This window comes from Artibeus jamaicensis, unplaced genomic scaffold (genome assembly GCF_021234435.1).
Source record: "Artibeus jamaicensis isolate MK-2021 breed Jamaican fruit bat unplaced genomic scaffold, CSHL_Jam_final contig_456, whole genome shotgun sequence".
Lineage (NCBI taxonomy): Eukaryota > Metazoa > Chordata > Mammalia > Chiroptera > Phyllostomidae > Artibeus > Artibeus jamaicensis.
In genome coordinates, this window is record NW_026521839.1 from 5485510 (window position 1) to 5627614 (window position 142105).

The following is a 142105-nucleotide window of genomic DNA, read 5'->3' on the forward strand; positions in this document are numbered from 1 at the left end:
GAGAAAATCAATAAAGCCAGAAGTTAGCAATTTGAAAATACTAGTAAAATAGACTAACTTCAGGCAAGAGTAACCAAGAACAAAAAATGGAATGTACGATAATATTGAAAATAATAAAGGAACCATATCTAAATAGCTAAATGCCAATAAATATGAAAAATGAAATGCATAGATTCCTAGAGAAATGCAATTTACCGAAACTGACTAAAGAAGAAATAGAGTCTGAGAATCCTGTACAAACCTAAAACTGATAAAAAAAAAATGAAGTCTTTACTTCTTAAAATGAATCCTATAACCATCAAAGAATTTGAATCATCTTAAACTTTCCACAAAGCGAGCACCAGATTCAGATGGCTTTGCCAGTGAGTGGACAGAAGAATGGGTAATTAAACTGTGGTGGTCATACCACGGACTGCAACACAGCAGTGGAAATGAACAAACCATGGCTGCCTGCATCCACGTGACTTGTTCACAAACAATGTTGAGTGAAGAAGGAAGAAGCGGTCACCAAAGAATTCATACACTATGATTCCATTTATATAGCAGTCATGAATAGACCAAATAATAAATACATAAAAATATAGAAAGCTCAGTGGTTTGAGCATAGGCCTGCGAACCACACGACCCTGGTTCGATTTCCAGTCAGGGCACATGCCTGGGTTGCAGGCCGGTTCCCGGCAGGGGACTCACGAGAGGCAACCACACATTGATGTTTCTCTCCTTCTTGCCTTCCCTTCCTCTCTAAAGATAAATAAATAAAATATTTTAAAAATATATAGAGAAATGGATGTGTAATTACAAAGAAAAGCAAGAAAATAATTAGCATAAAATTTAGATAGCGTTTACCTGGAATTGGGGATGGAATCTGGGAGGAACATTCAGAGGGGCTTCTGAAGGACTAGAAATAAATACCCTAGTTCATGATATGAGTGTTGGACACACAAGTGTTCTTTTTATCATCACTCTTTATTTTCACACCTGGGTATAGACCCTGGAGAAATTCTTGCATTTTCCAAAGACATTTATATATCCTTTTGTATATATGATATCTCCTTCAATGTAAAGGTTATTTATTCTATGCAGATGACAAAAAAGAATGAGGTAGATATATAGACATATATACCGACATGGGGAAAATATCCAATGTGTATTCAGTGACAAGCATGTTAAAGAACTCGACAGTGTAACTCCATTTTAATAAAAATATTAATGTGTCCATTGAAATTAAAATAAACAATTTACCCTCAAGTGTGAACCTGGTTATCTCTAGGATGGTTTCCATTTCACAATTATACAGTTCTGTGTTTTTGTTTGGGAAAAAAACAGTTTCAAATAGAGGAATATTTATTTTAGAAAGAGGGACTTTGTCTCCCTTTTGCAAGCTGTGAAGAGTTCCCTACAACCCTTCAATCCTGTAAATGAGGATTTGTGAGGATAAGCTCAAAATGGGAAGGGCTTCTGGACTCAGGTACCCTGGTCGGGTAGAGTGTGAGTGGGACTTGGTCAGTCCTCCAGCTCACCAGCCTTTCCTAACCCCAGAGCAGACCTGCCTGTTCCCTGCTGCTCTCCACCCCAGCTCGGGAGGGTGACTGAGGTCTTGGCCAGCTGCCTTCCAGCCTTGAACCATTGTTCCGGGTTCGCAGCTGACGGAGCATCTGGCAGTAAAGCCAGGGCAAACATCATCCTGACTTCCAGAGTGAACACCTATGGACTGAGAGAAGACATTGTGGGGTCCTAGCAGGTGCCCCGGTACATAGTAGGGCACAAAGTAGAGAAAAGCCTGATAGGGGGTAAGGAAAGCCTAGGAGATCTTGTTCTGGGCCAGCCATTGAATCTCCCCATAGTCCCCGAATTTTCTATTGCGGTGGTGAGCTCTTTCTTGGGCTCTGAAAGGCATGGAGAAGAGGGTGTTCTGTGGCCCGAAGGAGTGTTCAGCTCACGGGGAAGCAGTTTCCAGGCTTCGTATATGTTGTGCCCTCAGCTTGTCCTGTCTAGCTTCTATTAATTCTTCAGATTTCAAGTTATAGACCATTTCCTCTGGGGTTTTTAAAGATTTTATTTATTCATTTCTAGACAGAGGGGAAGGGTGGGGGAAAGGATGGAAGAGAAGCATCGCTGTGTGAGAGACATCGATTGATTGCTTCTCACATGCAGGGCCAGGCCCTGACCAGTGGTCGGACCGAGGACCCTTTGCTGGATGACACCCGACCACACCAGTCAGAAGGAGACCACTTCTTCTTGGTAGGCTCCCCAACTCCCACCACCCCGCTTCCACTGCCCTCCAAGCAGGGCTTAGAGGCCTCTCTCTGCTCACACAGCCTGCCCGACCCCACTCCAGCAAGTTGCTTGTTTGTCCTTCCCACTGGGGTTTTCACTTCCCAAGGTCAGGGACCATGATTGTCTTAACTACTGAATCTCTAGTACTTATCAAAACAGAAGCTGTTTGGTAAGTGGATGAATATAATGAAAAAAAAATAGCAAAGAGGGCAAGTGACAGAGAATCCCTCCGCTGGGCTGGAGTGTGGTTCTCAGGAGACTGGGGCAGAGCCTCCGAAGGCAAAGGAAAGCAGCCGAGAAGTTCGTCCTCCCTGCCCTCCTCCCCTCTCTTTCCCATTCTTCGGTCTTTTCGTCCCTCTCTCCCCCCCCCTCCCCGCCCCCGCTCCAAATTCCACTCAGTTTGGTATGAGATTGAGCTCCCTCTACTGGCCATACTCTAGTGCCTCGGGGAGCCATGCCCAGGTCCTCTCATTTGTTTTTTCTTCCCTCTGGAGAGGCTGTTCTACCCTCTTCTGGACTCGGGTTCTTGAGGACTGGAGCATGAAGAGAAAACAGGGCAGTCAACACACCAGAAGTTTCCTAGTTCGGAGCTCCCATCCCCACCCCCACTGGACACCAGGAGGCTTCCCTCACACCCTCACCTCATACTCAGCTCCAGCTAATTCACAGAGATGTTGATTTCTGGAGCCTTTGGCTGATACATCAGCTCTGACTGTGGAACAGAGGTCTCAAGATGAGTTTCGAATAGACAAAAAAAAAAAAAAAAAGAAAGAAAGAAAGAAAGAGAAAAGACGGAGACAGCAGAGAGAAAGGAACCCAGCGAGTGAAAGGATATAAACCCACATTGCGTCAAAGACCCAGAGTTAGAAAGCCCGCTAGAACTGTGTCTGTCCCCTGCTCTTCCCACCCCCATGGGCCCCTGCCCTAAGAAGACAGATTTCCCTCACCCCTTCAGTGTGCCTCTGTCAATACAGAGCTAGGGGGAGTGACCATATTGGCAAGGTCTTCAGGCTTAATAGAAATATTAGACTTTAGGGACAACTCCTGGCTGACAGTGCTTTCCCCACCGTCCCCTCCTCCTTGGAGGGCCCGTCATGGAGCTCACATCTTCATTCTCACTTCCACTGAACGAGTACTCAGGCTCCAGCCCCCTCTCAGGGGCGCGCCTTTCCTTCTCTGGCATCAGTTCATCGAGCCAGAGGAGTTCCTGCGGTGAGAAGACCCACTCCAGGGCCTTCCGGACCCCCACCAGGCCCAGCAACTGCGGGGACAGGAACAATGCAGTAGGAACGTTAACGACAGGCACAACTGCTCAGCGCTCCCAGCGTTCTGGGCGGTGTGCGTCATTTCACTGAGTGCTAATATATTCCTGTGGGATAGACATGATCATTATCGCCATTACACAGAGGAGGAAAGTGAGGCCCAAAAGTTTAGGAACTTCTTTGAGGTTACACGGCAGAGAGGTCGTAACCAGATGGGTCCTACCGCCAAGCCCACGGCTCGTAACTTCCTCAGTGAGTGGGAACGAGGCTAGAAGCCACCTGTGTTACCACCTCCCTAAGTAACAGAAGCAGCAGTATCGCCTTTCCCAAGGCCTTAGATTTTTTTGGTGGGGAGTGGGGCTTATATCCCGACCTGTGTTTGACCAGCCCGAACAGGCTGGGGAAGAAGTTGAACCAGGTGTTCCATCAGCCCATCTGTGGGCAACCCTTTCTTTGTTCTAGGATCCCAACGAGGCAGAGCAAGGGAAAAGGAAAGAGAGAAGAGCCTTCCTCTTATGGAGGTCTTGGCCACCCTCCCAGACTCCAAGTCTCCCAGGAACCCTCAGGATACCACCCAACCCTGAGTCACCATGATGGGAAAAATGATGGCTGCAGGTGTAGACTTGACTATCCAAAGCAGACCCAGGCAGGCAAGCTGGATGGCTGTGAAGAGGTGGACCCTGCTCAGAGGCACGTGCCTCAAGAGCAGGAGGTCTGGCTGGTGTTTTGCTGGCATCAGTAACAGCTGTACCCTCTTCGTGAACTGGGGGAACAAGAGGAGGAGGGAAGCAGGGCGTGTGGGTGGCCTGGACAGTGTCGCTGTTACCCACTGAAACTCCACAGAGGACGCCCTTGGCCCCCTCCTCGCCCAGAGTATGGCAGCAGAGTCTCTGTACCCAGCAGAAACAGGAAAAGAGGGCATGGGAGGAATTGGCAAGTGCAGGCAGGGAGTCCCAGCAGGAAAGGAAGGAGGAGGGGGTGGTGCTTCATGGTGATTTCGATGGGCTCACCTGGATGCTGCTAATCGCTGCCACCCCCATGTACAGGAAGATGCCATAGAGCACGGGCATTGGGATGAACTGGTAGGAAGAAGTGGAGAGCCAGCAAAGGAGTTTAGCTCTGCCGGCTGCCCAGGTCCCCCACGTTAGGGTCCACCCCCAGCATCCAGCATGCAGCATCTCAGCCTGCCCAGGTCTACCCCTTCCTTTCTCTCTTTGCAGGCCTGATCTCATTGAATCTTCACACCAGTCAGATGAGGTAAATTAGGTAATTGGCTCCGTTTTACAGATGAGGAAAGTGGGTTTCAGAGAGACTTAGAGACTCGCCCCTTACCTGGCTGATCTCTCCAACCTTTCCTGCCCCTTTCCTCTCTGCTTTCTCTGTCCATGCTGTCCTGACCTCTTTTCCTTCCCTCAACGTGCCCAAGTTTACTTCTACCCCTTGCAAGGCCTTTTCCTTTGCTGCTTTCCACCACCTAAAATGCCCGGCCCTCCTTCTCACCATTCACACTTCTCACTGCTCAATCTTCGGACCCCGGACAGGCCTTCCCTGGTCATCTAAAGTGGACACCTGGTGCTCCCAACCGCCTGACTCTCCTTTACTCCTCCTGTAACTGTTCACTCTCTGAAATTACCCTATTTTGTTGGGGGGGTTTTAATTTTTTTAAGTCTGTCTCCCCTCACCAGACTGCAAGAAGTGGATGGTCTCTTTTAATGGCTACTACCAGCCCAGTCCTGGGCAGTGCCTGGCGGATGCACTGAGCTCAGTAAGGATCTGCCGAATGAGAGTCGCCCAGTTAGCAAGCCGCCGATCAGGTCCATCCGGCTCTTTCCACCACTCCACTCTCACCCAGGCCCCGTGACCTTTCCCTCCCCTCACCTCTGTGCTCCTGCCAGTGACTCTTGTGTGCCATCCCCACGCCCTCTGAGATGGGAGGTCAGCTGCCAGCTTGCCGCACCTCTCTGCTGTTGCTCATTATGTAATTTTGTTCGTGCATGTGTGTTGCTGACAGAGGCTTGGCTCTACATTCCTTTTCAGTGCTCCCCGCCCCCTTCTCCAGGTGCCTAGCAGAGCCTTGCACACAGCAGGTGTTCTATAAACACCTGGTGAGGGAGAAGTGGCAGGCTTTTACCTCAGAGTTTTTCTGGGGTGTGATGATCACGCCCTGAGTCTAAGGCTTGTTGGGAGGCTGGAGCAAGGGCAGTGCTTGACCCCTGGGTGGGCGGGGCGGGGCAGGGCATGCCTGCACCCTGTCCACTGGGGAGAAAGCCCACTGGGAAAGAGTTTGGGTTCTCAGGTCTGAGAAATGCTCCCTCGGTGATCTCTGCAAGCTACTTCTTTAATCTTCAGGCTCCTCATTTGTAAAGGACATATGCATCACATGAACACGAGGACTGAATGAGGCCAGGTATGGAGAAACTGAACATGCAGTAAGTGTTCAGCCAGGGTCGGTTCTTGCACTTATTATTGCTACCCTGCCCCTGCTGCCAGCCTGCCTAACAAAGGTACCTTCAGTATAGGTGCCAGGAAGATGGAGACTCCTGTGAGGATGAACACCACCAGGCCTGTCAGCCTCTGCTCCCTGCGGGGAGATGGGAAGTTAGCCAGGGCCTGGGAGAGCCCCTGGGGCACCCAGGCTGAAGACCCAAGCCAGACACCACTACAGACCTCGGTGGCCTCAGCTTGGTGTGAGAAACCGGTGGAGGTACAGGGGCAGGGTACTTCAATAGGAGGGTCCCGGGCCTCTCCGTCAATTCACAAGGTCATAGTTGCTCTTTGTTTTTATTTTTATTTTTTTTATTTTGTTGCAAAATTAGCAATTTTTGCACTGCGGTGAAGACTTTCATTTCAGTTTACAAAGTTAATGTCATATACTTTGGACAGATTGTGTTTCTAGCAGTTACAAAATTGTTTTTGTGATGGTTACTTTGTAACATCAGTGAGGCACTTCTGCACCGAGTGGGGTTAATTAGGGGGCACCTTCCCCTCTCTCAGCCCTGGCTGCTTCCAGCCATAGTTCAGCGATGCTCCTCTGAGGGCCCTCCCAGCCCCACAGCCGGAGGAGGAGAGGGACGATCTGACATGACACACTCCGAGCCCAGAACCCACCCACCCCACTGCAATGTTCACAGGGCAGTGAGAGAGCCCTCTGGGGTGACCAGCCTAGACTTTCAGCTGCCCAAATGACTCTGCCTCGTCCCCTGCTACCCCACTTTGCTGCTCACGTCTCATGCCGGCCTCCTGAATACTGCTGGCCTCACCTGATGCCCAGGAAGCTGGGCGGCTCCCCTGGAGCACAGGCCTTGCTCTCTCGCCGAAGACTGTCCATGTGGGCCAGGGAGATGACAGTGGCTGAGACATACCAGGGCAGCCCAAACGCTGATGTGAGCAGCATCAGCAGAGCCACACAGAAGAAGTCCAGGTGGAAGCCAGCTCCCTTCTGCAGGTTGTGGTGGGGCAAGGAGGATGAAGCTGGCCCAGGCTGGCCCTCGGGGGTGGGGGAGGGAAGGCCTAGAACCCACCCTGGGGCTTCTGTCCCACGGTCCAGGGGCCTAGGGTGTAACCTGGCAGGCCTTACCCGCAGTTTATACTCGGCACGGTTGAGAATGACTGCTGTGATCTGCTGGTCCATGAAGATGAGGATAGACAGCAGCAGGGCAGGCAGGGCGGCTGCCACACTTAGCCACCAAGGGTTGGTTCCAAAAGATGACACCAGCCAGTCACGCCCAGGTAGTGTGGGCTGGGGGAGGACGGTCCATGGACTGATTGGAGAGGGTCTCCCAAGAGCACCTCACTTTCACACCCCTCTCACCTCAAGCCCTCCCCACCAAGACCCTGTATGGTAGGTGGGAGAAGTGCGCGTGCATGGACAGCTGGTTCAAAGCATCCCGGCGCCTTGAAAGAGGGCGGAAGGAGGGAGACCTGCCAGGGACTCCCAAGTCAGGGTTTCTGGACTCTGCTTCTCTGGGCCCCTCCCTCCCTGCCAGGGGAGGAGGAGGTAGATGAGGCTTGCCCATACTTCTTGGTGAACAGAGCACTCCTCCCTAGGAACCCCCCTCAACTGCCAGGGTGGGGCAACTCAGGCTCAGACCTGCCTTGACCTGGGGCAGGGGCAGGGCGAGGTGTGTCTGCGTCTGCTCTGATTATAAGCGTCTGTGTGGGGGACAGGGCCCCAGTTGTAGTCTTGGGCTCTGAGTCCCTGAGGCTGCCTCAGTTGGAGTCCCTGCTGTCCTGTCCTGGACGAAGCTGGAAGGGAGGTCTCCAAATGCACAGGCAAAGTCTAGGTGCCAAATCGGTGCACTGTCATGCCCAGGGAGGGAGCTCCAGCTTTGCTGGGTCAGAGCAGGCAACCAGGGGTCAAAGAACAGAGTGAGGAGTCGTGGAATGGGTAGGGCTGTGCCCAGGCTAGGGAGAACCATGTCAATAGCTAACGCACAGTGAGTTAGCTAACATTTGGTTGTGATAAGTACTTTGTGATAAATGCTTTCCATTATTATCTGTAAACTCAGATACGGGGTAAGATATATTGTTATTTATTCTGTTCGTTTTATAGATGAATAAACTGAGGCTCAGAAGTGTGGGTTAAAGGTCACATGGATACGAAGTAGCAGAACTGGAACTCAAACCCAGGGCTGGCTGATGGGATCCCATCCTTTTTAACTCTATACATATAATCATAGCTCCTGAGCATTCTGCGCTCACTGTGTGTCTGGAGCAACATCTTATTCATCCTCACGACAACTCTGTGAGGCCATTATTGTTACTATTTCTATTTTATAAGTGAGCAAACAGAAGCTTAGAGGAGATGAAGTGTGGGATCTACGTATCTTCCTCCTCCAGGGTCCTGTCTGCTGGCCGTGCTTTCCCCTCCCCCAGCTCTCACCTTGAACTCTCTGGGCACCATGAGCTTTGGTGTGGCTAAACCCAGGAAGGCATCAAGGCCACAGCCCAGCAGGATGGCCAGGACTGAGGAGAAGTCGCTGAGTACCTTGCGTACCTAGCCACACAGTGGACACTCAGTCAGGTTCAGGCCTGCCATCACCCTAATCTGTAGCCCTTCCCATTGACATGCAGGGCCCAAGGCCAAGAGCTAGTCCTCTCCCGCAGAAAGGGAGCCGACACTTACCACAGATGGGAAGAAGCGGCTTGTCTTTACATGCTTGAGGGCCATGGCGAAGAGGAAGGAGGTAAGGAAGAGGAGGAGGGAGAAGAAGGCAATGTCTGGGACTGTGTGACAGCTGGGGCCACGAGGGTGGCCTCCCCTCTGGACACACTCAGGGGGAGGCAGCAAGGATGCGTTGACCAGGCCCAGGTCCTGTAGGGAGCAGTGGTCAGCGACGAGGTCCTGGGCAGCAGCACAAACATTCACTGACGCCCCCTGAGACACCAAGGGCCCAGGACAGGGGCTCTCCAGCCCTCACAAAGGGCTGGGCCTCAGGGGCCTATGAGGGTCTCTCTAGCTGGTGGGATGGAAAGATCCAGGAGCCACTTGTTTAGCTTCCCCCCTTTGTTTCCCAAGCCCTCCCAGAAGCAGGCTCTCACCATGCTCAAGATGTCATCTCTGTCTTCTGCTTTTGTCCTTGTCCACTGAGACTCATTTCCTAGGAAGAGGAGAGGAATTTGGGTGTGTGTCCCTCCCCTGGGAACCTTCTCCAGCCCCTCAGGAGCCTAATCTCATGGGTCCAGCTGAACGAGGAAGTTCTCGGTTCTGACTCATCCGGCTGCTCACTCGGAGCGCTACCATGCTGCCTGCTCCTCAGGACACGGCCTCCTGCCCTGGCCCCTTCGGTTTCTCTACCTGCCTGCGTCCCTGGCGCCCAGCACAGGACTGGCCGGAGCGGACGCCCAGCAGGCGTTTGCGCAGTGGATGAGCGTACACATCCACCAGGGGCAGAACTGGTCTCGTTCGCACCTGGCACAGAGCCTGGCGCTCTTGAGAGGACACGTCTTCCCCGGGCCTGGTGTTTCCTTCCCTGCGGAGGGATATGTGCAAGTGTAATGCTCTGAGCTCCTCTCCACCTGGTGAGTCGTCCAGACCCAGGGGAAGAGCAGTGACTGGTGTGATTGGTGCATTTTTTGAGAAGAAAGTGGGTGTGCCCGACCCTGCCCTGCCCCTTTATGCCCTGCTCTCTGGAGTAAGCTGCCTGGGCTCCTCTGGAGCAAGACAGTCCCTGTCCAGTGCGGCGTGCCCGGGTGGGTAACTCGGCCTCGTTTTGGTTTCATTGTTCGGAAGCCCGTTCATCCAGTAACACAACCACATTCTTCCATCAGTATTGTCAGCATTCCTCAGTCGACGTATTTTCAGCGATTTGGAATCAGAGTGGGGGAGAATTCTGAGCCCCGCCTGCCAAGCTCCCCATTTCCCTCACCCACCTCCAGGGTCTGGGTACTGGCAGAAGCAGCCGTAGGCGGCAGAGCCAGGCCTCTGGATGGGATAGGCATGCATCAAGCTCAGCATTTTCCCCACGGCATCATAGATGAAGATGAGGCTGATGAGGGCACAGAAGCCTTCCTCGGTGAATCGAGTAAAGTAGCGCACAAGCACACTGGCCTCTGTGGCCACCAGCACCAGGCAAAAGATGGCCACCCAGATGCCCACCCACAGGCGAAAGGGCAGGTAGTCCAGGCTGTAATCTCTGAGGGGTGAGAGACAGGCAGGGCTTGGCAGGGCTGTTCTGCTCCCCACCTAACCCAGGCCAGGTGCCCCTAGAGCCACACCAATCCACCCTCCCCTGTTGGCTCAGCCAGGACCAGGCTGTTGAGGGGAGGGAGTCCCACCTGCTGAAGTTGAAGAGCAGGCGTTCAAAGACCAGCACTGGCCCCGTGCTGCTGAGGATAGTGAGAGGCTGGCCCGCCATTAGGCAGAAGGCAGCTCCAGCCACTGCCGTGCCCAGGAAACTTTCCAGCACACCCTGGAAGCCCATCAGGGAGCTCTCAGCACAGGCCCCTGGTGTCCCCAGCACAGCCACCACAGGAGCCCAAGCTTCCAGGGAGCCTCCTCAGCCCACCTACAGCCCCGGCGAAGGACAAAGGGTTGGCTGGAGGAACACTCAAGCCTGTGCCTGTCCCCCTTTCACGTCCCCACCCACCTGAGCACCATCGGTGGCTTCTCCCAGCAGCCCCCCAAAAGTGATGGCATTTGTGATGGTGGCCAGATAAATGTAGAGCACAGCCGAGAAGCACTGGGGGTGCAGGGCATCCAAGAAGTCACTGGGGTACCACGAGGCCTTCCGCCGCACATCCTGGACAAGGCCCCCAAACAGCCTCCCGCCCATTGGCTGTCAATGATACAGGTTTCCACTCCCCACGCCCCTATATCCACTACTGTCCCTGAGCCCCTCTCACCGTGAGAACACACCCCTATGCTCATGGGACTCCTCCCCTCTGCCACGTCCCCGCCCAGTACCCCCACCGTTACTGCCACCCCAGCTCGCCTCACCTGCCTGTCCGCTGCAACTCCGGGCTGGGCGCGTGCTGCGGTTGGCCGTGCCTGTCCTCAGCCCGGGCCCTTCGCGGGGCAGAGGGGCCCTTGACCTCCTGCATTTGCGAGGGGAGCCTGAGGTGAAGGGGAACCCGGGTTGAGTGAGGATCCTTCACTGGTCTACACCCTCGTGGAGCCCTGCCCCCTGGTGGCTGCTCCGTGTCTTGCCGGCGGACTCCAAACTCAAGGTTAAGTCCCTGTTCCTTTCCCAGGATCCCCTCTCCTCCTCAGCAGTGGAACTGGACCCAAGACTGTGGGGAAAGAAAGATCTACATGGCATGATGACCCCATATACCTTTTGTGCTGAGAGGGCAGACATTTAGGTGGGGGAATCCGGGATGTCGGGTCCCACCGACCTGGTGGGAGCACCGTCACCTCCTCTAGGAAGGCATCCAGGGCTGCCAGAAGGTCATGAAGGTTGCTGGCCCGACGCGCTGACCACTGGAATTGCTAGGAACAGGCACAGAGTGGCAGTAAATGCATGTCTGGGTTCTTATATGCATTTTCATAGTCTCAAAAGCTAGACATACGAGTCACCTAGACAGACCAGTCACTGAAGCATTTGTTCAGTCAGGCATGCATTCCATGAGTACCCATGGGTGCCTACTGTCCCACAGCACTGTGCTAAGTAAGGGGGCTACAGTCGTAGCCAAGGAAACCTCAGTCCTCATGGTCACAGACACAAAGCCACACTCTGCCCCACAGCTGCAGTCAATCGCACACAGAGTCCACACACACCACACCTGTCCAGCTCACCAGGTCACTGAGGAGGACAGCCACTGCCCGGCCCATCTCGTGGTAGCTCCTCCCCAGTGCAGGGGGACCGAGGAGGAGGCAGAAGAATCTGAGGAAGGAACTGAGCCTCAGACAGGGTCAGAGGCTGCCGTCCCCTAGGGCGGCCTCGACTTTTGACCTACCGACCAGCCCCCGTACACACACTCATGGGCACACCCACTCTGCAGTCCTGACCCACTTCAACCCCTGAGCACCGTCCCCCACACGCCCAAGAGAACTGGACCAGACACCCCTCAATCCCATCCCCAGCCAAGGCCCTCACTGGGCTCCGGGATCCTTCACTCCCACTGGCAGCCTCACCTGCTGGGGAGGGGCACCTCTGTAAGAGACCCCAGCACCACTGGGTCCTGAAGCCGCACAAAGGCCCCTAGTGGCTGTGCCAGGAAGCCCAGCTCTCCTGCCAGCACAGCCGCAGCCTCAGCCCCTGGAGGCAGTTTCTGCCTCAGGGCATTCTGACGCTGGATGGGGGTTGGAAAAGACACAGAGGATGAGTGGGCATTTGTGGAGCTGGTGTTGGCAGGATATGGGCCGATGAGGGGTCCAGTGGGGGTCGGCCCCTGTTAATCCCTGACCTCTCTCCCAGCCCTGCCCAAGGAAAGGCCACAAACCTGTTCTTTCAGGGGGGCTTCCTCATCGTGCAAAGACTCTCTTGGATGGGCAGACCCTTTAAAAGAGGATTTCGCAGTGATTAGGAGCACAGGCTTCGGGAATGGGTCCCCCAGGGTTCCCTGACCAGCTTTGCCACTGACAAGCTGTGGAAACTGGAACACACCCTTCCCCACTCTGAGCCTCAGTTTTCTCACCACTAAAATGGGCATTATTGTGGTACCACCGCACAGGATACTTGTGAAGATTAAATGAGACACATGTGCAATGCTTTCAGCACAGTGCCTACCAAGAACACCCCTTCACAGAGCTCTGGCCATTATGATTGTAGTCCCTCCATTCTTCTCCCTGCACCGTCACCCCTGCTTCCTCCACCCATGGATCCTGAATTGAGGTCTAATCAGAGGGTAGGCCCCTTCTGATCCAGGAAAGTGCAGGGTAGACCTGGGACCCTCCCGCCCAAGGATGGTTGGTCCTGGGCCCAGGGAGGTACCTCTCACCCCAGCAGGGCCTAGTGCCTGTGGTCTGGATGAGGTGCTGGGGTCTCTGCAGCAGCAAGGACTGCAGCTGCCCTTTCAGCTCCGGGCTCAGCGACTCCACTCTGGTCACCTGCTCTGGAGAACAGAGGTGGGATCCAAGTCTTTTCCTAGAGCTCCTTATCCCTGAAATCTTTTTTCCCCTCTGCCAGGTCCCTTTCCCTCCTGAGAGTCACAGGGAATGGAGGAGCCAGTGAACTTGATTCTTCACTCTGCTTTTCCACCTTCCCCCTGGGTCAGGGATGGATAATCCCGAAGGTGGGTGTGGTGGGCTCTGGAAAATTCCAAGACTCTGGGGGGGAAATCTTAGAGAAACGGTGGCGTGGCTAGCCATGCCCTCCCTCCAAAGGCTCCCAGCGTACCCACAAGCTCCAGGAGGCTCTGAGCTGGACAGTCCAGCAGGACAAGGCCCTCGGCCAGTAGGCTGCGGAGCTTCTGCAGGCTGGGCAGCGCCAGGGTGGGTACATGGGGGGCACTCCACCGGCCCCCACCTACCTCTAGCTTCTCTTCAAACAGCACCCACCTGCAGTAGAGAGGGGTAGACAGTGCTATTTGGGGCATTTCTCCCAGGTCCAGAAGTGGGGATGCAGGGGAGCCAGGGAAGGTAAATTAATGAGGGAGACGTGGGCCCAGTGGTGCAGAGTACACCCCTCCCCACCAGAGAGTCACCCCTGGTCTTGGGTCGTGGAGAAGGCTGAGCGTCATGAAGGGCAAGGGCCTGAAATGAGGACGCAGAGAGGAACTCCTAATTGTGGGCAAGAATACCCCCTCACAGGAGGAGCTGGGGTCACGGAGGAGGCCCCAGCTGAGCAGGGGAAGGACCCTATAAAACCCCAGACCCTGGCCTGGGTTTCACTCACCTGCCTGTCTCTCTCCACTCCAGCACCTGGGGCCAGCCCAGAAGCTCATTCAGCTGAATGAAGAGCAGAGGGTCCTTGGGTGCCCCCTGTCCCTGACTGTCAGTGTCTGGGCTGGGGCCAGAGCCAGGGCCACTGTCCAGCTCTCCTGTGGCCACATTTTCATAAGCACTGTGGCCATCACACTCCTCCTGGGCCTGCAGCATCATCTGGGTGAGGCTTGCACAGCCTTTTAGCACTAGTGCAGTCCTAGCTTCTGAGGCCAGGGTCCCCGGTGTTGGCTGCATTTATAAGGTACCCCATGCAGTACAACACAAACAAAGCAAGGCCTGCTGACTCTAGAGCCAGCTGGGTCAGCTCCTCCTCTCTTGCTTTCCCCCTCTCCCACTGGTCCAAGGGTGTTTGTGAGCCCAGCCTGAACTCTCCCAGGCTCTCCAAAACACCCTAGCTGGGGCCAAAGTGTTGTGTGCATTTTCTGTGGGATCAGGTCTGACCTCACTGTGTTTTGTGTAAACAGACAGTAATAAGTGGTTGGCCTGGGTCTGAGGATTGACACCACCAGAGTATGCGGGCCCCCTACTCTGTATCAAATAAAAACAATAAACACTCGGGACTATTTGGGGTGTCACCAACACACCCTGAGGTCAGTCATTTGGACAAACAGAGACTAAAAATGACTGGGTCTGCAGAAGCCAGGCAGGGTAAGGGAAACAGCAGGCAGAGGCCCTGCCCATTAAGATGGATGAGTGACCGAACGTGGAGGCAGTTCGCGCAGAACACAATGGCTGAGTCTGGCATTCCTCTGTCAGCCTCACGGGGAAACTCCCCATGTTAACTGTGACCCTGGGGGTCTGCCCCCCTGTGAGGGTGGAGGAGCCAGCTAGGGTGTGTATTTGCATGAAGTTCCTGGAGCTCAGTGAGCAAAGGAGAATGTGGTCAATCAGCAAGTCCTGCTGACCCTGCCTTCACACTACATCCAGCCCCCAGGCGCATCGCTGCACCTCCGACACCAACCCCGACCCAAGCTGCCAGCATTTCTCACCTGGACTATTTCAATAGCTTTCTAATTTCTTCCAATAATCTCCCTATTTGCACTCTTCCTTCCTTGCCCGAAGTCCATTCTCCACACAGCAGTCATAGGGGTCCTCGTAAAAAGCCATTGAGCCACATTACTTTTGAGCTCAAAACTCACCCAATAAATTTCCATTACTCCTAGAAGAAAAATTCAAGTTTCTCATGGCCTACGAGATCTATAACCTGGCCCCAGCCCACCCTTCTGACCACAGCTCATTCGGTTCTTCCTTCGCTCTCTGCTTTCCAGCCGCGCTGGCCTTTGCTCTGCAAAGCCTGCTCCTACCTGAGGAGGGCTCAGTAGCTCTTCTCGCTGCAAGGAAAAGTTTCCCCCAGATCCCCGCATGGCTGCATCTCCAGCACCTGAGTCTTATCTCAGATGGTATCTGTTCACGGAAACCTTCCTTTTCCACCCTGAGTTTCCCTCTTAGGTTGCTCTTCATCCCATTTCTCTGTTTTATTTTGTTCCTAGCAATTTTCACTATTAGTAACTGCCATCCGTTATTTATTTGCTTATCGTTTGTAAACAAACGATAAACACACAGACACACACAGTGGAATGTACCATCCACAGAGCAGGTATTTTATTTTCACCGCCCTCAACACAAGTTCAATGGGCGCAATGGAAAGGGAGGGGGCGGGAGACGAGATGCGTTTCTCCTGGAAGCCACGCGGGGGCACTACTCCTCGCGTACCGCAGCGACAGGGCTGCGCCCTTGGGCTGAGCAGCGCAGTGAACCACAGTGAAGGACAAGGGCGGGGTCCTCGATCCTCGACCTGGCCCTGGCCCACAGCTGACTGGCTTGATGGGATGGGGTGTTGTGGGAGCACAACAAGGATGGGGAGAAAGAGCAGAGCAGGCTCATCTAAACGTGGTTCAAAATCCCCACTAGGTACCTGGGAGCCATCTCCTCCCTGAGAAATGGGACTCACGCTAACACTCCCCACCAAACCCGGTCAGGACCTGGAGAGATCTGCCCCGAGTCCAAGGAGCTCACAGGGCAAGAACTACAGGAGTGAGTCACTACATTATTACCAGTTGGGGACACAGGGTGCTGAGGGGGGAGTTGGTTTCAGTCCCAGGAGGAATAGAAACTGGTTTAGGGCCTGAGGGAGCCTGGAATCCCGTAACCACCCCCTTCAGGAATGTGCCCCACACTCAGGGGCAAGTGACTCAAGGGACTGTGAGGGGGAGAGGGGCATGGCCTCGGTATGAGTACCCCCTCACACAAACGCCCCCCCTTCCCACCCCCAGTCCTGCCAGAGTTCCGATGGTCTGCTTTTGCCCTCTCTGCAGCCCCAACCGCCCTGGCTCCCGAGACTGCCCATAGCAGAAGGCCACCAGGCCTCCACTCTCGCTGGCTCCCACTTCCACTTCCTGGGCCCCGAACGCCTGAGCTGGGTGGGTTGGTGAGAGATGCCAGGAGGAACCCGAAGGCCTTCCTGTGGGCGCCAGCGATCTCCCCCGCAGGGAAAATGTGCTGCGTGGGTGGGCAGCCGAGGGCCGGCTGGCCCTGGAGTTCTCAGACTGGGGTCTCTGCCTGGCTCAGTCAGACTTGTTGGGTGTCCTTGAGCAAAGCCCTTCCTGAGTTTTCTTATCAGCCAAAGGTGAATAATAAAAGTACATACTTTATAGGCTTTATTGAATGAAACAACGCATGTAAAATAGACCTGGCACATAGTCAACACAATAGAGGGGTTGTAATTATTATACAACTATGAAAATAGTCACTCTCAGAGTGGGGAAGAAAGAAAATATGATACCCTGAAATGCCAATTATATTTAACCATTGCATTAGGCACATTATCTTATGTAATCCTTAGAACAAGCTTTAAAAAATCTTTAATTTTTAAAAACTTTTTAAAGAAAGAGGAAGGGAAAGAGAGAGAGAGAGAAATATCAATTTGTTGTTCCACTTATTATGCATTCATTGGTTGATTTTTGCTATGTGCCCTGACTAGGGATTGAACCTGCAACCTTGGCCTGTCAGGATGGTGCTCTAACCAACTGAGCTACCCAACTGGGGTTAACTTACTTTTTAAACTATTTATTTATGTGAGTCTAATTATAGAAGAAGAAATATAGACATTACAAAAAAAAGTACAGGGAAGTCTCCAGTTGGTGCTTTTCATCTGGCCTCCCCCGTGGAAACATCGTACCTAAGGACAGACAGTACAATATCAAAACCAGGAAAATGGTATTAGCACAATTCTAGTAACTAAACTATAGGCCTTATTCAGATCTCACCAGTTGCCACATGAAGTCATTTGTATGTATGTATGTATAGATTTTTTGAGATTTTGTCACAAGTAGAGATTCACTTACAAGTTGGGTGAATTGCTCAAACTCTTGTGTATGAGGGGTTCCCACCCCTTTCACAATCAGTATTTTCTTTTTACAAATGTTGTCAACACTTGCTTACCATTCTGAAATAGAGTTCACAGAAAATATCTTCACATTTACTCTGTAAAGAAAGTCAGCATCCCAATTAATATCGAAGAGAAAATGATTAAAAATTTTGAATATACAAATACTTGATCACAACTGCTCTATGAATGTCAGCGAAATGGCCTGTTGCCTGCGTCGACGCAGACTTCCTTTGACTGTGACTGGCTACAAATACTGACTGACACAGCCATACTGTTTGGTCATTGAGCTAACACCATAATGGCCAGTCCACACTAAATTCATTCCCAGAAAACTCTGCGCAAAAACTCTTTTTTTATTTTTGTGTAAATTAGAGGTAATTCTCAGCTCAGGTAATAGTAATCACATTTTTCACCCATACGAATGGGCCTCGGCTGCCCACCCACGCAGCACATTTTCCCTGCGGGGAAGATCGCTGGCGCCCACAGGAAGGCCTTCGGGTTCCTCCTCGCATCTCCCACCAACCCGCCAGCTCAGGCTCTCGGGGCCCAAGAGGTGGAAGTGGGAGCCAGCGAGAGTGGAGGCCTGGTGGCCTTCTGCTATGGGCAGTCTCGGGAGCCAGGGCGGTTGGGGCTGCAGAGAGGGCAAAAGCAGACCATCGGAACTCTGGCAGGACTGGGGGTGGGAAGGGGGAGGCGCTGTGTGAGGGGGTACTCATACCGAGGCTGGGGGAACATTCAAAAGTGGAATGTGGGGGCAATTTTTAATGTGTGAGCAGGACAGCTTCTCCCCAGCAAATGCCTGGCTCCCCAATCAGTAACAACCAAAAGCTTACACAGAGAGTCCTAGAATGTCCTCTAGGGGTCAGTATCTCTTCCTCGGTGAACCACTGTCCTAGAACAAGCCTCAGTTAATAAAGAGAGCAAGTGGATAATGTTCAACTGTGGAACTGCAAGCTCTGTGACCGCATTCCCAAGAGGAAGTGAACCTATTCATTCTTGGTGCAGAATGTGCTGTGACCTCATTCCGGAGCTGAGCCCTGGAGAAGTTAATAACAGTCCCGATCTGTTAATACAGAGCTTTCCGTTTTGCCAAGCACTTTCTCTTTCAATTGCCACAAGAATCTTTTAGGTGATTGCTACTCTCCCCTTTCAGAGACGAAGAAGCTGAGGCACAGAGAGAAGGTCACCGTGCCCTGTAGGTCAGGCACCGCTGATTGACACAGAATTGCTTCAGTGCGATTTTCACAGTGTGACTGCAAACAGTTCGTGGTGGGTGGCACTGGCCAGTGCCTGAAACAGAACAATGGCTTCAATCCCTCATTTTGCAGAGCAGGGGCCCAAGGCTTGAAGAGGAGGTAGACTCTGTGATGGATGAGTGAGGAGTCACTCGCCCCGCCCTGCTGACAGAGAGCCGTGTGTGCTAAGGAAAAGGCCGAAGTCCTGGGACTGGAGATGTTAATTCCTCAAAGTCCCAGAAATGGGCCCCAAAATGGAGGCAGATGGCTTGGAACCCAGGCCTGAGCCAAGTACATTACTGTAAAGGTCCCTTCTCCAACATTTTCTGGGGGTGCCAGTGATTCCTGACCCTCTCAGACACTCTCCCCCCCTCACCCATTGCTGTTCTTCATCCTATTCAAACGGCTCCTGACCCCAGGCAATCAGACAAGAGAACCTGTCTACCTCCGAGTGTGGGTGAGGCATCACCTGGTACTACCTCCGGTCAGACTCCACAGGGCCGGCCTGAGCTCCACTCCAGCTGCATCCCCGGAACTGCTTGATCAGCTGCTTCAGATGGGAATAGGGAACGTGGTTGAGAGAGGCCTGCCTGGGGCAAGGAGCAGTGACCCCTTACCCTGAACTTCCACATTTGGTTAACTGGGCTCATGGCCACCTGGTAACAGAAGCATCCTCAATGGAGCTCCCCTCCCGTCCACTCTCCCTGGCCAGCAGAGCCCTGGGTCTGCTTAGGACTCACCGGATCAGAGTGGAAGGAGAAAGCAGCTGAATCCCCTTCCCCGGGGGACATGCTTCTCTCTGAGCTCTAAGCCAGGGTTGCTTTCTTGGGTGGAGTTTCCCATAATTCCTCGTGGCTTTGCAGATGCCCATCTTATGGATAATCATGGCATCTACTGGCTGAGAGGGACCACTTCAGTTCTGAGGGTGGCTGGCCCAGCGTAAAACAACCTTATTGAAATCCCCAAGGGAAGTAAGGAAGAAAGGAAAGGAAAGAAAGTAAGTAAGAAAGAGAGAAAAGCATTTGTTCTTAATAATAGCTGTCACTGAGTAAGCACCTACCGCGGGCCAGGCATCATATTCTGCTTTATACACATGATCTGATTTAATCATCACAAGGGGCCTGTAATAATAGCTACTTGTATTGTCTTCATTTTGCAGATGAGCAAACTGTAGGTCAGAGAAGCTAAAAAACATATCCAAAGTCGGAAAGCTGAAAAAAAAAAAAAAAAGCAGAGACAAACTTTGAACCCATGGCTGTCTGGCTCCCAAGAGTGTACCCATTTCACTGGCTGCCCTGCCACCCTTGCCCAACCCTCCTTCTAGCCTGTGAGGCGGGGATTCTTATCCTTACCCCCAGGACAGGTGGAGCACTGGGCCTCAGTGAGGCTGATGATGTTTCTGTTGCTAGAAGCAGACAGAGGGCAGCTGTCGCCTCATCCATTTATTCAGGTAAATGTTGAGTTTAAGAGCGCAAGTCCAGGAAAAATCGAGGCTTAGATTTTTACTAACAGGGTGACCTTGGGATGGTGCTGACCTCTTTAAGCTTCAACCCTTTAAAATGGGGAGGATGGCCTCGTTGTGGGACAGTTGGGAGGATCACACCAGGATGATGCACGTGAAGTGTCTTTACTCAAAGCTCCTCTGCCTATGACTTAGAGGATCAAACTCTGTTCAGATGCTTGATGCATCGTCAAGGGTGGTTAACTGTGCAGACCAGTGCTTCTGACCCTGGCTGGTGAAGAATGACATGCCAGAAGTGTAAATGCTTGGGCCCCACCACAGCAGATTGTGAATTAGAATTGGGCTGGGCCTTAGCCCTTTTTATCTTTAATACATTCCCAAATGATTCCGATGCATAGCCACGTTTGGGGGAACAATCTACTAGTGTAGACATCTCAGCCACAGTGGGGAAGAGGCTCAGATAGATTCCTCTCTAAGTCCCTTCCCTACCTTTCTTGTCACTACCAGCAGCCCTTTTACACAGCTCCTCCCCACTAGCTTGTGAGTGTTCTCCCCAAATCAAGCTCTGTGTGGCTTAGCAGTGAGTCAGTGGCACTCAGAGTATTGTGGACCTGCCTCTCCAGAGGCCTGGGCACCCATCGCAGGCTGGGAAGCAGGATACCAGGGCTCCGAACCCCTTCTGACTCACTGGTGGCCCAGGGCCAGTACATCTCTCAGCTTCAATTTTCTCATGGTCAATGGGTCGTCAGAGAAATGGAGTGGCCCATTTATTTTGACTCTGCTTCCATAGAAGTGTGTCTCTGGCCCCTGACAGTCAAACAGCAGGTAGGGGAAGACGTGAAAGAAACTGCATAATTGTGCTTTCCCGCGGACACCCCATTTGATGCTCACAATGGTAAGGAATAAAATCCAGGGTCTCCCTTGGTAACATCTGTTATCTGCCTCTAGCTTTTGCTCCAATGTGATGTCATATTCCTCTTTTCCTTTCTGGTCTCTTTTTTGTTTCTTGAACGTTCCACACTTGTTCCCACATCAGAGCTTTTGCACTATTTGCATAGCTTGGACCACTTTCGCCACGGACGACCACAAGGACGGTTCCTTCTTATTCGTGCTTACATGTTGCCTGCTCAGAGATGCCTTTGTTCATCAGTCACCAAATCTAAATCATCATCCCAGGCACTGGGGTACATCGTTTTATAGTACATCATTGTGTTTTAACTTTTATCTCGGCTCCGTCATCATAGCACCTATTTTTCCTTTTTTGTGGACCTTGTCCTGCCTGTGTCCCCCACTGTGGAATGTGGTAAGCTCCGTGAAGGCACATCCTTGGCTGTCCAGTTTATTGCCGTGTCCCTAGTGGCTGAAAAGTGTTCAGTGGATGTTCATGGAATAAATGAGTTAATGAATTTGCCCCAGCGGTAACTGCAATTTCTTTTTTGGTTAGGAGACACTAAGTGTTCTGAGAGGGGAAGTGACTGTCCACATACGTTTCGGGCCTTTTGCCTTCTTCCCCAGGCCCTTCCCGTAAGAACTGGCTGACACACAAACCTAGCTGGGGTGAGGCTTCCAGGTGTGACGAAAGCTTGGAGTTGCCCCGTGAATGGGACTAAGGCTGATGTGGGGGTGAGAAGGCGGAAGAGCACGCGAAGGGAACGGCAGGCTGGGACAGGACAGCAGGGTGTGAACTTGGCCTTAGGTCGGGGAAAAAGGAGTGACTTGGCTGTGTGTCAAGAAGCGTTCCCCTCCACCCTCCCCTGGGGAGAGCCCTGACCCCAAGGTGGCTTTTTAGGGTGGGGGGTGGGGGGAGAAGCAGGTGACCAGGCAGTTGCTGAAGGAGAACAAAGTTGTGGCCTGGGTCCGACCGCCCACTGGAGTCCTCGGCCCGACACTGACCACCCAAAGGAATAATTCCACAGTGGCACTTGGCCAAATAGGTGACAGGTAATGTTCTGCCTGAAACCAGGCAAACTACAGCATGGAACCTCAAGCCCGTGGGGGAAAGGGAGGAAAGAGGCCTGCAAGGGAATAGAGTGGGCAAGGTAGAATGCTTTGTGATGGTGATGATGAAGATGATGATGATGTCACATTTACTGAGAGTTTATAATATGCCTGGCACTGCATTAACTGCTTTATATGTGTTCCCTTGTTCGTCTTCAAAAACCTCACTCTCAAACACACACATACAAACACCTCTCTCCAAAGTAGGTGTTCATATTATTACTGTTATTTCCATTTCAGAGATGTGGAAACTGAGGCTCAGTGAGAATAAATATCTTGTCCAAGGTCACACGTAGTTAAAAAGGCAGGATTCCGATTTAGGGCTGTAGTGGTTCCAGTGCACCTTAGAACCTAGGGAGGGCTGTGGGGGGCAGGTCAAGAGGGCAGAGCTGATTGACTCCTGCAAAAGCAGGGGTGGGGAGGGACAGTAGGATGGACTGTGTATAAATAGCAGGCCTGTTTTTATCCCTACACATGGGCCGAATCAGGCAAGCGGCTCTATCTGGCACAATTTGAGGGCTCTGAATGCCAACGCAGCCCTGTGTCATACAAATCCCTCCCCAGCACGTTCCTAGGAGCTGAAATACCGACTGAGAGTCATTTCTTTGGGTCGGGACGTTGACTCCAGAAGACCCCAGTAACAACAGATAGGTTAGAAGAGAAATACACCACTCTCCTGGCACCTGTTAAACAAAGCAAACCTAGGCTAGCTATCAGCGTGTCCTGCAGAAGCGGGTCTCAGCTTTTATGTTCCAGAAGAAGGTGGTGTTCAAAGGCAAGGAAAAGCATGGCTTGTTTCACACTCTGTGCCTCTCCAATCCCAGAATCTTGGGAATTATAATCCATAGTCCAAAACTCCTAGCAGACACTATGTCCTCTGGGGGACAGAAGGGGTGAAGTTGGAAGAATCCTAGCCTCCTTCACTTTTGTTGGATTAATACCAAGTGTCTGCAACTGCAACTCTAGTTACCCCGGGCTCGTGAGACCTGATTCATGTGTCTGATTTTTAAATGACAAATAAATGTACTATTTATTGGTATTATGTATTTGGTAGGCAAAGAAGCTGGTTTCTGAAACTCAGACTGACAATGGTAGAGAGCCTCGCTTTGGAGAAGGGATGGCCTTAGGGACCGGGCCAGGGAGGCCGGAAGGAACGAGGGGCGTCCAAGGGCAGACAGAGCTCAGCTCCGCAGTCACACGCCTGCAGGTCGACGAGGGTTTGGAGAAAGGTAGGAACTGGTCCCCGCCACCTGCCGGTCACTAGTCTTACCCAGTCAGGCCGTGGCTGCCCTGGCCTGGTCTCAAAAAATGTGAGCGCCGCCCCTGCTCCCGCCCCCTTCCCCGCCGCGCCCGCGGGGTCCGGGGCTAGGCTGCAGGCGCCGGGAGCCGCGCTAGTGTCCAGGCGCAGGAGGGGGAGGGGGCGGCGCGAGGCGGGGCGGAGCGTCGGCGCCTCGCGGAGCCTTATTCCCGGCCGCGCGCCGGGAGAGCTCAGATCGAAGGAGCTGCGCGCATCACGCAGCTGGCCAGCCTGACCCGGGCTCAGGGACTTGGGCCGACAGAAGCACGCCCGGACCGACGGAGTGAGCATACAGACACCCAGGGGCCTTTAGATCCACGCAGGTCCCAGCAAGACTTGCATCCGGAGGCCGGCAGCAGTCCGTGCCCCGCGGAATCTACTGCTCCCCTCCCACCCTATTTCCAGTGCTAGCGCCCGGTGGCCGCTGCCTCCAAAGTGATTGATTGCTGCCGCGCCGCCTTCGCCGGGTCCGGGACCATGAAGCTGCTGCCGTCGGTGGTGCTGAAGCTCTTTCTGGCTGCAGGTAAGAGGGCTACCGACGCCCCCGGAGGTCGGGGGCGGGGGTGGGGACGCTCTGCTGGGGGTACGGGGAAGGTCGCTGCTGCGCCCCCGGCCTGGGCCACTTGGTGGGGCCCGTGCTCCCTGGTAGGCGGGCGCTGGCATCGGTGCGTGGCGACCGGGGTCTTGGCGGAGGGTCTGATGCGGCCTTACTCTCTCACTCGCAGTGATCTCAGCGTTGGTGACCGGAGAGAGCCTGGAGCGGCTTCGTAGAGGGTTGGAGGGTGGAACCGGCAACCTGGGATCTCCCACGGAATCTACTGACCAGCTGCTGACCCCGGGAGGTGGACGGGGCCACGAGGCTCTGGACGTGAAAGAGGCTGACCTAGACCTTTTCAGAGGTGGGTGTGGGGGCTGCCCATCCTCAGACCCCGGTGGGCAGGTGAAGAATAAGTAGATCCGGGATTCATTTGTTTGGGCACACCTGTGGGTTTGGGGTTTTCATGAAGGACTTCAAGGAAAAGCCGATCGGCCTGGGGAGCATAATGAGGGATCCTGGAATAGGGGTCGCACTCTCTTTTGCCCTTGGTTGCCATATGTCAACTTGCCGCTTTTCTGGGTACCTTGGAGCAAATGGAGGCAGGCAAGGTGCCTGGGATCTGTATATTCGTCCGAAGTAAGCTGGGTGGTAGGAACAAGGAATGGTTGGGATGCTTTCTCTAGAGTTTCTATGTAAAAATGGGCACAAGTCCTAATTCCCACATCAAATGACTGTAAAAAATAACAGACGAGGAGAAGCTAGGCACATAGTAGGTATGCAGTGTAAGTCTTCTCCACCCACTTGTCTCCAGGTTGGGGAATCAGAGGGGGATGAGAAACTCTTGGTCTCCCCCAGGTGAAGCCAGCACTTCCTGGGAAGGCTATGAATGATGAGCACTGGGTCCCTAGGAGCTGTATTGAAATGCTAGGTATCTACAAATCCTACCCAAAGTCTGTAGACTTCCTGACCCCCTTGAGTCCCTGAAAGAAGCTCCAAGGAGGGAAGGGCCCAGTGGGATCCTCCAAAGGCAGATGTGGCTGTGGCTGAGTATAGGAACAGACAGGACAGAGTCCAGAGTCACTGGCATTGCCTGCTGCCCGAGCCCCAGCCACCTGCAGCAATTCAGGAGGGTGGAGCTGGGACTAACCCCGGGAGGACCGGAATGACTATATTTGGTTGGAAAGATACCCACCTGTCCTAGCCCCACCCCCAGCCACTCATCTCCCTCCTTAGGCAGTGCTTCCCTTGGGTGCTGTCTCTGCTTTGTAAAATGAAGTTTCTGTTGCAAAGGTGAACTTGGGCTCTCATCCTTTATCATCTCACGGTGGACCTCAGAGGTCACCGGTGAATGCTCCTGACTCTGTCCTAGGCTGGGCAGAGCCTGGCCTGTGACTCACCCTCCACCCACACAGCTGCTCCTCATACCTCTGCAGACCTGACTCACTGCTCCCTCTCCCGGACCAGAGACTGGCTGTCACCCTGTCACCCTTCCCCTCCCCTTTCTCAGTGGCTTGGGTTGTCTGCCTCAGTTTCACCGCAGCTGTGGTCACTTGAGTTTCTCTCAGCATCTGCCTCACCTTCTGAGCTCAGAAGGGGCCTGGGTCTGCACCAGAGGGGACTGGGGACTGGGGACCGCTGGCACCTGTCTCTCTTCCCGTCTCTTGGCTTTGCTGGGTGAAGATTGTTTCTCAGGGTATCCTGTCACTTAAAATAAGTGTTACCATTTTTTAAGTGCCTACTGTGTTCTAGGCATTCAACATGTTACTATAGATTAATTAATCCTTGTAGCAACCCTCTGAAATGGGAACTCTTCCTGTCCACTTTTTACCAAAAATCCCAAGACTCAGAGAGATTAAGCACCTTGTCCAAGATCATGTGGCTGAAATGGGAGCCCGGGTCTGCTGACCTCAGAGCCCATTCATTGTCTCATTCCTGGCTCCACAGCCCAGGTGCTCCAGACTTGTCCAGGGGAGGGGACGGGTATGTGAGGCAGCTTAGTGTACTGGGAAAGAGCACTGGATATGGAGTCCACAGCCCATATTTCTGATCGTAACCCTGTATGGCCTGGGCCAAGTCACTGCCTTTTGGGACCTCAAGTATTTCACTTGAAATGGAAAGCCATGCTGTTTTGGCTTGAGGATCCTTGGTCTCCAGTCTAACGTTTGATGCTCACCTGTCTGCCAGACAAGGGGCTACAGCCGTGGACAGTGGGCACCTTTTTTCTGCTGTGGGCAGGGAAGAGAGGGACTGGTGTCAGACCCTTGGGCTGATGGGTGTCGCCCATGGTCAGTCCCAGCAGATGTCTGTGTGAGGTGGTTTTCTGCCTTGGAAGCATGGAAAGGATGGGGGCCGTCATCATTGTTCCAGTACCTTCTGGATAGTTCCTTACTTTTCATCTTTCTGCCATTTGTACACATCATACTCCCCATCCTAGGGACCTATAACCAGGACATTTTGCGGGTATATGTAAACGGGCCTTTGAGAGAAGTGGTGAGCTGCAAAGGGCACAGAGCAGGGCAGATATTTCGTTTGCAGTCAGAAAAACCAGGCCCCGACCAGGGATGGTTTACTTGCTGTCCCTGAGCCTGGCTCCGCACTGGGCTCACGGTACTCTGGTGCTAACAGGTCCCCCAGAGGAGGCTGCCTGGACATGGGCACCGCTGTTACTTAAAGAGCACCCCCTTCACACACACAAAACCCCTCCAAGAACCTTCTGCAGCAGCAATTTTTATCTCTGACGCTGTCTTCCTGCAACTGGGTCACTGAGTGCAGTATCAGGAAATGATTTAAGGCCAAAATAGCACCAAGTGGGCGTGGGACAGTAGGAGGTGGGATGGAGAGTGGGGTGGGGGTGACGTTGGTAGAATTGCCCAGTGAGCTGCATGCAGTTACTCAAGAGGAGCGAGCATTCTTGGAATGAGGATTTTAAACTGTTTGTGAAAGGCCTTCCTTGGGACTGCCACTTGCCTCTACTTCCTCCACTACTTTCTAGTGGCTCTGTCCAGCCTGCCTTCAGTCCCTGGGAGGCACAGAGCCAACGGGCCTTTCTAGGCCTCTGACTTCAGGTGGGATCAAAGAGTACACCCTCCTTTGAGATGCTGTGCTATTCTGATTCTTTCTCCCGGGAGTCAAAGACCTAACGGAGCGCTTATCTCCCGCAGTAGCTTTCTCCTCCAAGCCACAAGCTATGGCCACACCCAGCAAGGAGGAGCGTGGGAAAAGGAAGAAGAAAGGCAAGGGCTTGGGGAAGAAGAGAGACCCATGTCTTCGCAGATACAAGGACTACTGCATTCATGGAGACTGCAAATATGTGAAGGAGATCCGGTCCCCATCCTGCATGTAAGTGTCCCTGCCGCCAGCCTGACTGTCAGCACGCTCTTTGTCAGCCACGTGGCTGTTCCTAGTTGTCACCGTTCCTTGAATTCAAAATTCCACCCAGTTTCTTTTCAACCTCTGGGCGGAAGTTGGGAGGAAGGGAAATATTTTTAGTCAGAGGAAGGGGCTTCCCCCGCGTAGGATGCAATTTCCTGTGGTGTGGGTCTGTGACGTTCTTGTTGTATCCTTGGGGACGTTTCCTGCTTGCTCAAGGCAGGTCCTTCATTCCTGCCTCATGCCTGCTCCAGATGGGACGGATCAGTAGGAGGCGTGGCAGTGTCTCAGGTGGAGCGGGGCTCCCGAGGCCTCCTTTCTCAAGCCCAGCAGGCAGATACGAGGGCCATTTGGACACCTGCTCTGCAGGTGTGCGTGTACTCGAACATGCGTGCATAAGAGTGAGCTAATCTGGGTTGAATCTGAGGCACGACAGGACTGCACAGAGAGCAGTCATCGTGGGAGTGGGGAGAACCCCCTCCTTCTTCCTCCACCTTCTCCCGCAACAAGGGCCAGGAGGTGGGGGACATGCTGGGTGTTGGCCTTTGGCCAAGGGGTGGGAGAACACTCCCTTTGTGCAAGATTCACAGGAAATGGAACCCGACCCAGGAGGCATCAGCCCCCAGGCGGGCAGCACCACCCTTCCCCAGGCAGTGGTGTGGGTGGAGGGGCCATGGGTTCCCCAGCTGATCTGTTAGGCCAAACCCAGCAAACGGCTATCTTGGCAACCCCTCAGGGATGACGGCATTGCCACGCTCTCTGGCAGGCATAATGTCGCCAGTGTGCCTGAGGCCAACACTCGAGTCAGGCTGTAAACATCCACTCTCTTCTGCTGGGCACGAGGCCCTGTGGGGAGGCAGGCTCTGTGACCTGGGAGACTCTGGCCACAGCCAGGAGATTTCTGGGTGCACACCACCTCCCAGCCTGTCAAGAAGACTGGCTGCCTGGCATCTCCTGTACTGTGGTGGTGCAGATCCCTTGGCTTTTGAAAGCTTCCTTGTCCCATCTGATCTCACATAGCTGAGCTGCCTGGTACTTGGCATGTGGCAGACAGACTCCTTACTCCCCACCAGGTTCATGGTCATTCATGTGTATCCTCTCTTATAAACATCCTTGTCAGGAGCTTGACATGGGAGGGGGCCGCTGAAGAATGACAGAGACAGTCTCCAAGTAATCCTTCCCAAAGGTCTTGGGACAAGGCAGGGAATGTTTGTCTTAAATTTATAAAATGGCATCATTGGCACAGGGTGGAGGCAGTGACTCTGAGGGTAGTCAAGAGGGACTAAGGCCAGGCATCTGTCTGGGCCAAACTGGTTCAGGGCGTTGGTGGGTGGACTTCTATTGCTCAGCTGAGAACCCTTGCAGGGCTGCTGTCTTGGAGAGCTGGGCTCAAGCCGCCTCCTAAGCCCACAGACCTAGATAGGGGTGCCCGGGGCCATGGTGGCCCTAGGGATGGTAATGATGACCATGAAAATGTGTCTCTCCTTTGCCCAGAAGCTCCACAGTTTACATGCAACATGAGTTGAGCCCAATAGGTGTATGTTGAGCACCCATTTGATGCCATCTATTCCAGGGGGTGGGGAGATGTCGTCCTGTCTCGGGATTCTCAGAAGCCCCCCTGCTGGGTAGGCAGCGCTTGCTGTCTCTACTTGAAAGATGAGGAAACTGGAGCCAGGAAGTAGGAAGTGATTTGCCTGAGATCAACAGCTAAATAAGTGGATGGAAACAGGACAGGGACTCAGGTGCCTGACTTCCAGTCCAACATGCTTTTTATGTCCCCGGGCTGCTCTTGGTGTTGGCTTGCGTCCTTCTTCCCCATCTGTCCTCACTGAGTTTGAGCAGGGTTTTATAGAGGGCAGCTGTTTGCCCAGAGGTCTCTAAAGGATTTTACTAGCTGGAGAGAAGGGCAATCTGATATGAAGATTTTGTATCTGCTTCGTAGGCATATTTTCACAGGGCTGGACTCTGGGTCTGGTGTGGCTGCCTCCTGCCTTCAGCCCTTGGTATTCAGGGCAGAAACCAGTGAGAAGGTGCAGAGCTCCTGGTTTGGGGCAGTGTGACATCTGGACACCCACATCTGGGGCCCTCTGTGGCTCCTCCTTGCCTCCAGACCCAGGAGCCGCCACAGGGCGTGTCCAGGCTACTGTGGTGAGCTTGAGGCTAGCCGGCTTCCTAAAACAGCCCTCCGCAGCCGCCGTCCGTCCGCAGGAAAGCTCTTTTGTGTCGCCAGCCGAAAGTTGCCCTCAAAGAGCAGCTTCCTGGGGCTCCTGACTGCCTGCTGACCCAGATATTGGCTGCAGGGTTTCCTGTGGCTGGCGGAGACCTGGGGGCAGTGGGGCTGAGGAGGACTCAACGCTGACACAGGGACAGGCTTGGGGGCTCTCCCTGCCTCTGTCAGGTGCTGAGAAGGAATCTCAAGCCCATTCTCTTTGGCTCCGTCTGACTTTGGTGCCCCATTCCTCAGGTATGAGCAGTACACTCCGGAGTCCATTACATAATAATGCACATGTATGAGGGGCTTAGCCTCTTATTAAATGCTTTTATCTATGCTATTTGATCTTCACAATACTCTAGTGAGGTAGGCATTTATTACTCTTGTGTTTTACATGGGAAAATAAAGCTTGGAAAGGTTAAAGTAACTTGCTCAAGATTGCTTGGATAGAAATAGCAGCAGGACCCATCTGGAGCGCATGTGTTCTGAGACCCCTGCACCAGATGGTGCCCCCTCCACATCCTAGAGCGGAGGCGGAGAAACCCACTTTGGAAGACATCTCTGGACCCTAGAGGTTCTTGCTTCTGTTGTAATACAAGTTCGGAAATGGGTCACAGACATGGGTGGGAGGGACGTGTCCCAGTTTGATGCTGGCTCCGGAGAAGACACATGATCTTGCCCGCCCCCCGCCCCGGGGATGTTGGAATGTGCTCACCCTCCCTCCTTCCCTGGGGAATCCAGGAGTCTGCTGCAGAGGGATGGGGAGGTGGGTAATATTAGGATGTTTACATTATTATCCTTTTGACTCAGGGTAGGGGTGGAGGGATTATGTAACTGGATTGCAGGACTCTGAGGCCAGCCTTTATTTCTATCATCTGAGTAACTACCTGTGGGGTTTGAATGATAGGCTGGCAGTGAAAAGCAGGCTCCACTTCGGCTCCCCACCCCACCCCCCACCGGGAGAGCACAGTCTCTAAAGTCGTCCAGGCTGCTGGGTGCCTCCGAGCCCTACCACCCACTGGCCGTGTAACCTTGGGCAAATTGTCCAAGAAGTTAAGCCTCAGTCTCTTCATCTTTAAAATGAGGATAGTAAGCCCTACTTCACAGAGGTGTTTTTAAGGTGAAATGAAATGGTCCTTGTAAAGAAATTAGCACAGAGCACTTGGCTTATTTATTATTCAAGTTAATAATAACTAACAACAAGAGTAGTAATGGGGAGTAGAGTCCGACAGCCTCAGGAGCCTATCAACCCCTCAGAGATGTGTTTTCTGGGGGTGACCTGCACTGTTCATGAATTTGGAATTTGCCAAACCTGGTTTCTAGTCTTGGTCCTACTGCTTTCTAGTTGTTTAACTTTTGGCAAATCAATCTCTCTGATCTTAGTCTTTCAATCTGTAAAACGGGGCTGTACCTGCCTACCACAGTGTTAGGGTCTCAGCTGAGCTCGTAGATAAGATGGTGTCCCATAAACTGTTGGCATCTGCGGAGGAGGGACTTTTCCTGGGCCTTCCCGTGTGCTTCCTCTGCGTCCTGGCAGGAAGGGCGTCATGGTTTTGCCCACCTGAGCTGATGAAACAGATGCCTGGAGTGTGCTCTGCTCTGTGTATGAGGGGACTGACCCACGTTTACCCTGCAGTGAGTTGTTCCCCAAAGCACCCAGGAGGAGCTGAGACCAGGAGAGGTGCTGGGCAGGAAGGTGGGGCAGCCTGGCCCCTCTACTGATGGACAGGTCTGTGTCCTGGGTACCTCTCAGCAGGAAGGAGGGGTTCCTTGTTCTGAGGCACCAGGTGCACAACCTGCTTCCTAAAAGGAGGCTGAGCTCAGAGTACAGGGCCCCAGGTTTTCAGTGCTTTTTGCAGTAGCCAGTGGCCTAATGTCCCCAGGCAGACAATGCACTGCACCCCCTGATTAGGGAGTGGGCAGTTATGCGTGTGAGTGGGCAGCTCGCTGAATTCCGAGTCAGACAATCCACTTCTCTACCCTGCTGCGTGCTCCCCGGGAAAAGAGCTCTGCCTCGCTGCAAGCCCCTGGCATTCCTACCTACATGGAAGGGTTTCCTGGTGCTCAGAGAAAGGAAGGGGCAGGCATGTGCTCATTCAATTGTAAGTGCTTCCGAGTCTTCCTAAGAGCTTCCAGGAAGTGCTTTGTGTTAGAAGAGGCAGTTGTCATCTGACTTATTTCTAGAGTGAGAAGAGCCAAGGGGTTGTTTCTGACGTTCTTCCATGCTGTAGTAGGGCAGCTGGGCAACATGTCACCTTGGTTTCTTCACTTTATCCTGCCATGAAGGAGACCCCATAGCCCAGTGTTCAGAGGCCAAAGGCCAAAGTTGAGCTCTCAAGTGGGGCTCTGCACCCACGGGGAGCTGGGAGTTAAATGAAGGGGACTTGAGAAAAGTGACTTCTGGCACAGGCACAGGACCTATTAATAGGCTAGGCAGGGGCAGAGAGGGACTGGACTCGGGAAGTATTGATGGGGAAGGCCCGGTTTATTTCTGGGTCAGAGAGTTGAGGGGCCTCACTAGAGGGAGCGTTACTGAATCTCCGCAGCTTAACCCACCAGCTCATGTGACTAAGTCCCCTTAACTGGCTTAAACGGACCATCTTCACACACATGCAATAAATCATCCACACGTGGAATGCATCTAGCTGAGACCTTGGAGTCCTCCCTCCCTTTTTCCCTGCCTGGAGCAGGAATCTCAGGGCAGAGAATCAGAGGGAGTGGAGAAGGGGGGTGTGGAGTGAGGGAGGAAGGCCAGGGAGCCCTCAGAGGGGCCTCGAAAGGGTCCCTGCTGGAGAAGGGCAGAGGACAGGCCTTGTGGTCAGGGACCAATAGGCTCCTGTAGGTGGGCTGTTCTCGAGAGTGAGAGACCAAACCGATGACATCATCTCTGCTTCGTTCTGTCTTGAACCAGCTGCCACCCAGGTTACCACGGAGAGAGGTGCCATGGGCTGAGCCTCCCAGTGGAAAATCGCTTATCTACGTATGACCACACTACCATCCTGGCTGTGGTGGCCGTGGTGCTGTCATCTGTCTGTCTGCTTGTCATCGTGGGGCTTCTCATGTTTAGGTGAGTGCTGGGGGCCCCCGCAGGCTCTTTCTGCAAATCACTTCCATTCCTCCTCGTCCTGCTGGGTCCTCTGCCTGGTGACCACATGAGCCCTCCAAGCTCCCCAGATTCTTGGCTAGCATTCTGATTGCATTCCTGAGGACAGGCCCTCATAAGAATGTTGTGAGGATTGTATGAATGAGGTAAAAATTTCTTAGCAAATTGTAGCCTGCGGTTAGAGACGACGGTTTGGGTCCCTTGGGGCAGTTGGACCTTTGACCAGGTGTATTGGGCTGCCGTCCCTCTGGGCTTTCCCGGGTAGTGGATGCAGCCACCACTGCATCACCATTTAGAAGGATCCTCTCTGGAACCTGTGCCCCATTGTAGCAGGCACAGCTTGCTCACAAAACTTAACCTTCCTCAGGTACCATAGGAGAGGAGGTTATGATGTGGAAAATGAAGAGAAAGTGAAGTTGGGCATGACTACTTCCCACTGAGAGAGACCTGTGCTCAAGGTAACGGTCCCTTCTCTGCCCCCTGACACCGTCAGCACCTTTCCTGGGCTCTGTTTCAAGGCTTGTTGACTCCTCCTCTTGGCCTAGGGGTCGGCTTGACCTGGGAGGGCGGGCTAGGGTCAGGGCGCCCTTGCAGAACTGTTTCCAAAAAGGCTGCCTGAGAGCTCAGCTTCTCCTGCCCTCATTCCCTCTCCTTCCACGCCCTCCCAGATGATCTTCCCACTTAGAAAGACTGGACCCGGGAGACTGTGAAGACTGGATCCAGCTTTAAAATCCTTCCTCTTGTGCTTTAGGAACCAGCTGGGGACTGCTACCTCCGAGAAGACACAAGCTGATCACAGACTCTGCAGAGGGGAAGGACTTCACAACAAGCTGTGAAGACCCCTTGTCACCAACTGCCATCTAGATTGGGCCTCCCTTAATTGCTTTTCCAGAGCCTTCAAGTGCCAAACAGAACATGTCCAGTGGGGTCTGGATCAGAAGGAAGCGAAAGCGAGGGGCCCTCAGGCCCTTCTGATTCCCCTCTGCCAACCCCTGCTTAACCTGTAAAGTTTGTTTAAACACTTGTCTTCTGGATTAAGATGCCAGTTAAATTCCATGTGCTCCAGGATCTGTGACTGAAAGGAGGGAAAGGAAGGAGAGGGAGAAAGAAAGGTTCATGGACTCTAAGAAAGTAACGAAGATTGAAAACCCACAGACTCAAGTAGTTACCACGGGATCTGCCATTGGACCCTCCGGCGCTGGATTTGATGAGCTAACTGTGAAATACCTTAAGCCTGAGAACTCTGAATTTTGGGACTTCTACCCAAATGGAAAAATAACAACTATTTTTTTTTTGTTTGTAAAAATGCCTCGTAAATTATATATTTATTTTATTCTATGTATGTTAATTTATTTAGTTTTTAACAATCTAACAATAATATTTCAAGTGCCTAGACTGTTACTTTGGGATTTCCTGGCACCCCCCCCCCCCCCCCACCGCCTCAGTCCCCCACCATCTGGCTCAGCATCACCGTCTTCTGCCACAAATCTGAGGTGGCTCTGTGGCCCGTCTGCAGTAAGCTATCGTCTGCCCACATTTCCGAAGATCCTCCGTGGTCAGAGCACCACGGGTGGTGGTCTGTATGGTCAGGACATAGGAGTTAACTTTGTCAGATCCACTCTGTGAGTCGGACTGCAGTCTTGCCTAGGCGATTTTGTCCATTGTTTGTGTTTTGAAAGCCCAAGGTGCTGATGTTGAAGTGTAACAGAGATCGGTGTTTCCCTGTGTCCTCTCCCCGCCAAATCTCAGAAGAGGTTGGGCTTCCCTGCCCGCAGCTTCCCCGACTCCTGGCCTGCATCACCCCTGGCCCCCAGAGTGGGAACTCACTTTCCCTTGTGTCGAGACATTTCCCTTACTCCTGCCGCTCTTCTGGTGCTACTCCACATAGGGGTCAGTGCAGCAGAGGCTGATTGAGAGAAGGTATTAGCAGAAAAAATAGACCGAGGAGGAACAGGAAACGTTGCAGTTGACTGTTCTCGGTAATTGATAACCTATGAATTGCTACAGAGAAGCTGGAGTGGAGGTGAGGACAGCTTTTACATAAACCTACCCACCTCACCGAAACTATGAATGAATGCTGTCATGGTCCCTTCTGGAAGTTTCTGGTGCCATTTCTCAACTGTTACAACTTGTATTTCCAAAACTGGTTCATATTTATACTTTGCAATTCAAATAAAAATAACCCTTACTCTATATAGCCTTCTGTCTGTTTGCTTGAGCTGGGAACTGGTTTAACTAAGCCCTCGGTTGATGTTAGGTCTACACCACACCTGCTTATTTCACTCTCTCAGCATCGCCAACAGCCCTGTGGTGGTGGTACTCTAGTCCCATTTTTGCAAAAGGGGAACCTGAGGCTTGGGGAGGTTATGTAACTTGCCCAAGGATACGCAGCTGGAGTTGGTTAGTGACAGCTGGGACAGGTAATCTGACTCCAGTGATTGGTCTAAATACACCACACTGATCGTGAGACTTTTCACACAGGAGGCTTGGCTGGTTGCAACCTGGAAAGACACCTTCCCGTTCAGTCACAGATCGTTGACTCAGGGCCTGACCCTCGGCTGTGTGTGAGGGCAGACATTGCACTTGGTGGAAACGAGACAACTTCGATGCCCCTCCTGCTGCTCTACAGCCAGTCCACCAGCAAGAGTCATCACTCCTAGTGTATATGCCGATGCAGCCACTTCCCGTCACTGCCACTGCCATCACCTTAGTCTGTCTCTTATCTGGACTCCTGCGATGGCCTCCTGCCTCCTTCCCTTCACCTTGCTCCCATGCAGCCCATTTCCAAGAAGACAGCCAGAGGGGTTGTTTAAACCATCACCCAGATCCTCCCGCCCTACAGCCCTTCCCTGACCACTCAGTAACACAGTAGTGTAAGTCTTCTCCCCACCCTACTCTTATTCTCCTTGTGTTGATTTATTTTTCTCTATAGCCCTTATTACCACTAATATTTATTTATTATCTTTCTTTGTCTACTAGGGTGCTGGCTCCATAAGGGTAGGTGTACATTTCTCCAGTCCCAGATTCTAATACAATGCAATTGAGCGGTAAACACTAAATATTTGTTATGTGGATGAATGAATATAAGAAATGACTAAAATCCACTCCAAGACCAGCAAGTGAACAGGTATGTGATCCAGTGCTGCCCTGGGAGTGTGGCTGGGTTTAAAGAAGGGCCCTGCCTTGTTGGGGCAGGTAGACGGGAGTGACAAGATGAAAGTGGAATTTGGGGCAAGTCATGTAGCCATGGTGTCTTGGGTGGTTGGGAGACAGAGAGACCTATTGGGAAGCCATTGGACAAGTGCAACTGGACTGTCCCCTCCTCATCCTCTTCTCTCAGAGAGCTTTGACACTGAAGTTTCTCTTGGAGCCCACACGAAGCTCTTGTATGTACATCAAGTATCCCTTTAAAACTTTGGGCAGCAGTAACTACCACAGCTGAATATTGTATGCATGCTATACCCCAGCAATTCCATTCCTAGGGATATACACAAGAGAGGTGAGTGCATGTGTTCACCAAAAGATCTGCACAAGGGTGATTTCAGGATCATTCACAATAACTGAAAACTGGGAACTACCCAAATACCCACTAGTGTTTGATGATGAAACGAATGAATAAATTGTATGCAACTATGTAATAAAATACTAAAGAGCAGCATGGATGAATCTCACAGCATAATGCTGAGTGAGAGAAGCCAGACACAAAAGGGTACATTCTGGACCATTCTATTTATTGAAAATTTAACAGCAGGCAGGCCCTGGCTGGCCCTCTCAGTTGGAGAGAGCATCGTCCTGACGCACCAAGGTTGCACGTCAGTCCCCGGTCAGGGCACATGCAAGAATAAACCAATGAATGTGTAAATAAGTGGAACAACAAATTGATGTTTCTCTCTCTCCATTCCTTCCTTTCTCTCTCTAAAATCAATCAATAAATAAGATAAAATTAACAACGGATAAAACTAATCTCGGGGGAAAGAAATCAGGAGGGGATTCCTGTCAGGACTGGTAATGACTGGAGGGAGAAGACAGGGAGACTTAGTTGTCCCGGTAACATTACGTTCCACAACATAGGTGCTGGTGCACAATCTGGGGGCTGGCCAGCTGGTGTGTTCTCTTTGAGAAAACACATTGAGTATGACCTGTGCGGTTTTGTATCTGTTTTAAACATGAGTAAACATATTTTTTAAAACTTGGGTAGGGGTCTCTTTTGCTATGTGTATTGTGTAAAGCTCTGTAAAGTACCAATGCACTACTTTGGTAATCAGCGAAAATAGTACAGATGTCAAAAATAACTGTAGAGCACTGAGTTACTGTGAACTCTTCATAGGGCTCCCTTTCCTGCTTTCAAGCGTCAAGCCTCCAGCCCTCACACAGGGCTGGGCTTTTCTGAACATAATTTGTTTCTCTTGCTAATGTTTCCTGTGGGCTCTGAGCTTCCCGCCCATCAGCTGCTCTCTCCTCCTGCCCCTGCCGTTGACGGGAGGACTCCGTGGTGTGGTGTGTCGCAGCTCCCCTGGGCATCCACTTGGCTGCCACACTGACTCGGGAAGCCTCTGGACCTGCAGCCACTTCTCAAAATTGGCCAGCTCCCTAAGCATGTCCCACTGGGCCACACACTTTACAGGCATCGTCTCAGATACCCCTCATCACAACCCAGGAGGTAGGTGCTCTGATTCTACCCATGTTGTAGATGATGAAGGTGAGTGGTAAAGGCAGGATGTGGACTCAGGAAGCCTACCTCCAAACCTTTAACCGCCAAGCTACATTCCCAAATGAGTTAACTATCAGTGCGAGACTTATTATCTCCCCTTCCCAAATCCAGAAAAGGTATAGTAATCTTATGAAAGGAATCTTAGAGAGAAAATCCTTAGAGCCAAAGAGTTTCTTCTCCTGCCCCTGGTTAGTAGACTCGCAGAAGGCCTGTGGTGCTGTGTCAGGACGCAGGGGGTGGAAACGGAGAGCAGGCCGACTGAAACCTGGGTCCAAGTCCAGCCTGCACTGCGTATCAGTGAGCGCCCTCATGCGTGGTGCCTGACCTTCCTGAACCCATCTCCCTGTGTATAAACTACAGATAATAAAAATAGCCACTTGGGCCCTGGCCCGTGTGGCTCGACTGGGCATCGTCCCACAAACTGGAAGGCCATGCGTTCGATTTCTGGTCGGGTCACATGCGTAAGTTGTGGGTTCTGTCCTGGTCAGGGTGAGTATGGAAGGCAGCCGGTTGATGTTTCTCGTCCTCTCATTCTCCCTCCCATTCCATCTCTCTAAAATCATTGAGCACGTGCTCTGGCAAGGATTAAAATAATAATAATAAAATTAAATTTCAAAAAAAAGCCACTTGGAGGAGTTGCAAAAATAATGTGTGAGTGAAGTGCCTAGCTCAGGGCCGGGCACACAACAAAGGCTGGTAAATGCTGGTTGTCCTCAGCAACCTGTCCAAGGCGCCGTGGTAATCAGTGGCACCTCCCGGATTGAAGCCCCGCCCTCTGATTCCCCATCCACGATTCTTCCCTTAGAAATAAACAATGCTTTTCAATCACTGTTTTACATTTTAGTGTCGACTCTGGTTTCAAAGGAGTCCCAAAGGGTCTTAATAAATACTTGTGTATTTAAGAAGCTATGGAACAGCAGCTATGTCCAAATATATCACTTCAACTCAGGCGGGCTCGAAATTCCTCTCTTTGTCAACAATGCCTGAAATTCAAGCTTCCTGTTTGAGAATGCTGATACTCCTGGGAATAGCCCAGCCTTATGAGGCTGGCATTCTTTGTCGGTGTAATTCATTTTAGCTTCAATCATTCGGCGAATATTTGTGGCGGCCTTTCTGTCACCTTCCAAATGAGATCCATGCTCTGAAGGAGAGGCTCATTTTGGTGAAGTGAAGGTAGAGTAAGAAAAGAAATAATTTTGGAGGCAGAGTATGCACTTATTCAATCAAAGAAAAATTGACTGGGCACTTATAATGTGCCATGTGCTAGTCTTGTTGGAGAATAGGGACAAAACTGGCACATTTCTTACAATACCTATGTAAATAAAGAAGCAGGAAAATGTCAGAAGTGGCACTCACGCCGAAGAATGCTGTGATAAAGAGTCAGGGAGACAGAACTCATTTACACAGGCAGCTCTAGGAAGGTCTCTCCAAGGAGGTGGCATCTGAACTGGGATACGACGGGATCAGGCGTGTGAAGGCCTGAGACGAAAACCAGCTTAGCACGCAGGAGAGACAGAAAGGGACCCCTGGGCTGCAGCACAGCCATTGGAGGTTGAAGAGGGAGACAACGACACATCCCATGAGGCCTTAGAGGTCACAATTTGGACGGCAGTGAGGTGTTTTGTGCAAGGAAAAGATATAACTTGATTAATGTCTTAAAAATAAAAATAGAACTGCTGCCCTGGCCAGTGTGGCTCAGTGGACTGAGTACTGGCCTGCCAACCAAAGGGTCGCCAGTTTGACTCCTGGTCAGGGCACATGACTGGGTTGCAGGCCAGGTCCCCCCCACAGTGCAGGTGCATGAGAGGCAACCACGCATTGATGCTTCTCTTTCTTTCTCCTTCCTCCCTCTCTCTCTAAAAGTAAATAAATAAAATCTTTTAAAAATATGACTGCAATATAGAGAAGGGGCTCTAGAAGATAAAAGTGAAAGAAGCAGCCCTGGCTGGTGTAGCTCAGTGGATTGAGGGTGGGCCTGCCAACTAAGGGGTTGCCGGTTCAATTCCCATGTGACCCAGTTGGGGCACATGCCTGGGTTGTAGGCCAGGTCCCTGGGAGGGGGTGTGTGAGAGGCAACCACACATTGACATTTCTCTTCCTCTCTTTCTCCTTCCCTTCTCCTCTCTCTAAAAGTAAATAAATAAAATCTTTTTTTTTAAAAGTGGAAGAAGCAAGGCCAGTCATCCGGGCAAGACATGACAATGGCCAGGATTAGGGTGGTAGCAGAGGAGGTGGTGAGGAATGGTCAGACTCAGGATACGTCTTGGAGGAATCACCTATATGACGTGCTGTTGGACTGAATGCAGGTATTACGGGAAAGAAAAAAATCAGGGATGATTTCTTGGATTTTAGTGATAAACTGGGTAGATGATGGTTCTGTTCATCTAGTTAGGAAAGAATAAGAGGTTCAGAAAGGCTATGGAGATCAATAGTTCTTTTTTTAAAATTTGTTTATTTATCTTTAGAAGGGAAGGGAAGGGAAAAAGAGAAGGAGAGAAGAAATATCAATGTATGGTGCATCCCCTGCTGGGAACTGGCCCCTGCTGGGAACTGGCCTGCAACCCAGGCATGTGCCCTGACGGGGAATCGAATCTCGATCTTTTGGTTTGCAGGCCCGTGCTCAATCCACTGAGCTACACCAGCCAGGGCTCAATAATTCTTTTGTGGACATATTAAACCTATATAGGGTGAAGGAGGGCAGTAAATAGAGGGGAATGGGAGGAAGGGGAATGCAAGGAGGAAGAAAAAAATAGAAGCAAAAAACCTCTAAATAAGAAGGACGTAAAGATAGAAAAAGAAATAAGGACACCTGACATTTACTATAAATGGTGTTTCACAGCTGTAACGACTACTACTTCTCTTACAGAATCTTATTTAATTCTCACGGTGCCCTAGGGAGGGCTGGAGGGAGTATCGGTACCCAGGTTAATGGGGGTGGGCCCTGAAACACAGAAGAGTGAAGTACCTTGCACAGACCTGTTACTAAGTAATGCAATTTGGCTTGATGCTGGACCTTTTCCCATGGGCCCAGGCAGCCCACTGACTGTGAGCTCCTATCTTGGCCACCATTCTCCAAAGAGGAGAAGGCTCTGTGTTTTTCTTCTTGCTGCGGTGCCCATGCCAGGCCAGGCCTCCAGGGAAGAGGGCAGCAGGCAGTGTCTGTCCCTGCCTGGGGAACAATGCCTGAAAGAGAAAAAGTGTCTAAGCTCATCCAAGGGCAAGAGGAGGAAGTTAGAATTGCTCTGTTCCGAGGCTGATTTCTGCAGTGTCAGGCCACCACCAAATCAATATAATTTGGAGGTTACTGTGGTCTGGATTTTCTCTTTGAACTTTTAAAATTGCACATTTTTTCTTGATTGCCTCCTTGATTGATGGAGAAGAGAACAGGAGCCTCTTAGCTCACTGCCACCCACACAGCTCTGAAGGAAGCCAGCTGCCCTCTTGCTGTTCAGAGGACATCCCTCCCTCTCTCCCTACTTCCCTCCCAGCATCTTGGCCATTACTAAGCAACAGGGCATCTAAGGAAAAGGGCTCCTTTCAGGGCTGAAGTGCTGTAGTTAGTGGATCATAGCCTGTGTGGGAGGCATCTCCAAAGACATACGATGTGGGTGTAGCAACCAGACAGACAGGAGGAATTAAGTCACCCTTTTCCCCAACCCTTATTTCCTTGCTTAATGTAGAAGTCATTGGGTTGGTTTCCCTACAATGAAGGACTAGTTTTATTTCAGCTGCCTCCCCCCCAGCTTTTGACAGCTGGCAGGTTTTCAATGGGAACGTGAAAAAAGGAAGAAACTACCAGCTTGTTCTTCCTTCATGCCACCCATGTTTACATAAGGCTGGCTATGTAGCCATGACACACCCATGGCTCTCGAGGAAGGCCTACCTTCTGTCTATGCTTCGGTGGTACTGAGTGGGTTGGGGGCCCAGTGCTTGGTAAGGAGGGCCTGACCAGGTCCATTTGGGAGTAAATGTTATCTTCTGCCCAGTGGATGCAACTCCAGGTCCAGAGACTCCAGGCCTGAGAAATCTGACCCAAGTTTAACCCTGGAAGTACAGACATCCTCTTCCAGGTGTGTGTTGGGACTCCTTCTGGAGAAAGTCTGTCACCCGCCCCCAGTCTCGGTTGGGTTAGTCACTCCTCCTCTGTGCTTCCACAGCACTGAGCCTGGGACAACGCAGGGAAAATTGGTCCTCTCCCCACAGCAGCTCCGGTGTTCCTCTGTCGTGGCTTTCATTACACTCCATACTGTCTTTGTTTCCTCATCTGTTTCTCTCACTGTGATCTCTTGAAGTTCATGGAGTGTGTCCTTTTGCAGCTCTGTACACTTGTGCTGCCATGTGGTTCCTAGCACATCAAAGGCTCTGGCTCAGTGTTTGAAGCATATGTGAATGAATGGACAATTGAACAAATGAACGGATGCATGATCAAATGAATGAGTGAAAATAGAGTGGAGGTTAAGAGTTTTAGCTTTGGATCAGACAAGCTGGGTTCAAACCTTGCCCATGCCATTTTCTGTTGTGTAACAAACATGGGTAAGTTAATTAACCTCTCAAAGCCTCAGTTTTCTTATTAGGAGTTTTGTGAGGCTAACAGTGCAAGTAAGGCCTTTATAACAATGCCTGGCATGAAGTAAGGACTCAATACTATTAACAGGCTCTGACTTCTAGATTATCCTCATGGGTCTTGTTGGCACCTCCTCTTCTGGATTCTTGGCACAGCCAGGTCCTTGCCAGACTCAGGGCTTGGCTCACAGGATTGTCCCCGGGGGTACAAGTTGGGGTCAGGTTGTGTAAGTGGGTACAGCACCAGGCTTTGTTGAGAAAGGAAAATCGTGACAGGGGCCTACAGCTGCGCAAACAGGTCAGCTGTCACCCCATTGTCTCAGGCCGACTCTGATGGCGGGTGTCCTCAGGAAAACAAGAACAGTGCTGCATTTAAGGTGTCCGGATGACAGCCACATCAAATATGTGACCTTTTCCTAGGAAGCCTGTTTCCATGGTGAGTGGGGCCTCATGCTCTTTCTCAAGGCATGCTCTGCGGCTCACTGCCTGCTCTAGAATGTGATGACGGTGGCCCCAGCAGCTGGGTAAAGACATCTGTCCGTGGTCTGCCCCTCCACGATCTCCAGGGTGGGCTTAGACACTGAGATAGCCCCCTGGGATATCTGATGCCCACAACAGCCCTTCAACCTGGAAGGATTTGCACTGAGGCCCTGATACAATGCCCCTACCCCCACGCCACACACACACACCGAATGGCTCGTGGCCAACTGGCTGCCCGGCTGGGCAGAAAGAAGGGGACCCTTTCTATGATTCCTCCATCTCAGGCAGAGGCCCTGACCTCCTCTACCTCATCTTGGCAGCCTGGACTGCGAAAGAGAGCCTGCCTCTCTGGCCTTGGCAGGGCGTGTGCTTGGGCCCTGCCTCTGCAGCTGCCAGAACAGGAGCTGAATGCCCAGTGTGTCTGCCAAGTCTTGCTGACTTCTTTCTTCTTTCTCAGAGCTATGCAAACGGAGGCTGCTGAGGAATGCCAGGGCTAATCTCCCCAACACCCGCCTCCCTCTTCCCCTGGCTTGTGTTCCCCCAACCCTTCAAGCTGGAGTCACATCAGAAAAATGCAGAGGAAGAAAGAAATCCCCCAATGTGTCACGACATTACATTTCCGCCTGGTGCTTGGAAACAAGAAAAACAGGAGGGGGAGGTGGAGGTAGTGTGGTCATAGCCAGAGCCATGTGACTGTCTCATCTTGTTGCCTCTCTGGGGCAGATCACCTGTTGCCTTGGGGCTGTTTCATCATTAATAAGTGGGGGGTGAACCTCCCTGACTCAGAGGACAGAGAAACTCTAAGAATGAACTATTTGCTATCATGAAAGGAACTGATATTCCTAAGAGGCTGCTGAGAGATGCCATATTGCAGCTCCCAGTTGCAACTAGTTCACTGCTCCCATGTATTCATTTAACAGATGTTCGGTGATTCCTACTTTATTCTAGAACAAAAGTGGCAAACACAAGGCCCACGGGCCGGCCCTCCACCTTGTTTTATCTGGCCCAGCACCTTGTTTCTACCCAGTGGCAGCGCCGAACCCTCACTTAACTGTTAAGGAGTAGTTACATTTACACAGTCCTAAAGTTACATTCGGCCCTTTAAAGGCAACTGCGGTGCTGATGTGGCCCCCGGTGAAAATGAATTTGACACCACTACTTTAGAAGCTAAGAACACGGGGCTGAACATGGCCCCGGCTCTGCCCTCTAGGAGCTTGCACTGTAACTAGAAAGAGAGATAATTAAACAAGTCACAACGATCAAGAGTCAAGAGAGTTATCTTGGGGAGTAGGAGGTGCCAGGGACCAAGCCAGCTCCGGGGGTCAGGAAGGCCATTTCTGTGGGGAAGTTAAATTCAAGCTAAGGCCAAAAGGAAGAGCAGATGTGGTCTAAGGGGGGCGGGGTAGGGTTTAGAGTCTCTGGGCAGAAAGAGCAGTCAGAGCAGAGAGTGGGGATGATGTGAATGAGGAAGTGAAATGCGTTTGGTGTGACAGGAGTGGAGACAGCTGGGTTGCAGAAGCAGTAAAGAGCCTGCAGAGAGTGTGGGGCCTTTATATTGTGCTCAGGAGTCTGGGCCGGATCCTCATGGCGAGGGGAAGCCCGGGAGGGTTTTAAAGTGAGTGTGGGTACTGGGCGGCGCGATGGGGTCTACTTTGGGTGGATGACTCAGGCTGTCATGTGGGGATGGGCTGGGGGGTAGTTAGCTACGGTAGAGTGCGGAGACCAGCTAGTGGGTAGCCTTTATGGAATCTAAGTAGTGTGATGGTAGTAGCAGCGGGGAAAAGAAGAAGTATGTGAATTTACCAGGAATGCAGGAGGTATGTGGAGGATAAGGAAAAGGCATTGAAGGCGACACTGAATTTTAGGCTTGTATGCCTGGTGGAGGAGGGTGACGAGAGCAAGCCTGGCTTTGGTCACATTACGTCTGCAGTGGTGACCACCGTGTCAGTAGGGATGTCCAGTGCACAGCTGTAGAGCCATGTCTGAAGCCCAGGAGCGGGCTCTGGGTCGGAGGGGTGTCGCTGTCCGGGGGAGAGTGAGGAGCTGTACACTTGCAATCGTGCTGGCTGCTCTGACAGGTAAACTCCCGGCCTCGGTGACCAAGCACGGTAGCTGAATTCCTGCTCAGGTTAAATCCAAAATGGGTGCTCCTAACAAATGGGAGGCCCTTCCCCAAGGAGTAGTTCCGAGATCCATGTCCTTCCATCCCACGACCCTGCCATCTTTAATGTATGGCTGCGGTCACTGTGATGGGGAAAGTACTTGAAGAATTGTGTGTGGGAGAGTCTGTCATTGGCATCCACATCCCACTGACAGAAGTTTATCAAATGGTCACACCGCCTGCAAGAGAAGTGGGGAAAATGCGGTGTAGGTGGGTACCCATGACAAAGAGGAAATGAGTTTAGCAACTGGCTAGCCTGCCATTGGCACAGGAAAGCACAGGAGGAGATAAGATCACTTGGCAAATCTGGGGCCTGCACTCATTCATGTGTCCCTGGTTTTACATGCCAACACAGGCACGAGGCACACAGGAGTGAAGATAAGCCACTTCTTCCCCTCCCCTGACCCACATTCTTGGAGACCAACAGAAGAGAGTAGGCTCCAACCCATTTTGGTCCCTCTTATAAGTTGGGCAGACCTTCTGGGTACAGTGATCCTGTACTAGTTAGTTGTATTGGCTCTGACACTGGCCTTCACTGAGGCTGGGTGCCATACTCCCTCACTTCTCTTTCCTTTGCCTTAACAAGCATTTATCGAGTATCTGCTATGTGTTAGGTTCAAGGTCCAATTCTATAAATGTAGCAATGAATAAGGCAGAGGTCCCTATATTTGCTTGTCTGTCTCTCTCATGAGATTGTGTCATAAGAGGGTCTGTGGCTTATCCTGCCTACAGCTATATCTCCAGGCTTCAGAAAAATGCCTGGTACATAGTAGGAATTCTGGCAATAATTGCCAAGTAAATAGTCAGTTGAAGGAAGCCCTTTGGGAACTCACATCTGTAATGAGTTCTGTGAAAGGGGAAGAACAGGGCATTCTGGGGGTGGCCTATAGCACAGTGATGAAATCTGGTTCAGGAGGTCAAGAGAGGTGATCTTGGGAAGATATTCTCACTTTAGAACTATAGGATGAGTGAGTGACAGACAGATGAGAGAACACATGCATCAAAAGGGCGCAGGAGGAACAAAGGGAGTTCATAGTGTCTGGAGCCTAGAAGGTAGGGAGGAGTGTTGCAAGATGAGACAGAACGGGCAGGCAGGGACTGGACTGCATGTGACCTTGAGGGACTTTCTAGGATTCTGTTTTGTTCTGAGGATGCAACACTCAGCAGCTTCTCTGATGTGCAAGCATTATACTTCAAATCATTGTGTTGTACAAAGAGGGCAATTCCCCCCTTTTTTATTGATTTTCACCTCATTGTCTCAATAATGTTTGAACTAGGGTTGGAATTAAGGTTTCTGCCTGATCCTACTTTCCAAGCGGAGTCCTCTTCTTTTTGCTGCAGGGGGTGGGGGAAATGAATGACTGCCTGGATGTGCTTGTTGATTTTAAGTAAGACCTCATTCAATTATAGTACCAACCCTGGAGGCTTGGCACAACTATCCTCATTTAAGGAACCTGAGTCCTAAAAGAAATGAGGATCTCAAGTGAAGTGCATCTCTCTAAATTAGAGATCTTGAAGAAAACATTAGTCTTTAATGGAAAAATAACAATTCGGAACCGCTCCAAAAGGCTGCAAACTGGCAGAGTTTGAGAACAGAATTGCAAAGGAGCCAACGTTCTGATGAGTCAGATTAGATAAGCAGCCAGTCAGAAAGTATTCACTGACTGCTGGGATGCTTAGCACAGCTTTCCAGAAGAGCAAAACGTGGTCTTTGCCTGCAAGGAGCTCACAGTCTCCTGGGAAAGACAGACAGACAGACAAGTGAACTACAATTTCTGCACCGTGTGAGAAGTTGCTCTGTACAAACCGGGAGTTAGGAGAGCACAGGAGCACCAGTAAAGTTTACTGCATACCCAGCACTGAGCAGGGGCAAGGAAGATGTACGAGAGCTGGAGTTTAGATATTGACTCAATCTCTCTGTTCTTTTATCATCTGTTCATTCATCCCGCCAACACTTAAAAAGCGCTGATTATGTGACAAGTACCAGGAATAATGCAATGAACAAATAGATACAGTACCCACCCTCAGTCTAGTGGATGAGATAGCCACTTAATAAATAATGACATGGGCCCTGGCTGGTGTGGTTCAATGGATTGAGTGCTGGCCTGTGAACCAAAGGGTTGCCCGTTGATTCCCAGTCAGGGCACATGCCTGGGTTGAGGAGCCAGGTCCCCAGGTGGGAGCCTGCAAGAGGCAACCAGTTGATGTTTCTCTCACATGTCAGTGTTTCTCTCCCTCTCTTTCTCCCTCCCTCCCCTCTCTCTAAAAATAAATAAATAAAATCTTTCAGAAAGAAAGGAAGGAAGGGAAGGAGGGAGGGGGGAAGGAAGGAAGGAAATAGAAAAGAAGAGAAGAGAAAAGAAAAGAAAAGAAAAGGCCTCTGAAGCTGACCCCCACAGGTTTAGTTGCAGGTGATTGGGCAGAGTGCAGGTAAGAATGTTCAAGAGTGTCAGCATGTATAAAGCCTGAAGGAAAGAAAAGGCTTGGTGTGTTCTAGGAATAGAAGAGAAACAAGTGTGATGGAGCCAGTAAAATAGAGGAAAAGATTCCTTTGTAACCCCAGTTTTCAGTAAGTCTGTGAAATGAATCCAGCACCTGTGCCAGACTGTAAGGGTCATGTGGACCGCTAGAACATTACTTAGCAACTGGGAGACACTTAAATATTTGTTTCACGAATAAACAAACAGAGTCAATGTATGAGTAGTTTTTTTGTTCAGAAGCTATGATATAAAAAAGGCAAGATGTGTTGGATTTGCACTGATGTTCTATTTCTCTGAGGATTGGCGATTCGTGGAATCTCATGGTCACTGAAGGACAGAGTCAGGGAAACAGGGTATGGGCTGAGAGCTGATGTGCTGAGGTGCAAGCTGTGGTCACGATGCAATTTAACAGAACTTGACCTTCTTCTGAATTTCACCATTTTCTCTACGACTTCTGGGGTTCGGCTCCCTCTCCTTCCAGGAATTCTAATTTTCTCTATGTCATAAGTACCCGGAGCATTTACAACAGAATGTCTTTAAAGTGCCAAGTCCTGAGACAATTTTTTCTTCTCCCTTACAGAAAAGCATCTTCATTAATATGTTCTAGAGCTGTTGCTTCTAAGGCTGATGAGCTTCTAAAAGATGCAGATTCTTCAGGCCCTAGCACTGATCCACTGAACCACCTCTCCAGAAGGAGGGCCCAGATGTCAGTGCTTTGAAAGCTTTCCTGTAATTCTGATGACAATCCACATTTGAAAGGTCACTTCAGAGTGGTGGGTCTTCACCTTTGAGGGTTATCAGCTCCTTTGAGATGCTGAGGAGATTATGCTTATCCTGATACAGAAAAGGAAAAAAAAAGCCTCATGGGTACAACATTTAGCATACACTGCCAAGGGTACCATAGATATCCCAGTGTATTTATGGAGTACTCAAAATTCTCAGTGCATAGTCTGTCTGCTCCAGGGACCCGAACCCTAGAGTTTTTTCTATCTCCTCTTCTCTCAGTGCTCTGGGGTTGAGACCCTTTTCAAGGTCTAAATGTTTAAGTGCCGTTAAAGTGATGTAGGCATTCTGGGAGTCTGGGACTCAAGGGTCCCCAACCCACTGTGGGTCCTTAGCTTTGTGCAGGAAAGAATTCAAACGTGAGCCAGCCTAGAGTGAAAGTGAGTTTATTAGTGGAGCTGTGAGACAGAGAGTGGGCTACTGCACAGGCAGAGCAGTACCCTCTTTAGCAGAATTTGTTTCCTTCATTAAGGAGGAGGCTTAATCAGGGCCCAGGCAGGGAAAGGGGTAGAGATTTCTCAGAGGAGTTCTGTCTGCCATTTTGGGTCCTTATATGGGCTTTACGTTTCCAGTCACAGCCTTGAAGGGTGTGTTGCTTATCATGCTAATGTATTGCAATGAGCATATAATGAGGCTAGAGTGAACTTTTTTACCATGTTGGATTGAGCAGTCTTTGTGTTTTTAAGCCATGAATCTACTGGGAGGTGATCTTACTCACTGTTGACATTTCCTGTAGCTGTTATCTACAGCAGGTGTTTTGCCACATACTTTATCTCAGAAGGTAGTGACTGCAAAGAGGAACACCATGTTCTTGAGACAAATGGAGCCTCTTGATTACAAATTCTTTTTTTAAGATTTTATTTATTTATTTTTAGAGAAAAGGGAAGGGAAGGAGAAAGAGAGGGAGAGAAACATCAGTGTGTGGTTGCCTCTCACATGCACCCCCTACTGGGGACCTGGCCTGCAACCCAGGCATGTGCTCTGACTGGGAATGGAGCCAGTGACCCTTTGGTTCACAGGCCCACACTCAGTCCACTGAGCCACACCAGCCAGGGCGACTCCAAATTCTTATGTGTGAGACTCAGTAGTTGTCTTACTAGAATCCACCAAGAGAGGCCACGGGGTGAAGTGGAAGGAACTCTGGAAAAGAATCCAAGACTCCTGGGCTCTATCTAGTCTTAGCTTGGATACCAACTTGCTATGTCCTTGGCTAAATGCCTCTCCTCGTGAGCTTCGTTTTTCTCAACTATGAAGTGAGGAGGTAGACTAGAACTCAAAGATCCCTTCCATCTCTTGAGTCTGGGATCCTTTTCTCAAATTTTTATACAGGACCCTGCACTTCAGACAGCAGAACACAGTAGAGATATGTGACAAATGGATGGGCTGATAGAGTTCCCTTGGAGTGTTTTCCCCGTGATTCTGTACAGCCTTTTGCCCTCAGATTCTGATGTTCGGGGATGAGTATTCTTACTAATGACCTCTTATGCCATCAACTAATGACTGTGGTTAGAAGGAAAGACCTGTGAGGTCACAGAGGCTACTCACCCACAGCCAGCCATGATTTGCCATCTTTGCAAACACAGGCTGAGGCATTTGTCCCTATCTGAGGGGACAAAAGGAAGTGATAACTTCTACAGTCCTATCAACAATGGCTGCTACCATTTGTCTTTAACGAAACAGAGAGATAATACTTAGTGTTTCTGAGCTAGGAAAGTGAACAACATTAAGTGTTAGATTTGGTCCCCTTGGATGGGACCCTCCATGTCCAATGATCCTAGGACGCCATTGCAAAGTGCAACTGTTCCCTTGAGGTCTCTGAGCAGTGCTCTTTGGGGAAAAACAGGGGTTCACTACCATGAAGTTCATGTAACCACTGAAATGACATAGGCTCACTCATTAGGAGAGAGGATTGAAAAAGTTGAAATTTTGTCAGCTAAGGTATAGTGGGTTTTTTTTTCCTCTTCTCCATATCCCTTAACTCTTCCTTTGTTAGTTACACTTTACTCTTTTGTAAAGAAGACACTTTTCCAAATTAGAGCTGAGTCCTTGTGTTTTTCGAGTGGAGCTCATACTTCTAGGCTCCCAGGAATGGCTAGATGACCTGCGCCTGGCCAATCCCAGCGTCTCATGTCTCTGGCTATTGCGACTGTTTCAACAATAGGCACATGACCCAAGCCAGGCCAGGGAAATCCAATTCTTGCACTCTTTCTGGAACCATAAAGGAAAGGGCCATTGTCTATTTCTGCTGTGGAGGCTGAACTGGCCAAACAAGCCTGGAGTTGCTTGTGGTTGAATCTGAGAGTAATGAGGCAGCCTCCGCGGGGCTTCCTATTTTAACTAAATTTCTTGCCTACTAGGTGCTACAATCACACACGTTCTTCTCATTTATAATGGGAAAAATATTTAAAATTTTAGCTTCTTACAATTTAAAATAAATTTAAAAACTTTAAAAACCTTAATTGTAAACTTTTGGGGCTGCTAAGCATTGGTCCTCTGGGAAAAGCTTAGTTGCGGTCTTCTAGGTACGGCTCTGAGAGTGAAAAAACATTCCTTTGCTGCCTATTTTTAAAATTCATGGTGAGTTTTGTCCAGATTTCAACTCAACCCCATTGTATTCCTCTTCCTGTTGTAAAGGACTTTGAACTTTTCCTGCTTGGGGTGAGCTGGTGGATTCTCTGCTAGGCTTTCGATTTCCCCAATTTTATTACTTTCCTTGGGCACAGTCTCCTGTTCTTGGCTTTTACCTCTGGCAGCCCCTCCCCCCTCACCGTCCCTCTTACTTTCTCTGGTGAGTAACGGCATAAATAACCCAGTCTTTGTTATGTTCTGTTACCCAGCTTCATCTCTTACAAAGGCTTAAATCATCAGACTGGTTTATATTCACTTTCTTTGGACTTTTCATAAACAGACTGAATCAGATGTGGCAAGATGCCTGGGAAAAGCCACCACCAATTCCTGCCTACGACTCACTTCCTCTCCTTGCACAGTTTCCGATGACTATTTCATTGGGTAGGCACTGCTAAGCCCCACTTTCCTTCCTAGGAACACCCCAATCCTAAACCTTACTTTGTCAGCTAGAAGAGTTACCTTGGAGTTTCTTGGCAAATGTGTCACTTGGATTGTCTCAGTCCCTATCCCTGTCCTGAGACCCTCAAAGAACTATGATACAAATGCCTTACTCCATCCTATTCTTCTCCAAGGGCAGACAGCTGCACAGAATTCATTCTCAAAGGAAATGGGTGCAGATGTCCCCATTATCAGGAGGCTGCCCACTTGGGACAAAGTCTTAAAAGCCTTCAATTCTGTTTAATTCAATTTAGTACTCTCAGAAGCTACCCACAGGCCAGAGAGTTTCCTGTGTCATGAACCTTTTCCTGCCTTGGGTGGGATGACTGAGAGCTTGAAGTGAAGGGTCTGGAGACGTCCAAGAAAAGATGACAGAGCAAGGGGATGTGTGGGACAGAAATGAAATAAACCAGAAGGCAGTAGGTTTGTAATAGCTATTATTTCAAAATGCACATAGCAGATACAGCGTTCCAGGCACCACCAATATGAATACTCAGTAGACGGTAACTCGTTCAGTCTTCACAGTGACCCTGTGAGGCAGTAACTACACGGCATCATCCCCTCATTTCATGTGGGGAAACTGAGCTACAGAGAGGTAAAGTCTATTGCTTTAGGTTTTACACCTGATACGTGCAGGGGACAGGATCGGAATGCACTGGTCCTCTGCGGCAGTCTGCGGCCAGTCTGCTGCCAGACACGGCACTGCCTCTGCATACGGCTCTGAACTAACCAACGTCAGTCGGTCACCCAACCAAGGGTGACCACGTCTCCCAGCCTGCCCAGAACTCAGGGGTTTCCCAGAACACAGGGCTTTCAGGGCAAAACCTGTTATCGTTTTGGGTGAACTTTGAAGGTTGCTCAGCCTTATATAGAAATGTTACCAAAGAAGATGTTTCTCTAGCAATTTAAGTGATGCAAAAACTGCTTAGGAGAGGCAGCGTTTGGAGAGACCTTTGCTCCGGGCAGGACAGGAACATTGAAGAACAGACCAGCTCTGGGCTGTCTTCTTCTACCACGGCTTTGGCTCTAGCCCCCAGCGTCTGGATGGCTGCTCTAACTCTGAATTACCATCCACCCTTGGGGAATCACTCTACATAAATCAGCCGTGGGTCGCCACCTGGAGTTGCACGTGACCAGTTATCCCCCTGCTTACAGCACGCACTGCACTCAGTGAACACGGGAAGAATCCAGGCTCTTGAGTTTGACTTGGAAGGCCCTCCTCCACCAGCCCTCCTCTATCTCTGTCCCTTTCTCTTAGTGATTAACATGCTTCTGTGCTTCAGGCATTCCAAACAATTTGTATTTCCCCGAAGACACCAGGTTCTCACTTTGGCGTTTTTGTCTCTCTTCTAGGAATATTCTTTCTCCCTTCCTTGCTGTAAACTCTTGTATTTCCTGCAGGACTCCTGGTTTAGGAGCCCCTCCTCCTTGTTCTTCTAGCTCACTTTCTCTGCAGCAGAATTTTCATGCTCTTTGATAACTCTGTTTGTTTATGCCCTCCACTGTACTGTGAACTGCTTGTTTGTTTACCTGTAGGTTTGCCCTACTCGACACATAATAATAGCTAATGTTGATTAGGTGCGACTGTATCAGGCACTCGGGATGCATTATCACATTTAATCCTCATAAGATGAGTACTAAGATTATGCCTATTTCACAGTTGAAGAGACAGAAGCTCTAGAGAGGTTAAGTGATTTTCCTTGGAGTCTGATATCCTAGAGAGAAACAGGATTTGACTATGATGTCACATTCCAAAGCTTATCCTCTTACCCATTCTGGTAAACTTCCTCTCGAATTTTGTAAGAAGCCTTCAGAGTCTATCTTACAAAGTTGTGAAAATCAAGTGGTGAATAGAAATGGCTTGGTAAGCTGAAAAGCTCTGATGTCAGAAACTGCTCACTTCCCCAATAACTGTTTCTTTTTAATTCCCTTTCATAATAATTGAATTCCTGTTATTTTACTAGACACATAGTGGCCCATGATAACTACATTTCTCTGCCTCTCTTGCAGCCAGGATTCTTTTTGGGCCAATGTGATATGAATAGAACCACATCTACAACTTCTAAGACATGCCTTCAAAGAGAAGGAGTGAGCCTGCCCTTACTTTTCCCCTTCCTTCTAGCTAGGTGGCGGGCATGGTGGTGGTGAGTCATCTTGAATTACATGGATGAGACAGAGGCAGGCTGGGAACTATGGTATCACGGAACTCATATACTTACCCTACCCTGCTCAGGCCTGGGCGATTATGAAAGAGAAAAAGCTTCTCTCTTGTTTCACTCATTGCTATTTTGGATCTCTGTGACAGCAGCTGAACCTATACTCTGAGCTACATGAGTCTATTCACCAGGGAATGGATTATTATTACTATTCCTACAGAGTGGCTTTGAGACTGCATCCATGCTATATCAAAAAAATTTAACTTTCTCTTCTCAGTAAAAGACAATACCATTCAACTAGTTTGACCAGGTCAAAAACCTGGGAGTCTTTGTTTTCCTTTAAAAACAACTTTATTGAGCCCTGGCTGGTGTGGTTCAGTGGATTGAGTTCTGGCCTCTGAACCAAAAGTTTGCTGATTCAATTCACAGTCAGGGCACATGGCTGGGTTGTGGGCCAGGTCTCCAGTTGGGGGCGTGCGAGAGACAACCCATAGATATTTCCCTCCCTCTCTCTCCTTCTCTTCCCCTCTCTAAAAAATAAATCAAATGGCAAAAACCCTTTATTTATATATAAGTGACATAAAATAAACTGAATACATTAAAGTATAAGATTTGTTAAGTTCCCACCCAAGAAATCATTGCCTCAATCAAGATAATTGTCCTGGCTGGTGGGGCTCAGTGGATTGAGTACCAGCCTGCAAACCAAAGGGTCACTCATTTGATTCCCAGTCAGGGCACATGCCTGGGTTGTGGGCCAGGTTTCTGGTGTGGAGCATGCAAGGGGCAACGACACACTGATATCTATCTTCCTCTCTTTCTCCCTTCCTTCCTCTCTCTCTAAAAAATAAATAAAATCTTTAAAAAATATATCATAAACATACCTGTCACCATAAATTCTCTTTAATGCTCCTTTGTAATCCCTTTCTTCTGCCTTCTTCCCAGTCTCCCTCATCCCCCAAACTACCTGTCACTTTAAACTATTTGCATTTTCTAGAATTTTATATACATAGACTCATATAGCATGTTACTCTTTTTTATTCTGGCTTCTTTCACTCAGCATAATTCTTTGGAGATTAGGAATGATCTTTGATTTCTCTTCGTACATTGCCAGCCCCCTGCTTCCAATCAGTTCCTTCATCAAGTTCAGTGAGCTCTACCTGAGTGCATCTACCTACCTCTCCCTTTCTTCATTGCTATCATCTTTGCCTAGACCACCACCATCTCTCTCGTATCACTGCAATAGTCTTTTAACTGGTCTCTTTGTTTCCCTTCTTGCTACCTCTCATCCATTTTCCACCTAGAACCCACACTGATCTTTTAAAAATGGGATCATCAATTTCCAGATGACTTCAATCCCCTTCTTGAAGTTACTCAGTGGCTTTAGATCACACTCAAAAACAACATTCTAACCCCAGACTAGCTCGCGGGGCTTCAGGCCTTTCATGGTCTGGCCCCTGTCCAGCTCCAGTGTCCCTCCTACCATTCTCTCCATCCAGTCTCTTCTTTTTGCTCCTCAAACATGTCAAGCCTGCTCCCATCTTAAACCCTTTGCTCTTGCTATTCCTTCTGTCTGGAAAGCTCTTTCCCCAGCTCTGTGCACGGCTGGCTCATTTTCATCTCATCCCCTTCCAGAGAGCTTCCCACACCTAAGTGGCCTCCGCCAGTCAATCTCTAACTACACTGCTATTTTCTTCCTTAATAACTCTATTAATATCTAAAATTATTTATTTGCATGTTTATTGTTGGTTTTTCCCCAATGGAATATGTGCTCCATGAGCTCAGGGAGTTTGTTTCTTGCTACTGTTACCCCAAGGGCCTAGGTCAAAGCCTAACGGATGTCCAAAAAATATTTGTTGAAAGAACAGGTAAGTGTATCGAGCATGGGTAAAGCAGAGCTGGGGGATAATGGGATATCACCTAACTTCCATAACTGATTAAACCTCAGAGGTATTATATTTTTGTACTAGTGAAGCCTTCAGTGTGCAGTCTGTTTTGTTTTTTTCCTGCGAACAGAATAGAAACAAGCCCATCTGGTTATTCTCTAGGCAAGTGCCCCAGTGCTGCAGTGTCGTCCAGCCTTTCACAGATACTTTCTTCTTGCTGTTCCAGAAGCTCGAGAGAGAGAGAAAGGGAATACCTTTACTTTGAAGACCCAAATGAAAAGGAGATATGGGAAAGTAATACGGTGACTGTCAGTCCATAAATGTATATTGCTTTCTGCCAACTTTATGCTCAGAGACAGTTTTATTTTTCCCCAGATTTGCTTCACTCGCATGGTATCAAGAGCTAACATAGGAACTGGTCTGGAACCAAGAATCTCACAGGGCTTTGGTTGAAGTGAGTGTGAAGCTACCCTTACTGATGTTCCCCAGGCCAGGACATGCTAGGCACTGAAGATAGCTTCTTAGTAAAAAAAACTTTGAGTCATATGAGAAATCAGCTGTCATGAGAAGGACTAGCAGATGCTCCCGATGGGAGGATTCACACCCCAAAACCCTTAGTGATAAGACATTGTAAAGAAATTTAAAAATTATGTTCATTATGTTCTAATTATGTTCACTATGAGGCAAGATTGTATCATTACATATCATTATGAAAAAGGAAAGAGCAGGTGGATTGCTTCCATATTTTGAGTATTATGAATACGCTGCGATGAACATGGTGTATAAACATCTGTTTGCATCCCTGCTTTCAATTCTCTCGGTTATACACCAAGAAGTGGGGTTGCTGGATCTTATAAAAGAGACCCCACAGAGATGCCTTACTTTTCCCACCAAGTGAAAATGCAGTGAGAGGTCAGCAGTTGGCGCCCATAAGAGGGCCCCCACCGATGCATCCTGGTACCCTGACCTCCAACTTCCAGTCTTCAGAACTATGAGAAATAAATGTTGGTGACTGATAAGCCACCCAGCCTGTGGTATTTTGTTATAGCAGCCAGGAGGACTAAGACATACTGGATTAAGCCCTACTCCAAAGAGCTAATTTGAAAATGATTACCTCTGGACCTGGCTAGTGCTGGCCTGTGAAAAAAGGGTCAGCGGTTCAATTCCCAGTCTGGGTTGTAGGCCAGGTCCCCAGTAGGGGGAGGGTGAGAGGCAACCACGCATTGATATTTCTCTCCTTCTCTTTCTCCCTCCCTTCACCTCTGTTTAGAAATAAAGAAATTAAATCTTTTTTAAAAAAGATTGCTTCTGTAAAGACTTAATTTCCAAATCGATGTCATTTAGAGGCACTGGGTGTAGGACTTCAGTGCACCTTTTTTGGTGGCATGGGGACTCAGTTCAACCCACAACACAAAGACTAAGAGAGTTTACCCCTCAAGGACTCTTCTTGAAAGAATCTACTGAGGATTTATTTTATCAAGAAGGAACAAAAGAAAATGAGAGAGGACTCTTGACTAAAGTCACATTATTGTTAGGTTGTGCAGGTAATACTTGAACCCAGGTTGTCTGACACCTTAGCCCATGCTCTTGATTTTTATATTATACAAATCTCTATGAAGAGTATTTCAAAATCTCATGAGGTAATGCACATAAAAGTATCTGAGACTTTCTTTGAATTTGAATATTCAGTCATTATTTACTGGTCATCTATAATGAAGTTCTCAGAAGATCCCAGAGTAGAATTGGGCCTTTTTTTTTCTTTCTGAAATTAGAGTGATAACAGATTTCCTTCTAAAGAATTCATTCTCATCGAGTGTTTAATTTGTGTTCATTTTGCTGCGATGGGTGTTCTGGGTAGAAGTGCTGAGAGTACTATCATTCTATAGTTCTTGATTTCAAGAACCTTACAGTCTAATAAGAAAAAAAAATTTTTAAGTAGAAAGTGTCCTGTGCCTTGAGAGACAAACAGATGTAGTCTTGAAGAGAGTTCGGAGGAGAGATTATTTTTGATCTGTGCAATGAGTGTTGTAAAAATAAAAGATATAATGGAAAGGTGACCTGTTTGCTGGACCTTGAAGACAAACATGATAATATTAACTACATCAACTTAACTACAGCTACCGACTGGGAACCTACTTTGTGCATGGTGCTATGGTTGGAGCTTTTCATCCTGATCTTATTTATTCCTCACAGTAACTCTGTTTGGCCAATATTGTTATTCTCAAAAGAGAAGACAAACTCTGTTGCCACATACAGCTAGTAAATGGAACCAGACAGTCTTAGGCTCAAGGTAGGCCAAACCTTCAATTCAGATCTGGTTGGTTCCAAATTCCTGCTCCTTCCCCTCTAAGTTTTTCAAGTGGGTAAACATCCATTTTTTTCCATTTTTAAAAGTCCAATTTATATCCATTCTTCTGGTTCAAATGCTAGGTCTTTTATAGGAGATTCTCAAAATGTGGTTTGGAGAATACTTACCTCAGGTCATAAGGGTTGTTTGCAAAAGTGCAAATTTCTAAGCCCCAGTTTCAAAGATTCTCGTACGTTTGAGGTGAAGACCAGAGAGCCTTATTATTAATAGTATTTTTAAAAAATTTGTTTGGACTGTCTTGAGAACCACTGTGTCAAAATGGTCTTTGAGGAGAATTCAGTAGAAATAAGTTTTTTTAAAGATTTTATTTATTTATTTTTAGAGAAGAAGGGAAGGAGAGAAGGAGAGAAACATCAATGTGTGGTTGCCTCTCGCGAGTCCCCTGCTTGGAACTGGCCTGCAACCCAGGCATGTGCCCTAACTGGGAATTGAACCGTGATCATGTGGTTCACAGGCCTGTGCTCAATCCACTGAGCTACACCAGCCAGGGAGAAATAAGTTTTTTGGAAGAGCACTTCCATAGCATTCTGGTCTTTTTTATACTGGAATGCCTGAGGCTCAGGCTGATTTTTTCCTCATCTCTGACAGCACAGGGACTAGGTGAATAATTAAAGAGATTTTGACCTTATCTACTTCCATCTCAATTTAGCAGTACAACTAAGCTATTTGACAAAGTGCTTAAATACATACAAGAAATCTGCATGTTGTGTTGTGTCTAAAAGGATGTGGAGAAACCGGCAAGGCCTGATAGATGGGAATCCAGAATATTTCAAGAGTTACTATCCCAGGCACAGCAAAGGAAATCAACAACAAAATAAAAAGATAACCTACAGAATGGGGGATCATATTCACTGATACATCTGATAAGGGGTCAAAATCCAAAATTTATGAAGTACTTACAAAACTCAATACCCCAAACAGTGAACAACCCAATTAAGAAATGGGCAAAGGACCTGAATAGACACTTCCCCAAAGAAGACATTCAGATGGCCAATAGACATATGAAAAGATGCTCAATGTCACTATTCATCAGAGAAATGAACCTTAAAACCACAATGAGATACCATTTCACACCTGTCAGAATGGCTATCATCAATAAATCAACAAACAACAAGTGCTGGTGAGAATGTGGAGAAAGGAGAACCTTTCTGCATGCACTGTTAGTGGGAATGCAACCTGGTGTAGCCACAGTGGAAAGCAGTATGGAGATACTTCAAAAAATTTAAAATGGATCTGCTTTTTGACCAAGTGATCCTACTTCTGGAAATATATCAGAAGAAACCTGAATCACTAATTTGAAAGAACATAAGCACCTCTATGTTCATTGCAGCACTATTCACAATCACCAACATTTGGAAGCAGTCCAGGAGTTCATCAAGAGATGAGTGGATAACTAAGATCAGGAACAAGACAAGGTTGTCCACTTTCACCACTTCTATTCAATATAATATTGGAAGTTTTAGCCACAGCAATCAGACAAGAAAAGGAAATAAAAGGCATCCAAATCGGAAAGGAGGAAACAAAACTGTCATTGTCTACAGATGACATGATAGTGTACATGGAAAATCCTATAGACTCTACCCCAAAACTGCCCGACCTAATAAATGAATTTGGCAAAACAGCGGGATACAAAGTCAATATCCAGAAATCAAAGGCATTTTTGTATACTAACAATGAAACAGCAGAAGCAGAAATCAAGAAAAAATCCTATTTGACATAGCAAAAAGAAAAATAAAATATCTGGGAATAAACCTAATCAAGGAGGTAAAAGACCTGTATACAGAAAACTACACAAAACTGAAGAAAGAAATCAAGGAAGACACAAACAAATGTCTTCCTTGGTACATGGTACATGGAAACATATACCATGTTCATGGATTGGAAGAATTAACATCATCAAAATGTCCATATTACCCAAAGCAATTTACAGATTCAATGCAATACCTGTTAAAGTACCAATGACATATTTCACAGACATAGAACAAACCAAAAATTTATATGGAACCATAAATGATCCCGAATAGCAACTGCAATTTTGAGAAAGAAGAACAAAGTAGGAGGGATCACAATACCTGACACCAAACTGTATTACAAGGTCCCTGTAATCAAAACAGGTTGGTGCTGGCATAAAAAATAGGCACATAGACCAATGGAACAGAACAGAGAGCCCAGAAATAAACCCAAGTCTCTATGGGCAATTAATATTTGACAAAGGGGGCAGTAACATAAAATGGAGTAAAAATAGCCTCTTCAACAAATGGTGTTGGAAGAACTGGACAGCTATGTGCAAAAAAATGAAACTCGAGCACAAACTTACACCATACACCAAAATAAATTCAAGGTGGATAAAAGACTTAAATACAAGCCGTGAAACCATTAAAGTCCTAGAGGAGAACATTGGCAGGAAAACTCAGACATTTCACGCAGCAGCATTTTTACTGATATGACCCCTAGAGCAAGGGACATAAAGGAAAAAATAAACAAATGGGATCTCATCAAGATAAAAAGCTTCTGCATGGCTAAAGAAAACAGTATTAAAATAAAAAGAGAACCAACTATAAGGGAAAACATATTTGCTAATGATACCTCAGACAAGGGTTTGATCTCCAAAATATACAAAGAACTTACATGATTCCACTCTAAGAAGACAAGCAACCCTATTAAAAAGTGGGCAAAGCACTTGAACAGATGCTTCTCCAAGACGGACATACAGAATATCCAGAGACACATGCAAATATGTTCAGTATCGCTAGCTATCAGAGAGATGCAAATTAAAACCACAATGATATACCACTTTACACCAGTCAAAATGGCCATCATAAACAAACCAACAAACAAGTGTTGGAGAGCTTGTGGGGAAAAGGGGACCCTAGTTCACCGTGTGTGGGATTGCAGACTGCTACAACCACTATGGAAAACAGTATGGAATTTTGTCAGAACACTGAAAATGGATCTGCCTTTTGACCCAGCAATTCCAGTGCTAGGATTACATCCTAAGAACCCTGAAACACCAATCCAAAAGAACTATGCACCCCAATGTTCATAGCATCACAATTTATAATAGGCAAGAGTTGGAAGCAACCTAGGTGCCCATCAGCAAGTGAATGGATCAAAAACTATGGTACATTTACACAATAGAATTCTATGCAGCAGAAAGAAAGAAGGAGCTCCTACCCTTTGCAACAGCATGGATGGAACTGGAAAGCATTATGCTGAGTGAAATAAGCCAGGTGGGGAAAGACAAATACCATATGATCTCACCTTTAACAGGAACCTAAACAACAAAACAAACAAGCAAGCAAAATAAAACCAAAGACACTGAAATAGAGAACAGGCTGACAGGGACCAGAGGGGAGAGGGGAGGGAATTTCAGGGGAAAAGGGGAAGGATTCACAGGAACAGGTATAAAGGACACATGGACAAAAACTAACAGGGGTAGAAATGGGAGGTGGGGAGCACTGGGGGGGGTGGGCTAGGATGGGAGTAAAAGCCAGAAAACTGTACTTGAACAATAATTAAATAATTTTTTAAAAAGTCCTGCCTTCCAAATAAAAAAAAAAAAGAGAGGTGAGTGGATAAAACAACTATGGGACATTTATATAATGGAATACTACTTGGTCATAACAAAGAAGGAAAATTTTACCCTTTGCACTGTATGGAGAACATTATGCTAAGTGAAATGAGCAACTCAGAGAAAGACACAAATCATACAATTTCACTCATATGTGGAATCTAATGAACAAACTGAGATAACAAGCAAAACAGAGACAGACTCACAGACGGAGAACAGAAGCCAGCTTACAGGGGGAAGATGAAGAGGTAGAGGAATTCAGGGAAGGACTCATGGACATGGGCAAGAGTGTGGTGCTTGCTGGGGGAAGGGAAGTATAAGTGCACTAACGGTAATGAAAAATATACTAAAGATTAAATTAAAAATATATTTTTAAAAGTTACTAGCTCAGGAGAAGGAAAGAAGCCTGACTAGCCACTCACGCACAGGCGCAGAATGAAGGAGGGCACACTCAAACTTCCAAGGCGCGCCCTTCCCCCACACTCTTTCCGGCTTTGGTCCAGCGCGCAGGCTCAGAGAGTGAGCCAACATGGCGGCGCCCGTGGATCTGGAGTTGAAAAAGGTAAAAGAGGGTTTTGAGCCTAGCAGGAGGTTTTTCTTGGGTAGCTAAGGGGACTGTGGACGAGGTTGTGAAGGAGGCTGGAGTCTTGCGGGAGGAAAGCGGTTTCAGGGAACCGGGGGATGATTTCCTAGAGTCGTAAGGCGGGACTGGATCTTCTCAGGTTAGAGTGGGAGGCAAGAGGTTTTTGCTGGAGAAGAGCTGGTTGGTGTGGATTTGGTTAAGGCTGGTGGGCCGACAGCTGACCTGTCTGTCCCCTTGTCTCGAGCTCCAGAGCCGTTTTGTTGCGCTTGGAGCCTTCAGTTTCATAGTAAGGCCTGAAGTGAGTGTCCTCCTTAGGACGGCTTGCCCGAGCTGAGGCATCTGTAATACTGCGTCCTTATTTGCTTTGAAGAAGTGCAAGTCCAACCTGTGCTTTTAAGCCACTTATTTTTCCCAAATCTCGAAAGGTCGCACTACAGTTCAGAGCCTGATAAACCCATAGCGGTCCTCATCTCGGGACTTTGGCTGCCTATCCCCCACCGTTTTTTGGAGGACTTGGCGAGGAAAGAAACAAGTCCCTAACGTTTTGCAAATAAAATTGATGTCAGAAGAAATTAGGTTTCTCTCTTCAATTGTTTATAAATGTATTGTTACTCAGAAACGTTTTCACCACCACAGAGTTGTCGGGATTCTAACACCACTACCGACACCAACCCATATTTTTGGGCGAGGGGGTGGAGTTAGGGGTAGGAATTGGCCTTCATCTACTTCACATCCATACTTTTCTGGAAAAGGAAACTGAGTTCCAGGAAGGAGTCAAAGGTTACAGCCATTAGTAGTTTAGGTTCTTCAGAAGAGCAGGTTTTATTTAAGACCACCTTCCAGTCAATCTGTACGAAAGAAATGGGACAGCTGAAATAGCTGTTCATCTTAATAAATGAAGCTGTTACCGCTGTGAGGATTTTTATGTATCTTACTTTTTGTCATTCTTGTTTTGCACCTTGTAAATTTGGCCCTTACCCGGTCTTCTCTCATGCTGTAGTATCTCAGCTTTTACAATTACACTAGCTTCCTTAATAAAATGGGTACTGAACAAAACAAAATTCATTTTAAGAATTCTTAAAGTATTCTAAAAGCTTAGCTTTTAAAAAAATATTTTATTTATTTTTCAACAGAGAGGTAGTGAGGCAGAAAGAGAGGGAGGGAAGCATCAATGTGTGGTTGCCTCTCATACACACCCCCTACTGGGACCTGGCCCATAACCCAGGCATGTGCCCTGACTGGAAATGGAACCAGTGATCCTTTGGTTCGAAGGCTGAGTCACACCAGCCAGGGCTAAAGGTTTAGCTTTTTTTTTGTCTTGTTAAAAGTTCAAATTTAAGTTAGGGTTTAGTGAAAGAGCTAACAGTAGAGTACATCTATGAATGGACTTACCTCCCCCTATTTGAATTTGTTGCTAAGAAACCTGTGGAAAATGAGTGCAAACTAAGAAATTATTTCAGCCTTAAATTGGATAGCTCTGACAACCAATTAAATGAACTAAAGAAAAATCGTTTAAAGATTTTTATCTCCTAGTTAATTTGTTTATTACCTGGAGACAAATTGAAAATTTCAGGCTCCTCCCTTCCTCCCAAAATAAATTTTTTGAAACCTTACTCATAGGTGAGAATGAAGTCCGAATAGAAGGTAAGTATTATTGCAGTCATAAACGTTATTGAGGCATAAATTTGACAGCATGTGGAAGTCATTCAAGACATTTCAACAAGAGTATCCAAAAACTGCTTATCTTTAAGTTAAGTATACTCAGCAGTCAAATTTGGTGTGATATGTGCATAGAAGATTATAATGTAATTCTTCTACCAGTGCTTATGAAATTTTCTTTTTTGGGGGGTCTTTCTCCTAAAAATATTTATATTCTGGATATTACTGTAGACAGCAGACTAGAAAGATTCTTGAACTAGGGTTTCAGAAGAAGTGGATATAAGTACCTGCCTTTCTACCTGTGCAAGCCACTTACATTTAACACACCTAGTCACTCAATTTCTAAACTTACTATGAAACTGCCACCCTAACTCATAGGATTTGAGAGCAGTGATATTTATTACATCCCTCAGTACTCTCATATTGATATTCCTATATTAATGTGTGTAACAAATGTGGGAAAGCGCTTGGAAACCTAGTTGAATGATACACACGTAGAGAGCTCCATTTCTGATTCTTGTTTTGAGCTCTGTCTCATCCTCTGACTGCTGCGTTTATTACTTTTATTACTCCTTGGGTACCTGCTGCTTGATATGGCTATTATTTAATGTGTGTTTGTTTTTGCTTCAGATAGATTCCATCTTCTGAGGACAGGGTAAATTCAGTGTTTAGCCTAGTGGCTTGATCAATTACAATTATACTAATTTTTATTGATGTTCACTTTAGTAAATTTCACAGCTTTGTCTCTGGTTAGCGTGCTTTGTTTAAATATATCTAGATTTGACTTAAATGTTTCCCGTAAAATATTTCACCTACTAAATTAAGGACTTGCTTCTATTAGGCCTTCACAGAGCTTCAAGCCAAAGTTATTGACACACAACAAAAGGTGAAGCTTGCAGACATACAGATTGAACAGCTAAACAGAACGAAAAAGCATGCCCATCTTACAGATACAGAGATCATGACTTTGGTGGACGAGACTAACATGTATGAAGGTGTAGGAAGAATGTAAGTAAAAAATATTTTTAAGGGGTTTATCTTGGGAAATGTTTTGTCTGAATTAAATCATTGAATTTGTTCATTTTAAAATTTGGGTATCAAAGTGTCTTTAAAGATCATCTAGTCAAATACCTTCTTATTTTAAGAATGAGAAAGTAAGTCCCAGATAGATGTGTTTAACTTAAATTATTTTTTTGAACTGTAAGGGAAAGTTTACTTAGAAAGTCATAGAGGTAGAAGAAATGAGTTGTTGAAGAAATGGGCTCAGAGACCTACCTGGCTGGGTAGCTCAGTTGGTCAGAATATCGAGTTGATATGCCCAGGTCGTAGGTTCGATCCTTGGTCAGATCACATAAAGAATCAAGCAGTTCATGCATAAAAAGGTGGAACAACTAATCGATGTTTCTTTCTCCCTTCCTCTCTCTAAAATCAAATAAATAGGCTCAGGAAATAAGATATAGAGGCCAAAAAAAGGGCCCGTGGAGCTTAGGAGAGAGAAGGGTAAAGTAGAGCCCCTGGGGGAGGAGATCAGAGGGAAGAGGAAAGTATGGGCTTGCTCCCAGCAGGGAGAGCTGCTAGATATGTTGAATTTTAGACTTTGAGGTACGTTTTTCAAATATTTCCCTCTTCTCTCTACAATTAGATACTTAAAAGTGTGTAACTTTAATGATAAAAATATGATTTGTTGTGAAAAGATTGTTCATAGTAATTTTGTGTGCGAAGATTTATTTAAGTAGTTGTGGTTTTAACCTACCCTTCCCTACCTAATTTATTAGGAGTCATGCAGTCATAAATCTTTTAGATGTCTGACTAGTACCCTGAAATAAAAATACTCAGTTGTCATTTAAATACACTTGTTCTGTCATAATGAGAGATCTAGTAAACCAATTTACCTTTTATTAGTTCTAATTGTTATTATGTGATTAACATATAATAACACTTCACTTTTTTCTTTTAAAACATATATTAACTTTTATGAAAGAGAAAAATCTGCTAAGTGTTTTCTGAGCAGTAAGGAAGGAATGGAAAAGCCCTTAACTACAGGTCACACATTTCATTACAGCGAGCTAAAAGAAGACTGATTTGGGGGGATGGGGGTACAGGAGGAGGGTTCTTCTGTGACTTACTTAGTGGACCATTACTTCAAGTTTGGAGAACTTTTAGTTGGAATGGAATTTGACCTCGGGTTTGGGATGACTTGTTTTGTGATTGCTTTGAAGAAAGTATAACATGTGTAACATTTAGTAATGGCTTTGGAATGACATCATGAGAAGTTGACCCTGCCCCTGACTAGCTTAATCCACATCTTTCTGAAAAAGAGATAGATTAGGATAAACTGTTAATCAGATTTGCTTTTGCAGGATAAACAATATATCACAAATAAATTTTGTCTCCAGAGTTCATGGTTTTCAGTTTAGCTTGTCTTAAGAGGAAGAGAATCCCAATTTGAGAGTTTTTTGTTAGTGGGATACAAAATATTGTCATTGGGGTAAACAAAGTAGAACTCTTGAATATGTGTCCATGTAGTTGTGAAGTACATTGTTGGCATTCATGATAGGGTAATTTTATCCTTAATGTGAATATCCTTAGGTCTTAAAACAGTAATGCTAGCTTTTCTAGCATGCTTGTTAACATGTTGTACTTGGATTTCACATTACTACATTAGCCTGTTTGCAACAGCTAAAGAATCTTTTTCCAAAATAGAAAAACTCTTTGACTATCTTTGGCCTTTTGAGCTACAATGAAGTTTTTATTTTTAATTAGAATAATTTCATTTTTTAAAACATTCTGCAGAAGTGATAGGAGTGCTGCTTTTATTACATACAGATGAAAGTGCTACAGAAGGTTGCATTCCACACAGAGTTTTAGACTTTAAAGGCTGGAATATGAATTAGTTAATGGTAGAACAGTAGTACTTCCTGGAAGATTTACTTCATATTTATGTGTTTTTTTAATGTACAGCTTAAAATGTTTGGGTAAAGTGGAACTCCAATATGGGTTCAAACTTTGGTTTGAAATTTGACTTTTGTGCTTTCTGCATCTCAGTGGGAGTGTGTACTTGACCCTGCATTGTAGGGGCATGTAAGGTGAATAGTGTTTGTTGCCTGGCTAGAGTATTAGTGCCCTCAGGAAGAAAAGACTTGCTGAGTATTAGTCTGGTCATGAGGATGTTCTCTTTCTTGGTGCTAAACCTGAAATATCTATTTCTGAATTTGTAGTCTTGGGTAATCTCGAGTATCATTGTGATTCATGTCTTAAATTCAATCTTTACGTTGTCATATCTTTTCCTTTTTCAGTATTATTTGGGAATTCTAATTAGAATGCTAATTTTTCTCAAATTGATGTTTTAAAACCATGAATTATATAATTCAAAACACTCCATTTTTGTTTTAGAACCTGCAGCAGATTTTTGCCATCACTGCAATTCAGGCTTCATTATTATGTCTTGCCTCGACTATTGCAGGAGTTGCAATAGCATGTTAACTGTTCTTCCTGCCTTTATCCTCTCTGTCCAGATGCATTCTTCGTATGTCTGCCAGAGTTAATCACCCCAGACTTTTTAATAAAATCCTTTGTTCATCCTTTGTTGTCCACAGATAAAATTTAAACTGATTAGCCTAGCTTTCATGGTTATTCATAATCTGTCCTTAGTTCTTAACGTCTACCACTTTCTGTTCCCAGACTCAGGACATCTCATGGACTTACTTCCTACCATTGGTTTTGGGTTATCTGTTGGGAAGGAGTTTGAGTCTTATGTGGACTTTAAATATGCTTTAATTGATTAGTGGTGTCTGTCATGAAGTAACAGACATGCCAGAGATTGCTGTCGACACCCTTGCCACGTGGGCTTCCTCACATGTGCTGTGTTTTGTTCTTTCATGCTTTTTGCTCATTCTGTCCTTTGTGGCCTGCGATCTTCAATTTTCCCTTGTGAAATTCTCATCTTTCAAGAAAGGAAATATGCTCTTAAATAGCTCTTACTTTCTAAAGATTTTTCCTCCCTAGCAGATCTAGTCACATTTCTGGGGTGGTACCAGGACTTTTGTTCCTGTAGCTAGAAGAACACACACACACACACACACACACACACACACACACACACACACAGAGAGAGAGAGAGAGAGAGAGAGAGAGAGAGAGACAGGGAGAGAGGGAGAGACAGAGAGAAATTGGCTGACCGATTGATTTTTAAGCAGGTCAATCTCCCCAGCTAGAGTGCCCTTTTGCTAGAGTGGCAATTCTGGGAGAGTAGCAATTCTGGGAGACCAGTATATGTACATATTTATCTCTGCTTTTTCAGTTCTCAGTAATAATGTCTGGCACATAATAGATGTTAAATGTGTGTTGATTTGAATTAAATAATGATTCTCTTGCCTAAAATAACTGCATTTTCTTTTGGTTCTTTAGAAAAAAATATGTTTAGAAAGTGTCAGAGACTTAAGAATTAGTTTATTATTCTGTTTTAATATGATTCAATAAAGATGAAATTATAAAAGTAACATATTTTGAAAAAGTTTAAGGAATTGTTTCTGACCAGAATTATGTCATTTGATCTGACAAAATTAATTCTTTATTAAATTTGTTGAGAAGATTGACAAATTCTAAATACCAGCTGGTTGCAGAGATATTCCAGGTTTCAAAATTAAGCTGAGGACAGTATAACCCTTGGAGAAAAAGGCTATTCTGTGTGGAGTATTATCAATATAATTGTATCTATTTCACCTTCCTCATGGTCACATAGCATGAAAGTCAGATTTTTTTTTTAGGCTATGTATTTAGTGTACCAGGTCATTGCAAGCCCAGATGCATTTCAGTTCACAAACATGGAGAATTTGGTAGTGTTAAATACCTCTTAAATATGGCTACTTTGGGCTTAAAACAAGGAAAATGAAGCTGCAGCGTGAAAAATGATGAATTGCTATATACTGTAAGCTCTGAGTAGTTGTTGCCCAAAGCTATATTCCATCCAGTCTCTTGGCATGTGGCCAGCACATTTTAGTTCTGTTACTTCATATTCTTTGGAGAGGCTGTTATGTAGCCTGATACTACTACCACCAATTTCTAGTTTTACTCCTTAAGCTGTTTGTGAGCTGACCTCACCATACTGCTTTGAGAACTATGATGAAAGTTACAACTGTGGAATGATCTGTCTGAATAGTTGGAAGTGTTTGTCTTTGCATCTTTCTAGCATGCAAGGAGGGAGTCAAATAAATACTAGATCTCAAATAAATATGGCATGAATGTTTCTTAGCTCTTTTTTTTCTGGAATAAGAACCAGTTTATAATTGTATATGGTGGTTTTCTTCCTTTTTACCTTGCATAGAAGTAGAGTATTTAAAAAAACGAAAGAAGTACATTTGAAAGTACACATACATGAATGACATTTAGCCATGGTAGTGTTTGAAAGGACCATCATTACGATAAATGTCAAACTTATTTTTATTAACAATAGATATGACCCTGACCCTGATTTGATGTCAGGTCTGTTCTATTATTCTAACATCCTTTCAGTTGAGCATTACATAAATAACATTTCTCCATTCCAAAAGAGACAAATGAAGCTTTTTATTTTCTTAATATGGGAGGAACTTGAGTAGATTAGCCTTTCAGAAGAATGATTAGTGCCTTTTTAAAACTTGAACCTAACCAAAAATAACTTTGTACCATATTTAAACCAATTTAGAGGTATGCTACCATTCTGTGGATGTTTTTTTACATTTACGGAACTAAGAATGAACAATGGTATAAATCTACCAACTAGATAAGTGTCTAGCAATGCAGAAATTGCTGTTTGGGAGCAGTGTTGCTATTTCTACTTGTTGAAGTAATTTGATGGTTGATCTCTAATGGTTAAAAGATCCAGAAATGTTAGACTTAAGATAAATGTGGCACAGGTAGAAAGTGAAAACAGTAGGTCTGTTATTCCTGATAGGGGATAAATTAAGAAGAAAGTTAATAGTTGAATAATTTTTCACCTAATTAGGATGTAGAAATCTGAACTGTCCATGCATGACTGCTTCAGCTTGGTTGAACTGCCCTTTATTTAAAATGTTATGTTGGTTTGTAGTAATTTTAATTGTAAGTTTGGATGTTGGCCTGTAATCTGAATCGTGACATTTGGTAAAGTCAGGGTGAAAATTTTGCAGTTTCTCTAAGTTTAGTTATGTTAACTATTAATAGAGAGGGATATAATCATGCTGCTTCAAGTTTTGCAACTGTTTTTTAATTTCATGTAGCTGGAGAGTCAGTTCAAGGGAATTTTAATGCTGAAGAAATAGTTGCACTATATCTTATTCCTAACAGGTTAGGAAATAAACTACAAATCATGGTGTAGTAAATATTGATAAATATTTTTGATATTATAGTAAATGTAGTTTATATTGTTGTTCTCACTGGAATCAAGTTTGGATATTTTTAGTGTTTACTATAGGAGAAAAAATAATGTGCAAATTACTTTTGATGTGAGAGCACATTGCAGATTTAAGTTTATAAGCTGCTTTTATTCTGTCTTTAAAGATGTTAACCTGTATGTTAGGGTAGAGAAAATAAGCAAAGAAAATAATTTTCAAAAGTAAAAAGGAATTTTTTTTAGTTATCATTTAGATTTTATTTTAAAGGAAGAGACATTCTTGATGTTAAGCTGCTTTTCCTAACAGATAATGACCCGCCCTGCCCTCCATGTGTTTTTATACAGGGCCATTTACAGTCGTGGCTTTCATTGCTCAGAGTTATAAGGGGGAAAAAAACACAGCTTTTCCTGTTGTGCAAGGAAAAATGACTTCAGTTTTGTTGATGTTGAGTACGTATATAACCCCAGATGGGCACACTGTGCTCTTCCACAGATGTGGGACTCCGGGAGAGGAGATGTTTGAGTAATATTCTTAATTTCCTAAAGTTGTCAGTGATTTAAAAACTTGATACTCATTATAACTGCTGTACTGCTGTGTAGAATGACATCACTGTTTTTATGCCAGGGGAAGTTAACAAACATTTGCGTAGGGATTACATAGCCATGTTTCTTTTGCAGAAGAGTACTTTTAATAATTCTTTCCCTTCTTCCCCACCCATGTCCTCCAGGATCCAAATGATTTCTGAAACACAGGAAATTAATTTCAAAAAGGTTGTGCTAATTAGAAGTCTTTTGTATAAAAGGACAAAGAAGCTTGTTATACTTGGGATATATAAACATGCTAAAATTTTTTATATAATGTGTCCTTTTAGGGTTACTGGTGTTTTAGGCCTAAACTTGTTTTTATGAAGGTAAATGTAATTGATTTGCTTAGTTACTTGGACTTGCTTCTGCTTTTCCTGACATCACAGGGTCTGACCTTTACTTTTTCTTTTAGCTGAAAGAGAATTAAATGAAATCTACTTTTGTTGCATGAAAGTAGCAATTATTCAACAACACAAGAGGGTACTACAACTATTACCATTGGTGATGAGCAAGAATCAGTATAGTTAACTGAGGAAAGAATGAAAAGTATCATTACCAAGTCGTCTCTATGTAAATAAAAATAAAGGTAGCAGTACTCTTGGACTTTGTTACTTTGTGCTTGGGGAATTATGTGCTGTAAGGGACTTAACTCTCGCTGAATTTCTCTGAATTGAAAAACAATAAATTTTAAGCTATACCAAGAATCTTCTGATTTTAGCTGCTACTTACCTCATAGTGGCAGATTTAGGAAGACTTTGCTATCTCATCTGTTTGAGAAAGAACGGAAGTGGTCATGTCAAGGAATATATCTGCTAATGAAACAGCCAGAAAGCTCAGAGAAAATATTTTGACCTAGAAGGTACAAGTCAGTCTATATCTATGAAAACACACTTGATAATGACTTATTTTAGTATTCTTTTATTATTATACAAGGAATTGCTGTGAACTACCGATATTCTTTGTCCAGGTGGAATTATTAGGATTGCAGTGTGTTACACGCACCACTTGTGCCTGTGGCTTTGTGAAGAATGCACACTGAATTTGTTTTTGGAATTTAAGTTTGAACTGACATGCCTGGGAGAATATCTCATTGTCCTGGCCAGGAACTCTCATTGTCAACTCCTGTTTTGAGGAAAATCAGTTACCTTAAAATGGACTAGATTATTTGGAAGACACTATTTCTTTGGCTTTGAAAGAGGATTTGAAATGTTCTTGTATCAAAATTTGCACAGCAGTAGGAGCCCAGTATTAAAAGTGTATCTTTAAATAGATAAGAACATGACTGCCCTAGGCCGAGCCTTTTACGTTGTTTGGCTCAGGGTAAGAAGATTTGGATCACTGTATTCATCCTGTATGTGTGTGTGTCTGATTCTTTTGCATTTGTGCCAAATATATTTCTGTTTCTCTGTGACTTTCTGCATTTGTACCTGGATTGTTCTGTTCTGTTTATGTCCTTCAGTACTCATTGAGTAGTAATTTTTTTTTATGCTCCAAGGGTCATATATTTTTCTTTTTCTTTTTTTTTTAAGACTTTATTTATCTTTAGAGGAGAAGGGAAGGAGAGAGGGAGAGGGAGAGAAGTATCAATGTATGGTTGCGGCTCGTGCATCCCTTGTTGGGACCTGGCCTGCAACCCAGGCATGTGCCCTGACTGGGAATCGATCCACGATCCTTTGGTTCGCAGGCCCCCACTCAATCCACCGAGCTACACCAGCCAGGGCCAAGGGTAATATTTTATTCAGTGTTACATTTTAACCTACTAGTGAAATAAAGACCAGTCTTGGAAAAAGTTGTAGCACAGGTTCATGGTTAGTTGTGGAAGTGTTTGGGGTTTGATGAGGCCAGAGTAAAAGTGGTAAACATCAGAGGTGACTATTTACCAGAATACTTAGAATACCAGATAGTGACCAAAAATAAGCATGAACTTTAAAATAGATTAACATACTACTGCTTCCATTTCAGGAGTAGTTTTATTTAAAAATACACAGTGATTTTTAATTGGTGCAGATTGAACCCAGGAGTGTGTGAGTTACGCATCTAGAACAGAGAACGTCTGCGTGGGATTAGGTTCCTGAAGGGACTGTGATTCCCTGATGATGACAGTGAACCTGAGTCCTCTCAGTCGCGTTTAGTCCAGTTGATCTTTCTTTCCTTCTTGAAGCACTTCTTCCCTTGGCGTCCAGGATGCCACCTTTTGGTTTTCCTTCTATTTCACTGGCCATTCCCACTTGGTTCCCTTTACTGCCTCCTTTTCTTTCCCATTTCCAAATATTAGGTTGATTTTGGGCTCAGCCTTTGGATTTTTTTCTGTTCTCCTTCCTGTACTCAGTCTGTTAGTGACCTCATCCAGGCTTATCTTTTTAAATGCTTTTTATGTGCTGACAACTCCTAGATTTTTGTCTTTAGCTTAGACCCCTTCCCAAAACTATGCACTTGTATATCCACCTGCCTGCTTTACATTTCCATTTATGCTCTACAGACATCTTAAAATTAACTTGACTGAAATAAAATTGTCACATTTACAAATAAACCAGTTCTTCCCTCAGTCTTCCTGATTTCAGTAAAGTCTTTCCAATTCTTCCAAATCTTGGACTCATCTTTGATTCCTCTCTTTCAAATTCAGCCTATTAGCAAAGACTTTCTTTATTTTATTTTTTTAATATACTTTATTAATTATGCCATTACAGTTGTTCTATTCCCCCCTTCATTCCCCTCTACCCTGCACACCTTCTTCTCCCTTACCATTCGCCCCTTTATTTTTTTTGTATATTTTATTGATTATGCCATTACAGTTCTATTTCCCCCTTCATTCCCCTCCACCCTGCACACCCCTCCCCCACTATTCCCCCCCTTTAGTTTATGACCACGTGTCTCAAGTTCTTTAGATTCTATATTTCCCACACTATTCTTGCCCTCCCCCTATCTATTTTCTACCTACCATCTATGTTACTTATTTTCTGTACCTTCTCCCACTCCCCTGTTGCTAACCCTCCATGTGATCTTCATTTCTATGTTTCTGCTCCTGATCTAGCTGTCCTCTTAGTTTGCTTTTGTTTTAGGTGTGGTTGTTACTAACTGTGAGTTTGCTGTCCTTTCACTGTTCATCTTTTTTATCTTCTTTTTCTTAGGTAAGTCCCTTTAACATTTCATATAATAAGGGCTTGGTGGTGATGAACTCCTTGAATTTGATCTTATCTGAGAAGCACTTGATCTGCCCTTCCATTCTAAATGAAAGCTTTGCTGGATAGATCAATCTTGGATGTAGGTCTTTGGATTTCATGACTTGGAATACTTCTTTCCAGCCCCTTCTTGCCTGTAAGGTCCCTTGGAAAATCAGTTGACAGTCTGATGGGAACTCCTTTGTAGGTGACTGTCCCCTTATCTCTTGCTGCTTCTAGGATTCTCTCCTTCATTTTAATCTTGGCTAATGTAATGATGATGTGCCTTGGTGTGTTCCTTCTTGGGTCCAACTTCTTTGGGACTCTCTGAGCTTCCTGGATTTCCTGAAAGTCTATTTCCTTTGCCATATTGGGGAAATTCCCCTTTATTATTTGTTCAAATAAGTTTTCCACTCGTGGCTGTTCCTCTTCCCCTTCTGGTACCCGTATAATTCGGATGTTGGAATGTTTAAAGATGTCCTGGAGGTTCCTAAGCCTCTCCTCATTTTTTGGAATTCTTGTTTCTTCATCCTTTTCTGTTTGGCCATTTTTTTCCTCTTTCTGGTCCACTTCTTTGATTTGAGTCCCAGTTTCCTTTCCATCACTATTGGTTTCCTGTGCATTTCCATTCATTTTGATTAGTTTAGCATTCATATGTTCCTCTAACTTGTGACTAAAATCAATCAGTTCTGTGAGGATCCTGATCACCAGTGTTTTGAACTGTGCATCTGAAAGTTTTGCTATTTCTTCATCGCTTAGATTTATCAGCTCTGGGGCTTTGAATTGTTCTTGAGCCATGTTTTGATCTGTTTGTGCCTGTTATGTATAAGGAGGTGTTCACCAGGGTGGGGCCACCCAGGTCGCAGGTTTGTGATGCTGTATGTGGGGGTGGGTCAGAGAGGGACAATGGCGGTTCCCTCTGCTGCTTCCTGCCGCTGGGGCCTGCCAGGTCTGTCTCACTGCTAGCTCCTTCACCGGTTTATCTGCGCACGAATGTGAGACCTCGATCAGCTCTCAGTGGATCCGCCCACCGGGATCCGCCCACAGCTGCTGGTGCACCTGGGTCGGGTGCCCGGGTCAGTCCAGTCGATCTTTCCTGCCCGACCCCCCACTGCTGCTGGCTCTGCCCCTCTCACCAGTTTGGCTGAAGGGTTCTTTGTTGTCAGACTTCCATGTAATTCAATTTTTTGTGGTTTGGCTGCGTTTTTGTTGCTAAAACTTTGGTTTTTTTAAACTTAGTTGTGTGAGAAGGCGCAGTGCTTCCACCTATGCCTCCATCTTGGCAGAAGTCCCCACAAAGACTCTCTTTAAATGTCGTCCAGAATCTGAACACTTCTACTTACCACCACCCTGGTCTAAACTGTCATTGGATTATCGCACTTGCCTCCCAGTGGGGCTCCCTGCTTCCATCCTTAACCGCTATATAGCTGGTGGTAGCTGAGCAGCCAGAGTGCTTTTCAAACACAAGTCAGATCACTGTTTTATCAGTGGAAAAGACAAAGGCTTTCGTAGTTGCTGGTCTCTCTCTGAAGCCTTCTTCCAGGTGTCTACCTGGCTTATGCCTTCTCTCCATTCTGGTTTTTGCTAAAGAGGCACTGAGGCCTCTCATGACTGTCCTGCTTAAAATTATGCACATACTCCCCCCATCTCTTCACCTCCTTTACTCTGTCTCTCTCTTATTTTTTGGCTTACTTTCTCCATGACACTTAAAACCACTTGGTTACTATAGTATTAATTGTTTCCTTAAATCAACTTTATTGCGATATAACCTATATACAGTAAAATGTACTCATTTTAAGAGCACAGTTGGATGGATTGGACAAATGTGACAATATCAAACATTTTCATTACCCTAAAAAGTTCCTCGCTTCTTCCAAGTCAATTCTCCCCTCCCCCAGGTCCTAGTCTAAGCAACCGATAATCTGATTTCTGTCACTGTTGATTAATTTAGCCTATTTTAGAACTTCATATGGACTCTATATATACAGCCCGTAGAATCATTGCAGTACGTGCCCCTTTATTCGGCTCCTTCCATTAAGCATGATTGATCCATGTCGTGTCTGTCAGGCCTCCTCAGGGGCTGGAGACGGCCTTCAGTTCATTTACTTCAGTGCTCTTACCGTTCTGCTTGCCGGCTTCACCTTCAGGTTGGGCGAAGCAGTTCCAGGGATTTCACTTAGATGTGCTGATGTCCAGAATTAGGAATACCACGTATTCTGTGTCATCTCTGTTAGGGTCAAAGGGTGTCTCCCAGAAGTCTTCAAAAGGGTCACCTCCCACATTTCATGACGGGACCTGAGCCACACATCCTTGGGCTTATGTCGTAGGGGATGGGAGTGCCATGGTTGGGAGTGACCAGGCAAGATTCACTCCGGGACTCACTTCCCTGAGTCACTTGGGAAAGTGGAGAGCACCCGAACAAAATTGGGGCTCTGTTAATGAGGGAGAGTGGGTGTGGGGTAGCCAACCATTCGTGCCTGCGATGATCAACAACAATCAGTACAGTGACTAACAGTTGACAGCTAGCTTCGCAAAAGCTGTTGGTAATATATTGAGGATAAATCAGGGAGAGTTGAATGAGGGAGTGCAGTTAGGAAGGCATCGGAGTAGTTCAGGAGTGTGTGAAAAGGGCATAAATGAAGGCAACAAGTGGGATGAAGAGGACAAGGGTCAGTATGAAGGAAAGGGGTGAGTCAGTGATGAATTCGGAATATAGCGGACAAGGAGGATAGCTATAGGCTTGGGACTTGGATGAGTGGGCGAGTTGTAACAGTGATAGAAGCCGAGGTTGAGAAGGGGGTACTGGTATGTTGGTATGGGTAGATAAAATGAGTTAAATTTGGGACCTGCTGTATTTGAGGAGATGTGGGACATATAAGCAGAAATGACCATTAGATGCAGACACAGTACAGGTCACAAAACAGCACGGAGCTGGTGCTATTTTAAGGGTCATTAGCCAAGTTGAAGCCTTCGAAAGAAATGAGTTTTTGGAGGGACTTTGCATAGAGATAGCTTTGCTGAGAGCCTTGCATTACGTTTGCAATAGGAGCCCTGGAAGAGGAAAGACAGGATGGGTTTGTGAAAGTAGTAGTTGAAGAGGGGAACCTGGACAGCATAGTACCAAGATGCAGCAGCATTTCCTTGGAGTTCGATTTGCAGACACTGTGTTACATAGATATCTTTTGCGTGAGATACAGCAGGTCTAGGTGCCGTATTTTTTGGCTTACAGTCTAAACTACCATATTATTTTATTGTTCGAACAGTTCCCCTTGGCCGTTGGCTCTTTCAGGTTGTCTCCTGTAACCTTTTATTTAACGTGTCCCCATTCTTTTGTTTAAGTTAACAGACTTTATATTTTAGAGCAGTTTTAGCTTGACAGAAAAATTGAGCATAAAGCACAAAGAGCTCTCACCCCCCAGTTTGTAGTGCCTTCCCCCCACCTCACAGTTTCCTCTATGAAAATGTTGCATTTGTGTGGTAAATTTGTTACCATTGATAGAGGCATATTGATACATTATGATTAACTAAGGTTCATAGTTTACATTAGGATTCACTCTATTTTGTACAGGTCTGTGGATTTTGATAAATGTAAAATGTATCTGCCATTACAGTATCACATAGAATAATTTCACTGTCCCCAAAATACCTTGGGCTCCACCTATTTATCCTTCCCTCCCTCCCCACACCCCTGGTGACCGCTGATGTTTTTACCGTTTCTATAGTTCTGCCTTTTCCAGAGTGTCATAATTGACTCCTCCAGTATATAGCGTTTTCATGCTGGCTGTTTTTACTTAGCCATAAGCATGTAAGTGTCCTTCATGTCTTCCACAGTTTGATGGCTCATTTCTTTTGTCCCCCAAACTCCCACTGGATTTTGGTGATTGCTTTGTCTTTGAGTTTATTGTTTTCTTCTGTAGTATCTAATTTGCTATAAAGCTTATCCAGTGAAATATTTAACTTTAAATACTGTGTTTTTGGTCACCAGAAGTAGCACTTGACTCCTTTTTGTATCTTTAATTTCTTTGTATAAGTTCATGTCTTCCTTTAATTCTTAATCATCTTTATAACAGCATTTTTAAGGCTTTTATCGGCTGGTGACATTTTCCTCTCCTCTCTGAGTCTATTTCTATTGACTGAGTTTTCTCTTGGCTCTTAGTCACATTTTCCTATTTATTTATGCCTGGTGAGACCTTGACCGTTTCTTTTTTTTTTTTAAAGATTTTATTTATTTATCTTTTAGAGGGGAAGGGAAGGAGAGAGGGAGAGAAACATCAGTGTATGGTTGCCTTTCGGGTGTCCCCTGCTGGGAAGTGGCCTGCAGGGAACCGGCCTGCAACCCTGGTATGTGCCCTGACTGGGAATCGAACCGCGATTGTCTGGTTCGCAGGCCCGCACTCAATCCACTGAGCTACACCAGCCAGGGCCTTGACCGTTTTTTAAATGTCCAGAGTGGTATTGTATTTATTTCCTTTTAAAATTGATATATAATTGACATATTAGATTTACATGTACAGCATAAGGATTTTTAAAAAATTAGGTAGACTTACTTTTATTTTAATATTTTATTTATTTTTTAGAGAGTAGGACAGGAGAGAAAAAGGGAGGGAAACATCAGTGTGTGAGAGCAACATCAATTGGCTGCCTCTTTCATGCCCCTGACTAAGGACCTGCCCTGTGACCTAGGCATGTGCCGTGACTGAGAATTGAATGGCTGGCACTCAACCCACTGAACCACACCAGTCAGGGCACAACATAAGGATTCGGTGTTTGCATATATTGCAAAGTGATTACCATGATATGACTGGTTTAGGTCATTGACCACATATAGTCACACTTTTTTTTTTTTATGAGAACTTTCAAAATTTACTTTCTTAGCAATGTTCAAATATACAATACAGGTCTTTTGTGGTGCTATACAAATTTTAGGATTGTTCCATTTCCGTGAAAAATGCCATTAGAATTTTGATAGGGATTGATTGCCTTGAATCTGGAGATTGCTTTGGGAGATATGGGCAATTTAACAATATTCTTCTAATCCATGAGCACGGAATATCTTCCCCTTTGTGCCTTCTTCACTTTCTTTCATTAGTGTCCTATAGTATTCATGATACAGGTGTTTCACCTCCTTGGTTAAATGTATTCCTAGGTATTTTATTTTTTGATGTAATTGTAAATGGGATTGAAATAAATTTTCTTAAAGTTTTTTACTAGTGTATAGAAATGCAAAAGTTTTTTTAAAAGATTTTATTTATTTATTTTTAGAGAGGAGAAGGGAGAAAGTGAGGGAGAGAAACACCAATGTGTGGTTGCCTCTCATGTGTCCCCTACAGAGGACCTGGCCTGCAACCCAGGCATGTGCCCTGACTTGGAATCGAACTAGCAACCCTTTGGTTTGTAGGCTGGCATCCAATACACTGAGCCACACCAGCCAGGATGCAAAAGTTTTTTTGTGTATCATCAGGAATATTGGTCTGTAATTTTTTTTCTTGTGGCATCCTCCTCTAGTTTTGATATCAGGGTAATGCTGGCCTCTTAAATGAGTTTAGAAGAGTTCCCTCCTCTTTGTTTTTCAGAAGAGTTGAGAAGGATTGGTTTTGATTCTTTAAATATTGGTACAATTCACCAGTGAAACTATCTGTTCCTGGACTGTGGTTTGTTGGGAGGTTTTTGTTTACTGATTCGGTCACCTACTAGTCACTGGTCTGTTCGTATTCTTTTTCTTCATGATTCAGTCTTGGTAGGTTGTATGTTTCTAGATCTAGAGATTTATCCACTGTTTTAGGTTGTCCGGTTTGTTGGTGTATACTAGTTCATAGTAGTTTCTTACTATCCTTTGTATATCTGTGACATCAGCTATAATATCTCCCTTTCATTTATGACTTTACTTATTTTAGCCTTCTTTCTTTTTTCTTGATTAGAGGATTGCCAATTTTGTTTACCTTTTCAAAAAAACCCAGCTCTTAGTTTTACTGATATCTTCCAGTTCTTTTTAGTATCTATTTGATTTATTTCTGCACTAATCTTTGTTATTTCCTTCCTTCTACTAATTTTGGACTTCTTTTGTTGTTGGACCCTGCATGAGCTATAAAGCAATCGGAAGTGGCTGCTACTTGTGCTGGACTTGGAGATTCCCAGGTGAAACCAACCTATGAATCTAAGCCGGCTGCTGCTAGTGCTGGGCCTGGGGCCACTTGGCAAGAGGTATGGCAGGTGGGGTGGAGGCTACTGAGTCCAGCCATTGCTTGTTTGAAAAGATTTCAGAAATTATGAAGCATGAGCCAAGACCAGCCTGGAAAAGTCATGGTTGACAGTTTGGTAGGACCTGTAAGTTGGGTAGGAGGAGTCTCGGGATCTCCAGCACCAGGCAAACAGTGTTAGCCAGGTTGATGGATTCTCAGATATGGCAACTGCTGGCTCTATGGCTCTTGTAGGGGAGGTCTCAGAAAACGGACAATGCCTCTGCCCACCTTTATGTCTGGGAGAAAGCTGTTCCCCAGTCCTGCCTTGTTGCCAGGCACTTCAGTTCTTCTCTGTGTGCCACTGGTACTTTTCAAGCTGCTACCCTTAGGGCTCAGAAGGAGTGAGTCTGAGCAGAAAGTTCATGTGTGAGTTCTTCTAGGGGAATTGCTTGGGACTTCAGAGTTTCTTCCACCAACTGAATCACTGCTGGTGTTTGCAGCCAGAAGTTATGCGGACTTATCTTCCTGGCACTGGAACCCTGGGTTGGGGGGGCCGGGTAGAGGGTTGGGACTCCTTGCTCCCAAGATAACCCACCTGAATTATTTATCCTATTTATCCACCCCATGTGGATGTGGGACCATCCTGTCTGCATTTCCACCCCTCCCACCAGTCTGGATGGATGTGGTTTCTTTAATTCTGTAGTTGTCAGGCTTCCATTCAGTTTGATTTCTGATGGTTCTGAGTGATGGTTGTTCTATATTTTAATTTTAATACGGTTGTGCAAGGAGGCCAGCCATGTTTACGTATGCTGCCTTCCTGACCAGAAGTCTCCAGTGCTTTTTATTTCCTTGTAAGTTGCCATATGCTATCATACTTCTACTGAAAGTACTACCCCTAGCATTCTTAAACTATTCGTTTGCCAGAATAAACTTTCTCAACTTTTGTTTGTTTGAATTAACCTTTATTTTTTAAAGTTATTTTCACTGTGTATCTAATGCTGGGTTAATAGCTGTTTTTTTGATTTGTTCAAAATGTCATTGCATCATCTTCTGCCTTGCATAGTTTGTGACAAGAAGTTTGCTGTGACTCTGTTTCCTGTAATGTATCTTTCTCTGGCTGTCTTCAGGATTACTTTGGGCCTCGGCTGGTGTAGCTCAGTGGATTGAATGCGGGCCTGCGAACCACACGATCTCGGTTTGATTCCCAGTCAGGGCACATGCCTGGGTTGCAGGCCAGTTCCCAGCAGGGGACTCACGAGAGGCAACCACACATTGATATTTCTCTCCTTCTCTCCCCTTCCTCTCTAAAAATAAATAAATAAAATCTTTAAAAAAAAGATTATTTTGGTTTTCAGTAGTTTGATTATGCTACATCTATTTTTTTTGTTTTGTTTTTATTTTGCTTGGGTTTCTCTGAGTTTAAGTTGTGGTTTTTAAAAATTAGTTTTAGAAAAATTTCTTGTTCCATTCTCTCTTCTTCTGGATCTTAATACACATACAGTAGACTGCTCATTATCGTATCTTAGGTTTTGTGTACTGTGTTCCTTTTTTTGTTGTTTATTGTGTTTTATATCTTTTTTGCTTTTTGATTTTAGTTTAATTTTTTTAAGATTTTATTTATGTATTTTTAGAGAAAGGGGAAGGGAAGGAGAAAAAGAGGGAGAGAAACATCAGTGTGTGTTGCCTCTTGCATGTCCCTTAGTGGGAGTGGGAGGAACACTGGCCTGCAACCCAGGCATGTGCCCTGACTGGGAATCAAACTGGCAGCCGTTTGGTTCGCAGGCCTGTGCTCAATCCACTGAGCTACACCAGCCAGGGTGTTTAATTTTTATTAACCCATCTTCAAGTTTTACTTGAACTTTGCCGTCCCCCTATTGGGAACATTGTAATTTATATTCTGTGCTTGAGATTTTCTGGGTCATGTATTAGGTTGAATTTGAGCCACAACCCATGAGGAGACCAGTTTACTCTTATACATTCTTGGGAACGTTTTTGTTTTTTCATTACCAAGGTATCGATAGACGAGTTTCTTTATTTTACTTTTTTGAGAAGTAAGTTTATTCTTCACTTTTAGAATGTAGGTGGAACCCTTTGGGGAGCTGGCTTTAATCAGGGATTCTCCTAGTACTGTCTTGAGTTTGGATAGACCCTAGATTTTATCTTCTGTTTCTGTGTCAGCATGGATGCTCAAGTTCTCTGGAATTCAGCAGAGACTCTCAGGTTTTTGTTGTTGTTGTTCAGATTTTTACTTATTTTTAGAGAGGGGAAGAGAGGGAGAGAAACATCAATGTGTGATTGCATCTTGCACACCCTTACTGGGAACCTGGCTCACAACCCAGCCACGTGCCCTGACTGGAATTTGAGCCGGCGATCCTTTGTTTCACAGGCCGGCACTGAATGCACTGAGCCACAGCAGCCGAGGCTCTCAGGGGCTTTTAAAGAAAGGGAATTTATTGCTTTCTTACCTTCTAGAATTCCTGATTTTACTACTTTTCATCTGTGTTTGTTCAGCTGAGTGTTTTAAAATGAGATTTTTTGGCTTTGTTTTTGCTCAGGAAGAATGTTCATGGTATCTCCTCTGCGTTATGCCATAAAGAGAAGTCTCTGTTTATTCCGCATCCTCCAATATGGATGTAGGATAATTTGTTCATTGCTTCCTTACTAAGGATTTAGGTTCCTCCCTCCCTCCCTTCATTCCTTCCTCTTTTCCTTCCTACCTTCCTTTCCCTAAAAAAATTACGAAGTAAAATATTTTTTGAACATAGATCTTTGTGCACATGCAAGTAGTTTTCATCACCAGTGGGATGAGGCAAAGAAGCAAGATAAGTTCATTCTTCTTCAGCTTTTCCTGTGCCATTTAATTTGTGGATGCCCTAAATGCCATTAGAATATGTTTTCAGATGTGCTTTAAAAATTTTCTACCCAAACACAATGCATTATCACAAGCATGTTATTGTCTCTGAATGGTATGTGTCCAGGTGACCATAGTTTGGAAGGGTACCCAAAAGACATCATTGCCACTGACCCTGGATTGTGTTTTGGGTATATGAACAAAGTAGAAGTTCTGCTCTAGTCTGCAGGACAATTCAGAACACAGCCAAAGACCATCACACAATTATGTGTTCTTTGGATGGCATGATTGCAAATAAATAAGGAAATGAAACAGCCGGCTTCAGGCCCTTGAGAGTCAACAGTGCAGGGCCACATGGCATTGATTTCCAGTGTCAAGAGGCCCTTTACAAAACAGTGACTCGAGTCTAGATTATTTCATCCTGTGTGTTGTAAGCACATTCTATGCCTGTCATTTGTTATGTAAAAATAACTTCCGTCATCATGGTTCCTTTTTCCTTTGTGGCACATTCCGAACTCCAGAATTTGTTACCTGCCAGTTAGTCTTCCATAAATGATCAGGTGGGATCTCTGTGAGACCCTCTGTGTTGAGAAACTGTGCACATAATATTTATGTATGACGTGTGCTTCTTGATTACATTGTCATGTTACATCCTTTATCTTCAAAATAGCATCTGATAATTCAGTGCCTTGTTAACAGTCAATAAGGTATTTTCTAAAGACTTTTTCCAGAAATCCAAATGTTTCCTGGGGCCCTTCCCAGTCTCTATACCATGTGTCTTTGACATTTTTAAATTTGAGAACTAAACCAAATTTCCCATAACTTTTTTGCTTGAATTTTGACTGTGTAACTGTCATTAAGACAGGCACTTGAGTTTACTCAGTACTTATCCTTGTTTAAAACTTTCATGGCTCAGATGTTCTTAGGCTTATCGTAGATTGGGCAGCTGCAGTGGCATCTCTCTGGCCTTTGAGGTTGGCACAGTCCAGGATAGCTACCTCGCGGGTGTGTGGCCATGGAAAAACATGTTTTGTTGTTGTGTGTTCTTGCTTTCTAGTAATTTTATTTTCTGCTCAAGGGATTTAGTATCTGTTCAGATACTTTATTTTTAAAGGCCACATAAGTAATGACTTGACCTCTAATCTTAGCTTTGAAAATTTCCCAGACACTAATAACCAATTTGAGGATACTGCTCACTGGGCAGCAATCACTGCTATTTAAAAATGTGTATTTTACTCTGAATGTGATTTCCATGGCTAAAAGACTTTCTTAGAAATATTGTGTATGAGATGACATAATTTGATGACTGTCGGGCCTAGATTTATACTTTTGACATGGCATCACTGAGACTGGGTACAGCGTTCAACAGCTCTGCTCCTAGAATAGTTCACCAGATGCAGGTGCTCTTCAGCTTGAGATCAGGTCATGTGCCAATAAACCCATTGAAAGTTGAAAGTATTGTAAGTTAAAATGCATTTAATACATCTAACCTACTAAACGTCTTAGCTTAGCCTAGCCCACCTTAAATGTGCTTGCAACACTTACATCGGTCTACAGTTGGGCAAAGTCATCTAACATAAAGCCTATTTTATAATAAAGTGTTGAATATCTCATATAATTATATATATTGCTTTCATACTATTGTAAGTTCAAAAAATTGTAAGTTAAAGCATCATAAGTCTGCAATTATTTTTGAAAAATATTCTGTATAACCATCTTATTAAAATAGCACCTCTCTCTTGGACTAATAATAACATTTGGATGCAAAGAGTTATAGAGTAATTCTTGTTTTGCCTGAATATATGAGTAAGATTTTTACGAAGGATCAGGTTATGACTGAAGACTAGGATGATGAGTTAAATTATCTGGACTGTCCACATCAGGACACAGGCTTAGGAATTAGTGGAGTGAAAGAGACTGTGTAAATACTTGTGCCAAGGTGTGTTCGTGAAGAAGTTGGGGGAAAGCAGTTCCCCCCCAGGTGTCTGGGCAAAGTAAGAGTTGCCCTTTTTGGTCTGTTTCTACCTAAAATAACATACCCTCTTGCTAAGAACCTACCTACAGAGACTTGTTTGTATGAGGTTGGTAGAGGAAACTGCATGTTGCTACTTTGATTTATTTTTCTTGTTTGGCTGTTTGTTAAGAGATGGTGTTTAGTTTTTGTTAGAATCTAAATTATGTACAAAGAGGAGAAACAATCCATTTAATTAATTGTGGTCTTTAATCGAAATCTTTTACAGCCTAGTTGGACAGCCCTCAAAGAGGTTTGAGTAACTGAGGTTTTCCCTTAATTCCAGTGGAAGGGAAATACTCCATTTCACTTATTGGAGGCTATACAAATTTTATTCTTCCTTTCCCTACAGCAAGAATTACGAACATAAGTCATAAAACAGATTGTGTTAATTTTTAAAGCTTCCTCATATTTCCATCCTCATCAATTGTAAGTAATATGCCTGAGTATAAAATGGAAAAAGTTTAAATTTTCCACTTGTACACTTAGAACTTTTCAGAGGTATTGTACACTCTGGAAATAATAATAAAAGATACTAGGCCTTATTCAACGCTTTTTGTGTTAGAAACTCATATAAACACTAATGCATTGATCCTAACACAGTACTTGATTGTGACTTTAAAAGGTCATGAGTTACTGCTGTTACCAAAAAAATAAAAAATAAAAAAATAAATAACATTGGAGGGAGAGCTTTAATTTATAAATACTGCTTGAAAAATGTCTGCATAAAAGTTGATACAGATAACTGGAAAAAATACAGGGGATTTTTATTGTTAATTTTGCTCTTAACCTCTTTTAGGTTTTTATCCCTTATGTTTTTTCTCTTTATCTTTGAATTTACTTGAAGCCTGATTTCCTTCTTAGATAAGGCAACATTTACTTTTAAGCTTTTAAACCTTCTAAGCCAAGAAGGCTTAAACCTGTGGTGATTTCTGGAATTTGTCACATTAACATAACAGTACATATAATTAGTCCTGAATTGGGAGATTATTCTTTTGCTTTCTTAATGTAGTATTGGAGGTTTATAGCTGTTGATTTTGATGACTAAAATGGTTGTGTGGCTTAATCTTCAGCTTTTTTGTGTTTTTTAGGTTTATTCTTCAGTCCAAGGAAGTTATTCACAATCAGCTGTTAGAGAAACAGAAAATAGCAGAAGAAAAAATTAAAGAACTGGAAGTAAGTTTTGAGTGAATATTGACAGTAAATAATCAACTTTTAGGGAAAAAAGTAATTATCTCGTTGTGTCATATTAAATTGCCTGCTAAAGTCATGCTGTTATTACTTTCAATGTTTTTTGTGTTTAGAGCTATGAAGCAGTCAAATTAATGACAGCATGTAAAACAATAAAAAAAAATCTCTTGCAACTGTAAGGAATTTTGAAGAAGATAGGATGCCCTTATCCTGAATGTATTTTCTCTTTTGCCTTTGAATGAACATAATCTGTTTTTAAAAAACAAAAGTAAAAATACAACAAATGTTTAAGCACTACATATTGTGGCGTGGTTGTGAACTCGGATAATGCTAACAGTGTTAAAGGACCTTGATGTTTTGTCTTTCACACATTGTAGGTCCTGTGAAAAAGCTTGGGTTCTAGACAAGGACCCAGTCGTGAGCTGTAATTAATTAACTATCTGAAGGATGGTGCTCCAGTGAGGAAAACAAGTTGTTACTGTTTTCAGATAGAAAAAAATATTATAGGTAAGGGTAACTTAGTGAATCTGTGGAAAGTTGGAGTTTATTATTAAAATATCCTTGTGTATGAAGACTTTCGATGAGATACTCTTCTTGGGCTTTGGTGGAGTGTGTTCTGTGTGTAGTAAACATATGTCTGGACAAAAAACTGGTTGTAATTTCTTGGGACCAAGGTTTCCTGAGATGGGGTGGGCACAGTGACATCATAGGTCACTCTATCTAATTTTTGTGAGCGCTGTTCGAGGAGGTGGTTCAGAGTCTGACTCAGCCCTCTGCTGGGTGGGCGAGGCACCCCCTGCGCCTTCTGGGGGTTTCTCTGGGCTCTGACTTGGTGTGGCCTGGGTGAGCATGGAGTGCCTTAGGTTACTTAGGCTTATGTTTATTTGACTACTGGTAATAATTTAAACAAACGTGAGACTAGGTGTGTAGTTCAGAAAGATGTATTGTAAAAACAAAACAAATAAGCAAACAGAAAAACTGTTGTCCTGCAGTCATCAGGTTGTTTTTATGTTCCTGTTTTACCATTTTTGTCAGCCTTGCTGTTCTAGACTGAGATTTTTATTCTTTAGTGTTTCCAGACAAAAGTGTCTTGACTCCAGGAGCACCTGTTTCTGTGGGATTTTGCATATATTAAGATAAATATACCGAAAAATTGTTCTGATGAATAAACAGCAAGATGCAAAGTAATTTGTATATAATTGTCTTATAATCTTTGTGTTGGGTAAATTATAACAAATATGTGTTAACTTTTATAATTTAAAAAATTATTAGGGTAAAATTGCCATGGATGATGATTCTAGCATGTCATTCAGTTCTGATGAGTATTAGGAAATTTATTTTCTAAAAGTTTCCTGTCTTGTAGTCTCACACACTGAGTAAGTATCCTGATATATGTCAGGTAATAGAGGCAGACTGGCTGGCTGGTTAGTACCTGTTTGAAATGCTGATTATAGCTGCAAAAAACTAGCAGAGTTAAACTTTGGCCTCCACCCTAGGAAAGTATTCTTTTTCTTTTTAATCTCTAATATTATTTATATTATGAAAGCAATATAATACATTATAAAAAGGACAGTAAAAAATTAAAACATGATAAAATGAAAGTCCAGCTTTCCCCTCTCCCCTGCCCTTCCCCATGTTGTCACCTGTGTTTCGTAAACACATTCATGTGTTCACACACACACACGCTTTTAAAAAATAGTAGTTATTGTGTATATACTGTTTTTCATCATTTGATAATTTATATTTCCACTTTAGTGTATAACTCTAGTTTATATTTAATTTCTTGCTTTGCGTTTCTTCTACCAGTGTAGGTTTTTCTTACCTCAGCATTCAGTTATTGTACGATTCCTGCCTCTACATATAGTGCACTTGCCAGTACAGCCCTCACCTGCGTTGTTAATAGTATCACCCTACCACATACTCTTGTTTTCCCCGAAGCAATCCTGTACTTTCCCACTTCCACACCTGTGTAGCTTTGTTATTTCAGCCTGAAATGTATGCGTGTGTACACATCCACACGCGCACTCATACGCACAAACATTGTTAATTGTAGTGTTCAGATTTCGTTCCTGGTTTTTTTCTGCTTATTTAGTTAGTTATTGAGAGATGTGGCAAATCTCCCTCTCTGATGCTGTTTATCAATTTCTCATTAGTCTTTCGGTTTAGTGGGCAACGATGTTTAGAGACTACAACTGGGTGCTTAAGTGCTCATCAGCACTGTACACACAGTTCAGAGGACATGCTTCATTTTGCTTTGTATGTTTAAGAATTTCTCAGCTCTTTTAAAGACAACATTTCACTGACTTCTGGCTTCCATTGTCCCTGTTGAGAAATCACCTATCAGTCTGAGTGTTCCTTTGTTGTTTTTCTCTCTGGCTGTTTTTAATGTTCTTTTTCTTTCACGCTTTGTGCCTTCTCATACACGGAATGCTTCAGCCATGGAGGAATATTCTGTTTTTAGAACTTGCTGTCTTTCTTTGTTTCTACTGGGTCTTTGTAAAATACTGTATTTTTCCATGTATAATACGTACTATTTTGCCCAAATTTTTTAGGGAAAAATAAGGATGCACCTTATACATGGGAGCACATTATATACGGCAAAATACAGTAGTTCCCTCTAGCAGAGAACTACTTCCTCCTGCCCTTACTAGCTCCGTCTGTTCATCCTTAGCATCTTAGTTTAGGGCTGTTTTTCTTGAGAACCTTTTTCTGATTCCTCAGTCTTAAATTAGGTGCTTTTTGCTTGTTCTCCTTAGTTCCATAGCACAGTGTGGGAATTTGGGCATGTGAGCTATCACTAGTCAGAGTAATTGCAAATATGGTTTCCTCTTACTTGCGAAACTAGATACTGATTCAGAGCTCTAGGTAGTTTTTCCCAAGGCCTCCCAGTTGTTGCTCCTCCTTTCAAATATATAGTTTCTTCTGGGCCCTATTATTTCTTGCCAGTATAACATGATTGTCTTAATCCTTTAAAATTATCATTAGCAGTGTTGATTTCTGCCCTCAGGTTCCCTACAATTAAATCAGGGAGGTACAGCTTATACATAACTGCAGACAAGGGTCAGGTTGTTTCTAAGGCATGTCTTTCATCACGGAAGGAGTAAGGTAGTTTTTGGTCTGGGTCCACAGGTCCAGTTTCTAATCAAAGCACTTAATATGGCCTGCTGCGTGTACCAACAGTCTGTATAGAGGACACTAGGAATAAACCTGTTCTGTGACCTGCTGCTGGTCTGATTCAGGTTCTCTAATTCACAAGGCCACTGTCTTTAGTATTGCATAGACTCCCTTTCATTCACCTCTGTTCTCACTGTTTCTCTGTGTTTGCCCTCTCCAGATTTCCCCCCAGTCTTTATTCATGAGTGCAAAGCTTACCTAGAATTTTAGCTTTTGATAACTGTGTTAGGTTGTGCCTGCATTGTCAACCAACTTGGTGGCCTCGCTTGCTGGCCCTTGCTTCTAATGGAGCAGAGGTGGAGGTGCTATAACCATGTCCTCTTGCATCCTTGATAGGATGCTCGTCTGTTACTTACTAGAAAGGTACATATAGGTACTGTTTTAACCTCAAAAAGATAGTCTTACTGTTTTTCTTCTTAAAAACTCCATATTTACATTTTAATGCCCCCTGTGTTGGGTTATTATTCAGACTTTAATCATTTGAGTGGGACTGTTTAGGAACTGTTTTCATAACAGACTCACAATATAGAAATGTTATGTAGATTTTTATCTTTTATAAAAATGGTAGATCACTATTTCATCTTAATGGTGATTAGTAGCTCAGTGATGCAGATTCTAGTCAGGAGAAACTAAAATGGTGGCTTTAGTACAATAGAGTAACCATGTTCTTTATGTCACTGATGGAATTTTCTATTTTTAACAATATTGAGTCCTGGTTGGTGGCTCAGTTAGTCGGAGCATGGTCCTGTACACCGAATGGTCACAGGTTCAGTTCCCTGTCAGGGCACATGCCTGGGTTGTGGGTTCAGTCTCCAGTCAAGGTGCAGATGAGAGGCAACCAATCGATGTTTCTTTCTCTTTCAAGTCAGTAAAAAATATCCTTGGGCAAGGATTTAAAAAAATTTAAAAATTTAAAAAATTAAAATTAAAATATTGATCATACAACTTTTTAAAGAAGATGGCTGAATGTATACTATATAATATAGTATATGTTATTAGAAAAGTACAAAGCATAATTTTTTAAAATGACATGAATTAATTGGAATTTGGAATTATGACCCTATATCTCTTTGTAAAAATGATTTTCTTATTGAAATGTACAGTATGCTACAAAGAGAAGTCTTTTTTCTTTTTAATTTTTGAGAAAATTCAGTTTTACTTAAAGTTGAGTTAAAACCTATTGATAGACTAAGGAGATATATAGAGTAAGAAGTGTTTTTGCTCACTTTTTGAAGGTAATAAGGAAATAATTATTTGTGAACTTCTTTTGCAGTTAAGAAAACTTAGATTCAGCATTCAGATGTGCTAGGACTTGACTTCTGACTCCTTGCCTTATGAATCTCAGCTACCTGGAATCCTTGAGATAACTAAGCTTTCAGTGATGTATACAAATACGTTTTGACCATCATACTCTTAGGTTCTCTCCCTTGTTCCAGATCAGGCCAAACAGGTACTGCTTTGGGCTCGTCAGCCTGCACTCTAAAGTCCGAGTTGTATTTGAGGCACATGTATATACACTGGTCGGCCACTTTCCTTCCCCTCTGTCTCTGACATGGTTACCACCCCTTTTCCACTCCAGTTAGCTCAGCAATGACAGAATAAAAATAAGAATAAGGAAACTGAGGATATTGTGGCCTATGTAATGCCACTTCTGACGCAGAATGTTACAAGCTCAGAGTTGTGAAATAGCTTTCCCACCCATGATATAAGTAAAATTTAAGAAGCTGTGTAAAAGTCCTGACTCTTTCACAAAGATGACAGTTTTGGTTAGACAGTGCTTCCTAAAACAAGTAGGAAGAATAGTGGCAGGAGAACGGGGCAGGAGGTGCCTGTGACACTGCAGTTGGCCAAGTTGTGAGATTCTGATGAGAAAATGTTTTGGAAGAGTTCTCATGATTGAGGAGATTTTACTCTGCCTGTTCAGGATCACTTTTTCCATAGCATGGGTGGTGACTGGTTGACACTTGGATGGATGTCCAGTTTTTGCCCAAGTACTTCAAAATTTTAGATCTGGTGCTATTTTGCATATGGTGGGAGCCTCCTTGGAGGAGAGGTTAGGTAGACAGTACAGTGCAATAGACGCTGATTCTTATCTGTGTTTTCAATGAAGAGAGAAGGGCAGGTGAGAGCAGAGCCAATGAATAGAATGTTTTTTTACACATTAAACAAGAATCACACCTAATAGTTCAACTGCTAGCATAGCTCAAAGTTTAGAATCCGTGAAAGCCTCAGTCATTTATTTATTTTGTAGTGAAGTATAGCATTTATGTAAGTACAGAAATATATATTAAAATACTTATGAGGTCTGTCCAGAAGTCGTCCAGCCATTGTTAATATAATGGGAACAGCTTGCTTGTCATTGATGTAACCTGGTAGTTAAGGAGAGTGGACTGGAATGTGCATGTGTGCACAATGAAGACTTTATTGCACTTGTTGGTGGGGGCTGTAGACATCGTTGAGTGAGCATGTGTACTGTGTGGCCGCCACATTCAAAATGACTGAGCGAGTAAAACAACAAATGTGCATCAGATTTTGTGTTAAGCTTGAACATTCCTCCACGGAGACTGGATGATTCAGAAGGCCACAGCTATGGGCATTAGTGACTGGCAGTTTCATTATGACAACCCGCCTGCTCATTTATCACATCTCGTGCGGAGTTCTTTGACGAAACATCAAATCATCCAGGTGACTCAGCCCCACTACAGCCCAGATTTGGCACCCTGCAACTTTTGGCTTTTCCCCAAACTAAAAATCACCTTTGAAAGGGAAGAGATTTCAGACCATCAGTGAGGTTAAGGAAAATGCAGTGGGGCAGCTGATGGCAATTGGGAGAACTATGTGAGGTACCAAGGTGCCTACTTTGAAGGGGACTGAGGCATCATTGTCCTATGTATGATGTTTCTTATATCTTGTATCATTCTCAATAAATGTCTCTATTTTTCATATTACATGACTGGACACCTTCTGGGCAGACCTCGTATAGCTTCATCAGTCACAGAGCAAACCCCTGTGATCATCATCCAGGCCACAAGTGAAAAATTGGCAGGATATCAGAGCCCTCCTCAGCCCTCCCTCCCCGATCACAGTGGCGCTCTGCCTGTTCTCCTCCCAAGTCCTATTCCAACTTCTGTGATAATTATCTCCTTTTTTAAAAATACAGTTTTACTATCTATCTGTAGCCCCAAGTCCGTGACATGAACAAAATCGCTGTATCTGTTTTTTTGCCTTGCTTCTGTGTTTGTGAAGGACATCCGTGTTACTGTGAAGTGTGCTTTGCTCATTTACATTGCTAATGTGGTGTTCCATTGTATCGCTTTGCTATGATTTACCTTTCCAGACAGGCCGTTTTTACTCTCAACAAGTCAGGGTGTTCTCATAGAATGTTTGCACAGTTACCCTCTTAGATTCTTGCTGAGGAGAGCTATTTTTTTCAGAGACATCAACCTAGGAAAGTTTGAGTCCTCAAGAGAAGTACAATATATATTCAGTGTCTCTATGCTAAAAATTGGCTTGATGATTTCCACCTTCAGTAGTAGCTAGATAGCGAGGCACCATGGGGTGTTTTTTTTATTTCAAAAACTACAAATTAGTAGTCTTTTTTCTTTCTTTCTTTTTTTGACTTGGGGAGTCTCGGTTGAAGTTTCTCTTATTGTCCCACACACACACATTGGGATTTCAGATATGAATACTCATCTCTTTATAGAGTTCATTTGCATTCTCAACATTTGTAAAAGTGGATGTTTGTTAAAAATAGTTTTTAGTTATTTAAGACTTAAGTCTAAATGAGCCTGACGGTTGGAAACTGCAGAGTTCATAGTGAACTATATATATTCTCCATGTCCTGGTGTCTCAGGGTGTGACGTGGCTGTGTAATCCTTCTCCACGGCTTTCAGTGAAGAACAGGCGTTAGTCCGAAAAAGCCCGCCTGTGCTCTTTTCTGGTGGAGTATTCTTCGTTGGTTATACTGGGTGGCAGAATGGATTTACAGTTGTAATACAAATAAATAGTACAGTAATTAATAAATAGTACTATAAGAATAATCTGTCTGGCACACTCACTACTTTTGCCCATCCCTGTATTATCAATACCTCAGTTGGCGTCTCTGTGTTATGGTCTGAAGGTGAATATTTGCCCAAATGTGAACGATTTGTGCTATGTTTAATTTCCTCAATAGAAATGTTTCAGGCCTGGTGTTCTAGAACTCAGATGTAAACATTTCAAATAGGTTTGCCCTACTGCCTAGACAGACTTTTTTATTTCTCTGTAAAATATATATTACACATATTTTATACACACACACTGATGCGCACCTTCGTTCATGAAGAATTAACATTCCAATTATCCCAGAGCTCAGCCTTTAGCATCCCGATTTGGTTAGTCCTTTCTCCAGCATATACAGCAAAGGTATCCTCGATCCCCTTCCTTGGGATAGTTGTCTGTACCCATCCCGGATTGTCCTTTTGAATGCTTCACAGGGTCGTTGACCTCAGCCTTCATTACTGTATGCTTTATATGGTCTGCACTTTTCTGTCTCTTACCATAAATATTTGTTCTTAGCCCCTTTTTTCCATGCTTGCGAGTTCCTCTGGTCATTTTCAGCCTGCTGCTTTTGATGAGTTAGACTTTGAATTTTCGTTTAGGTTACTGCATGCCTCCCTGCTCTTGTAACTAAATGGTGAGGTGAAGTTAATCAATACACTTTACCCAAGATCTTCAGCTCTGACTCTGAGCAGTAAATCACAGGTCTCCTCTAACCTGAAGTGATACTGGCCAGGAGTCAGTTGTTAGTACTTAGTGCTGATGAGGCTGCGCCTGTATTAATGAGCATGCTGTGCATGTCAGCTCAGGAGAACAGGATCCAAACTGGTGTTTGAACAGTAAATAGAGATCTCCAAGTCTACTAGATTTAAAGCATGGCATTTATTACCCTAAATTCCTATTTAAATACCTTCTGTTATCTTGGGAGTTCTGGATTCTAGCCCTTGCTCTACTCTGAGCCTCTGTGTCATTATTTGTAAAAACAGGGTCGGGTTAGAATCTATCCAGGATCGCTTCTGTTGAGTCTCTCACTATAACCTCTTGTCTTTTATGAATTGCCACTTTAGGAGCAAAAATGCCCCTTCAAATGAAAAGATGAAGGGAGATAAAACAAAACCAAAAAACCAGTTTTCTTTTATGTCCAATAATTACCTCAATTTAAAAAGTTAATTGGGGTCTATTTTTGAAGCTAAAATAAAATAAATACCCCCCACAGCTTTGCCAGTTAAAATGTGATTCGAGGTGAAAGCATCTCCTTTGATATCTTTGTAGTAGTTACTTAAATTACTGAAATCTCAGAGATGTGCACATGATAGCTTAAAGGTAGTTTATATTGGGCATCACCTGTTTTAGAGATAATTTGGGTAGAGTTGTGTAATAGCTTATTAGCTCCACGTACATAAATTAAAATAACATACCTAGGAAGACATTATTATAGTCACTTGTGCTTTATCCTGTAGTCTTTTATAAATACATGATACTTACAATATTGGCCAAAAAGAAGTGCAGAATATGTTGATAAATTATTAAATTCCTTGAATATACATGGACATTTTTATAAGTGGTATCTTACTAAATTTTATGAAATGTACTTTTATGAATTTTATTTTAAAAAAATTTTAATCCTCACTGGAGGGTATATTTATTGATTTTTTTTTCTGAGAGAGGGAGGAATGGTAGGGGTGTGGGGAGAAAGAGATCTTTGTGAGAGAGACATCCATCAGTTGTCTCATATATACCCCAGCTGAGAGCCGAACCCACAGCCTGGGCATGTACCCTGACTGGAGATTGAACCTGCAACCTTTTGGTGTATGGAATGAGGCTTCAACCAACTGAGCCACTCAGCCAGGGCATATTTTTATTAATTTTAATTTGTTGATGGCAGATAGTTATATTACATAGGGCTTTATTATTTTGAGTTTACCATTTTATTCATTTCTCTGAATTTTCACTGCATTATTTCCGTTATAGTGTCTTGCTAGTTATGATTAGAGTGGTTTCTCCCACCCAACTTTGTCCTGCTTTCAGATAAGTTTCTCAACTGTCGTTAGCATAATAAAAATATTTGAATTCCATCACTATTCATGAAGCCATTCTTTGGGTACATAATTATCTTGTGAGAAATTTTTCCAAAATGGACACACCATGCATTGTACTCATAACTTTTGTGCAAAGCAGTTGAGTTCATTTTATTCAGCGTTTGTTTTTAATAAAACACATGTGAGGGTGGAACAGTACTCCAGTCAGGAAGCATTATCAGTTTCCGTGATGTTTTGTGCATACTCTGTTTTTATATGAGACTCTAAAAGCTCAAACTTTGTGTGATGCTATAAAGACATGGAAAATGATTCTTTCTTAGGGTTGGAGGAAGTGATGACTAGTGTTTTTTTGCTGGTAGTATCTGATAATTCCCCCTCCCTTTAGCTATTCTAGGCATGTTTAGTTGTCAGGCGTTGTCGACTAAATTTCTAAAAATAACAAATAAGGGGGAGGCTGTTCTAAGGCTAGCTCTTGCCACTGTCTGTAATCTGTTTAATTTAGTTCCTAGGGAGAAAGGGCAAAAGCAACATGGTGCCATTCTCATTGAATGGATTTTTTGTTTAAAGCTCTGACAAGAACATTGTTTGAGCTCTCCCTTTTCCCAAACCCCATAGGGCTCATGTCCTCACATCCACTTATGCTTTGGAGCCAGAAGTGGGGCTCAGGGAACATGCTCTGATCAGTGGTTGCATCAGAGATGAACTAGGTGATTGTGGTCTTTTGCCCACCTTTCGGCATGGCTTTGACAATAGAAATGTGCAGTTAGCCTGTGAGGGAGAATTTTAACCCACTGGATTAAATTTTAACCCACTTTGCCAGCATAAAGCTCTACTTAGATTTGGCTCTGGACCTCTGTGTGCCTTAACGTCTTCCTAATAATAAAAGTAACTTTTTGAAAAGCATAGCTATCCATCTAGTACTTGTTTGTAGAGCCATTGAAGATCACTGAAGGAATGATGTAAATGCCTTTTCTGTCCCCTGCTGTGAATTTATCAGTGGTGGGATGTGTGAACACTGGGAGCAAATTTTCTGTTAGATACCTTGTTTTCTCCATTCTCTGTTGACTGACCTGAGGGTTTATTGATTTTTATACTCCGAAGTTGCATGTTGATTTTTCTGTATCTGATGTCCTTCCTAGCTGAAATCCTTTCCTTTATGCAGTTCTTTTTCTTTTTCTTTTTGGTCGGAGCCTGACTACTTTAATACCAAAGGGAGGAAACACATTTTTATTAGAGATTCTTAGGAGGGTGGGGTCGTCTTGGGGAACCCTGTGTTAACAAGGATACCGATATTTACCCAAAGCTTTGGGATCTGAGCACTTGGACACTGCAGGCTTTGGGAGTGTTTGCTTTTAGATATTTTGTTTTTTAAAAAATATTTTCTTTCTTTTTTTTTTGAGAGAGAGAAGGGAAGAAGAAAGAGGGAGAGAAACATCAATGTATGGTTGCCTCTCACATGGTCCCCACTGGGGAGCCGGCCTGCAACCCAGGCATGTACCCTGACTGGGAATTGAACCACGACCCTTTGGTTCACAGCCTGTGTTCAATCCACTGAGCTACATCGGCCAGGGCTGCTTTGAGACATTTCTCAAGTTACCAGTCTTCCTTACTCTCTGATTCAGTGAAAGAGTCATTCTAACTGAACTAAAAGGTCTCAGGTGTGTAACTTAGAACGGCTGTGTTCAAGACCATGTCTGCCCTGTGGATGACAAGCTCCTGTGAGTCATGTGGAATGACATATGTGGCAGCCCTTTAAATCTTTAGAAGTAGCACAAGACATATCATTTCTGGTCAAGTTTAATCAGCTCTAGAAATTTGTGAAGAAAAACATCAGTTTCCACTCAGGGTCTGAACTACATTTGGAGTTCAAATTTAAAGCCTTCATTAATGCAGACTCTTTATCTTCTCTCTTTGGGCCCGAGAGGGGAACCAACGATGGGTGGTCTTGGAAATATAAGAGGAGGAAAGAGGTTCTGGTGCCATAGTTGAAGCCTAAATTGGATCAAGTTTTAAACTGAGTTGTGAAATATTGTTTGTCTGAATTTTTAAGAATTGATGCTTTCAGTGTTAGAGGCTGAACTTTTTCACTTAAAACTGATTTTTCCTTCCATTGCGGGGACTAAACAATCCTAAGATTCATGCCATAAGACTTTGGCCAACGATGATTGTTAGATAGGTCAGGAGTAGGGTATACATATTTTTAAGAAATATTATTAAATGCTTGTTGGTGTCTTGAATACACAGATTGCTTTGGGATTATATCTAATTTGGAGGCTTTTGTTCTTTTGATCCTGTACAGTAAGGAATTTGTATTCTGTTGTACTTACTATGTGCCACGTACTGTTATGATAAGTCAGTGAAGGTAAAATTAGCAAAAGCCCTGATGGCATGGAGCTTATATTCTGGAAGGTAGGAGGGGAAACAGATAATAACCAAATGTAATTGATCAGTGCTAACCCCACCTCCCACCCCCACAAAAATCCAACACAGGGTGAGGAGATGGGAATGTATAAGAATTTTTATATAGCATTGACTGGGGAGGTTTTCCTGAGAAGGTGACATTTGAGCAGAGGCCTGAAGAGCAAGCTATGTCTGCGTCTGGGAGAAGAGGGTTCCAAGTAGAGGGAACAGCAAGTATAAAAACCTGGCATTGGAAGCACAATTGAGATGTTGGGAGAACAGCAGGGAGGCCAGTTCAGCTGGAGCTGAGAGAGCTAGGTGGAGAATAGTAGATGAAATCAGAGTGGTATCTGGGTAATGCTTCTATAGGGTCTTGTAGGCCATGTGAAAGATTCCGGCTTATGCTCTGAAACTGGGAATATTTGAACCAGAGGAGTTACATGATCTGATTTACATTTTAAAAGGACCAGTCTGGCTGCTGTGTTAAGAATAGATTATAGGGGGTGAGGGTGGAAGCAAGTAGACCTGCTAGGAGGCTGTTGCATCATCCAGGTGAGAGGTTCATGGTGACTTGGACGAGGGTGATGACAGTGGAGGTGGTCAGACTTGATATATTTTAAGGTAGAGCCAAGAAGATTGGGTGTGGGGATGAAAGAGAGGACTCAACATTTTGGACCTGTAAGTAAGGAATCATACCTCCTTTCTCATTCTCCTGTCAGAGATCAAGAATGAGTTCACGGGAGAGGAGGCATTTCACCTGGGCCTTGAAGATCAGTTAGAATTTTGCTGGATAGGGCTGTGGCAGAGGAGAGAGTATCAGATCAACAAACTGTGTGGACAAAAGTCTGGAAGTGGGGTGGTGGAATGGAGAGTTGGAGTGAGAAATGTGAATGGAAAGGTCTAAGGGAAAGGAGTTAAGGCAAAACCGGATGAAATCATTGTCTCTGCGCACTGTTTGTAAGTGCTGCTTGTTCCGGGGCGAGTAGTTACTCGCAGCGCCAATGTTGCTTGGTCAGAGGGGTTCACACAGCAGTCTGTGTGTGCTGGGCCCCACAGAGATCTGTATGTTGGGGCACAGGCATGCAGTTGATAATTCATAGATCAGTGCTTCCTAGTCAGTTTTCCAGTTTTAAAAGTAATTTTAAAAGCAAATTGACAGTTTGGTTTGGCAAATTGAAAGTCATAGAACTGGGTTAGGTCAACTAAGGAGAAAAGTTAGCTATAGAAGGGATGAACAAGGTACATGGACCAAATCCAAGGGCACTGCAGCAGGATGTGAAGCTCTTGATAGGAGTGTGGAGAGTGCAGTGGGTCTAGAGAACTGAGTGAAGACCCATGTGGGCAGGCCTGTGCTAGGAAGGGGCCCAGCTGAAGGGATTAGATGGTCAGGGGGCTCCGTGGTTAGGGGGCTGTTCAGGCCCTGGTTTTGTGGCAGCAGGTGCTGTCAGCTAGTTAGACCTGAGTTGCGAATGCTTTGTGGCCCACCCTTGCTAGCACTGATCTGGAGCTGGCCAGGCTTGCTCTGCTGAGGGGGGCAGGTTTGTTCATCAAGTTAGACTCAGAGCTGAGGGCTCTGTCTTTGAGACCATACTGCAGAGAGTGTTTGAACACTGTTCATTTAACAGCACAGGAGATGGGGAACTCTGCCATGTGTCTGTAGTAACTCAGCAAGATTTGAGGGAAGTGGGAACTTACATGGGTGAAAGCAAACAGGTGTACTGGTTTTGAAGATTAAAAGATCCCTGAAGGGATTTTGTTGTAACTTACACCTTCACTGTTCCCTGTACAGTTACACATAGGCATTATCCTCTTCTCTTTCAGTATATACGAGTAAAAGCTTCAGCCTTTGGAATATTTGAGTTTACCTTAATAAGTATTTGGTACTGCTTTTCTTTGCTCTGATATGCATAGCATAATTTCTTGACATAATAATTAAGAGTATGACTTCTGGCAGTATTTAATCTTTCTTTGGTTGATTGTATCTATCTACCGTATCTTTATCCAGTCCTCTGTCAAGGGCACATCTGCTGTTTCTGTGTCTTGGCCACTGCGGATAGCGCTGCAGTGAACATACGGGTGCATGTATCTTTGTGAATACATGTTTTCAAATTTCGGGGGTAGATGCCTAGAAGATGGGTTGCTGGATCACATGGTAGTTCCATTCTTAATTTTTTGAGGAGCCTCCATACTGTTTTCCATAGCAGCCGTACCAGTTTGCATTCCCACCAGCAGTGAGTGAGGGTTCCCTTTTCTCCACAACCTCTCTGACACTTGTTATTACTTGTCTTGGTAATAGCTGTAGTAACAGGTGTGAGGTGGTATCTCATTGTAGTTTTGATTTGCATTTCCCTAATAGCTAGTGAAGTAGAGCATCTTTTTGTTTCTGTTCGCCATTTGTGAATAAGTCAGTCAGAAAAGGCTAAGAACCATATGATTTCTCTTGTATGTGGGATGTAAAACTGGGACTCATAAACGCAGCAGTGTGGTGGTCACCAGAGGAAATGGGGGCGGGGGTAGTAAAGGGTAAAGGGGGCCAAGTACATGGTGATGGAAGATGACTCGACTTTGGGTGGGGGACACACGGTTCATTATACAGATCGTGTATCATAGAAATGCACACTTGAAACCCATACAATCTTATTAACCAATGTCATACAATTTAATTTTTAAAAAGCAGATATGAATTCCAGAATCAAATGAACATGAATTTTACCTCTGACTCTGCCACTTGACTTCCACTTGGGTAAACTACTTAGTATCTCTCAGCCTAAATATCCCGTTCTGTAAAACAGCAACAGTGGTGCTGATGGAGAGGGACCATAAGTAGCCCCTTTGTCTCCTGCCTATGTGTGGAACCCACTGAAAGGCAGATCGATATAAACATTTTTATGTATTTTACCTTTACAACAGATAAAGATTGGGTTGAAGGATATGGCTTAGGTTGTGCAGTAGTAATAATGGTTTCTAACACTGTCCAGAATTAGGCATACTCATTTGATGAATGTACCTGGCAGATCTCTAGAAGTGCAGGACAGCCACACGTCTCTCTCTCCGTGGAGGTAGGCAGAGCCTGTCTGTCGAGCTGAAGAGGAAAATGTGTTCCTTGTGCAAGCAAGGCAGGTCCTGGTAGCAAGGAAGGAGCTGAGCCACAGTCCTTTTCCCAGACATGCTAATCAGAAAAGCCATGAGCCTTCCTGAGAGAAGATTGAGGAGGCCAGGACTATAGTTTTAACTACAGTTAAAACTGGGGTGAGGAAGATAAGCCTTTCTCCCTTACAAAAAGTACTCACCCACCTTGTAACCTGATACACATCAATCACTCAAAGCCATGCCTGGCACACAGTAAATACTTGCTAAGTGCAGGGTTTTGTTATTTGCATGTGGTAGCTGCTCAGTAGCTGTTTATTGATTGAGCATATTGCCACCAAGAACTCTTTTTTTAAATTTGGGGAAAAAACTGGAGATACACAAATGTACGTAGCTAATTTAACAAACACAGCTTTAACTGTTACAAGTTACACTAATTTAACAAGCTGCACAGTTACCTGTGTAACTTACCATCCAGATAACAAACGTCATCATTTTATAATATTTACTCTCGTTTTGGTTTGTTTTTTACAAAAATAAAGCAATACTAATGAAATTGAACTTTCCTTTGTTATATCGCCCCCAAATCCACCCCAGTCTCGTTCCCATTCATCAGAAGTGACTGCTAACGGGGGTTTGCGTGCAGCTTTCCGTTCCATGTTTTATAGCTTCTTCTTTTCAGTAAATAACAGCATACAACAGTGGGCGAAGTAGGGTAACGATATATGTAGTTCACTCATTTAATTGCTGTAGGGTGTTCTATAAGAACATTTAACCTTCTGTATTTTACTCAAAGGACCCATTGTTGATAGCTTCAGAATACACCATGTAAGGGTGGTGGCAGAAGGCACCCTATGGCTCCTTCCACGTGTCACATGAAGGTAGCCATTGGTAGGGCTAGTTACTGGGCTTGAGAATGCAAGCCAGCAGGTTAGTGGTATCTGTCACTCTGAGTTCCTAGTAGCTGTGGATTCCGTGGTGAAGCTGTCTCAAACTTGGTGACCTCTGCCGTGTTTTAGAAGTAGAGATCACACGTGTACTTCATAGAACCAGAACTGTCATTAGTCAGGGAAGGAAAGGGAGAGCAGAGTGGGAGCCTAGGAATCCAGACTCTAGATCCCAACCACTGTATCATTCTGCTTTACTCTGAAAGAAACAGGGATTCCTAGGCTGTAGTTGGATACTTCCAGTAGCTGGGCCTTCTAATTTTACCCCTTCCTTCCTTCCTTCCTTCCCTCCTTCCTTCCTTCCTTCCTTCCTTCCTTCCTTCCTTCCTTCCTTCCTTCCTATTTTTTTAGGATCTATCTATCTATCTATCTATCTATCTATCTATCTATCTATCTATCTATCATCTTTAGAGGGGAAGGGAAGGAGAGAGGGAGAGAAATATCAGTGTGTGGTTGCCTCTCGTATGTCCCCTGCTGGGAACTGGCCTGCAATCCAGGCATGTGCCCTGACTGGGAATCGAACCGGCAACCCTTTGGTTCGCAGGCCTGCTCTCAATCCACTGTGCCACACCAGCCAGGGCTACTGTGGTCCTTTCTTATAAAATGATAAGCTCCTTAAACACCAACTCTTTGAGTAAAGAGATTATAAGTGGCTTCTAAGTGGTCCAGCATCTGGAAATTGAAGAAAGGGCAAAATGAAAACCACACCTTGAATCATGTTTGCAAGGAGAAGTGTGCCAAGTGCTCTGTTATTACTCCAGTGTCATAAACTTAATTGGTGTTATGTCAGCTACTTAGATCAGAGCCAATAGCATATTAAACTTTATTCTGTTTGTACCAGCTCCATGGCAACTTGGGTGGGTGTGGAGTTAGGGACAAGTGGTGGCTGTGACGTCTGGTCTATAGAGTGATTTCATCATGATATGAGCCCTGCATCACCCCGGATGGAGAAATGTCACCGGATGATGTGACCTGACCTCTCAGTGCCCCTCTGAACACTCAGAGTGGTATGAGCCAAAGACCTTGGGTTGCTGGTCTGACCTAGAGGTTTAGCTTAGAGTTAGAGAGCAGCAATTTCTTGGTGGTACTGACAGGTGTAACTACATGTATTCCTTTTCTCCTTCTTAATTAAAAGTAAGGGAGTTGTTTTGATAGCTTTATAAATAGTCCTTTGATATTGGAGTGTATTTGTTGTTCTCCAGTTCTGCCCCTACACAGATCAGCACAGGAGGTGCCTATGAGTCACTGTGCCCACGGTGGCTTTGAGATCTTGCTTATTTTCACTGTCTCCAGGTCCTTTTATGGGTTTCCAGTTGCCATATCTCTATTTTTTTAGTTGTATAAATATATTACTTGATTGGAAAGTAGTACTGTGATCACATAGACGTTTCCTTACCCTTGTTTGTCCATTGGCACTCCCAGAGCGCCTTATTAGCTGATTAATCTGAATGTTTGGTGCTTCTGCTGATAACACTAAAGTTAGTTTTCAGAAATTGATTCTGTCGTTTTCCTTTACTCCTGCCAGTTTGTGTGTTACTCTTACGTGTTTAGGTGGAGTGAAGACAGATTCGCTATGAAAGTAACCCGTTAGGAACCTGCCTTGCCGTGCCTGTTTTTAAAACATGGACTTGTGCCCTGTTTTTCTGCTTTGTGTTGCAGCATTTTGAGAAAACCAAGAATTATTCATTTTTAGATGAGGTAAAATTCACAGTGTTGTGCAACCATTACCATGTCTGATTCTAGAACATTTTTATCACCCCCAAAAGAAACCCCTTACCCACTAGGCAGTCACTGCCCATTTCTCTTTCCTGCTAGCACCTGGCAACCATTAATCTGTTTTGTGTCTCTGTACATTTGCCTATTCTGGATGTTCATATAAATGGATCATACAGTGTGTGGCTTTTGTGTCTGGCTTCTTTCACTTAGCTTACTGTTTTCATGGCCCTTCTGTGTCATGTTGGGTGATGTGCGTCAGTACTTCATCCCTTTTTATAGTGGAGTAGCAGTGCACTATATGGACATACCACATCGTGTTTACCTGCTCATCAGTTGATGAACATTTGGGTTGTTTCTGCATTTTGGCTTTTATGAATAACCCTGCTCTGCACATGCGCAAGTTTGCGTTTGAACACCTGTCTTCATTTCTCTTGGATATATATATGTAGGAGTGGAATTGTGGGTCATATGGTAATTTTATCTTTCAGCTTCTTGAGTAACTGCCAGACTGTTGTCCACAGCAGCTGCATCATTTTACATTCCCACCAGTAATATTGGAGGGTTCTAATTTCTCCACGTCTTTGCTAACATTTATTTTCTATTTTTTATTATAGCCATTATAAGGGATTTAAAGTAGTATCTTGTTGTTTTTGTTTGCATTTCCCTAATGACTGTTGAGGTTGAACATCTTTTCATGTGCTAGTGGCCATTAATGTATCTTATTTGGAGAAATGTTTATGCAAGTCCTTTGCTGGTTTTTTTAAAAAATATTTTATTTATGTTCAGAGAGAGAGGAAGGGAGGGAGAAAGAGAGAGAGAGAGAAACATTGTTGTGTGGTTGCCTCTTATGTGCCCCCTACTAGGGACCTGGCCCACAATCCAGGCATATGCCCTGACTGGGGATCAAACCAACAATCCTTTGGTTCACAGGCTGGCACACAATCCACTGAGCCACGCCAGCCAGGGCCCTTTGCTGATTTTTAAATTGGGTTGTATATCTTTTTGTTGTTGCGTTGTAAGAAAATAGAAATTCTTGACTTGCTTGGATGGAGTGTAGGATCAGACTGACTTCATGCTTTTGCTGCCGTACCTGCGTGCTGGCCTTGCCCCCACAGTTGAGTCAGTTACACCTCCATGTCCAAGAATGCAAGGTGTTGCCCTTACTTCCTCACTCAGAAGGCACACCTTTATTCACCTTCCCCTTTACCATGTCTACAGACCAAACTCCACAGTAAATACTGTTGGTTTGATCCTCTTGCACTTGTAGGACAAAGGCACGCTAAAGACAAACTGGAGCAGTCCAGTTTGGAGGCCAGTGGAGTTTTAATAGTCCTTGCTGCCTTGGCTTTCTGATGCTGGAGAAGCAGAAGGAAAACAATGTATAGTGGGGAGCTAATTGCTTTTGTAAATTTTGTTTTCATGAGATTTCTTTATTATGGACTATGTATATCTATTTTTCACATATGTTGGAACTTATAGTATCTGTTTGGGCTGTAAGTTTTAGAGGTTTTTGTTTGTTTGTTTGTTTGTTTTGTTTTAGAAAGGAATCAGAGCACCCGGGGCTGTGATACTGGTAGCGGTCTCTGCATCCTTTCCCTGATCTCTTTTAACCCAGCTCCTGGAACAGACGGATACTTGTTGTGTTTATTACACTGTTAGCATGTTTATACTGCACACAATTCATAGCTCTGGCATTTAGTGGTCTCTGAAGGATATTCTCTTTGCTCCTTTATTTCCTGAATGGAGTATTTCAGCCATTCTAATAAGAAGTGTCTATACTGACACTTCACAACTCTTGTGTTGGACCTATGCAAAGCCCGGGGATCTCATTGAAAGTAGTAGGCAAAATAACTTGTCCTGACACTGTAATACTTTTGCTCTTGGGATTAATCTGTGACAATTAAAAATACCAAGTACTTTTCCTTCATGGAGTTTTTGGGTCAGGTCTCAATGAGCCACAGGGCGGCTGCTTGCTATAGCACCCCCTCCCCTCCACTGCCCCAGCCGTGTCTGAGATGTCATCACTGTTTCTGTTTGAACACATCCAGTGATTTCCAGTGATTGCATCGTTTTTTCTGAACTACTCTTCTCTCAGTTTCTGGCAGTTTCCCTCCTGTTTAGTGTTGTTTGCTGGTCCCTCCTCATCTTTTCAGTCTGACTAAATGCTGACTTTCTTTAAGGCTGAGTAAATTCTCTTACTGTGCTTTTTTCTCTAGGAATTTCAACCTTCTCATGGCTTTAAGTACTACCTGTATGCCAAATTATATCTTAGGAACTTCAGACCCAGTCTAGTTTTCCTCCCACATTTCACTTGGATGCCCTACCAGTACCTTAAATTCCACATGTCTAAAAAACTAAATTCATAATGTTCCTTTCCAAACCTGATCCTTTTAAGAGTTATTTTTGGCCCCCCACCCCCAATTTTGATAGCTAATGAAGGTTATAGTGAAGTACTTGGTGAAGTCCTCTTGTTGATTTTTCTCGTGCATATTTCTTAAATGTTTTTCTCCATCTCCATTGCCACCAGTAAGATACTATTCTCTCTTTCCAAGACTATTGCAATGGCCTCCTAATAGGTTTCTCAATATTCATACTTATATTCTTTAGCTCAGTGCTTCCTAACCTTTTTTATATCACAGCACCCAGGAAGTAATATTTGCATGACTCACTGGGATGTGGACAAAGGGTGCTCAAGGTTGGAGGCAGCTGGCCAGGGGGCTTCGGCTGCCCTGCACCCACCCGGCCACTCTAGGAATGGAAGCCAGTGTCTTGGGCACATATGTTAGCATTGAGCATTCTGTGGAAGCTCTGTTCTAACTCATTCTCTGTGTTGTAGCCAGAGTGTGATATTTTGTGTTCAGTGGAAATTTGATTTTTGTCACTCTTGCTTAAAACCTGGTGGCTTTCCATTATCTTCAAAGTAAAAATTAAATTTTTAGAATGCTGTAAGACCCTGCATGATCTGACACAATCTCACCAGCCTCATCCTTCTATATTCTTTCATGCTCATATGTTCATACTCTCTCTCTCCTTTAGTCTCACTGACTGTCATTCAGTTCCCAGATGTGCCATGCTCCACTTGACCTCTGTGCATGCTACCCCATTTGCCTGGAATTGCTCGCTCCCCAACTCTAACCTTTCCACTTAGTTCATTCCTGCTCATTCTTCAGAGCGAGTTCAAAGTGCTACTGCAGTTTTCTCGATTGTACCAGGTGTTTCCTCCATTAGACTCTGTGTGTCCCCTTGGAGCCCTCCTCCAGTGGTAGGTAAATGTCCGTGTGTGAATAAGGGTGTGGATCGCTTACTGCTCTGACCCCAGTGCTCGTTGGGTCTGACATATTGGGTGCTCAGTAAATGTCGGGTAAGTGAATTACGTGTCAGTTCCTGGTGCTGGGGATGAAGCATTAATCATTTCCAACAAGATCCATGCTTTATGGAGCTTGCATTTAGATTCACATAATATATAAGCAAGAAAATGTCATGTAGCAAAGGTGATGTTTTAGGGAGTTATTCCTTTTAGTTGAGTAATCAGGTGCCTCGGCCCGCGAGGCAGTCAACGGGGTCCGCCGATATACCTGTAACAGATGAAGGGGGATGGGACAGGAGGCGCGAAGAATGGCAGCAAGACAAAGGATTCTGATCAAGCTGCAAATTTATTTCAAAATGGAGGGAGTTATATAGAGGAGGGCAGTGGAGGAAGTGCGGTGGATAGGTGGCTTCAAAGCGTGCTCTAGCCTGCAATTGGCCGGGGGGTGCATGGCGGGCGCGTGATCAAGGCACTGATTGGTGTGCCACCCGCATGTCCAGGAGGGGGAGTTCTATGGCTCCTAACCGCAGCGTCCTGTTATTCAGGCGCAACCTTCAGGTCGGATTGTATCAGCCTGCTTCAGGCTTATCCCAACCCCCAACAATCAGGCATATCCTCTTTGAAAATGTGAAATTTCAGCTAAGATCTGAATGCAAAGAAGCAGTAAGCCACTTAAAAGTATCTGGAGGGAGAACATTCCAGGTGGAAGTACAGATGGTACCTTCAGGTTGGAATAATTTTGATGGAGTTGTTTTAAGATTGGAGTGCATGGCTGGGACCAGATCTTGCAGGGCCTTACTACCCAGTTTAAGGAGTTTGGATTTTATTCTAATTGTCATAGGAAGACGTTAGAGGTTTTGAGTGGAAAGTAACCTGATTCACATGTTTAAAACTCATGACAAATGTTCAGGCTAGGCCATTGGAGGCTGGGACTAGGACCGTAGTTGCGGAGCTGGATGGAAAGAATATGATTCAGGAATATATCTGGAAGTCAGCTAAGAGTTGCTGATGCATTGGATGGGGAATGTGGGGCTTGATTTAATTTGTATATAGATCATATATAGATTTGTTTAATCATGCAGATTTGTTGAATCAGTACACAGAATATAAAAAAACTGGGCTAGACTCAGGAAGGGGGGGGTGAAAATTGGTGGAAGAAATATCCTTAGCTAAAGACATGCAGATGACATCCTCTTACTGGCAGAAAGTAGCAGTTATTTGAAATGACTTCTGATAAAAATGAAAGAAGAAAGTACCAAAAGCAGGACTGCATTTGAGCATCAAGAAGACAAGTCATGTACAGAAGAAATACAACTTTAACACAGGTTGAAGGTTTTGTTTCCCTTGGTTCAGTCATCAGTTCGGATGGGGACTGCATGCAGCCAGGAAGTCAGGAGAAGGCTGAGACTCAGAAGGGCAGCAGTGGGAGAGTTAGGAAAGATCACAAATTGTGAAGATGTGTCGTTAGAAACCAAGGCTAAGGCCATCTGCACCCTTGGGTTCCTGGTTACTGTGTATTGATACAAAAGTTGGACAGGGAAGAAGGCTGATAGGAAAAAAATTATTCATTAGAGATACGGTATGAAGGAGAGCTCTACTGATACTCTGAACTGCCTGAAAGACGAGCAAGTGAGTTCTAGAGCTAATTAAGCTGGAAACATTGCTGAAGGCCCTCCCCCCCGCCCCGAAAAAAAAAAAAAAGACAAAACTGAAGCTGTTCTACTTGAAGCAGAGCAGAGTTCTTTGGAAAAGACAGTAATGCTGGAAAAAAATAGAAAGCAGCAGGAAAAGAGGAAGACCATGTATGAAATGGATTGACTCCATCCAAGGAGCCATAGGCTGAGTCTGCGCACAGGAGGGGGCAGGGCTGTGGAGGACGCGCGTGGTGGACGTCACTCGTTCGTACAGTAGCCAGGAGTCGGAGCTGACTCAGAGGCACATAACATACGTAGGGTTAAAGAGAAGAAAACAGTCAGGGATGGCTTCTGTTTTTGTTGGTTGGTTTGTTTCTGTGGTTTTTAAGTTGAGCAATTGGATGATTTTATTCACCAAGACAGAGAAGACTGGGAGGGGATGAGGAGACCAAGTCAGTTGTGTCTGTTTTAACATGTACCTTTGGGTTTGACATCCAAAATGATGTTTTGTAAGCAATTAGATCTATAAATCCAGAATTCAGGAGAAGGTCAGGGGTGCAGATATAAATTTGGGAGTCACTTAAGTTAATGTTTAAGCTGAGACTGGACGAGAGTCTCTAAGAGAAAGGGTGGATGGGGAGAAGAGTTCCAGGACAGCTTCCTGGCAAATGCCAACATTCTGAAGTTGAGCAGAGGAGAAGTCAGCAAGAGAGAACTCAGAAGGTGGGTAGCGTGATGTGGGGGGGAAACAGGAGTGTGGTGTCATCAGGACTAAGAGAAGAACGTATTTTAAGAATTGTGTTGAATGCTGTTGATGAGTAAGAATGGGTTGAGTAAGAAGAGAACAGAGAAATAACTGCTGCTTTGAGCAACACAGACCCCATTGGTGAGCCGGACAAGTCAGCTGAATAGAGTAGATGGTCCTGATTGGAGAGGGCTGAGGAGCAAATGGGAGTAAGGAAGTGCAGGCACTACTAAAAACAAGTGGTTTGAGAAGTTTTACTAAGAAGGAGAGGAGAGGAAAGGGGCAGTACTATAGGAGAATGTGAGGTCAAGAAAGGTTAAAAGAAAAAGATTTGCTTCATCGAGAGGATGTAACAGAGAAATTGAAGATTAAGAAGAAAGAAAAAGGATAATGTGTGAGTGGAATTTTGAGAAGGCACGTGGAGGTGGACAGCACCCAGGTGAAAGGGCTGTGTTTTGCTAAAAGCAGGGACACTCCCTCCACTTTAACAGTAGGGAAGGAAGGGAGTCTGCGTGTGCGCGGAGGTTGGGGGATGGCTCTGGTGGTGGGAAGAAGAGGGTATTCTCATCAGATCGCTTGTATTTTCTCGGGGACCTGGGAGAGCAAGGGGAGAAAGTATGGGGATTTAAGGACAAGGTCTGGAAAATTTCCAAACAGTGTTGAGTGCCCGTTTGAGTTTCATGGCCCTGAATTAAAGGGAATCACTCAGCACAGTTAAGTGTTTTTCTCCAGCAACATTCAGCTGTTCAGGTACTACAAGTATGGAGTAGGTAGATGGTTGAGTTTAACTTGGGTGGGCATTTGGCCAGGCAAGTGAAGCAGGAGAGGGGGGCAAAGGAGAAGAGGGTGTGTACAAGGGAAATACACATCAGTGATGGACTGTGAAAGCTAAACAGGGTGGGAAGGGGAATGGCCACGGGAGCATAATGGATAATGAAAAACTTTAATGGAAAACTTCGACCTCATGACACACTGAGTGATGGGGCTGAACAGGTGCTGGAGAGTTCCCAGACAGAAGTGACCTGAATAACTCTGTAGCAGTGGTGGTGGTGCAGTCTCTGGTATTGACAAGATCTCTAGGGTCTGACCATGGGCTGGGTCCCTGAGGTGGGGTGGAATAAAGTTTGTGAGGGACGAGCAGGTCAAGGATCATGGTTCATCCACATTCCTTTGGTACAGCAGTGGTGGGAAGGAAGACAGCCATCATCGGTTAGTGAGGGACAGTCCCCAGGGATATTGGTGAGGTTGCAGCAGTGAGGCTGGGAGGAGACCATGGTGGAGCACGATGCCACAAACTTTAAAAACCAGGGTGTTTCAGGGAGAGATGGTCTGGCAGTTGGCTGAAGGCGATAATGGAAGAAGGGATGGATGGAAATTTAGCTCTCATGGAAAATAAAAAGTCTCTGAAATCTCTAACTGTAGGACTCGGTTCTGCTTTTTGAAAGTCCCTCCCTTTTTAAGAACAGAGATGGGCAAACTATAGCCCGCTGCCCAGATCTGGCTCGCCGCCCGTTTTTAGAGTGCAGCTGTCCGCATGCACGTACACCGCCTCCGTTTGTTTGCACATCGCCTGTGGCTGCTCCAGTGGCAGAGCTGAGTAGTTGTGACAGAGATGACACCACAAAGCCAAAGATACTTATGGTCTGGTCCTTTTGAGAAAAAGTTTGCTGACTTCCGCTCTTGAAGAGTGGTTCTCAGACTTCAGCGTGCCTCCAGATCACCTGGAGGGCTGTGGACACAGATTGCTGGGCTCCTAGAATTTCTGGTTCAGTGGGTCTGAATTAGGGCCCCAAAATGTGCATTTCTAGTAAGTTCTCAGGTGTTGCCTACACTGCAGAAATGTCCAGGGATCTCACTTTAAGAGCCATTGCTTTAGATAGTTAGGTAGTGGTCAGATTCCTTCTTCCCCTAATCTTCTCTGAGCCACACATCCCTGCCTGCCACACCTATTACTGCTTGCTGTGATTTACTGGCTTGTCTCGTCTCTTTAGGCCTGGTGCCCACAAAAGTCATGATTCTGTGAAGGAAGCCTTATTAGTGCCGTGTGCTTCAGAGCCAGCGCCCCTCCTGGCCCTCTACTTACCTCTGAGCTTGCTTTCTGCTTTCTTCCCTGGGTTGCCTGATTGGCGGGGCTGCCTCTGGGACTTCAGTGAAGTGGATGCGTTAGGGAGAGCAACAGTAGGTTGAGATCACCTAAACCCCAAAGGGACTAAGGGGCCGAGCACTGTGGTTTGGAGGAAATAAGAATTTCCCCCACCAGCGTGTCTCTGCTATGAGGCGCTTAAGTAGTATAAAGGTTTCGTGGGCAGATTGAGAGTCTTATCATTTGGGCGTTTGACCCCCGACAGTGGCTGGTGTCTGGGTCTCAGCAGATAAAGAACACCTCAGAGAAAACAAGGTCAGCTGGCCAAACCAAGTCTTTACCCTTGATTTTCAGTAGAGGAACCACTTAAAGATGTTCCGAAGCAGGTTTCGTTTCCTTTCCTTTTCCTTTTCCTTACCTTTTCTTTCCGATTTTATTTATTTTTAGAGGGAGGGGGGAGGGAGACAGAGAGGGAAACATCAATGTGTGGTTGCGTCTTGCGCATCCCCTACTGGGGTCCTGTCCTGTAGCCCAGGCGTGTGCCCTGACTGGGAAATGAACTGGCTACCCCTCTGTTAGCAGGCCAGCACTCAGTCCACTGAACCACACCAGCCAGTGCTGAAAGCAGTTTCTCAGAGCTGCGGAGACAGTAACTCCTTCTTAGATTTCCCTCTGTTCTCCTGCTCCCTGCGTAAAATTACTGTCTCTTTCTGTGAGCTTGATTTCTAGTCATGTACAGTACAGAAGATACACCTCATAGCCTAGCTTCGCCCTTAACGGTGAAGTGGACGCACCGGACGAGCTTACAGGTGAACGTGTGTGCTTGGGTCAGTGGTCTCTCAGCTTTCCATTTCCGCTCAGCTCTGGCCTGGCCTGCCTCTGGGGCGTGTTCCCGGCCTATTCGGGCCATCACGGCACTTGCACTTTCAGAGCTCCGCACAGCTCCCGCTCGCTGTGGCTCTGCCCGACTCGGTCGCGTTTCCCTTTCTGACTTCTCTGTGGCCCCTCGTTCCCTTTCTTTTTTTCTCTCCCTGCTCCTGTTTTCTGGCCTTCTTCACGTTTCACCCCTTGTCTGCCAGGCCCTCAGCCCTCAGCGAATTCTTGGCCTTTTGCTAGACCTCCCCACTGTCGGCAGCTGGCACCCTCTGACCATTATACAGTTCTGCGAACCGAGACAGCACGAGAATCATTGAGGCCCTTGGGTTTTAATTTGGAAGTCTTGGGAGAGACAGTGAGAAGATAGCCTTTGCTTCAGGTGTTACAATTAATAGTAGTTGAGCTTGAACTTGGTAGTTGTCTACAGAAGCCGGGGATTCAGCAAAGGAAGAAATGAGTAGCCAGGGTAGGTCAAGCTCAAGGTCAGAAACACCCTCAGAGGGTGTCTGAGCACAGACCTCACAGAATGTCAGGGGCAAAGGGAACCAAGACCCCTGGGTCTGCTGCCTGTGCAGTTTGGATTGGGGGCAGGGCCGAGCCAGAGGTCTGCTTTTCTCCACCATGTCTCCCCCTTCCCCGAGTTCCACTGTACATGTCTTACTTATTTTGTCTTTAAGACAAGAGGTCATTTCAAGAAAGAATTCTTTGACTAAAAAAAAAAAAAGGGGAGTGGGGACACTGGTATTGTCCAAGTTCTCATTTTACAAATGGGGAAGAAGAGGGGAGAGGGAAACTCCTTTCTGTACCCCAAGAAGTGACAAACAGGAAAAATATTAATTTAGAGAGAGAACAAACTTTCTAAGGAAAAATTCTGTAGAGATAGCATCACAAGATGAATTACCTCAAGAGTCTGTTTGAGAGATTGAGTCATGTCATGCAAGTTCTAGGGAGTTGGGCCTCTTCCTTCCGTGAGAGGATGGGAATGAAACACCAGCCCCTCGGCCCGACTCCCAGAAAGAAGAACCTCAGGCCGATGAGCAGTGAGCCTAACAATTTCATTTCCCCGCCACACTGGGCCCCACAGGAAATCTCAGAATTTCGCATCGGGACAAGGCCCCACAAGAATGTCGCTGCACCCACAGATTTGTGGTTCGGTGCCATTAGAGAATTTCCTCGGGAAAGTGTTCTGAGGGAGATTGCTCAGCAAGACAGAAAAATGCTGGAGCGGGGCCAGCAGATGCCTTCCCAGGACTCCTGGTGGACGTTTGGGTTTAAAATGCCTCCCGAGTTCATACAGCACAGCCCCTGGCAGCTCACAGCAGCCCTGTCACTGAACAGTTTGTTTCTCAGGGAGTTCTGACTTCAGCATGTGGAAATTGGGATGGTTTACTGTACAGTTTCGCAGGCCAGCCTGAGAAGGCGCAGGGCCTGTTCTGTTTGTGGCAGTAAGGCACTGATGTTTTAGACCCACGTATATCCAGAGGCAGAGGTTAGAGGGCGTTGCCAAAAACTGCAAACTGCTGTGAAGGAGGGCAGTCCGTTTCTGCCTTTGCTTCCTTTGGTGGATGTTCCTTGGTCATTCCAGTCGTCAGGGAGAACCAAAAAGGAGCAGTGTGCATACAGGTAAATCAGTGAGGCATCATTTCCCATAATAAACACACTTGCTCATCAGGTATTGTGCATTCCTACCTAGTATGTACCATTCATTCTTCTAGACACTGGGACTGTATCCACAAACAGAACAAAGTCCCGCCCTCGTCACCTTTTCTTGTAAGGGATGAGAGGCAGACAAATTCTGCTCCTGGTGGTGATAGGAGCTCTGGGGGCAAGTCGGGATGACAGCAGGGAGTATGGAGCTGCACGTAATTAAGGTCTTTCCCATAGGGTGGCACTGAAAGGCCCGAAGGAAGTGATGGCCATGCGGCTCTTTGGGGAAGAGAGTTCCTACTCAGGGCCAGAGGGCACGGGCCAGGCAGGAGCAGAGCAGGTGGACTGCAGAACAGCTGGAAGCTGGAGCTGGAGCTGGGTGAGGGAGAGGGAGTTGTGGGCAGAGAGGTCAGGGAATCGGCTGAGAACAAGACTGTGTGGCTTTGCCTTTTACTTTAGAATAAAACCCATTGGGTGGTTTTAAGTGTTAAAAGATGACTCTGGCCACTGTGGAGAAGAAACTGAAGGGGGGCAGGGTAAGGGGTAGAAGAGAGGAGACCACCTAACAAGGGTGCTCATTAAGGTGATTCTGGATATGTTTTGACGTAGTGTTAACAGGATTTGTTGGTTGATTGGATGTCAGATGTGACAACAGTCAAAGATGACACCGAAGTTTTTGTTTTCAGCAGTTGCAAGAACGGAGTTGTCATTTACAGAAATGGGGAAGGCTGAGGTCCACACAGTTTCTGGTTTGACTAAGTAGTTTTAGGAAGAAGCCGTGGAGATCTAAGGAGGAAAAAGTTTGATGTAATCATTGGTTCCTTAATTTTCTCCATTCTTTGGCAGCCTGCTTTGTATTTGGGTTACTTCTACCACAGTTTTGTGGCGGGGAGGGGGGGGAGAAGTATGGATCCTTACTCATGTCTGTGCAGTTCAGTGTGGTCGGAGGCAGTGTGTCCAGAAGAGCCTTGGGGTAGAGTCTGCCTCCAGGGATGTCCCTTATTTCAGGGGCTGTGTTGGTGTTCTAGGGCTGCATGACTAACTACCGTAAAGTGGGCGGTTTAAGGCAACAGAAATTTATTCTCTCACAGATCTGGAGGCCAGAAGTCCAAAATCGGTGTTGCAGAGCCCTGCTCCCTCCAAGGGGCCTATGGAAGAACCCTTCCTTTCCTCTTCCGAGCTTCTGGTGGTAGCTGACCATCCTTGGCCTCTCTTGGCTTATCAGTGCAGCCCTCCACTCTCTGCCTCCAGAGTATGATGAGTGGCATTCTCTCTGTGTGTTTGTGTGTCCCTTTGTCTTCATGTGGCCTTCTTATAAGGACACTAATTACTGTATTTAGGACCCAGCCTAATCCAGTATGATCTCATCTTGACTTGGTTACATCTTCAAAGACCCTGTTTCCAAATTAGGTTACATTCACTGTGAAAGGGGTCAGGACATCAACATACCTTTGTATGAGACACAGTTTTGGTCTGGGTTTGATTAGGAGGGTTTTTTGAGTTTGGATGTGTTTGAGGATGAGACGAGACCTGTTGAATTACAGTTAGAAAGCAGGTCCCTCTGTGCTAGGGATGCTCCATCTTTCGGGATGAAAAAATTAGTTTTCCTGTTTGGCAAGTTTAGTTAAACTGAAGATTTAAAAACAGAGACGTTAATTTTGCATTATTTTTTGAAACTTGAACACTTAGGACATGCAGTGGTAAAATCATGTAACTGGAAGTAGCAGACAGAAGGAATAGACCTTATAAAGACTTTTAAAGATAAGAACTACTTTGATTTTGATCTGAATTGATGAATTTGATTGTCTGGAGGCCTGGGCAGTAGGTAGAAAATCTCTTGCTAATGTTCCACGTTTGTGGTTTTGTCAGTTGGGGCAACAAGTTGGCAGCGATAGAATGTGCACACCCGGGACCTGGGGCCCGGAGCCCACGATGACGGCCCACTGCAGGAGTGCAGCCCGTCTGCTCCACCAGCCTTTTCCTTAGATTCCCACGGGGCCGGACGCTCTGTGGCATTCACTGTCTAGCGGCTGCTCCCCTTCCGTGTGGCACCCAGGCTGTGTACATTCTTCAGTGGTGTGTCAGGAGTTATTAGTATTTCTTTCTCTCTAACTCAGGGTGCTTCATCAAAGGAAGTGGAAGTTCCCACTCTGGGACCAGAGTGGTGGGACTCCGTAGGGTTCAGCGATGTGGGTAGACAGACTCCTTTAGCAACAGCACACGTCTGTGGCCGTCAGATTATGGCCACTGTTTCTGTGGGGCTCCTGTTTGTTAGGGCTTGTGTGCTGGTTGGACAGGTGGGAGATGGGTAAGAGATGTGACTCTTTCTTGTCTTCAGGAAATTTGAGAGAGAAGACAAACAGGAATTAGAGGTTCACACAAAAACTAATAACAATTTGCGGATGCCACAGCATTTGGCACCTAAAGGAAAGCGTCTCTAAATGTCTCACTTATTAGGTGTCTGGGCAGGGAGTGGAGAAGTTAAGAGGCACAGGGATATGTAGAGAGGTTTGGTGGTGCAGGCCTCAAGCTACAGAGGCCTTCATTTAGATTTTTACTGCAAGGCCTGTCAGACCAAGGCGCTCACCTGTCTTCTGCCCTGGCCTTGCCCTGGTTTCCCTGGGTCTCCTGGGCACCGTCGTGGTTGGCGTGAAGCCACAGCTGCATGTGTGAAGGGGAAGGTTTGAGACAAAGGCGCTGGCTGTGTCTGGGCTGTCTGGGCTGGGGCTCTGCATTGCTGGCCCCGGTGTGGCTCAGTCACGCACATCCTTGGAGGGGGTTATTCTGAGTGTTCTTCAAAAAGGAAGCCTTCATCTCATGTCTGTTAAGTGGGAATGCAGCCACAGCTGTGTCCTCAGGGCAGGTTCCAGTGGTGAAGCCACCATACTTCTGGGGTAACCACAGGGCAAATAATGTACAGACATCATTTCCTTTGACTAATCTTTTGTAATACTGGTCCAGATGTGGCTCCTGAAAGTAAAGTTCTTTGTTTAAGCTGAGACTTTAATTTAGTACCCAGATGGGGTAGGAGGTGAACTTCCAAAAGGCCCGTGTTACTCGGTGTGTCATTGTCCTGGACTCCCAGCAGGCGGCAGCTTCATTAGAAATGCAGATTTCATCGTGACTCACCTGCCTTGGTGAGATGTGCGATACAGCGTTTTAGGACTCACAGACCCTGTCGTCTCGCCGGACAGGGCAGGGGGTACGCCGTCTGTTTTGCTGCTGTGGCGGCTACAGAGCCTGGCCGGGAACATGGAAAACCTTGAGGGACAGTCTGCCCTGGGGCCGGAGCTCTGTCCTGGAATTTCCTGGCCTCTCTTTGGTGTGACTGCACGAACCCAGACGCCTGTGTTTAGAGTCTGCTTCCCTCTGGGGGTAGAGCGCTGCCGCCTTCCACAGGGCTCTGCTTTCTGTGCCAGGCAACCTCCTCCTCGTGGACCAGGGGCCCGGGGAGCACTTTGGGCAGGTGTGCGGGCCTGGCTCCCAGTCAACAATATGCTCCTGGGAGTCGCTGGTCACAGAGAAGCCGTGACCGTTGGGCATAAAAGTTGCATCTGCCAACCCAGCCCGTTCCCCCTGACATTTGTCTCTCTCTCATATTGCAGCAGAAAAAGTCCTACCTGGAGCGCAGTGTGAAGGAAGCCGAGGACAACATCCGGGAGATGCTCATGGCCCGGAGGGCACAGTAGGAATCCTCTGGGGGGCATTTCTCCCGCCGACCCCTCCCATTTCTGGCAAGGACGAGGGGCTCATGCAGGAAAATGGCCCCTGCCTTACCCTGATGGACATTTTATCTGGATGGTCTGTAACCCTGTGTTTCCTATCAAATCCCAACCCTGTGGGTTTTATCCCAGCTCTGCCTGCCACCCCTGCCTATGATACTCCCCTCCCTGTGGGGGTGAGTCATAAACTCCCAGGAGAGAGAAGATGGGAGCCAGGACGGATGGGGGCGCTCTGCCCACATCCCCTGCGAGTCATGCTGGACAGACCAATAAAAGGCCTCTGTGCCACTCTGCTAAGCCTTTTCTTGAGCTGATGGGTGAGAACAGGGAGGCAGAGGCTACCTCTCTCAGCTCCTCCCTGTCCCTCTTTGGGGCTGTGGCCCTGATCCTTCTCCATCGGAGCCTTCCCCTCTTTTCCCCTCTGATTATTCGAGTGAACTCCTTAAGCTCATAGCTGCCCTGGAATGTGCAGATCTGAGAAAAAGGAGACCAGAGCATAGCTGAATTTAAGTGAGCAGGACAGCAGTTCCTTGGTGGCAGCCTGCCTAAAGATTCCTTTCCTACTTCCTCCCAAACATTCGGAAAGAAAATCTAGTAATAAACCAGCAGCACCTCTGAGACCGTGTCCCTTTGGTCAGTGTCATAGACAGACACTGCAGTCCTGAGGCTGCCCACAGGCTCGGGGGCAGTGGTATCTTGGAGCTGGCTTCCATGGGCTCGGGAGAGTTACTCAAGTTTTAGGAATTTTGTTGCAAGCCATTTATAAAACACGGCCATTGTTAAAAATTAAATTATGTCATTTACGATGATTAAAGACCAAGGGTAGTAAGTATTCAGAACATACTCTTCCTAAGAACCAAGTCTGCCCGTGGTCCATTTTCGAGGTTAACGATCTGCTTGCCGGAGTGGGGGCTACACAGCAGGGCACTCCCGCAATTCTCTTTCCAACTCCATGTTCCTGGGACGTCATGGTAGCTTGAAATCAGCTGTGGCGGGACCATTTACTCCATAGACATTAGGTGATGCTCATGTCTATGAGCACAAACACAAACTCATGGCATTTTGTGTTTGTTCTTAAAGAGAGAGCTGGTTGTTAAAATATTTATAAGCACATCACCGCTCAGAGGGAAGGTGGGCAGGCAGAGGTAGGCCGGGAACTGCCACCTGTAGCCTCTTGGGGTTGGTCCAGCAGGCCCACGAGGGAAGCTGACTCGCTGCTACAGCAGCTCAGCGCCACCCTGTGGTCAAAGCCGAGATGGGTGTCCTGGCTGACTTGAATTATGACAGCTCTTCTCTCTCTCGGCTGTGTTGGGAGGCACAGCTTTGGGTTTAGCCTGCTCCCTGACTGTGGGCTCGTGCTCTCCTTCCTGGCAGGGACGCCCAGTTGGGAAGAGGCCCTTTCCTAGGCTCTGGGCAAAAGCAGGAATGGCTCACTGGCGAGCACGTCTTTGAGTGGGACTAGGGAAAGCATGCTAGCTTGGCCAGAGCCCCGTGACCCAGGTGACCCAGGTGACAGCCGTCCAGGCTCAGGACCTGCTTTCCTAATGACACCCACCCTCTCACAGCATCCAGAATGAAAAGGTGAACACTGGAGAGTGGCCCCAGGCAGGGTTTAAATTTTATCTGGAATAACTCAGACAGTTGAAGTTTAGACAAATTTATTGAAACGTAGAGGGTGTTAGCAGAGAAATCATTCAGTAATATGTTACATTATGCCACTATCTTGAATGTATAATTTAGAAATTATAAATATATATTTCACAACTAAGCCTTTGGCCAAAAACAAAAAGGAAGGTCATTTAGCACATTTGTGAAAGGCCATCAGGAAATGGATTTTGAACATTAGAAAGATCAAGTCACTGAATTAAACAGCAGCAACCCATGCTAATCTAGAATCCCACTGTGTCGAAGGTAGAAGTGTCTGTGCAGAGCTAGTCATTTATTTCAGCAATCAGAGGAGATGGAGGCGGGCACACCTGTTGGCGGTGGCCGCGGAGCTGGCAGGACGGCCGGGCCGGGCCGGTCAGGTGAGCATGTCCCAGAGACAGCAACAACAGAGAGCAGTCCAGCAGGCGGTGAGGCAGGTGGAGGGGCCCAGGTCATCCCTTCTTTGGTCTTCCACCACGTACACTGGAGCGGGGAGAGGGGAGGGTGAGAACGAAGCTGGCACAAACCCTGTGCCCCACAGAGCCCACGCGCCTCGGACCAGAGCGGGGCCGCGGCACAGAAAGCCACTGAGCAGACCTGTTGCCTTTCCACTTACTCCATTATGAGTGAGAGTGGAGGAAGGGTGGCTGAGGTCCTCAGCTACTCTCCCTCCTCCTCCTCCTCAGGACCCTTATGCCCTCAGGGACCAGCACTAAGGAACCCGTAGAGCCGCCCCTCGCCAAGCTGGCCGGAGTTGAGATAAGAAACATCCATTGCTGCCTGGCTGGCGCTGGCTGGCCCACCTTGGTTTATAAACCAAGCAGCATTCTGTCCTGTAGCCTATAGGGGGCTGGGGGACATTTCTTCACATACAGCCAAGCTGTCTCCCAAGAGTAAGAATAACCAAAATCTCCTAAAAGGGAGTTTTAGTCCCTGAAAGAATAACCAGGAATCTTAGTTTTTCATACCTGGGCAATGCGCGGTATCAGAATGTGTCCCACCTCCTAAGCCAGGGGCGTCAGACTCATTGTCACCAGGGGCCACATTAGCCTCGAGGTTGCTTTCAAAGGGCAGAATGTAATTTTAACTCCTTAACAGTTAGGGAGTAGTTACATTTATACAACCCTAAAATTATTTTGGCCCTTTGAAGGCAGCCTCAAGGCTGATGTGGCCCTTGGTGACAATGAGTTTGACGCCCCTGCCCTAAGCTGTCGCAGAGCAGTGGAAGGTGGGGGTGACACCCTGGCAGAGTGGGAGGGACGGCGCTGCCCGGGACACCTTTCTCTCAGAAGGGGCTGGAAACCTGAGCCCGTCACAATGTCTGAGTGCAGACCAGATCCACAGGCCAAGAAGGACCCTGATCTCCCTGTACTTGTCAGCTCACTCACAGCCAACACCAGGCTCTCCCCCCCCCCCCCACTGTAAGGACATCCTTAGAATGTCCTATGGTCAGCCTTGGCCTCACAGAGTCTGTGGCCACTTTCACGAAAATCTCAAAACCACCCACCATCGTCAAACTCAGTTATAGGCAGTAGGGTTTTAAACTTTTTGAAAGGTCATGAATACACGACTGTTACAAATTAAATCATTCTTTTGGCAATCTTCTTTAGTTCTGTTTTTGCGTATCTATTTTTCTACCTCCTCTGTTGATAACTTCCTCTCTCAGGAGCCTGGTATAGGAGCTAAAATACACCGAGCTAGTAGTTGCTCTCCCAAGTTCTCCCACCCTATCAGCTGCTCTCCACAGGGACCTCCCTTTCCCTTCTCTCTGGGCACACAGTGTCTCAGTCACTTTCATTCAGTCACAGCAACGCGGGCAAAGTTGTTCTGGGTCTGGGACATAAGAGCCCCCACCAGGAAAGCCTGGTCAGGGAGAAGACCACCTGTTCATTCTGAGGCCTGATGAGCAAGCATATCGCCTGATTCAGTCCTAACAATAACCCTGGGAAAGATATTACCATCTTTCCTATTTTACAGGTAAGGGGCTCTAGGCTTACAGAGGTTAAGTTTCTTGTTCAGTAAACAAGACTGGGTAGGAACAGGATCTGAGTCCAGGCCCAGCTGAAATAGAAGAGGGACCAGCAGTGAATGGGCTCAAGGACAGTCCTCTCTCTCACCAGCCAGAGCCCACCCTGTCCACTGAAGGCCAGGGCACTCCAGACCCTGGGGTCACTGTAGCAGGAAAGCCCCAGGCGGGGACTTGCCTAGATGACAAGCCCAAATCCCCAGCCTCTCCCCCGATCCAGGATGGGTAGCTCTGGACAGGGAAACGAAGGACACAATGGGCCAAGGAACCCCATGAATAACCCTTTCCTGTATCTTCCCTGCCAGAGCGCAGGCTCCACTGCCCCTGCCATACAGAAAGGCCACTCCCTTGCAGCTCCAAAAGGAACCTGCTTGATTCAGGCCTGAGACCCAGCCCAAGGTTAGGTTGCCACGTGAGAGTCCCTGCAGTTTCCCTTTAGCTACCACAGACTGTGGGGTGAGCCAGGACCTGTGGAAGGGCCTTCTGTGCACAGCGCTGTGACACAGGGCACAGGAATCGGGACACCCTCTCCTCTCTGCTTCTCCTTCTCCCAGGTCTTCCTCCTGTTAGAACCACTGGACCTCAGGCAGCCAAGAGAAACAAAAATGTCCCAGTCTCACTCCCTCCATTACTCTCCCCTTTAGTTCAGTTTGTCCTTGCCTGGGCGTATCTCACGTGACGTAGTCCGAACCCTGGGGCAGTGGGTACTTTGAGCTCATTACTTCCAGACAAGGCCTACAAAGATTAGAAATAATCAGTCTGGTTATAGAGCGGAGGACTTCAGACCAGAGGGCTGCGTCAGCCTTGACAGGGTGGCTGGTTGTACGCACTTCACAAGCCTGAGTCACTTATTTCCTGGTCTTCCAGAGCCATTAGGACTTTTTCTTTCCATTAGGTGAGGACAAAACCTCTGTCCCTAAACTGACAGCAAGATGGGGTGGAGGGACAGTATGGGGGGAGGGCTGGTTGGAGGTTAGAGCGACTTGCTCAGAGGAGGGCCTCACAGTTCCTCACAGCACCCACTGTGGGGCTCAGACACGACGTATTTTACAGCTGCCTCCATGCCTCCCCGACTGGGGGGCCTGAGGTTCTGCACCCCAGGAAGGTGCTGGCTGCACTGAGTTGCAGGGCCAAGTCGGGACCCAGTGGGTGAATCTGCCTGAGAGCTCCCACAGCCCCAGCCGGCCAGTCAGTACTCGGCCCCTGCTGCCTGAGCCCAGGGCCACCAACACCCTCCCTGGGGACTTGAAGCCAGGGGACCCACGTGCACTGAAGCTTCACTAGCAGGACTGCTTACCTAGCAGGAGCTGAGGCAGAGGTGATTCCAGTGCAGGTGTTCCCCACCCAGGCGGTGGGGGGCGGGGAGTTCCTGGCAACTGGCCTCTTCAGGCAAGGACATAAAAGGGGCAGAGCCATGGTTATGTAAGATATTAACCATTATGAGGAAGCTCCGTGAAGAGTATACAGAAACTCTATCATCTCTGCAACTCATATGTAAGTCTAAAGTTATTTCAGAATAAAAGGTTTTAAAAAGGAAGAAGGGGAGGGGTCAAAGAGCAGTGGGCCGGAGCGGGCACTTCTCTGCTAGGCAGTCAGGTAGGGGGAGAGGTTCTGGTGCCTGCAGCAGCTCCTCAGATTGAGCTCCTTGGAGATCAAGTGCCGCCCTGTGGCCAGAATGGGTACAGGCAGGGCCTAGCAGGGCTGACTGGTTTACACATTAGCGAAAACGCTAACCCTCCCATTCGCTGTCTCCAGTCTCAGTAGCCACCAAGACCACCTGTTCCGCTAGTACCAGACGCCTGTGCCCTTGCCCCAGGCAAGAAGGGACTGAAGGGGCTCTCTTCCCAGAAAGCTACAGTTGAGTTGGAGATCCAGGTCCAGGGGAAGCCTTCACTGGCTTGTCTGTTTCCCAGGAAGAGCCTTTGGCAACAAGCCTCAGCATTCTCAGCCCCTTCCCCAGGTGGGGCCTACAAAGGGGCAGACACTCAGAACTCTGTCATGTGAAAGCAGGTGGAATGGGGTGAGGGGTGGGGGGGGGAGGGACGGAGGAAATGCGGGAGTGGGGGTAGGAGCACAGAGTTGTGGCCCAGAGGCCCAGACCATGTAAGAAAGGCCCAGGCAAGTCTTGGGTGCACAGCAGCTCTGGAAGGAGTTGAGCAGCTTCTGTCAGAAGCTCCCACTTGCCTCTGTGCTGGAAGCAGGGTAGACAGATGGAAGATGGAAGGGGGCATACCGCCCCTTGTGCCCAACTGCCTGACCACCAAGACCTGGGGTCTTCTGTGAGCTCACCAACCTGTCCTCCAGGGCCCTGAGCCCACTATAACCTGGCCCACCAGACACATCAACCAGCAGCTCCAAGTTCTAGGACTATTGCATTGTGCAGCTGCAGGGGTGCCATTCACAGGCAAGTAGAGTTCCAGACCACACAGGGGCCAGGGCAGAGATGACTTGCAAGAAATGTGAGCAGAGGCCTTTTTACCTGAAGACTCCTCAGTCAGCCTCTTCTGGAATCTGAAACCTTGACTTGCTCAGCTCAGATGTTTTAAATGATTAATCAAGTGCTGGGGGTAATGGAGCCTTTTTAGGTCCATCCATTTGTGAGAGCATCTGTACGTAGTCATAGCCTGGGAAGGCTAATGAGAAGAAGCAAACAAAAAGGCTGGGGCCTCCAGAACTAGGAGGCCGCACCTTGGCCTCTCGCGGTCCAGACCAGTGTTAGCACCCGGGGCCGCTCCTCTACTGTTAAGACCACCACAGCCATGACCCTCCCAACAAGAGCCCCCAGTGGAAATGAGCTCTGCCAGAGGCAGGAGATCTGTAGCCTGTGTGCCCCACAGCTGCCCTCAGCCCCCCTTGAGTATCCACTCGAACAGAAGATGCCTAGCCAGCCTTTCCAGAAGTATCAGGATGTTGGAACAGCCCTCCCTACTACTCAGAGGGGCAGGGAGGGAGGGAAAAGTCTGTCGGCATCTTAGGAACACGTAAAATCTTGAGGCAGCTGTAGGATGGATCCTGTTCCTTCCACGCAGGGGTACAGGGAAGAGCACACAGCTTGCTGAGGATTCACTTCCAACTTTCCTTGAATGTACATGTGCACTGGGATCACTTACTACTCAGCCCAGGGGGCTGCACTGGTGAGAAAAGCTGCCCTAAAGGCAGTGCCACTGTCACCTGGACAAGCCCGTGAGCACCAGGTGAGCATGCTGAGGGGAGAGTGATGGGGAAGAGGGCGGCCAGGAGTAGCAGGGGCGGTCGGGGGTGTGTAGTTTCCACTGGAGACCGGAGGTTAAGGACAGGAGAGGTCAGGAGTATCCTCCACTTCTCTTCCTCCACGGGGAGGCGGGGCATGGGGCCGAGGGCGTTGCATGGCCTGGGCCCAGGCTCTGCGGCGGCGGCGGCTGCTTTAGGCTGCTAAGTGTGGGGCCCTCCCCGGGCCGCCTGGGCCTCTGCCTACCCTGTTCCTCATGCCTCCTCCTGTAGGTTCAACTCTGGCCTCGTTGTCTCTTCTGTGAAGCTGAGTCAGGTGAGGCTGTGTCTCCCAAGTCTCTGTCCCTCTGTTGGTTTCAGTGTCCCAAGATACACACTCCAAGGATAGATCAGTCTGGGAGTTAACCAGTTCACCTGCCCACTCAGGGCGGCAGTGACTGCTGTTCAGACACTCAGCCCACCGTCACTTTCGATTGGTTTGCAGTGGGTGAGAGCTTGCCTACCTGTGTGTAGGTCCCTGTTCTGGCGTCTCCAGAAGTGCAGCTGTCACCATCCTATGAGGGACACAGTTGCTAGACAAAACCAAGCAGCCACCTCAGCCCAGACCAAACATCCTGAGATTTTGACCAGAATCTAGTGCACCCAGGCCCGTCTCACCCAGAGCGTCCAGCGGTGGGGGCGGGGCCCTGCCCAGCTTGCACTCCAGCCCTGTGCACCCCAGTCCGTCCCATAGACAGTAAGGCCAGTTATGTATGCTGACATCGTGCCAGTCGGATGAGCAGGGCCGCACTGCCGTCACCTCGTGTGGTCCTGTCTTTGGGCTGGACCTGCTGGGACAGGGTTGGCTGCAGGTCCTGGGACAACAGGTGTCGTAGATGGTAGAACGGCAGGTGGCACTGCCTAGGGGATCACAATAGTCGTCCTTTTTACTAAGAAGATGCTGAGTTCAAAGAAGGGATGTGACTGAGGTTGTGTAGTGATCAATGACAGGTCCTGGAAGGCTTGTCACCCAGCCCTTCTGCCTCCTGGCCCAGTGCTGTCTGCACATCAAGACTTGGCTCATTTCAAATCAGGCAGCAGCCTGGCTGCAAGTGACCTGAAATGTGGCTATGGATAGAAAGGCGAAGGGCCGCTCTTCTTGCGCAGGAGGGCAAGATCCAGTCCTCACCTTGCTCCAGAGTATGTCCCCAAAAGAGTCAGGGCCCATTACCTTGGAGCAACCTGGGTGTTGGAATGAATATCGGGGTCCCTCCCTGGCAGCCACTCTGGGAAGGGGAGCAGGTGTGCTAGCCCAGAACAAGGAACCCCCCAGGGGTCAGGGAAGGAGAGGTGGCTGGCCAGCCCCCCTCAAGAGATGTACTTCCGACTTTTCCTTGGCCACCCACTCCTTGGGTTGCTTTGCTGTTTGGGGACAGTATCTATATACGTGGGCTCTGGAGGGGCGCTACCCAAGTTCCAGTCCTGACACTGTCACCGCCAGGCTACCTGACCCTGCACAGGCCACGGCTTCCCTGTGCCACAGTCTTCTCACTTGCAAAATGGGAAAAACAGTGCCTACGAGCTTATATTTTATGACAAAAACAAGGTGATGTAAAGTGCTTGGCCCAGGACCTGGCTTAGAGTGAAGAAGGGAGGGCTTCATAAGTAGGAAGCACAGTGTGCGACATTCTGCAGAGAAACCACCAGAACTTCTCATTCTGGGTCTGTGTGGAGAGGGCCTCCAGCCAATCCACGTTCGGGTTGGTATTGGTACGTGTGGCCCCGAACCATCACGGGGTGATAAACACAGGACGAGCCATCCACGTTTAGCACAGCTGCTCACAGGGAAATGAGAGAAGAGCCATGCCCCCGTGGGTGAGGAGGGGCTGTGGGTACTGGGGGGCTAGGGAGGCAGAATACACACAACTGCAGCTGTGGGGACCCCTCAGAGCCTGGAGAGGGCGGACTGTTCAGAGACAGCCCGTTTCCTTAGATAAAGGCAGCAAGAAAACCCTCCCACGTGGGACTCGAGCTTCTGCTTAGGCGTGAGGAGTGCGACCACCGTGAAGGCACTGCGGTCTGCAGGAAGAACTGGCCATGAAACGGGACATGAAAAAGAATGGTCGACTTAGAAGGGGTGCACGTAGTTAAAAGACTAAAACCTGAAGAGTAAGGTGTTTCTCCTTAGGCAAAATAAAAAACAAAAAAACCAGTTGTGTGTGATCGGCCCACAGCTGCATCTCAGAAATTCCATTAGGACTGGTGGCCTTGTGCACTCCCAGGGAAGGAACTGAATTTTCTGGGGACAAGAGAGTGTCTTTAAAGAGGCAGCTCTCCAACCTGTTTCTGGCCTAGGAAAAGAAAATGCAGGAGCGGGGTGAAGAAGCTGACAACGTTTTCTGCCCGTGATTACAGAATATTAAAATAAGGACCACCCTCCTCTTCCTCCCCCCACCCTCTCACCTCCCAAATGGAGGTACCGCAGAAAACGAGACGAGGGCGGAGGAGCCCGCACAGGGCGTGTGCGAGGGACACGCAGGGGCCGTGTGCTGCTTTCCTCGGAGACGCTCAGCGCATTGCTGGGGGCCGACCAAAGATGCTTTCAAGTAGGACCGTGCTGTTCCACAAGTGAGAAGGTGGAGCTCACCCAGCTTAAACAACAGGAAATAAGCGCCCCTCCCCGCAACCCCAGCACACACACTAGGACTGACAAGAGGCCAAACCAGGGCTCACATCCCTGCTACCAACTTGGGAATTGGGCAGACCCAAGCTGAGGGCTTGGCTCTCTTCGTCATGGCTGAGTGACCTCTTCATTGCACTTGACCTCTTGCAGCCTCTACTTCCTTCTCTATAGGGAAGAAAGACAGTTGTGGAAACTACTGCCTTATAGAACACAGGAAAAATTGATGAAGACAAAGGTATTAAGACAAGTCAAAAAGATCTCAGTTCACAAAGGAGAAAGTTTCATTATGGGGATATTCTTAGATCATGTAGTACATTTCAAATGTTATCCTTTAGGATTTGGTACCCATTCCACTGTTCGTGTCTTAAAACTAAAGACCCGCGGTGCCAGGGGTTCAGGAGCAGCCTACACCTGTGACTGCTGGCCCCGCAGCATGCACCTGGGGCGCAGAGGGTGCGGGGCCCACACAGCCCTGGGCGGGCCACAAGCTGACGGGAGGGCTGAACGTTGTGGCGGTGGGGTGAGATCTCTCCAGATGAGTTTATAAAATGAAAGACTTACAGATAATTTTAATTTTTTGTAAATCTGTGGAGATAACCAAGAGCCTCATGCTGGTCAGAGAACCCACTAAAAGGCCACCTCGAGTGGCTTACGAGGGTGGCGGCCCCCTTTCTGTTCCACAAGACTTGGCACCTACAGGGACAGAGATACCTGAGAAGAGCCCCTGTTTCCGGTTTAGTTTGGAGAGTAGAAAGCAGCTTTTCTTTTATCCTGTAGTCAGCCCAGAGACAGAGGGGCTGGGAGGGCAGTAATGGGCAGGCGTACGTAGGAGGAGAACCAAGCAGCAAGCGACCCCCAGGCACCACCCCACTGCTCACAGCCCCAGGCAGATGAGAGAAGCTGGGGTGAGCTGGGTTAGAGCCACTGGAAAGACCAAGCAGGGGGAGTGGAGCCCACAGGTGTGAGAAGTCCTGACGTCACGGGTGGCATTACTGTAGCAGAAGGGAGGAAGCAATTCATTGTGTTATGAGTATATTTCTAACGCAGCTTTTGGAGAAATGAGTACGAATAGGGCCGCTGTGCCAGGCAGAAGAAATGAGGGAAAATCCAGAGGGGGAAAAAACTGATCATGTGCAGAGCACGACAGCTCTGCATCCTGGGGCAGGGGGTTCAGACCCCAAGGCAGGGAGAATCTGCTCATGGCTGGAAACCGTCACGATACTGCTCATGACCTGCTCAGGAGTGAGACTCACAGAAACCAAGGCTGTGAGCCATGGCAGCTTACCTGGCCCAGAGCATGGCCTGGCCCTCAAGCCCCTCATTATTCTAGTCATCTCTTCATGGCTTTTCCTACCAGGTGTGACATAGGCCACACCTCATTTACCGCCAAACTTCAAAAGACACCATGTGATCAGTCTGTGATCAGTCAGGGCTTTAGCTCTGGGATAATTATAACACGGCAAAGGAAGGAAGGAGCAGGCTGCCTCTCACCGTTAAAGGTTATGGCACAAGAGCGGCAAGCAATCCTGCTGTAATACCCATCAGCCCCGTAACAATCAACGGATTTAATCCAATTCTAATAAAAATCCCAGCAGTATTTTTTTGTAGATAAAATTTATGAAAAGGCAAAAGAACTAGAATAAACAATTCCGAAAAAGAATAAAGTTGGAGGAATCCTTCTACCTTGTTTTAAGTAAGACTTAATACACAGCCATGGCAGTCAAGACAATTGCGGTATTGGCAAAGGGCGGGACACACAGACCAAAGAAACGGAACAGAGAGGACAACGGACCCACGTGAAGATGGTCAGCTGATGGTGGGCAAATGCGCAAAAGCAATTCAATGGAGAAAGGATAGTTTTTTCAAACAAATGTTGAAAAAATTGGCATGCAAAAAACTACAAAATCTCAACCATCTTAAACCTCACATTTTATATACAAATTAACCCAAAGTAGATCACAGATTTAAATGTAAAACATAAAACTTTAAAAAGAAAACACAGAAGAGAATCTTTATAACCTGGGGTTTGGCAAAGAGTTCTCAGGCCTGACACAAAAGCATGCTCTAGAAAAGAAGAAAAAAAAGGATAAATTAGACAATCAAAATTTAAAACTTTGGCTCTGTGGAAGCCACTGTGAAGGAGATAGTTTCCAACAAAGGATTTGAATCTAGAATACTAAAGACTTTAAACGACACAGTAAGAGCCCTGACCAGTGTGGCTCAGTTGAGCCTTGGCCTGCGAAGTGAAAGCTGATTTGATTCCCGACAGGCCTGGGTTGCAGGTTTGGTGCCCAGTTGGGGCGTGTATGAGAGGCAGCCAGTCATCTGTGTTTCTCTCCCTCTCTCTCTTCCCATCTCTAAAAATAAACAAGTAAAAGCTTAAAAACAAAAACCAAAAGACAAAATCCACAGTAAGAGAACAACTCAATTTAAAGTGGGCCAAAGATTTAACAGACACTTCACCAAAGTGTGTAAGGAGAGCAAATAAGTATATGAAATCATTAGGCATTTAAAATTCATATTAAAACCACATGAGATACCACTATTACACCCATGAGAATGGCTAAAATGAAAAAATGCACTATCAAGTACTGGTGAGGGTCACAGAGCAGCTGGAATTCATTCATTACCGATGGGAATACAAATGGTACAGCCACTCTGGAAATCGGTAGCGGTTTCTTAAGCACAATCATATCCAGAAATTCAACTCCTGGATAGTCCATTCCCCTTAGAGATGAAACTTATGTTCACAGAAAAACCTGCACATAAGTTTATAATCGCCAAAAAGTGGAAATAACCCAGCAATAAAGTACCCTCCTGATCTTAACAGAACATATGAACATTCTGTGTGCGTGAATGAGTGTGTGTGTGGGGGGGAGGGGGCGCAGTATCCCAGAAGGACGTTTGGGGGCAAAACCCATCCAGCCAAATCTCTGGGCTTGGCCAAATGTACCGGAAAATCTGGAAAGACCAAAGGCCTTCGAATGCATTCCTCAGGTCCCTGGGGTTCCAGAAAAAGGTAGGGGTGGTCCTTCCTCACTTCAACTGCAATTTCATAGTATCTGTTTCCCATACTGGAGTGGTGTGTCAAGTTCCTTTTGAAAACATACTAAAAAAAGCTGGAAAACCATCAGTAAGTCAGAAAGGTAGTTGTGAAGTCAACCTACACCATTGCTGTTCGGCAGGGCCTCTGCGGAGCACGGGCGGTCACATGCTTGGTTACTGACCTGAGGGACCCTCCAGCAGCCACCCCAGGGGACATGCTCTGCTTGAGGGGCAATGTCTTCTCTATCTAGGTTCTATGCTTTGTGACATTAGCCCGACTCCCTTACTTGGTATCTGGCCTTTCCAGAACTTGTCGCGTGCTTCTTTCTCTCTCCACTTTAGCAGGCATGTCAAGCCTTCACAACCAGCTGGTTCTTTGTACCACTGAGCCTGTCTCTTCTGTGCCGACACAATGTCTGCCTTCCTCAGACCTGAGGAGCCGTCCCTGGTCCTGGCAGTCTTGTCTTCCCTCTGTCGATGTCCTTCACAGAATAGGAACCAGAGAGGGGTCCGCCGCTCATTGATAATAGCTAAGTCCAGTAGACATTTCTGAGTTCTTACCTGACCTCCCAGCAACATTGGCTGCTACTGATCGCTCCTTCTTAATACAAATTCTCTCCATTTCCAGGACACTCCATTCTACTGGTTTTCCGTCTCTGACTTCTTCGCAGGTTCATCACCTACAGGTCCGCCTCAGATTTCCTCAAAGCTCAGCCCCACACTGCCACCAATTCTTTTCCTCCCACTTCTACCCAGCTTGACTTCATTCAGTGCCCCAGCTCCAGTGACCACCAATAAGCCGATGCGTCCCATGTGTTTATCTCCAGGCAACCTCTCCTCCAAGCTCCAGGTGTCCATACAACTGCCTACACGATGTCCCCACTTGAATGTCTCAGCCACCTTGATGCTGCAATCCAACAGCTCACAGCTCACCTTGATTTTTTCCCCCCCAAACCAAACATGGTCCGTTTTCCTTGTTCCCAACCTCCACAAATGCTGCTCCTAGGTATCAATTTCCAGTTAAAAGCCCAGGACTCATCCTGACTCTCCCTTCTTCAGTCCCTATGTCCAGTCCTTTACCAAGTCCTGTTGATTCTACTTCCAGATATTGCAGATGCATTTGTGCCTCTCCAGCATCTCACCACGTGAGCTTGAGCCGCCTTCCAAATCATTCTCTTATGTGGAAGCCAAAGGGATCTCTTAAAATGCCAATTTGATCATGTCATCCCTTCTCCTGAAATCCTCATTGGCTTCCCACCACGGGACAAAAACCAAATGGCTGACCAGGGCTGTGATCCCCTGTCTTGCTCCTGCCTGTTCTCATCTGCTCCCCAACATCAACTTGCTCTCTGCCACACCGGTCCTAGTTTCTCACGTGAGCCGTGCTCTCTCTTGCCGCTGGGCCTCTGCACCTGCTCTCCGTGCAGCCATTTTGCCTATTAACACTTGTTCATCTTTCAGATCCCTCCCAGACTGTGCAAGATGGCCCCCCTTCGATGTTTTTATAGCAATAGGTATCTTTTCTCATAGGGAACTAGACTGTCACTTATCACCTGTGGGATCACTTAGTGTCTCGTTCTCTCCCTGCAGTGTCAGCCCTGTGAGGGCAGGAGTGGGGTCTCTTCTGTGTGGTCCATCACCCAACACTGGAGCGGTTCAGCGGTTACTGAACACACATGGGTCCTTGTAGACTGAGGGTACCTCCCTGGGAGAGTGCAAGGGGCACATGGAAGAGCGGCCCGTCCCAGCCCAATGGGCTCCAAGGCAACGCTATCCTGAAACTGGGTTAGAATTTTCTCATCTGTGACCCACTGAAGAAATTATTTCCACCAAAAATGTACCATTCACAGTTGCATAAAAAAAACATTCACAGTTGCATTAAAACTATAATGTACCTCAGAAGAAATCCGATTTTAAAGCTAACAAAGGATATGCAAAAGCTTTATGAAGAAAATTATACGACTTTATTGAAGGATATAAAAGACAGAAATAAGTGGAGAGACGACATGTTCACAAGAGGAAGAAAACCCTGTAAACAGGTCAACTCTTCCCCGAGTCACTCTATAAATGACATGTCACCCCGGCAAAGCCAAACATGGGGGTTTTTCCACAGAATGTAGCTAAGAACATTCTAAGGAAGAAAAAAGGGCATGACTGAGGCTGAGGAAGAGGCTTAGCGCACCCGGCTTCTGATGCCAGCCCAGTCGTACATACAGGGGGACTTGGCGTGTGACCAGTCTCTCTTCAGATCGGCGGGTAAAGGATGACCTGGCCAATACATGGTGTTGGAACTCTCAAAAGTGGGAAAAGAAACTCGGAACCTATACCATGACCAAAAACAAATTTAGGTGGACTAAAGATTCTAGGTGAGAAAACCTCAGAAGAAAATACTGGCTTATCTTTATGGTCTTAGAATAGAAATTTATTTTTCAAAGAGTAAAACACACAAAGCACGTGGGAAAGATTGGTGAGCAAGAGATTTAAAAACTTTCATCCTAGAAAATACACTATAAGAAAGGTTCAGAGACAGGGAGAAGATAATATGCAAACCTAGAAAAGTGACAAATGTAGGATGAGGAAATATTTAAAGACTCCTTACAAGTCAGTAAGAAAAGACAAATAGAAAAAATGAGCTAAAAATATATAAAAGCTATTCACAAAATCTGTAAAAGCAAATTACCAGAATTTTATATTTCTATATTCAAGATTACTAGTAATGAAGGAAGGTAAAGCGAAATAGCAAGATACCATTTCACACCCGTCTCAAGTGCTAAGATGTGAAAGTCTGCAGATTAGGTGTTTTTCAGAGAAAGACAAAACGGACACTGCGCAGCGCCAGTCGTTTATTCCAGTGGCAGGAGGTGGCGCCTGCAGGGGGCACGCAGTCCGGCTCCTCAGTCCAGGTTCTCCAGGAGGCAGCAGCAGCAGAGTGCAGCCCAGCACGCAGCCAGGGCCGCCTGGCACGCAGTGTCCTCGGTCTTCCTTTCCTGTTCCGTCACATACACTGGGGCAGGGGAGGGGCAGGGCGGTGGGGTGGGGGGAGAGACGCGGTCAGGGGGGAATAGGAGCGGCAGCGTCTGATGGCATTTAGCACACGGTCTTGGAGATGTGTTGGCCGTCTCCCCTCCGGCTGCTGCTCCAAGCCTGCCTGGTTCACTGGTCCATTCCCACATCAAGTCTGCACACCATTTCTTGAGTGTGTGAATGAAGGTGACATCTGCTCAGCAGCGGTCAGACCATTGTTTCCTTTTCCCCGAGGGGACTGAAACCCAAACCGGCACTTTTCTTGATGCTCGACCAGTGATCCAGGTTGCAGGGAGCCCCAGCCTGAAAGCTTTATACATCACCTCATTTAATCCTCACAACAGCGCTGTGTTACTGTCGCCACTGTAACCCTCAACACCGTCTTGGAGAGATGTCTGCACGAGTATGAACTGGTAAAGCCCCTTTGAAAGAGCCTTGGGGTCGGGGGTACATACAACTCTGACCCAGAAAATCTGTATCTAGGGTTTTTCTACAAAAGTAATCCGGCCAGTGTGTTCGAAGATACGTGGACACTGTGATTGCTGCTGAATCGAAATAACCCCAAAGTAGCAATAACCGGCAGACTGGAGGCTGACTGGCTACATCAGTGCATACTACGTCACAGAACACTAAACAGCCATTAAAAAGAACTAGGTGGTTCTTCCACGTTGCCAATAAATCAAGAGAGAGAGAAAAGCATCAGATACAGCAGCGGTGTGTTTTACTTGTACAGTGAAAAGGATGTACACATACGAACACACATATACACACATAAGTTTCTGAAAATACAAGAAAGTTAGAGGAGGGGTAGAGGCTTTTGCTTTGCATTCTACATTTTTCTCAAATCCAGGCTCGTCTGATTCTGGAGCCACCCTCAAAGCTGCTCTTCCACTGTCGCCGCCAGGGTCCTGTTGGCAGGCGGGGCCTGCCTGCTCCTAGCACACCCGGACCTCTTCGAGCTCCTGCCAGAAGGGCTTCAGGGACAGCTGGTGCCACCCCACCTTGGCTCCCTGGTGGCACTGGCCTCATTCCGACTGCCTTCTCCGTGTCACTGTTACCTAGACAATGTCCTCGGCCCAGCTCCACCTAACCTGTGCTCCCAGTTATTCTTGCTCCTCTCGTAGCCTGATCCGGCTCCTGCGACTCAGAGTCCCACCTACCGGATGTGCCCTCAGTGCAATCCTGACCCCTCCCTCAGGCCTCGCTGACTTTCGACCCTGGGTGAGCGCCGGGGAGCAGCAGATGTATCTAATAGTATTCCTGCCTCCACTCAGAGACCAGAGCGCCCTGCCCGGGTACAGTCCCTAAGGCTGAGCCCCAGGAGGCAGAAACACGCCCCCATGCCAGGTCCCAAACAGCCCACTGCCAGGGTTTCTTTTGCATGCCCCCCCACCAGCAACACCAGCTGGTGACATTTGAGAATTTACCAAACCACCCCCAGCTGCTTCCTGCCCTTGGTTTGGGTTTGGGTTTGAGCAGATAGTCAAGAGCCCACCGGAGCCCGGCGCAGGAGAAAGAGGGCACCAAGGGAGCAGATACAGCCAGTCTCTGCCTCTGCGAGCCCCTGAGAACTCAATGGTCTTCCAGGGGCCACCTTCAGGTCCCTCACGGGCAGCAGGCTCCCCTGTCTGCTCACCATGAAAGCGAACGTCATCTGCTTCTCCTCCCTCTCTCTCCTAGCAGGACCCCTCTATTTGGGAAGCCCCACACTGCTGCTGTCACCTTCTGCCAGCCTCTCACCTCAGTGGTGCCCGTGTCAGGAACTTCACTGACTACTCATCTGACCCTGAAAGCAGTGCCCACCCCACCCCTTGGCCTTCTCTTAACACCAGCGACACCCACTGGGCTCACCGGCTGCTTCGTCCCGGCAGCAGTCCCCTCCGACACCACCCCGGATCGCTGGGACAGGGGTGCAACGCTTCCTCAGCCCAAGCTGCGGCCTGCTGCTCCTAGACCCAGGTAGGCAAAGAGTAGGAGGGCTCACCCGGACTCTGGGGAGAAGCCTCCAACAGGAATAGGAGGTGGGGAGGCACAGTCCAGGCTGCTCTGGGGGCAAAGGGCCTGTAAGCCCAGCTAGGCCTTCACTGTTCAGAGGAGGCAAGAGAGGGCCAGCCTACGGGGCCGAGTGAACAGAGCCAGGCCCCCGGGACCAGAAGAACACAGGAAGGCTGGAGGGGGGCCGCCAGGAGCTCCAGGTCCTACGCTCACCCCATCCATGCACACACATACACAGTCCTCATCACCTGGCGCCGGGCCTCAACCCGCCACGTGGCATCAGAACTCAGGTTCAGGGGCGGGGAGACATGGTCACATCTTTGAGAAGTATGACTGGGAAGTTCGGACAGGGCTTAGGACAGAGCAGCTTCCCAGGGCAGGAGACAGGGAGCTAACATACTGACCTAGGGACAGAAGAGGGGCCTGGCTAACACGGGAACAGATGGGACAGCAACAAAGGGACTGTGACCCAAGCCCACAGACAGACCTACATCCTGGCCACCAGGCCCAGGCTAGTGACAACCTGTCCCACCCACTGAAGGCCTGGATCCCTGGGCCCTGTGACCACTCACCACGGCGGGAAACCTGCCTAGCCATCTGCCACTTCATAGCTTTCCCATACAGACAGTGCCACCTGTGAGCTGGGCCACCAGCCCGCCCTCCAGAATCTGGCTGTGCACCCCCGAACGATGTCTTCCTTCTCTCCCCAGCAGAGGAATGGCTCGCCTGCTCCGGGGCAGAAAAGTGCCCCCTTGCTTCCCTGCCAGCTCCAGGAATAGCTGCCTCATTCATTAGTGGGCCCCTCCCTGGGTTTAGGTTAGAAACCTCGCTGGAGGTTGGGTTACCACGTGAAAGGCTTTTCCACACCGCAGGGATCTTTCTGATCCTCTGAGAAGCATCTGATCTGCTGTCTGGCAAACTCCTCCCTTCATCCTCCAGCATCGACAACAAACCCAAACAAGGCAGCCATCGGGCACCGGGACTGCACCACGGTGCCAAGCACGCCCTGCTGCCTTCCCCACGCACCCCGACCTCGGGCACATCCGCACTCCTTCCCCCTCCTGTTCTGGGCTCCAGTTCTGCTTGCCCCAACGTGGGCCCTCCCCTCCCCCTCTCTGAGCCTCAGTGTCGACCTGCAAAAAGCCAGGCTGATGGTCGTGTCTGCAGTGAGGCTCCAACGAAATGAGAACGAGTTGGCAACGGATATTGTTCGATCCTACCCTCTCCCCTCCCAGCCCCGCCAGCCACGAGCCCGAGGAGCGGGAGCAGACAACAGCCTGAGGAGAGAAGAAACCAGTAGCGGAGGACGTCCTCCTGCTCCGCTTCCCCTGCATCACCAGGCTGGGTAGCACCCGCCACCTAGAGCCCCTGCATCTCCACTGAGAAGTGAGTCCGCCCGACACAGCGTTTCTGACTCTGAGGTGCTGCTACCAGCCCACCGTCAATCACTGAAAACAGCCTTAGAGACATGAAGCATCCTTCAGAAGGACGCAGCGCTGAGGCCAAGAGGGGCCGAAGGGACGTCTCCAGGTGGAGCGGGGGGGCTGCGGAACAGTACGCGTTCCAGGGTGCCCGGGACAGAGCTTGGGGGTAGGAGCAGGACGCCTCCCGTTCGTATGCCAGCAAGGTTCTTGTGTCATTGGAACAGAACAGGAAAATAGGTCTGTCTCAGAAATGGCTGGTTTATCACCAGGGTTTTCTTTTGCTTTTAAGATTTTAATTATTTACTTTTAGAGAGAGGGGAGAGAAGGCAGAAAGGGAGAGAAACATCAGTATGCAAGAGATACATCAATCGGTTGCCTCTCGCACACCCCCAACCATGTGCCCTGACTGGGAATCGAACCGGTGACCTTTTGGTTTGCAGGCTGGCGCTCAATCCACTGAGCCACGCCAGCCAGAGCTGTCATCAGGGTTTCTAATTGTCTTACCTAGACTAGGAGTTCCCCAAGTGCTGGGTACATGTCTTCTCCATGAGCTGCCCCTCAGGCCCAAGACACGGGGGGGCAGTGCAAGGGGGACAGGAACCAGGAACGTGCGGTGGCAGTGAACACGCAGCACCAAAAGCCTCCAGCCAGGGGGAGTAGCTACAGCGGATAGTAACAGGGTCCCTGCCCCACTCACAAGGGTTGTGGGGCCCACGATTTGGGTGCTCAGCATATCACAGGCTCAAATTCTACCGGGGCATTGGTGACTGTTCTTAGTGGCCTTGGCTACACAGAAGAGATCGGAATTGGCTCCTCTGGGGGTTTGGAGAATTTCTAATACGAAATTAACACAAAGAATAACCACATAACCCTCAAGAACTTCACGACCAGCCATCTCCACTTCCTGACTGGCCAGGCAAATACAGAGGGGCACCGGCCCAAGGAGGTCTTTTCCAGCGGTAGAGACCCCTGGTTGGACAGCCGAATCCATCGAAACCCAGGGTTCCTCAGGTGTGCGCACCTCACCGATTCCTGAGGGCCCAAGACTGGTTCTGAGTTGATGCAGGGAAAACCAGACCTTATGATGACTCTAAATGCCAATGTATTTCAGATAAAGCTCTTACTTTCTGCAGTAAAAAAAAAAAAAAAAAAAAGTCACGTATAATTCTAATCATGCCAAATGTCGTGTAAGAACTAGATGGACTGGAAACAGATCACAAGGACCAGCCGACGTGGAGGATATTTCCGTGCCTGCACAAAGCTGCTGTGAGCGCAAGACAAGTGGCCTCAGCCTCGGTTGTCAGTGAGCTCAGGGTTTCAGGTCCCAAGATGGAGCCTGGTCTGGGGACAAGGCCAAAAGGTCACTCCAATTGGGTCAGGAGGGCAAAGTCAGCAAGGGCCTGCACCCTCCAGAGGAAGCCATTTGTAGTAAAGTCGCACTGCCTAATGCCATGCCTACTTCTGAGTGACGAGGGTGCCCCCACGATCACAACTGAGCGTTGTCAATGACAAGGTAGTAGGTACAACTGGAGTTTTAATGTGGAACCCTATCAAGTATCAAAAGGCAACATGATGTTACCAGTGACCAACAGTGGTTATGCTGGTGTCTAAAATTAGACGGTGAGTAAGACTGACTTTTGATCTGCAATTCTACCCTCAGTGAGGAAGGGTGATTCATCAGAAACTGACCTTCAAAGACACCTTGCTCCTGGATTTAAAACACCCAAAGGAATTGAAAGCAGGGACTTGAATGAGTATTTGGTGATATCCTCCATGTTCAAGACATATTCACAATGGCCAAGAGGTGGTGACAACCCAGGGTCCACTGATGGACGGATGGATGGATGAACAAAATGTGGTCTAAACAATGGCACCCTATTCAGCCTTGTCAATTCTTCCCCAGGCTCAGTGCGGGTGGACCTTCAGGAGATCTCGCTGAGCGAACTCAGCCAGACGCAGGAGGACAAGGGTTGCACGACCCTACTCACGTGAGGCGGCCTGGGCGGTCAGATTCAGAGACAGAAAGTGTGACTGCCGGGAGTGTGGAAGGCTGTTATCTTTAATGGGTATGGGGTTTTAATTTGGGAAGATTAATGTGATAGTTGCATGACAATGTTAATGTGCTTAATGCCACTTAACTGTATATTTAAAAATTGTTATGACAACTTTCGTGTTAGCGATATTTTACCACACTCAAAACCCCACATTGTTTCTTCTGCTTATTCCTGGGGATTCCAGGGACCTCAGCACCCTTGGCGGGGGGTGGGGAAGACCCCAGGGCTGAACCTCACAGCAGGCGAAACCTTGGATGCTGGTGGCTCAGGGACGTTCTGTTTGGCGGCAGTTTCGGGTCTGTGTGGTTTGGTCGCATGAACCAATCCTGCACTCTCCTGAGGCCAGGCTGGACTCCGGCCGGCTCGAGGCACATCCTAGTCGTCCGAAAAGTCCACTCTGCCCGCCTGTGTGCCCACCGGCGCTCCTGCCAGAAGACCCTTCCAGACGCCTCTCACGAGCACAGGATGCACAGAACGAGAAAGGAGCAGCTGTGGCTGACACCTTGATTAGCCTCTCCCCCTTCCTGTGTTCCTTTCTCATTTTCCTGACACGGCCAGCCCTGCAGGCGATTCCAGGAGTACGAGACATCTTCCTGGACCGAGGCAGCCCACAGACCACTTGGAAAGAGCAGCCAAAGACCTGCTGAGGAAGTGCACAGTGACGTGCCGCACTGGGTGGGACGGACAACAAATGGAACTGCATTAATGATCAGGAAGATCCTTTCAAGTAGCTAAGGACAGAGAATGTCAGTGTTACTGCCCTGACCTCCTTTCTCTTCCCTGTGCAAATACATGAAAATGTGAAGAAAAGATGGCTAGTTGAGTGGCTCACCAGGAAGTGGACATCTTTTGAGAGTGGCCCTGACTGCTTCTGAGTGACAGAGTCCTCACGGCCTGACTCCCTTGTCCCAAAATGGGAATGGCAGTGATGGCGATTAACACATGATCTGTTATTTCATACCCTGCTGTGCAGCGTGAAAGATTCTTGGAATCGCAGCTACACAGTGAGGCAATAACCAGCAAGAGCAGAGCAGACACAGACTCAGACACCACCGATTTCTAATGTCAGCGGCCCGTGAATGGAAGACCACTGTCGTGATTTTGGGAGCTGAGGAGAAATAAGAACAACTATTATTTTCTTGGTTGTCAGATATGAAATGACAGGGGGGCAATGAAGAGGTCACTTTGAAGGGAGCTGGCGCTTTGGAACCTGCCCAGATGGGCAGAGATCACTAAGGAGGAAGCTGCTGGGTTCTGCCGTCCAGGGCCCAGGCGCGGACGGGCACAGCTGCCCAGTCACCGGCAAAGTCAGTCTGACTCACACTGCGTGCCAGCCTCGGGGCGGGGGGGCGGGGGCTTGTTCAAACAGCTCTTGCTGCGTTTTCTAACAAGGCAAATATTGCCATATTATTTTTACTGAACACAGAGCGTGTTGTTATCTTAGGTATACAGACCACAACTGGCTTCAACACGCACCAGATTCTGACGTTACTGATTAACAGTTCTAGAAGATATATTTATGTAGAACACCCCAGTTGTTTTCTTCCTCCACTGTCAGGCTCAATTTTGCGACGGTAAAAATAGTTATGTGTTCATCTGAACGCACCTCAGTTTGGAGGCCTGTTACACGTGTGTTCTATCTACATCGGGGCTGGGGCAGGGCGGCCACTTTCAGAGAGCACAGTGAGGAGGCGATTTGGCACAAACCTCACGTGAAGGCCTGTCTGCACCCCTACCACCCTCGACTCACGGCAGCACACTGCCCCCCATTTCAGAGCAACAAAGGTCATCCTTACAGATGTGGAAAGAACGGGGTGGGCTCAGCCCTGCTGAGAGCTTCAAGCGGACGCCACCCGAAGTCAGTAACAAAGCGTCCTAAAAACCACTGCCTCATCCACTGGGATGTGTCATTTGGCAAACGTGAGGCCGAAGATGTCCCCAGTGGAGAAATGGAGACAGCGGGGTGCCCTGGCCTGCAGGGCTGTGACTAGGACTCTGCTAGTCTGGCGGGCAGGGCCGAGTTCAGGGAAGCAGCGCCTTCCATAGTCGGCTCTACCAGTTCTAGCCGGCCCGTCACTGCAGATCGATGAAAGAAGGTCTCCAACGTCATGACCAGCCAACCACCCGAAGCAGGAAGAGACAGGCTAATCCCTGCGATGAACGTACTACGGCGGGACACTAAGTGGTGGTAGTCGTGTGGGTGCAGTGGGCATGCAGGGAGCCTCTGGTATGCCAGAGGTCGTGGAAGGCATCTCACTGCTTCCCACCCACTGTGCAGGGTTTAGCTGCAGAGTGCTGGGTTTATTTATAGCACGAGTTTGGAGAACAGAGGGACTCTCGGCAAACTCTGGAAGCCTGGCACACGCAAGCTAGGGCACGCTCTTGCAGCCCAACTGTCATCATCAGTGAAGTGCCCCTCCCCGACTGCAGCACAAGCAGACCCCAATCTCTTGGGCTTTGCAGCTCACCACGGAAGACTGCAGAGATGGGGAAAGGTGGCTCTGGGGTTGGATACCCTCTTCCGGCTTCACTTCCTCACCTACAAATGGAGATGATAATAGCACCTATTCCCTTGTTGGGTTCTTCAGGGACTTAATGAGATAGCCCACAAAGGCCAGGGATTACTAGATAGCAGGTACTCGGCCTATTCTAGCTGCTCCTCTTACTCCCAAGACAAAGACCTAAAGCACAAAAGGCAGACCTCCCTAATTGCTGGGACACCTGGAAGCAACATGGGTATTACTTAAAACTGATAGAAGTATAGACAGTTTTTCATTTCGCACACTGAATTGTCTTTTTAAAGACTGAACGAGAGCCATGGAAATGGGGTAAAAGAGGTGTCTATTGCCCCCAAGTACTGCCTGAGCCCAACTCCGTGTGGGTGCCAGGTTGCTGGGCAATAACCCCGGGAGCAGAGGCACTGCCTCCTTACAAAGTTCACAGCTACACAGCCATCCTAGCCACCCACGCCCTCTACATCAGCAGACTGCAGCTGGTGACCACCAGCATCTTTTGGGCAAGCCCCTACTCATCACCCTCTTCCCACGCTTGAACCGGGGAATGGTCTGTTCAGGAGTTCCTTCTGACCTGAGATGACCACTGGTGACCCTTAGCTCCTGATTCTACCTGGATGAAACTGCTGAGGACTCCAGTGTCACTTACCATTCTATGCCCCTAGCCTCGCACGTAGCACACTCAGTAGGCCTGGCGTATAGGAGACATGAATGAATGAATTAGCTAATGAATCAGTGAATGACAAGTGAATGAATAATCTCTCCTGAACTTTTACTTCAGTCGAAACAGCCGTTTCCAGTTTGTTTTTAAAGCAGGCTGCAGATATGGGCTTAGCTGACTCTTTTCTGAAGCATTACTAATTAAAAATACCAGTCAGCCTTATTTATTTTTGTTAATTAAACTTTTTTAAATTACATTTTATTGATTATGCTATTATAGTTGTCCTGATTTTCCCTTTTGCCCCCCCTCCACCCAGCACCCCCCACTCCCTCAGGCGATCCCTGCACCATTCTTCATGTCCATGGGTCAAGCGTGTAAGTCCTTTGGCTACTCCATCTCCTGTACTGTACTTTACATCCCCACGGCTATTCTGTGACTAGCTACTTGTGCTTCTTAATCCCCTCACCTCTTCACCCATTTCTCCATACCTCCTCTCACCTGGCAACCATCAAAACACTCTGTATCTGTGATTCTGTCTCTGTTCCTCTTGTTTGCTTAGTTTGTTTTTAGATTCAGTTGTTGATGTGTATTTTTGCCATTTTATTGTTTAGAGTTTTCATGTCTTTTTCTTACACAAGTCCCTTTAATATTTCATATAATAATGGTTTGGTCATGATGAACTCCTTTAGTTTTTTTCTTGTCTGTGAAGCTCTTTATCTGCCCTTGGATTCTAAATGATAGCTTTGCTGGGTAGAGCAATCTGGGCTGTAGGTCCCAGCTTTTCATGACTTGAATGTTTCTTGTCAATTCCTTCTAGCCTGAAAAGTTTCTTTTGAGAAATCAGCTGACAGTCTGATGGGAATTCCCCTGTAGGTACCATATTTTTTGGACCATAAGATGAACCTAGGTTTTAGGGGAGGAAAGTAGGAAAAAAATTTTTTGAAGCAAAAAATATGATAAAATATTTAATAACATAAATAACACAATATTTCACCAATATAAATGTAAACAGAACAGCAGCATTAACCACCATTATTCCTCCCAAATTTGGGGGGGGGGGGTGCAAAGTGCGTCTTATAGTCCAAAAATATGGTAACTAACTTCTTTTCTCTTGCTGCTTTTAAGATCCTCCCTTTAGCTTTAACCTTTGGCATTTTCATTATGGTGTGTCTGGGA

General features: G+C 46.6%; 3 protein-coding genes across 13 annotated transcripts; 2 read left to right on the forward strand and 1 right to left on the reverse strand.

Moving 5' to 3' along the window:
• Window positions 1–558: 558 nt before the first annotated feature.
• Window positions 559–14115, reverse strand: SLC4A9 (solute carrier family 4 member 9). Of its 10 annotated transcripts, XR_008391855.1 has the most exons (23): window positions 13817–14115; window positions 13319–13479; window positions 12921–13034; window positions 12423–12478; window positions 12115–12272; window positions 11776–11863; window positions 11315–11469; window positions 10978–11094; window positions 10628–10802; window positions 10317–10450; window positions 9912–10174; window positions 9081–9139; window positions 8665–8883; window positions 8422–8535; window positions 7117–7278; window positions 6800–6978; window positions 6048–6120; window positions 4550–4618; window positions 4129–4302; window positions 3383–3538; window positions 2919–2989; window positions 847–2810; window positions 562–741 (listed from the first exon to the last, which is right to left on the reverse strand). XR_008391855.1 is itself a non-coding variant. In XM_037147686.2 (22 exons), exons 1-21 carry the CDS (start codon window positions 14098–14100, stop codon window positions 2936–2938), a joined length of 2964 nt encoding a protein of 987 aa, XP_037003581.2. In that variant the 5' UTR covers window positions 14101–14115; the 3' UTR covers window positions 561–2810; window positions 2919–2935. The 10 variants fall into 10 exon arrangements, 8 of the variants coding, with proteins under 8 accessions (XP_037003584.2, XP_037003590.2, XP_037003588.2 ...); XR_005082863.2 differs by having other exon boundaries at window positions 559–2810; window positions 3444–3538; XM_037147686.2 differs by having other exon boundaries at window positions 561–2810.
• A 9272-nt stretch (window positions 14116–23387) lies between these two features.
• Window positions 23388–33903, forward strand: HBEGF (heparin binding EGF like growth factor). 2 transcript variants are annotated; one of them, XM_037147698.2, is made up of 6 exons: window positions 23388–23769; window positions 23972–24145; window positions 26949–27123; window positions 32277–32432; window positions 32836–32926; window positions 33220–33903. In XM_037147698.2, exons 1-5 carry the CDS (start codon window positions 23724–23726, stop codon window positions 32906–32908), a joined length of 624 nt encoding a protein of 207 aa, XP_037003593.2. In that variant the 5' UTR covers window positions 23388–23723; the 3' UTR covers window positions 32909–32926; window positions 33220–33903. The 2 variants fall into 2 exon arrangements, with proteins under 2 accessions (XP_037003593.2, XP_037003592.2); XM_037147697.2 differs by having other exon boundaries at window positions 23389–23769; window positions 26946–27123.
• A 27272-nt stretch (window positions 33904–61175) lies between these two features.
• PFDN1 (prefoldin subunit 1) lies at window positions 61176–117289 on the forward strand. The gene is made up of 4 exons (XM_037147531.2): window positions 61176–61252; window positions 63774–63940; window positions 85157–85241; window positions 116555–117289. Exons 1-4 carry the CDS (start codon window positions 61220–61222, stop codon window positions 116636–116638), a joined length of 369 nt encoding a protein of 122 aa, XP_037003426.1. The 5' UTR covers window positions 61176–61219; the 3' UTR covers window positions 116639–117289.
• The last annotated feature ends 24816 nt before the right edge of the window (window positions 117290–142105 follow it).

Excerpts from the sequence above, each read along its gene's own strand:
- HBEGF (XM_037147697.2), top strand. The coding sequence starts at position 23,724 with ATGAAGCTGCTGCCGTCGGTGGTGCTGAAGCTCTTTCTGGCTGCAG. Across the intron at positions 24,146-26,945 it reads TGACCTAGACCTTTTCAGAG|TAGCTTTCTCCTCCAAGCCA; the intron begins GTGGGTGTGGGG and ends TATCTCCCGCAG. Across the intron at positions 27,124-32,276 it reads ATCCGGTCCCCATCCTGCAT|CTGCCACCCAGGTTACCACG; the intron begins GTAAGTGTCCCT and ends GTCTTGAACCAG.
- PFDN1 (XM_037147531.2), top strand. The coding sequence starts at position 61,220 with ATGGCGGCGCCCGTGGATCTGGAGTTGAAAAAG. Across the intron at positions 61,253-63,773 it reads TGGATCTGGAGTTGAAAAAG|GCCTTCACAGAGCTTCAAGC; the intron begins GTAAAAGAGGGT and ends TGCTTCTATTAG. Across the intron at positions 63,941-85,156 it reads TATGAAGGTGTAGGAAGAAT|GTTTATTCTTCAGTCCAAGG; the intron begins GTAAGTAAAAAA and ends TGTGTTTTTTAG.
- SLC4A9 (XM_037147686.2), bottom strand. The coding sequence starts at position 14,100 with ATGCAGCCAACACCGGGGACCCTGGCCTCAGAAGCTAGGACTGCACTA. Across the intron at positions 10,451-10,627 it reads AAGCCACCGATGGTGCTCAG|GGTGTGCTGGAAAGTTTCCT; the intron begins GTGGGTGGGGAC and ends ATGGGCTTCCAG. Across the intron at positions 2,990-3,382 it reads GTGGAAGTGAGAATGAAGAT|TCAGAGCTGATGTATCAGCC; the intron begins GTGAGCTCCATG and ends TCTGTTCCACAG.